Source organism: Mixophyes fleayi, chromosome 1 (assembly GCF_038048845.1).
Source record: "Mixophyes fleayi isolate aMixFle1 chromosome 1, aMixFle1.hap1, whole genome shotgun sequence".
NCBI lineage: Eukaryota > Metazoa > Chordata > Amphibia > Anura > Limnodynastidae > Mixophyes > Mixophyes fleayi.
The window spans coordinates 189,142,156-189,286,334 of NC_134402.1; the positions used below are offsets into that span (position 1 = coordinate 189,142,156).

The 144,179-nt window shown below is 42.8% G+C and overlaps 2 protein-coding genes across 2 annotated transcripts in view; both read right to left on the minus strand.

The window, feature by feature from the left end:
* The window catches only part of MLLT1 (MLLT1 super elongation complex subunit), a 37,652-nt gene extending 34,134 nt beyond the window's left edge, over window positions 1-3,518 (minus strand). The window contains exon 1 of the mRNA XM_075204667.1: window positions 3,255-3,518. Within this exon, the coding sequence (XP_075060768.1) occupies window positions 3,255-3,266 (12 nt within the window). The 5' untranslated portion in view covers window positions 3,267-3,518. The remainder of the gene's footprint in view (window positions 1-3,254) is intronic.
* A 31,524-nt stretch (window positions 3,519-35,042) lies between these two features.
* Window positions 35,043-106,293, minus strand: ACER1 (alkaline ceramidase 1). The gene is made up of 7 exons (XM_075204668.1): window positions 106,180-106,293; window positions 92,536-92,632; window positions 57,819-57,933; window positions 57,409-57,547; window positions 50,840-50,977; window positions 48,367-48,504; window positions 35,043-39,357 (listed from the first exon to the last, which is right to left on the minus strand). The coding sequence occupies exons 2-7, from the start codon at window positions 92,629-92,631 to the stop codon at window positions 39,180-39,182; spliced, it is 804 nt and encodes a 267-aa protein (XP_075060769.1). The 5' UTR covers window position 92,632; window positions 106,180-106,293; the 3' UTR covers window positions 35,043-39,179.
* Between the last annotated feature and the right edge of the window lie 37,886 nt (window positions 106,294-144,179).

The following is a 144,179-nucleotide window of genomic DNA, read 5'->3' on the forward strand; positions in this document are numbered from 1 at the left end:
CCTCTCTCCCGCCTGACCCTCCTCCCTCTCTCCCACCTGACCCTCCTCCCCTGCCTGACCCTCCTCCCCCTCTCTCTCCCCCGCCTGACCGTTCTCCCGCCTGACCCTCCTCCCTCTCCGCCTGACCCTCCTCCCTCTCCCGCCTGACCCTCCTCCCTCTCACGCCTGACCCCCTCCCACTCTTCTGCCTGACCATCCTCCCTCTCTCTCTCCTGACCCTCCTCCCTCTCCCCCGCCTGACCCTCCTCCCTCTCTCTCTCCCGCCTGACCCTCCACCCTCTTTCTCTCTCCCGCCTGACCCTCCTCCCTCTTTCTCTCTCCCGCCTGACCCTCCTCCCTCTTTCTCTCTCCCGCCTGACCCTCCTCCCTCTTTCTCTCTCCCGCCTGACCCTCCTCCCTCTTTCTCTCTCTTGACCCTCCTCTCCCTCTCCCGCCTGACCCTCCTCCCTCTCTCTCCCCCGCCTGACCCTCCTCCCTCTCTCTCTCCCCCGAATGACCCTCCTCCCTCCATCTCTCCTAACCCTCCTCCCTCCCTCGTCTGACCTGCCTCCCCCTCTCTCCCGCCTGACCCTCCTCCCTCTCTCCCACCTGACCCTCCTCCCCTGCCTGACCCTCCTCCCCCTCTCTCTCCCCCGCCTGACCGTTCTCCCGCCTGACCCTCCTCCCTCTCCGCCTGACCCTCCTCCCTCTCCCGCCTGACCCTCCTCCCTCTCACGCCTGACCCCCTCCCACTCTTCTGCCTGACCATCCTCCCTCTCTCTCTCCTGACCCTCCTCCCCCTCTCACGCCTGACCCTCCTCCCTCTCCCCCGCCTGACCCTCCACCCTCTTTCTCTCTCCCGCCTGACCCTCCACCCTCTTTCTCTCTCCCGCCTGACCCTCCACCCTCTTTCTCTCTCCCGCCTGACCCTCCTCTCCCTCTCCCGCCTGACCCTCCTCCCTCTCTCTCCCCCGCCTGACCCTCCTCCCTCTCTCTCTCCCCCGAATGACCCTCCTCCCTCTCCCCCGCCTGACCCTCCACCCTCTTTCTCTCTCCCGCCTGACCCTCCACCCTCTTTCTCTCTCCCGCCTGACCCTCCACCCTCTTTCTCTCTCCCGCCTGACCCTCCTCTCCCTCTCCCGCCTGACCCTCCTCCCTCTCTCTCCCCCGCCTGACCCTCCTCCCTCTCTCTCTCCCCCGCCTGACCCTCCTCCCTCTCCCGCCTGACCCTCCTCCCTCTCCCGCCTGACCCTCCTCCCTCTCTCTCCCCCGCCTGACCCTCCTCCCTCTCTCTCTCCCCCGAATGACCCTCCTCCCTCCATCTCTCCTAACCCTCCTCCCTCCCTCGTCTGACCTGCCTCCCCCTCTCTCCCGCCTGACCCTTCTCCCTCTCTCCCACCTGACCCTCCTCCCCCGCCTGACCCTCCTCCCCCTCTCTCTCCCCCGCCTGACCGTTCTCCCGCCTGACCCTCCTCCCTCTCCGCCTGACCCTCCACCCTCTCCCGCCTGACCCTCCTCCCTCTCTCTCCCGCCTGACCCTCCTCCCTCTCTCTCCCGCCTGACCCTCCTCCCTCTCCCGCCTGACCCCCTCCCACTTTTCTGCCTGACCATCCTCCCTCTCTCTCCTGACCCTCCTCCCTCTCTCTCCTGACCCTCCTCCCTCTCTCTCCTGACCCTCCTCCCCCTCTCACGCCTGACCCTCCTCTCCCTCTCTCCCCCGCCTGACCCTCCTCCCTCTCTCTCACCCCCGCCTGACCCTCCTCCCTCTCTCACCCCCGCCTGACCCTCCACCCTCTCTCTCTCCCCCGCCTGACCCTCCACCCTCTCTCTCTCCTCCTGACCCTCCTCCCTCTCTCCCCCGCCTGACCCTCCTCCCTCTCTCCCCCGCCTGACCCTCCTCTCTCTCTCCCCCGCCTGACCCTCCTCCCTCTCTCCCCCGCCTGACCCTCCTCTCTCTCTCTCCCCTCTCTTTCCCCCGCCTGACCCTCCTCCCTCTCCCCCCCTATCTCTTCTGCCTGACTCTCCTCCCTCCTTCTCTCTCTCCTGCCTGACCCACTCTCTCTTCTTCCTGACTCTCCCTCTCTCTTCTGCCTGACTCTCCCTCTCTCCTGCCTGACCAGCTCTCGCACGCCAGACCCTCCTCCCCACCTGACCCCCTCCCTCCCTCCTTCCCACCTGACCCCCTCCCTCTCTCTCTCCTGCCTCACCCACTCTCTCCTGCCTGACCCTTCTCCCTCTCTCTCCCGCCTAACCCCCTCCCTGTCTCCCGACTGACCCTCCTCCCTCTCTTCTGACTGACCCCCTTCCCTTCTTCTCTCTGTCCTGCCTGACACACACTCTCTCTCTCCCGCCTGACACACACACACTCTCTCTCTCTCCCGCCTGACACACACACTCTCTCTCTCTCCCGCCTGACACACACACACACACTCTCTCTCTCTCGCCTGACACACACACACACACTCTCTCTCTCTCCCGCCTGACACACACACACACACACACACACACTCTCTCTCTCTCTCCCGCCTGACACACACACACACTCTCTCTCTCCCGCCTGACACACACACACTCTCTCCGGCCTGACACACACACACACTCTCTCTCTCTCCGGCCTGACACACACACACACTCTCTCCGGCCTGACACACACACACACACACACACTCTCTCTCTCTCCGGCCTGACACACACACACACACTCTCTCCCGCCTGACACACACACTCTCTCTCTCTCTGCTGCCTGACTCTCTCTCTCTCTCTGCTGACTGACTCTCTCACTCTCTCTCTCCTGACACTCTCTCTCTCTCTGCTGCCTGACTCTCTCTGCTGCCTGACTCTCTCTCTCACTCTCTGCTGCCTGACTCTCTCTCTCACTCTCTGCTGCCTGACTCTCTGCTGCCTGACTCTCTCCTGCCTGACTCTCTCTCTCCTGCCTGACTCTCTCTCTCCTGCCTGACTCTCTCTCTCTCTCTCCGGCCTGACTCTCTCTCTCCTGCCTGACTCTCTCTCTCTCTCTCCTGCCTGACTCTCTCTCGCTTTGTTTGCATTGCCATTTCTGTGCATCTGTCTCACAGGGCATATTTATTAAGCTTTATTAGCAGTATCTTTATCGGTTTCTCAGTGCCCATATTAAATGATCTTAATTCGTTTCCTATTAACGTATCACCTATCTAAAACTCAATCTCTATACGCCTATAAATGTTATCTACATTCAATCACTTGTGTTCAGTACCTAGTATCACCCCTCGGTACCTGCCTTTCTCTTTCAGTACCTGACTGTCCATGTCTCTGTGTTCAGATCGTCTTTCTCTCCTCCTTAGGTCTTCACGGCGCCTACGGCCACATCCTCCGCTACTACGGCCTCTTGTTCTAGCACCTTGACCAGCACAACGAGACAAGGAAAGCACAGATCCAGCAAGGCCCTACAGCCCCAGATTAGGCCCAAACCCCCTTCTATCCTTAATGGATCACTCCGATTGCAGATCCCAGAGCCGGGATACCGGAATGTACCACCTCGAATCTGACCAATCCGAGGGTTACAGTGGGCGGGGCTTCCTGTCAGGAAGGGACGAGAGAGAAAGAGGGGGAGGACAAACCTACTCGATAGGCGGGGATGGTGTGACTGACATAATCGCTGACTAATCGTTAGCTGTACTGTCGTTTCCATAGTAATAGCAGGTTCCGGCTCAACATTCCCAGTTTTATCGCTCCGCCTGCTATTACTGAAATAAGTAATTTATTGATATGTGATGGTATTGTTTGTGTTGCTGGAAAGCTGTCAATGCATTCGTGTTATATAGTCGTTCGTTAATAATGCTTAACCCATTTTAGAGTCATTAAGTTCCTTCCTACTATTAACAAGCCCTTCTATGCAGAAAGGATGATTTACTAACTGCAGACGAGCACTGGCCTAATGTAGAGTTGGACGTATTTTTCTTAAGAATGCAGCCGTAAAAAGTGCACGAAAAAAAAAAACCAATTACGTGTGCATGCGGAGTCAGATGTATCAAGATGTATATAGGTCTGCTGCGTCGCATATCCGCAAGGTTGACATCAGACATATATGAAATGTTCTTGTGCCTAACTCTAAATATGAGACCTGCACAAGATATGGTTATGTGAAGATTCGGAACAGGTTGTTTTTCTCAATGAAGATGGATCGTAAAAGATAACTGACTGTTGATGCTGTATTGTCACTTGTGTATTTAAGGTTTTTTTTGTATGTCAGCAGGGTGTATGATTTGGGTACTTTAAGGATTATGTACTTGTGTAAAGCAATTACAATTAATTAATAGCCTAACGTGGATAAACTAATGTCCCAGCAGTAAATGACTTAAAGATAATGTAACATATGTAAAAGAATACATTTAAATAAAATTCATTAACATAGAGAAGTAAAATCAAAATGCACAATGCATTTTACTTATGGTGTGTGCTTACATAATAAGTAATAAAACATGGCTATTTCAATTCTGAAAAGCCCAGAAAAATATTCCCCTTCTAGTTATTTCTGGAGTATAGCTTTAATAAAATGTATTTTCCTTACCCGCTGCTGGCCTTACTGGTATCCTTTGATTTTCCCTCTTCTAATGTACCCCTGCTACACTAGTGAAAGATTCGCATTGGGAGATATTGTCGGTGCACTTGCTACACCAGGCAGGGAGTGCGTCCTCTTATCCGCTACATTTTACCACAGGCAGGTTAGCTCACCAGTTGGTTACCCACAATGCTAAATTCTGACTAATGTGTCCTCTGCCATTTGAGTTGTACTGCTGCAGCTTATAAAGGAGGATATGCCTACCTGGTGCCATCCCGCAGGAAGAAACAAACCCTTTTTCTGAAATAAAAACGCACAGGCTGGTGTTGGCGTAAATAACGGTCACAGTTTTATTTAAAAATTAATAACAAATGCAGGGAAAGCAGTGCGCAATGTTCTTTTTCCTTTTTTCAATTCCTCAACCTTTTGGGGTGCGTGTTCTGCCCACCATGTGGGCACCGCAAGCACGCCCCCCGGAATTGCTGTGGGGTGTTCAGCCCACCATGTGGGCACCGCAAGTAGGCCCCTGGAGCCTGCATCATGTGCCCACACACCCTCTTTTCCCTTGGCACACCCCCGTAGAGGTCCAACCGTTAAAGCTGGAGCCGGGCAGATGGCCGCCTTTCCAGGGTGATTATGCACCGATGCTGGCTCCCCCATAGCTATACTTTGTGCGCCGCTTGCCCCCGCCACACAAGGCTTTTGTGAACCCTTCATGAGGCCGAAGCCCCCACCACCATGCTGTGACCCACCACCATGCTGTGACACCAACCGCCCAACACCTCCAACGCTTTTTGTATCGCGCTATTGAACAAGTCCAGCACGACGTCTGACAGGTGTACCCCATCTCTTCTATAAAGCCAATGCATTTCATGCTAATGTCTTCATGCCGAAGGAGGGGGGAGGTAATCCGCACAGAGTCAGGATAAACCTCATCTAAATATCTTTATCATAATCATGATGAGGGGGTGCTCTTTCCATTTACATAACATTGAGTAACAAAAGGAAGAGAAATGGATTACTAGAGCACTCCTTATCCAATTGAAGTAATACACTATAAATGTCACATTACAGGATAACACCTGGGATTGAACGGAATGAAGTATGTTTCACATTATAGGTTCATACCTATGCCAATAACTGCATAATGGAATACAGACAAAGGAACCAATCATAAGATTCTTGTTCATATAGGTCTAATGCCTTTATTAGTAGAATATCTTAAAAACATATCTCCATTGAGGTTGGAATATCCTCATAATAAAAAAAAAAGTGAAATATAAGAGAAAAAGGTGAAAAAAGGAAAAAATAAATGATTGAATGGTGCAAAAAGTGTTTAAAATTATACCACGGATAGTGGAGCCAGAAAAATAATCTGGGTATTTGTGTATTTGTTCATAGATTTATTGAGGTCCAGGATATAAATAGCATAGGATCAGAAATGCCTCAAAGGACCTGGAAAAAGGCTGGCCATAGAGCAAATGTCTTAAATAGCCCAAATGATATTAAACATACGGATTATCATTAATGTATACAGACAGAACCTCAGTATAAAGTTGCCTAACAATAAGACAGCAGCCGCTGCTATATGTAAAATAATAATGATAGGCAGAAAACGCCACTGATGCTAATATGTAAATATTTATACAGCAAAAATTTATTTGGATTCAGACAGCGTTAATCAGTGTGGCTAGTATTGACAAACCATGCCACTGGTTAATTCTATACTTATGAGGTGCCTGTTGGTTCACTAGCAGCGCTATATATCCAGACATAAACAGCGCTTCCAACATTAATGTATGGAAAATGTCCTGCCAGATCTAAATGGGATTATTCCAATAAATGCAGCTTATTGCTAGCAGATAGTGCCACTAGTTGTTTGGTGCTCTTGGCGAGTCTATTAAATTACTAGCAAACTTGTTATTCCCAGATATAAACAGCGCTCATATCACCAATATGTAAAGACATTACTGACCCTTGTTAATTAGTCAGAGAGCGCTATATATCCAGACATAAGCAGCGCTTCTTGATGTTATTGTATGGAACATGTCCTGGCCAATCTAAATAGGATTATTTCAATGGATACAGCTTGATGCTAGCAGATGGTGCCACTTATTGTTTGGTGCTCTTAGCGAGTCTATTAAATTACCAGCAAATTAGTTATTCCCAGATATAAATAGCGCTCATATCACAAATATGTAAAGACGTTACTGACCATTGATAATTAGTCAGAGAGCGCTAGCGGTGTTGCCGCTCTCTGGCTACCACTTCCAGGTATGACGTCAGTAGTGACGTCAATTACCCATAACCCCCCAACATACGTTTCACTGTCTATAGCTTTATCAAGAGGGTTCCTATGAAGTGAGGTAAAGAACTGGGCCCAGATGACTTTACACATGGCTATTACCTTCCAGTCTAAACTAACCCTGAACCTTTTTAATAATGTTTTTCGTAATACACATCTCTCTGAGGAGATGCTTGAAGCACAAATAATTACAATTTCCAAGCCAGGCAAAGACCCAACACACTGTCACAACTACTGCTCTATTGTGCTTCTGATTTAAAAATATTTGCTAGTCTTATCGCGAATTACTTCAACTGATTAATCAGGACCAGGCGTAATTTGTACCTGGCAGGCAGGCTCCGGATAATACGAGAAGGATACTCGATATTATAGCTACGCATTCTGCCAGGTCCCAGCCTTTGCAGCTGCTTTTGTTAGATGCCAAAAAGGCATTTGACAGGATCCATTGGAAATACCTATTTACCATTCTGACTAGATTTGGGTTTTGTGGTTTATTTCTCCGGGCAATACGCATCCTGCACAATAGGCACTCAGCTAGAGTCTTCAGCAATGGGTTCCTCTCCTCTACATTCCAGATCACTAATGGCACTAGACCTGGGGTGCCACCTCTCCCCACTAATATTTGCCATGGAAATGGAGCCATTGGCTGAAAGGATTAGAACATCTGACTCTATTCAGGGATCCCGAATTGGTAATATGCACCATAAAATTTGCCTTTTCGTGGATGATGTACTTCTGTTCACAACTGAGTCTGAGACCTCCTGCTTTGTGTCAAATTCTGATAGACTACTCTGCAGCCTCGTACTATAAGCTAAACCCCTCCGAAGCACTGGGAGTTTAAATTACGCAGGAATACCTCCAATTCCTTAAAACTGCATTAAAAATTCAGAGTTGTTCTACCTCCTTGAAGTACTTAAGAATACTCATTCCCCAGAATCTTCTGACTGTTCTTGAGTGTAATTACTTAATACCTTTGCAACAATTTGACTCCATTGCTGCTCCAACTTAAGGATAGGCTGCCTAACCCCAACCACCACCAACACATAAACTCTGGGTTGCCATTGAATGTCATAACTATTCCCTATTCCCCCTAAAGAATCTACTGTGGCTGGACAAAGTTAGCAGCTCAGTATCTACTTCCACTCTGCAGAGTATCACTGACTCCCTTGTTGTTTGGGATAAGATGTGGACTTCGACCTAAGGCACTCCTCTTCCCTCTTCCTGTCTCCACCACTGAATCTCACAACCTACCGATCTAGGCTCAATGGGGAGGAGGATTTGTAGGTTTCTCTCATAGATGGGGACTGGGGAAAAATATTCCTGAATGACTACATGTATTAATCATTCAGAGATGTTGGTTAAGGCGATACATAGATGGTACATTTGTCAGAATTCCTAGCATGAACTTCAGAGAGATGATAATATGAAAGTAAAGTGTCTTTATTAGAGCAGAGATTCACAGGCAGAGACTGGTGCAGTAAATGATAAACAGCAACGCAGTTGAAGGCAGCAGATACAAACAAGAGGACTGGCAATATAGCTTCAATCGGTGGTAGTCACATTACCAATACTCAGATTGCCGACAGAGTAAATCCCTACAAAATAAAGCCGATTGTAATAAACCAGATAATAAGGAAATGCAGACTAAACTTAAAAGAGACACAGTAGATCCCTGACATGGCTGGTAAACTACTGCTCTATTTTCCAATTGAAGGAAACAGCGGCACTTGCTATTTACGTCACTAATCAGGACGACAGTCAAATTTCCGGATTTAAAGCGGCAATAGCAGGACCCGTGTATAATGTAAAAAGGTACATTGCTGAGTGATGGCATTGCCGCTTTACATTTTTTAAGTTTAGTTTGCATTTCCTTATTATCTGGTTTATTACAATCTGCTTTATTTTGTAAGGATTTACTCTGTCTGCAATCTGAGTATCGGTTATAAGTACCAAACCCAGCTTGAATAACTCAGGGAGTCACAAACAGTAAAACAGTTTGTAGAAGCAATGCAGAGTAGCCAGATACCAGACCTAGCTCAGTGGCTGGAGAAGCAGAGAAGGCTATAGACCCTAGATGTACCACGGTGTCAAGGAGGCACGAGGCACTGGATGATTCACAGATTGCCGCTTACCTGGTTTACTCAGAAGGCACGAGGCACTGGATGAACCACAGTAGACAGGACTTGAGGTTTTGCCAGGAGGAGGCATGAAATACTGGATCACAACTCACGGTGGCTTAGTGGCTAGCACTGCTGCCTCACAGCACTGAAGTCATGAGTTTGATTCCTGACCATGGCCTTAGCAGTGTGGAGTTTGTATGTTCTCCCCGTGTCTGCGTGGGTTTCCTCTGGGTGCTTCGGTTTCCTCCAACACGCTAAAAACATACTAGTAGGTTAATTGGCTACAATCAAAATTGATCCTAGTCTCTCTCTCTCTCTGTCTGTATGTGTGTATGTTAGGGGATTTATACTATAAGCTCCAATGGGGCAGGGACTGAGGTGAGTGTGTTCTCTGTACAGCATGGAATTAGTGGCGCTATATAAATAGATGATGATGATGATATGTGGGTGTCAGGATAGAGGAGGATCAAAAAAGCCAAAGTGTCAAAGCCAGAAGAACCACGAAGGTACCAGGGAATGAACTGGAGTGTAGTCAAGAACGGATCCTGGGTCTGGGTCAGAAGATAAACAACAAACCAGAGGAACAAGCAAGGGTCAATACCAGGAGGTAAGATTGGAACAGGACACAGGATACTCTGGAGAATCAGCAGCAGAGGCAAGACAACAATAAACTGTCACAGATTACTGGGACAGGCAGTCTTATAAAGACAAGTGTGGGTGATGATCAGGAAATGAGGTAACTCCTGCTAGATGTCAGGCGACGTCCTGGCTGTTCCTCCGTGGAGCAGGGATGGTGGCCTGGTAGTTTCTGACTGGGGGTGTCCTATTGCTAAGCAACATGGTATGCAGTTTTCGGGTGCATGCGCAGTACCGTGCCCAGTTGCTAGGCAATGGGGCGCTTTCGTGTTTGCCGGTCAGTGTGTCTGACCACCCACTTCTTCCTCCTGTCACACTCCTGCCTCTATGTTAACTCTGCTCTGGCACCATTAGGGTGTCAGAGTATCAAGTCTCCTGTCTCCATCATTATTATTGTATGTCCTTTGGTTTGACTCGGCTTTGACTACTCTTCTGGATTTGTGCCCATTATTACTTACTGTTGTTGACCTTGGCTTTCTGACCATTCTTCAGGATAGTGCTATTCCCGTCTGATCGTTATGACCTCGGCCTGTCTAACCTTTCTGTGGATCTCCCTTCGGTACCGTCTCCTCCTGATTGGCTTGACTACTCACTACTATCACTACTCTGGTAACTCTTCTCTCTATCACTACTCTGGTAACTGTCTTGGAGGATCGCAACCTGTGTACCCCTTTCATGTAAGCCCAAACCTCCTTGTCCCTGATGAGCACCAGGGGTACGTTAGACTTTGCACCTCCTTGCTTAGTAGTGTAAATGCTAGTTAGTGGTTCCTGTGTATACAAGACTCTATAGTAAATACCTCTGTCTGACAGTATACTCTGGTCATGACAGACGGAACTGGGGAACCCTCTGCTCGTGATCTTCCCACTCCAGAGCAATATGATGTCAATCCCAAGGGTTGCCAGGGCTTTTTAAATCAATGCTCTATCCAATTCGAGCTCGCCTCAGAGAATTTTTTCTCAGAAAGAGCCAAAGTGACCGATATAATTTCTCTCCTTACAAGTCAAGCTCTGGCATGAGCCTCCCCGCTATGTGAACGTGATGATGTTACTCTATGCAATTCTTCGGTCTTCACCGAGAATTTTCGCAGGCTTTTGAAGAGCCTGGTCGAGTTTCTTCTGCTGCCTCCAGTCTTCTTGCTCTCCGTCATGGTTTGCTTTCGGCTGGGTAGTATGCTGTCCAATTCCGGACATTAGCATCCGAGTTAATGTGGAACAATGAGGCATTAGTGGCCTTCTTTTTTTGCAAGGATTATCTCACCAGATTAGGGATGATTTAGCCTATCGTGACCTTTCTCCCAATTTGGATGACCTCATTTCCCTTAGCATAAGGGTGAACATTCACATTCAAAAACGCTCCCAGGAGAAAGACCAAGCATGACGTTTTTTACCCCACTTCGCTCCCCACTTTCAGTCTCCAGCTTCTTCAGACAAGGAACTTATGAAGTTTGCACACTCCTGTCTTTTCCAGGATGGACATGAGCGCCAGATAAAGAATCACCTGTGTTTATACTATGGAGAGGCCGGTCACCTGTTGTCCGCTTGCACCAAGAGGCCGGGAAATGCTACCTCCTAGACGATGAAAGGGGGGGTCGTCCTAGGATCCAGTTCCCACACCTACTGTTCCCTTAAGAATGCCAACTTTTTGATGCCAGTCACCCTCACACTTCGGATGGTCCCCTTGTATGTTCCTCCTTTGTGGATTCTGGATCCGCGGGTTAACTTCCTATCCGCCACTCTTGTTTCAAAATATTTCCTTACATTCATTGCCGCAACTTCTGGTACTGACTGCATTGGATGACAACGGTCCCATTACCTGTATTACTAGTCCTGTTCTTTTGCAGGTAGGAATCCTTCATCATGAGTTGATCAAGTTCCTGATTATTCCGCAATCCGTGTATTCCATCATCTTGGGGTTACCCTGGCTAAGGACACATTCTCAATTTGATTGGCATTGGGCCCAGGTTATTTTGTGGGGTCTTTCCTGTTTCCAACACTGCCTCTCCAAGGTTCCTTGTCCCGTGGTTCAGTTACCTTGTATCCCTCTCTCTCTTCTCTTGTGACACTTCCTGGACCATACCTGGGTTTCCTTGATATGTTCAGCATCTGAGAAACTTTCTCCACATCGACCCTGGGATTGTCCTATAGAACCCGTTCCAGGTAAACCCTAAGGGCAGGGTTTATCCCTTATCTTTACCAGAGACGCTAGCCAAGTCCCAGTATATTTCCGAAAACCTTCAGCGGGGCTTTATTTGAAAATCATTCTCTCCTGCGGGTGCTGGATTCTTCTTTGTTAAAAAGAAGGATGGCTTCTTAAGACCATGTATTGACTACTGCCGCCTGAATTCTCTTATGGTCAAAAAACGTTGTCTGATACCTCTCATTCCAGAGCTGTTTGATCGTGTCCGGGGAGCTCGAATTTTTACCAAATTGGACCTCAGAGGACCCTACAACTTAGTATGAATTCATAGAGGTGATGAGTGGAAGACGGCCTTCAACACTCGTGATGGGCTCTACCAGTATCTAGTAATGCCCTTTGGGCTTTGCAACACTCCTGCTGTGTTTTAAGAATTGGTCAAAGAAAGCTTCATAGACCTTATATATCAATCAGTGATTGTCTGCCTCGTTGATATTCTCATTTTTTCTCCTTACTCATCGCATATATGTTAGAGTGGTTCTTTCTCGTCTTTGGGGTCATTCCCTGTATTGCAAGCTCCACAAATGTCTTTTTGAACTTCCTCAAGTTCCTTTTCTTGGCTACTTCGTTTCGGGAACCGGTCTCCAAATGGACCCTATGAAGGTGGATACATACAGACAGGGAGGTAAGAGGGCCCTGCTCGCAAGCTTACAATCTATGGGACAATGGGAGTTTGATACACAAGGGTAAGTGCTCCTTCATATTGTATATTGGTCCAGCTAGAATGCATATGTAAAAATTATTTAGTGGGCTGTATGATCAGTCACACAACAATGTTGGTCAGAGGTTTTTTGACTTGTGTTAACACTCTGTGTAGAGGGTCATAATATGGTAACCTAGGGAGATTAAGAGGGTAGCTGAGGAATATTATAAGCTTGTCTGAAGAGGTGGGTTTTCAGAAAACGCTTGAAGGTTTGAAAGCTAGAGGAAAGTCTTATTGAACGAGGGAGGGAATTCCACAAAGTGGGTGCAGCACAAATGAAGTCCTGTAACTGGGAATGGGAGGATGTTATGAGAGTGGAAGAGAGACGCAGAATGGAGGCGTTGAGTTGTGAGATATTTTGAGACAAGTGAGGAGATGTATGTTGGTGCAATTTTGTTGATGGCCTTGTATGTTAGTAGAATAATTTTAAATTGGATTTGTTGAAATACAGGCAACCAATGTAGAGACTGACAGAGTGGTTCAGCAGAGGAAGGACGATTTGCAAGGAAAATCAATCTAGCCGCTGCGTCTAAAATAGATTGTAGGGGTTTGAGTCTGATTTTGGGAAGACCAGTAAGGAGGGAATTGCAATAGTCGATGCGGGAGATGATGAATGCATGAATTAAAGTTTTTGCAGTTTCCTGTGTGAGATATGTATGTTTTTTGGAAATGTTTTTTAGATCTATGCTGTGTGATGTAAATATAGAGTTGATGTGGGGAAGAAAGGATAGTTGCGAGTCAAGGATTACACCTAGGCAGGGAGCTTGCAGGATGGGATTTATGGTCATGTTATCAACCAGATGTGAGAGTGTCATAGGAGGCCAGCGCCTGTCCCTGTGCAGAAGCAACAAAAGGACAGGGATGGCACTTGACAGTACCCTCTCCCCTTCTCTGTTCAGAAGGAAGTGTAGAAATGTTTTTATAAAACTGCTTCAAAAGGACTGTGGCATGAAGATCCTCTTTGTTGACCCAGGATCTCTCCTCTGGTATAAATCCCTTGAACTAAAAACGTCAGAGAATCCAAAATAAGACTAATCTCATATTCGTCGCCCACAGAGGTCATGAAATGTATCATGAATCTTGAGGGAGGAAGGCAGACAAAGTTTGTAGGTCACTGAATTGATGACATGAATAAGGGAAAAAGGTCCAATGTAGCGTGGAGCCAGCTTTTAAGAAGGAGCTCAGAGCTTAAGATTGCGTGTAGACAACCAGACTTTGTCACGAACGTGGAACACAGGCAAGAGTCTCCGATGATGGTCAGCAAACTATTTGTAGCACTGGGAAGATTCCAACAGTCTAGCCTAAGTCACTGCCCAGATATGCGAAAAATCAAGCACCAAAGCATCAGCGGCAGGAACAGAGGAAGAGACACTGGACGAGAAATCCAGGAGGGTGGGTTGAACCCCAAAAACTGAGAAAAATGGAGAGAAGCCAGTGGATTCAAGGACATGAAAGTTATGAAAAAACTCTGCCCAAAGAAGAAGGTTAACCTAGTCCGCTTGTATATTGGAAGAAAAACAACGTAAAAATACCTCAAGTTCCTGATTCACCCGTTCGGTTTGTCCGTTCATTTGCGGATGATAACCAGAAGAGTACTTTAGGTCCAAATCCAGATATTTACAAAAAGCCCACCAAAAGTGGGAGACAAATTGGACACTCCGATCTGAGATGATTTCACAAGGGCAACCATGAAGTCTGAAGATCTTCTCAATAAAAACGAGAGGCAGCTGAGACGTAGTGGAAAGAGCGACCATTGGAACGAAATGGGCCTTCTTAGAAAATCTATCGACCACAATCCAAATTGTACTATAGCCATTGCTGAGGGGGAAATGCGTGATAAAATCCATGGATATGCTCTGCCATGGAGCATCAGGGGTAGGAAGCGGATCTAAGAGTCCAGAAGGTGATAACCTGGGATTCTTATTCTGAGCACAGGTCGTACATGATGACACAAATTTATGAATATCGTGCAGAGTGAGCCACCAGTAACGCTGACGTAAAAATGCATACGTTTTCTTGACTCCAGCATGCCCGAGCAACTTAGATGAGCGTGCCCAATGTAATGCTTTGGGTCGCAAATGTGGTTCCAAATGCGAGCAACCTCTGGGAGGAGTCTTTGCAGAAGTCTTGGTAATGGCCACAATATTGGTGGGGTCCCAAATAGATTGTGGTTCAGAAGGAGCGCAGAGGTCAGATTTATTGAAGGAAAGGGAAAGAGCGTCAGCTCGAAAATTCTTGGAACCAGGATGGTAAGTAAAGATGAGGTTAAAGCGAGATAGAAATGATGCCCGCCAAGCCTGACGAGGGTTGAGACACTGGGCTTCACAAATGTAAATGAGATTTTTGTGGTCAGTATAGACTGTTACAGGATGAAGAGACCCTTCGAAGAGATGATGCCATTCCTCCAGTGCCAATTTAATGGCAAGCAGCTCCTTGTCACCGATCCCATAATTCTTTTCATTAGCAGAAAATCTGTTAGAGAAGAAAACACAAGGGTGGTGGGTACCGGACAAAGACTTCTTAAAGAGGACTGTTCTGATCCCAATGGAGGAGGTGTCAACTTCTAGAAGGAAGGGTCTTTACTGATCCGGTTGAGAGAGGACAGGTGCCGAAGAAAAGGCATGCTTTAACCGGTTCGGGAGGCCAACTCTTGGGGTTGGCAGATTTCCAGGTAAGGACAGTAATAGGGGCAATGATAGTAGAAAAGCCCTTAATGAACTGCCGATAATAATTGACAAACCCCACAAATCTCTGGATAGCCTTGTGGCTGAGGCCAATCGTTGATAGCCGCCACTTTCTCGGGATCCATTTATAAGCCGTAACCAGACACAATGATACCCAGGAATGGGACTTGAGTGACCTTGAAGATGCATTTTTCTAGTTTGCAGTAAAGCTGATGACTGCAGAGAAGAGAGAGTACCTCCATGACATGAATCCGATGGGAAGATAGGTCTTGCGAGATGATCAGAATGTCATCAAGGTAAACCGCAACAGACTTATACAGAAGGTCCTGGAAAATCTCGTTGACAAATGACTGAAAGACCGAAGGGGCATTACAAAGACCAAAAGGCATTACTTGTAATGCCCATCTCGGGTATTAAAGGCGGTCTTCCACTCATCCCCTTTGCAGATAGGAATAAGGTTAAAGGCCCAAGGAGATCCAACTTAGAGAAAATCTGTGCACCACTAATTCTATCAAATAGATCAGAGATGAGAGATAGTGGATAGAGATTTTTGATGGTAATCGTGTTCATTTGGCGATAATCTATGCAAGGACGGAGAGAACCGTCCTTCTTAACAACGAAGAAACCCGGTGCAGATGGTGAGGAGGCCTTCCTGATGAACCTGTGAGACAGATTTTCATAAATATACTGAGACATTGCTTGGGTCTCCGGGAGGGAAAGGGGATAGAACCTCCCTCTGGGAATTATTTTGCCTGGAACCAAATCAATAGAACAGTCCCAAGGGTGGTGCGGAGGAAGTAATTCAGACTTGACCTTGCAGAAGACATCTCTGTAGGCACTATAGGCTGGGGGAAGAGAAGTCTCAGATGAATGAATATGACAAGAGGTTCGGAACACCAAAGAACAAGGCAAGGTGAAACACTGTTTCACCTTGCCTTGTCTGTCACACACCCCGGTTCAAGTGCTTTAAGAAGCCAGGAAGTGACTTCAGCCCAGACCCAGTCAAACTGAGGTGTATGGACACGTAGCCAAGGCAAATCCAAAATGAGCGGGTTTACAGACTGAGGCAGTACCAGAAACTGGATCCACTCTTGATGCAAAGATCCTACCGACAGCTGCACAGGAAAGGTTATACTGGAGATGGAACCGTTGCTGACATGATTGCCATCCACAGCCGTGAGGGAAAGCAGCTGGGACAAGGTCTGGATAGGCAATTGGAGCTGCGAGGCAAAAGAGGCCGATATAAAATTTCCAGCAGCGCCAGATTCCACAAAGGCTGAAGTCGGGTGAGATCCATTAGGAGAATCTAGCCGAACTGACATCAGGAATTCTGGAGTATGGGAAGAACAGGGAGTGGAAACAGCAACTCAAGATGGCCTTCCTCCTACCGTCTAGGAGGGAGAGTTTCCCGGTCTCTTTGGGCAAAAACTCAGAATATGCTGAACACATTATAAACACAACCTCTGTTTAAACCGTTTTTCTCGCTCCTCACGAGATAAATGGGAGCAACAGAGATGCATCGGTTCTTCAGGAGGAGACACTGGGTTCTGGAATTGAGGTGCCAAGCAGGGAGTGCTTCTAACAGAAGATTTCTCCTGGGTTCTTTCTCTGAAGCGGAGGTCAATCCGTATGCCTTGGGAAATGAGAGTGTCAAGGTCGGAGGGAAGCTCTCTGGACACTAGTTCATCTTTAATGCGGTCAGTGAGGCCCTGCCAAAAAAGGTAGCGATCAAAGCCTCGTTATTTCAATGCAGTTCTGACGTAAGAGCGAGAAACTGCACGGCATATTGACCAGCTGAAGAAGAACCTTGACAGAGATTCAAATGACTTGTGGTTCGGGGGAGGAGACTCTTCCTGGCTCATCGAATAATTTTCGGAACATCTTCATAAAGAAGGCAAAATTTTCAACGAGAGGGTCATAACGCTCCCATAATGGGGAGGCCCAAGCGAGGCCCTGACCACTGAGCAGGGAAATAATAAAGGCAACTTTTGTTCGCTTTCATGGAAAGGCTGCAGAATTACATTCAAAGTGAATAGTGCACTGGTTTAGAAATCCTCTTGGGATCACCGTTGTATTTCTGGGGAGAAGAAATCCATAACACAGCGGAAGTCGCTGAGGTGGTAACTGTAGCAGTAGTAACAGCAGCTTGGGGTGTTGCCAGAGAACCTTGCAGTGAATCAAGACGGGATATTACACCTTGGACACATTGCAACAACCAGGCCTGATCCGCCTCTTGTTGCTTGACCCGACGAGCGAGATGAAGGAGGTCACGGGCAGAAGGTTCACCTGTTCCATCTATAGACATGGCCAGAGTATACTGTCACGTAATTTATGAAACTGGAGGATTGCTTGCTGATTTTGGCTCAACTCTACAGAGAGGTGCGGAGTCTAGCATCCCTCTGGTCTTTCCCAGGGTTCTCAAAAAGAGTAAACAGAGAAGCAATTACAAGGATGGGTGAGTCAGGCAATCCGGGTCAAACCATGCAGGCAGGAGAGGTACCAAAAGGAAATCAAAAAACGTAATCATGCAGCCGAAGTCATTCACAAGCCAGGAGGAAGGACCAGGAGCAGGTCAGGATACAGCCGAGCTCATACACAGGAGCAATGAGGCACAGGAAGCGCTGGAGTAAAGGGACCCAATACTCTGGCACCCTAATGGTGCCAAAGTCGAGTATAAATAGAGGAAGAGAGGAAACGTAAACTACCGCCGCCGGAGCCAGGAATACTGTCCTGTTGCCTAGCAACGGGACGCGTATGTGCAGAACTATCCAGCGAGCAGCCAGAGGATGCGCGTCTGGTTGCAGAGCACCTCATAGGAGGCAGACGCCTGTTCCTAGAAGCAAAAACAGATACAATATACTTAGAGTCAAGTTTCATTTTTTTATTATTTTTTTTTTTTAAGTTTTCAGCACCCTGTAGTTTGTTCAATGTTAAAAATCTGAAAATGACCACTTTTCAGGTATGTTTCTCTTAAAGCACTTTATAAGTCCCGTACGCTGGCTCAAATTATTTCTAAAATACATTACAGCTTTGAAATGGAGACGATAGACGTGTCGTGAACATAGGGAACTTACAGTTATTTATAAGGGATTCATCATAACTACAGTGTAAATATGTTATATCAAATGAATCCATTGATAAGTTCAGCTAGAAAAGTGTAAAATGTGAAGACAGAAAGTCTGATGTAAATGTATTTGATGGCTTTGCACATCTTAGTGTGAGACGATTCAAAGGGCTCTTGCTGTGAGATATATCCTGACACAAGTTAGGTTTTGGACTCCTAAATAAACTTAGTGGGGCCGGTCACAGCTTGACATCCTTGCAGCCCAAGGCAGCATTTTGAATGCCTATATGTCACGAGCCGCAGCTGTATGCCACATCCTGGCGAGAACTAGCAGCCGGGCGTGTGCTTTAGGTTCTATGCTCTGTTATTTTCCTTGTGGCATAGATTTAGGAGGGTGTAGGGACAGCCTCTAACACCAGGGGGAGCTCTCTTATGATTTAAACTGGTTCACTTATATTTTTATACATGCTTCCTGGTTTTGTTATTACTTATGCTAGTTCTAGCTAGTAATTAATTAGCTGCCTCCTGAGGCTGATTGTCAGCCCTATTCTCCTCTGTCCTGATTGGTTCTTAGTGCTATTTAAGGCACTGAGATCAGAGCCTCACTGCCGGTTATAGCGTCCTGTTCACAGTTCTGCTGCCTGCTTGTTCTCTCTCTGTTTGGTGTTAAAACCTGTGACTGACTTCCCGTGTATGACTCTCGCTTGTTCCTGGACTTTGAACCTACTCTTCTGACCCTGACCATTTGCCTGGAAACCGGATTCTGATCCTCCGCCAGTGCCCCTGACCTTTCGCTTGTCCCTGGATTCCGTAACTGTGCTTGTGACCTCTGACCTTGGTTTACTCTGTCTGAACCCCACGCTGCTGTCCGCCAATCACTCCACTCCTGGGTTCTCCTTAGCCGGTATATGATTCTCGACCCTCTGTCAGCCTGCGGCCAAGTCTGTCCCCACCACTATGGGCTCTAGCGAACACCAGGCTTTCAGAGTAGACTCCGAGTTTTATTGTGCTGGCTAGGGAGTTCTTAACACTATACAGGTATATAGAAATATGAGCTCCAAAGGAAAATGTCTTCATAGTTCATATTTTGGGAAATCCGAGGGCACTCCATACTGATCAGCAGAAATCACACCAGGGTTGTGAATGACAGGTGCGGGTGGTATCTGGGAACAGCTAAAATCTCATGGAAAAGGTATGTCATGTGGTCAAAATTTCATCATGTTTGGTATCAAAAGATGCACAGAGTCATAGTATTAATGATAAAATTGGATCTGTGTGACGGTCCCGAGACAAGTCAGATCACATAGTAGAATTGGTTAGTAAATCAGGCAACATTCAAATGGTGATTGAAAAAATTGTCACAGGGCACAACTCCCTGGGGGTAGAAAGAGGTGTAGAAGTGTCTTTAAAAGGCTGAGACCAGGTATAGCAAATTGTCAGACTTTTTTGGGAAATTAATTCATATTGATAAGCTGTCCATCTTCCTAGCCAATTTCCCATGGCACAGATTATGCAACTCAAGTAAGTGCTTTTCTGAATGTAACCCCTTTTATTTTAAACTGTTTTGCTTGTGTATGTTATATCAATCTGTTAATTGTTTATTACTTATTTTTTATATCTAAATGTCCTGTACTTTTGTATCTTAAATCTATAATTGCATCCTTGATACTCTAGCGAATCCATTAGCCTGTTAAGAAGAAATACCTCGACCAAGTTAACCCTTTGAACGCCAGCTTGTGATTTGTTGATACATTTGATTAACACGCTATGTGTGCTTGCATTTACATTTGTGTAACTGTCTAGAGGTGTGAAAAGTTAACCCCTTGCTTGCTGTTGTGGGTCTTGCTAGTGTGTGGATAGTAAGAAGCCTTGTGTGCCAGTGTGGGACAGTATTTTGGGGTCCTATTGCCCGTATTCAATAGGTGGTGGCAAAACTGAAGTGTGTTAGCTCTGTTTGGGGGCGATTCAGTAAGTCTATAACCAGTGTGATAGGTAGAGAGACACTGTGGGCTGGAATCGTGTGACCTCATACAGGAAACACCCCCAAAGTCACGGCAGCTGGGAGCGTGTTCGTGACAACATGCCATACTCCACTTCTACTTTGGCCCCTATCATGAAGTGGTTCAAGTGGTTCAAGAGGGAGCGGGTGCAAATAGAGGGTCATCTTCCTCCTCCATACCCACTCACTCCTGGCTTTACATAATTTTCCCCCAGAAGGATTGCTGGTTCCCCCCATGGCATCTTTTGGACGTTCTGTGCTTCTATGATGTGCATTGCAATGTTTTTTTGTTTTGTTGCCTCTTTTTTATTTTCAGAATGTGAGGATTTTTATTTGTTGTAATACTCACAGAGCAACCCCCCCCCTCTGCGAAGGGGGTTCTCCCCTGTAGCCCCCTTGTTAATTCCCCTTCTTTTTTTTCTGTACCCCAAATATTTTGCAAGAACTTCAATAAAAATTATTGATGAAATAAAAAAGCACTTTATAAATAAAAATAATCAACCATTATATTTGTTTCTTCAATGGTCAATAAAATAACATATCTTTTACCTCTCAATTGATTTTAGTCCTGATTTTAGGGGACTATCTTGATTAGCCAAATGCTTAACTCGGCATGAGGAACAGCTGGGATGTATTTCTACTCTTCACTTTACATACATGCTGTGTGAACCAGTTAGTGTTTGTACAAGGGAGGATGGGAGGGAGTGGTTAGCACTTCTGCCTTACAGCACTGGGGTCATGAGTTCCATTCCCGACCATGGCCTTATCTGTGAGGAGTTTGTATGTTCTCCCCGTGTTTGCGTGGGTTTCCTCTGGGTGTTCCGGTTTCCTCCCACACTCCAAAAAAACATACTGGTAGGTTAATTGGCTGCTATCAAATTGACCCTAGTCTGTCTGCGTCTGTGTGTGTGTGTTAGGGAATTTAGACTGTAAGCCCCAATGGGGCAGGGATTGATGTGAGTGAGTTCTCTGTACAGCGCTGCGGAATCAGTGGCGCTATATAAATAAATGGTGATGATGATGATGATGAGGGAGATGTACATGGCTGGAGGGAAGTGCAAGCTATGCCCTCCATGGTTCTGGCCACACCCACACATCACTGCCCACACCTCCTGTGAATGGAACTTCTCACAACAGGCCCTTTAGAATTTTCAGCCCCAGGCCCATGTGGCCCTTAATCTGGCCCTGACAAAACCCAGTTCCTTGTGTATATGAAGGGCTATGGCCCCAAGGAGAGATCCTGGGTAGATAAAGATGGTCTTCTTGCTGAATTTCTGGGTAAATCCAACCCTTCTCTGGTGGAGAGAAGGGAGGTTACTGTCAGTCACCATCCCCGCTGTTCCTCCGTGGATCAGGGAGAGTCATCTGGTAGTTGTCGCGCTGTTGGGCGCATGCGCAATAGCCCGCACTGTTGCTAGGCAATGGTACACTTTCGTGTTTGATGGTCAGCGTGTCTGAACGCTCACTCCTTCCTCCTATCACACTCTTTCTGCCTCTATTTAAACTCTGCTCTGGCACCATTAGGGTGACAGAGTATCAGGTCTCCTTCTTCTGGATAGCGCTATTCCTGACTGGTCATTGTGACCTTGGTGTGGATCTCCCTTTGGTACCATCCCCTCCTGATTAGCTTGACCCAGACCGTCCTGACTTCTCTCTATCACTACTGTGCTAACTGTCTTGGAGGGCAGTGACCTGCGTACCCCTTGTAGCTAGGCTCAAGCCTCCCTGTGGGGTCCCTGGTGAACACCAGGGGTTCGTTAGACTCTGCACCTCCTTGCTCAGTAGCGTAAATACCAGTTAGTGGTTCCTGTATATCCAAGGGTCTACAGTAATTATCTCAGAGTCTGACAGGTGAAAAGTACACTGGTCTGACAGCAGCACCTCTGGTGGTAGAGGGTACTGCAGGCTAGGTTCACATAATGGCAAATTCCAACATGGTTCTTAGCAGACAGGAGCTGCAGGAGGCAAGCAGCATCCCTGAGGAAGATGCTGCAGTGCAGCCAAGGGCAGATCCTGACAGTACCCTACCCTTAAAGAGTGGATTCCAGATGCCCAAAGCACAAGGAATTTTAGGAATAGTCAAAAAAGTCTCTATCATAGTCCAGAATTGGGCACATAACAGACAAGTCCACGTTCAAGGGCGGAAAGGGTATAGAGACTGTGTCAGAGGAAAGCTGGGACCCAGAAGCCCCAGTCCTCTCCTTCCCTTTCTTTTTGTGAGACTTTTGAGGAATAGAAGACTGAGCAATTTGGACTGAAAACAACGGTAATTCCTGGATACGGGTGCCTGGAGAAATTGCAGATTGCACAGATGAACCACAGGTTGGAACTGCAAGAGATGGTCTAAACCTCCTGATTTCTGCGTTAGTAAAATTTGTAAACTTAAAAGGATGGGATGATTGGCCTCAATAAAGAGTTTTGTCCATTCAAAAGCTTCCCTTCTAAAATTGGACAACAAGAAGAGTACTTGCTTAAGTTGGTTGTTGACAAGGCGTGGTACGGAGGGAAAATAGGATGCACAAAACCTCAGTAGGACACTTAATTGAGAGATATTCCCATCAAAGATAGATGACCTGTATTCTGGACACTGTGGCTGAGAATCGGACTCTGGACACTCTGGCTGAGAATCGGACTCTGGACACTCTGGCTGAGAATCGGACTCTGGACATTCTGGCTGAGAATCGGACTCTGGACACTCTGGCTGAGAAGTGGATGCTGAGGAGTCCCCGGCTGGGACGGCATAGCAGGTGTCGCGGCCGGGAGGGCAGAGCAGAAGTCCCCAGGTGGGATGGCCATGGGGCTCAAATGTTTGCCTTTAGATGAAGTGGAAAGGTCAAATTCAGATTGAGAACCAGTCTCTGGGGGCTCGGACTGAGCACAATCTCTGGGGGCTTGGACTGAGCATGAGTCTCTCAGGTTTTGGGCTGGGCACCCTTGGCAGGAGCCGGCTCGGACTGGGTACCCTTGGCAGAAGACAGCCCAGACTGGGCAGACGACTTGGAAGGCCTGAGTTGGGCACACTTGTAGGAAAGACCGGACTGGGCACACAATTTGGAAGGCCTGGGTTGGGCACACTTGATGGAAGGCCTGGATTGGGGACACTTGATGGAAAGCCCAGATTGGGCACACGACTTGACGGAAGGCCCATGTTGGGCACATGACTTTCTCAAGCAACAGCATCGTCAAGCAACTCTGACTGAACAGCATTTTGAGATACCTCTGACCGGATGGGACCATGAATCATCTCAGGCTGGACAGTACTATGAGGCATCTCAGGCTGAACAGTGTTATGTGGCAACTCTGGCTGAACAGTACAGTGAGGCATCTCTGGCTGAAATGTCAACACAGTCACTAGAGTAGGTTGGAGGGACAGGACCCCCTCTGGAGTAGGTTGGAGGGACAAGTCCACCTCTAGAGCACACTGGAGTGACAGGAGTCCCTCTTGAGCAGGCTGGAGGGACAGGACCCCCTCTGGATCAGTCTGGAAGGATGTCTTAGAAAAAGGTTTAGTAATCAATCCCAACTTGAATTTGTTGTCCTGAGCCTGCAACGGCAGGCTCAGTTTTTGGGGTAGTTCATACCGTCAGGATTCCTAACATGTACTCCAGAGAGATGATAATGTAAAAGTAAAGTGCCTTTATTAGGCAGAGATTCACAGACAAAGATTGGTGCAGTAAATGATAAACGGCAACTCACTTCAAAGAAACAGATGCAAACAGCAGGACTGGCAAACACTGGAATACTCCTCTGCTTATTTGTTCATTGGACACTATTGCTGCTCAGCTCACATACTATTCAGCAGCCGTTTGATGTGCTGGAGCTGAGCCCCATCTAGTGGCAACTGAGAACATTGCAATACAGCCTTTGCTTTTGATCAGAAAATATATAACCATTCGCAAGTAACAAGTTTTGATTGCTCAACTTTTCTACAAAACACATGGGAAAGTAATTCACCTATCTCCACAAATCTAAGTCTTGAGATGTAATGTTCAAATGTAATTTGAAGAGATTAATACCCACTCTGTCTAATATTGAATGGGACTAATTTAATTTTGTCTGCCTGGAGTATTGGTTACTGACCTTCATAGTTTGCAATGAATAAATTTGTTAACTCATCCACGCACTGAAGCTGAACGTAAAAGAGGAGCGAGGAATGCTGGTCAGGGCAACAAAACGTGAAATAAGGATGCAAATGACAATTCAACTACTGTGGCTGCCAATCCTCCATCTCCACCTCAATCTAGTCATATGGTGACGGACACACCAGCTCTCTCCTATGAATCTGTTGTACGGGCCATCAAGGAGACTATGGAGCCATTAATGCAGCAACAGATGAATAACCTTACAGCGGCTATACAAGAGCTTAAAGATCAGGTGTCACAGACCACTAAACAAGTTCAAGTGAATGAGTTACGCATTGGAGAAAATATGCACGAGATTGAATGTCAGAAGACTCTTACAGCTTCTTTACTTAAAACCCAAAAACAAATGCTAAACAAGTTGGATGATTTGGAGAATAGGATCCAGGAGAAATAATTTACGTATTGTAGGTCTACCCGAAACATTTAAAGGCTCGACTCTTTTATTATTCATCTCTAAAGAGCTACCCCGGATTCTGGGGATAAATTAAGAATTTGCCAGTGTAGAAATTGAACGTGCGCATAGATTGGGACTGCCAAGAGAAAATATGAAGGAGCGACCCCGCACAGTCATTTTTAAATGCCTCAACTATACACACAAAAATGCTCTGTGTATCTCATCCCTGCAACTGTGTGTTTAAAAAAGTATGTCCATGCTCTGCTCTTCTGAACTACATTAATCTGTGTTTCTCATCCCTGCAACTGTGTGTTTAAAAAGTATGTTATAGGAATTTGTTATCTGTTCAAACTTAGGTTGGTCCAGTGTTTTATTGATGCCTAAAGCTAGGTACACACTACACAGTTTTCGTCCAATAACACATGTCTGCAACCAAAAAGCTGTTTTCATAATTTTATCTGATTCTTATGTTTTTTGGTGCGCTGAATTCGAAAATGACCACTTTTTTTTCCTGGGACATCAGGTTTTTTCACAATCGAAATGTGCCTTGGTCAAACAGGTAGCTGGAAATCACTAAATTTCAAATTCATCATACTTGGGGAAAAAAAACTGAACATGGAAAAACAAATTTATTTTCACTGCCAGTGCTCCCAAAAACATGAAAATACATGTTTATTGGTCCTGATGGTGATCACTGCATTGTTGAGTGTGCTTGCTAGGGCCTGCCCGGACATGTTCTTTCATGCATTAACTTGTTCTCTGATTCCTCCACAATCTTGTATTTCATTTCAGTCGTCATCCTGCTATTGTCTGTGTGGTTCAAAATTAGTGCAATGCTTCCAAGAAAGTGTGTAAATTCGCCTGACAGTTTCAGTTTCATATGTGGAGAGTTCATGGTGATTTAGAGGGGTTGATGGCTCAGCTCCACATTCAGTATTATTCTTCTGAATGGAGGCTTTTCATTGACTCTTCCAAAATAAGCTTAAAAGCAGTTTTACTGGTGCCCGTTATGCGTCCATTCCTGTCGCTTATTCGGTGTACTTGAAGGAGACTTATGAGAACTTGGAGTTGGTACTCAAGAAAGTGGGTTATCAAAACCAAAACTGGTTGGTATGTGGGGATTTAAAAGTATTGTGTATGCTGCTGGGACAACAGGCTGGGTACACCAAATACCCTTGTTTTCTATGTTTATGGGACAGTAGAGACCGACAAAATCACTGGAAGCAAAAAAATTGGCCACCAAGAAGTCTAGTTGTTGGTGAAAAGAATGTTCTCAGAGATACATTGGTACCCCCTGAAAAGGTTTTATTACCACCACTCCATACAAAATTAGGATTAATGAAGCAATTTGTTAAGGCACTTCCCAAAGATAACGAATGCTTCAAGTACTTGGGATTAAAGTTTCCAGGTTTAACGGAGGCAGAACTGAAAGAGGGGGTTTTTGTTGGCATCATATCCGACAAAGACTTCATCAGTTCAATGACTCCAACTCAAAAAGAAGCGTGGGTTGCCTTTACTGTGGTCATATAAACCTTTTTGGGAAACCAAAAGGACCCAAATTATAAGGAAATGGTGGAAACAATGTTGAAAGCATTCCACAAGCTTGGTTGCTCCATGAGCTTAAAAGTCCATTTTCTCAACTCACACCTTGACTATTTCCCTGAAAATTTGGGAGCAGTGAGTTAAGAGCAGGGAGAATGTTTCCATCAAGATATAAAATAAATGGAAATAAGGTATCAAGGGAAATGGAGTGTTACGATGATGGCTGACGACTACTGCTGGATGTTGTACAGGGATCTTCCGGAAGCAACCTACAAGAGGAAAAGCTCAAAAAGAAGTTTAGAGTTTAAAAAAAGACGATTTTACAAGCAATCTACTTGAGTGTGGTGTTAATTTTGTCGTCACCTGTGCAAATGAGTTAATATTTTTTATGTAAATAAAATATTTGCGTAAAGAGATTTTTTTAAACAATGCCCACTCGTTTGTTCGAAAACCTCACATCCCAGGACAAAACGGCTGTCATTTTTGGATTCAGAGCACCAAAAAACGTAAGAATCAGTCAACTAAACCAAAACGACTGTCCAAAATTTTTTTTTGCAGATCTGTGTAATCTGCTCAATCAGCCGACATACGACCACTCGTTCAAAAGTGGGGTCAGTGTGTGTAGTGACACGATGGTCGAAAGTCTGCCCAAATGGACGATTGTCGCCTCATTTGGTTGGTCGTACCGTTTAAAATTTTCGTTCCAATCTCGTTTCCGTTGTGTAGTGTGTGTAAACTTCCGTCCGATCCACGACAATCCCCCGATACTTCCTCGACCTGGGGGGCGTGTGTATGTAAATTTTTGATGTCTGTCCCAGTAAATGTTTTGTATAGATGTATATTGCACCTGTCTGGCTGCAGACCATTACACTTGTATAAAGCACGTGTGTTATTACCCTTTGCGTCTATGTTGGCAATGTATTCATATTTACCCTTTATAAACTATTAACGTTATATTAACCTTTATTAACTTATATTTGTGAAATACCCAGAATAAACCACACAGTGTCCATGCAACATTTTTATTGCAGGAAAAAAAAGTACAACATTTTTACACACACAGGTGTCTGAAAGATCCGCATGAGACGTGAGCGCGCCCATACCAATCAGAGCGCAGAGTAATGCAGAGCACTGCAGAGTATTATTTTTAGTATTTAGTATTTTTAAAGGTGCTACTGGTTTGTGGCAGAACAGGTCTTGATGTCACTTGGGTTTCTATTCCCTTTGATTTCTTTATCTACGAAAGAAGTAAATAAAAAATGTTTACCATTTAACTTCTATATCTGTAATTTATATTTTCTCACCTTGCACACTGCTCGAGATCAGTTTATGTTTTGGTCCCTGTGGCGCAATCGCAATAATAGCGGGCTTAACCTCCATACATTCTGGAAAACAGGCACCATTTTGGTTATTATAACGGTACAGGTATGTGCCCAAAGCATTTACCTGTCTACACATGTTCACTGAAATACCTTCGTATCGAACTTCTTTTATATATTTTTCTTTTTCAATTTTTTCTTGTTTGATAACAGGAGTAACATTAGTGGTATCAGTGGTATCTAAACTGGCCTTCTCACCGTTAATTGTTCGTTCTGACATAAAAAAATTAGATTACAAATTAGGTGTATACATTGCTTAATGTGACACTAGAATGAAACAAAGTCCTTCAAGCAGGTACACTACATGTGCTACTGACCTTTTTTAATGTCGTTGTCGTCCTGGTCCAGTACTTTGACCATCATCTCCACCTCTCTTGGGCTCATTGGATTTGCTCTTTGCTCTTCTTGAGCATCTCCATCCCCCACCTTAACTTTTTCAACATTCTTTGGCCCTTCCAGCACCATCTCTGACTCTGTCTCCATAGCTGCAACCCCCACTGACACCTTCTCACCCGCAACCTCCACTGACACTTTCTCCTCACTCGCCATCTTCTCACGCTCCTCTGCGCCAAACAGGTTCCTCTGTCATTTTATATACTCAGACATGTTTCTGCTGTGGACCAATAAGCGATGATGCACGCCGAGAATGGAGCATTCCATTACATACAAAGGGATTTTATTATTAGGGAATGTTCATTGCATTGCACTTTAGCAGTTAAATGTTTTTCTAAATTTTATGTATGTTACTAAACTTCTATTTTATATGAATGAATGAAGAGACAGTGTTGCCTTCTCTTTTTATGCAGCTTTGGGTGTTAACTAGAGTGAAAGCTCTGCCTCTTTAGGCTAATGTCTTTGGTATATCGTTACATCCCCCGCAAATGATGCTTCAGTGTGCTCACGACAAGATAGCTGTAAAAAGTCGCTAAAAAGTGACGTCTGCTCTTCCCTTTATCGTCTTAAACAAGGCTAGTGTGTATGCAGTCCATGGATCGAGCGATCGGACCATCGATCACATGTAAGATCGCTCGGCATCAAAAGTTGGTGGAAATTTCTGTAGTGTGTACCTAGCTTAATTTTTGATAAGTATCTGGCCTACTCTAGCCTATTTAACAATTGTTTTTCTTTTCCTTTGATTATCTGACCAATTAGCACAGCTGTAGCGTATTCCTAAATTAGCCTGACTACATTCGCATTTTTAATCCATTCTCTCTATGTCTTGCGGTGATCTATCGTCTCCCTGGAGCAAATCAACAATTTATTGGGGATTTCTCTGCATGGCTCCCTCACTTCTTATCTTCAGACATCCCTACCCTCATCCTGGGTGATTTCAACATCCCCATTGATAACCCACCTTCCAAAGCTGCTTCCAAACTACTCTCTCTCTCTCTCTAACCTCCTCACTTGACCTCTCTCAGTGGATTGAATCATCTACTCATCAGGATGGCCATTGCCTTGATCTTGTTTTCTCTAGAAAATGGATTTAGCTCAGTTTCTAATTTCCTTAACACACCCTTCCCCCTCAGATCATCACGTTATCAGCTACACACTCAACCCCACTGCTCTAGCCTCTCTACTGTCTAATTCTACCAAGCCTCCTCATACTCACAGAAATCTTAATTCTATTAATCTTTAACAATTTTCCACCTCTCTCCAACACCTTCTCTCCCCTATATCTACATTCTCTTCCCCTGAGATGGCAGTACCTCATTTTCACCAAACCTTAGCAACGGCCCTTGATCAAGTGGCTCCAGCGACACTACATACTACACGTTGACTTCGACGTCAACCGTGGTACACTACAGCAACGCAAAATCTTCAAAAACCTTCCAGTAAAGCAGAACGTCACTGGCATTAATCTCGCACCTCTAATGACTTCTTCACATATACTTCTATCTACCGCTCCTATCGAAATGCTATGGACACCGCAAAACAAACATACTTCCAATCTCTTATCTATGCTCAGGCTTCTAACCCCAAACGCCTCTTTAACACATTTAAATCTCAATTCTCCCACCCCGAACCCTTCGTCTGCAATCAGTGCCCAGGATCTTGCTTCCTACTTCAAGGACAAGATTGATAAGATCAGACTAGAAATGGTATCCTCTTCCTCGACAAGCAATCAGCTCAATTCCTTCCCACTACCCTCTGACACCCTCTCTTCATTTGACCCCACAAATGAAGAGGAAATTTCTGCTCTCTTCTTATCTTCCTACTCTACCTCCTGTCCTCTTGATCCTATTCCCTCACAAATTGGTAGAGCCCTGTCTCCAGTGCTCATTTCACCTCTAGCTAAAATCTGTAATCTCTCATTCTCTCTACTGGCATCTTTCCATCACTATACAAGCACACAGTGATAACTCCTATTCTGAAAAAACAAGATTCCGACCCTAACTCTCTCTCAAATTACTGTCCCATCTCTCAGCTCCCGTGTACCTCCAAGCTTCTAGAGAGACTTGCCTACACTCGCCTCACATGCTTCCTTTCAGCAAACAACCTGTTGGATCCTCTTCAGTCTGGCTTTCATTCTCAATACTCCACAGAGACTGTATTGACTAAGGTTGTCAATGATCTGATCACTGCTAAAACTAAACGCCATTACTCTCTCCTAATTCTCCTGGATCTCTCGGCTGCATTTGACACCGTTGACCACTCTCTTTTCATGCAAACGCTGCAATCCCTAGGTCTTCAAGACATTGTTCTATCCTGGATCTCATCCTACCTTTCTAATCGCTCTTTCACTGTTAATTTCTCTGGCGCCACCTCTGCTCCGCTTCCTTTATCAGTTGGAGTACCGCAAGTCTCAGTGCTAGATCCTCTGCAGTTCTCTATCTATACTGCTTCGCTTGGAAATTTAATAAGTTATTTTGGATTTCAGTATCATCTCTATGCAGATGATACCCAAATTTATCTATCCTCTCCTGATCTCTCGACATCTGCGTTGTCCCGTGTAACTGTCTTTCTGCCTTTTCATCTTGGATGTCCTCTCGCCAACTCAAACTTAATCTTTCTAAAACAGAGTTAATAATATTTCCACCCACCAACAAAAGCATACCTGACATTTCTATTTCTGTTGATAACATGACCATAAATCCCACCCCACAAGCTCGCTGCCTAGGTGTAATCCTCGACTCACACCAATCCTTTGTTCCCCACATTGACTCTATATCTAAATCATGTTATATACATCTAAAAAACATTTCCAGAATTCGCACATATCTCACACAAGACACTGCAAAAATCTTAATTCATGCACTTATCATCTCCCGCATTGACTATTGCAATTCCCTCCTTACTGGTCTTCCCCAAAACAGAATCAAACCCCTACAATCTATTTTGCACGCAGAGGCAAAATTGATTTTCCTTGCAAATCGTTATTCCTCTGCTGAATCACTCTGTATGTCTTTACACTTGTTGCCTGTTTTCTACAGAATCCAATATGAAATACTTTTACTAACCTACAAGGCCATCAATAAAGCTGCACCAACATACATCTCCTCTCTTGTCCCAAAATATCTCCCAACTCTGCAACGCCGTTCTGCACAAGATCTGCGTATCTCATCCACCCTCATTACATCCTCCCATTCCCGGTTACAGGACTTTTTTCGGGCTGCACCCACTCTATGGAATTCTCTCCCTCGCACAATAAGACTCTCCTCTGGTCTACAAACTTTCAAGCGTTCTCTGAAAACCCAGATTTTCAGACAAGTTTAAAATATTCCTCAACCACCCTCTTAACCTCACTACATTACCCTATTACCATTCGTTACACAATTTCACACAAGACAACTACCCCCTGACATTGTTGTGTGACAGGATCATTTAGCTTATGAGTCACTTTTACCTTTGCAGTCTGGCTGGGCCGAAGTGCAAAATGTAGACTTAACCTCATGTATCAAATTCCCATTATCTCATAGATTGTAAGCTTGCGAGCAGGGCCTTCTCCCCTCTTTGTCTGTTTTACCCAGTTTGTTTATTAGTTTACTGTGTTTGTTCCCAATTGTAAAGCACTACGGAATATGTTGATGCTATATTAATAAATGATGATGATGATGCTCTTTGGTTGGCCTCAAAGTAATTAGCCTCAATAAACTGGGAAGGTACCCGCCTACTGCTTTTCCAAGACTACTCGGCAGAAGTTACTAGAGCGCGGAAAGAATTCTCCACAGTCTGTATTGCATTAGTAAACAAAGGGAAAAAATTTGCTCTTTTGTATCCTGCACACCTGAGGATCTTTGATGGTCGGGATTATAAAGACTTTTTGACTGCGGATGATGCACAAGCCTACTTATGGGAAATGGAGGCGGAAGCTGAGTCAACAAGTCAAAGAGACTGATTAAGCTCTGGACTCATCATTGCTGTGTACCGACTTGCCACCATTTTTGAGATAATGCGATAGTTGGTCTCATATTCACGTAAATATGCCTTTCTGACTTCATTTTGTTTTATTATATAAATGCTTTTCTATTGCCAGGTAATTATACTTTGTAGGTTAAGATGGTGTGTGGGCATATTCTGGTTTGTTTATACAGGTTCGACTCTGAAGATGTTCTGGGTTATTAAGGTACTAGTGGCTGAAACCCTGCCAGAGAATGTTCTGATCAATAATGCCGGGGTATTGGTATTGTTATTGATATTGAGGTATTATCGCTCATCTGGAAATTGTATTGTTCTGGTGTTGTTGATATTTTTTTATACCTTTTCCAATATCTCTAGTTATAAGATGCTTATATTCATTAGTATAAAATTAGACCCATTGTAATATACTATTATAGTTGTAACACTTTATCTTCCCACAAATAGAGTGGTCTCCCTCCCTCACTAAGTTCACTCTCTCGTTTCTATGTTTATTTTATTTCTTTCCTTCCTTTTGCTGATATTGCATCAAACTGACATGTTAATTCTTTATATCCGAATATGCACAGTGGTTATGTTGAACCACATCTGTTCTATTTATAATCAATGTTTTTGTCCTCATCCCTACCTTCCCTTAATGATAGCTGTCCTTCCTTGTAGTCTAAAAACTTGTTGGATCAAACTTCAAACTGGAGTCTGAGGGGTGGAGGTGTTTACATATGTGTTATTTTGTAATATGTACTACGTTGTTTTTGAGGGTGCTTTTCTCTAACAGTGATTACTATTAAATGGCTGCGTTAAAATTTTGCTCATGGAAGGTTGGAGGCATTAACTCGCCTATTAAACAGAAAAAGCTGCTGTCGAATTTAAATAAGTCTAAAGCAGATATAACTTTTCTTCAAGAGACGCATTTGACTGAATTTTGGTATATGCTTCGTACAATAGGAAATCAAGAGGGGCAGCGATTCTAATTAGGAAAAACATCCAGGTGAATATTCATCATATGATAACTGACAAAGAAGGGAGATTTGTTGTATTGGTCGCCGATATCGAAGGCACTAAGTATGTAATATGTAATGTTTATGCCCCAAACACACAGACTAAACCATTTTTCTTACAACTGATTAATAAGCTTTATACATATTTAGATTCACTCCTCATAGTAGGTTGAGATTTTAACATGGTGGCTTCCAGACACCTGGATAGATCAGCTCCATTAGGACAAAATAAATCCGGTAGCCAAGTTGGCATAAAGTACATATCAGATCAATTGGGTTTGTTGGATGTATGGAGAGCTAGACATCCAATTGATCTAGAATATATATGTTTATCCAGGGCTATCTTAACAACATTATGGGCCCCCGGGCAAAGCAGTGCACCAGGGCCCCTACATATATAGATATTTATATAGATATAGATGTATAGAGATACAGATATAGATATAGATATATAGAGATAGAGATAGATAGAGATAGATAGATGTACTTGCTCAGTGACCCTTGAAGGTTTTTTTTGCAGGTTTTTTCTTTTGCAGGATTATTTATTCTAATTAAGAGCCCTGCTTATGGGGGCCCCCTTGCCCGTGGGGCCCCCGGGAACCTGCCCATTGTGCCCAATGGAAAAGATGGCCCTGTGTTTATCTGCAGCTCATAATACATTTTTCTGTATAGACTATTTTTTGATCTCACATCTCTTAGCCAATAAAACCTTATCAGCTGGCATCAAACCAATAGGCCTCTCTGACTATGCCACGATTTGGATTCAAATATAAAGACAGGCCCCATTGGGAAAACACAAGCAATGGAGATTTCCAGCTAAGCTTTCTAATTTAAAAAAGTTCCAGGATATGGTAAAACTAGCACGGGATGATTATGAACATAATAACCAATAGCATGCTAATGATCCCATGCTATTTTGGCAGATTGACAAAGCAGTTTTGAGGGGGGAGATTATTTTATATATGACAAGATATAATAAAGATCAGCAGAAGACATACTTGGAGGCTCAACGTGAACTGACCGAGTCCTTTGAGACATATAAAGGTCAGAACACCCCAGAAAATAAAAATAAATATAAACAAAAGCAAATACATTTTGACCAGGTCATGCAGCAGTATTGTACATGCCAAGAAATGGCAAGCAAATTTAATTTTTATCATTTATAAATTTGGTAATAAATCAAGTAAAATTCTCTCCAACTTATTAAACGGGACTAGACTAAATAGTAATATCTCATCATTACAATCACATGATGGAACTGTCAAATATCGAGGGTCAGAAATTTTAGAGATCCTGAGATTTTTCTACTCTAAAATTTATTCTCAGAACCCTATTGATACAAGTGCACGAGATTTGTTTTGGGAAAAAATGTCTCTACCACAATTGACAGAAATGCAAGCAGATACCCTAATTCAGCCCATTTCCTCTGAAGAGGTTCTAAAGTCGATTAAACAAGTGAAACCTTTTAAATCCCCAGGCCCGAACGAGTTTAGTGGGGAATTTTACAAAATTCTTCGAGACAGAATTGTAATTTTGTTCACAGATTTCTTTAACTTAATACTCTTGGACAATAAAATTCCAATATATTTTAATAGTGATATTGTTAAGGTACTCCCTAAACCGAGACGAAACCTAAGGTTGCCAGGATCGTATAGACCCATTTTCCTACTAGATGTAGATTACAAATTATTCACGAAAATAATGGCAGAGCGACTCAAAATCCTGTTGCCAAATGTAATCCACAATGATCAAACAGGCTTTATATGGGGGCGACACTCAGTAACCAATGTTAAAAAGATCCTAACGATCTTCCATGCTTTGAAAGGGGTTGGCGAGGGAGGATCCTGCCTTGCTACTTTCTCTAGATGCTGAAATGGCGTTTGACCTTGTAACATGGGATCATTTGTTCAAAACTCTTCACAAGTTTGGATTCCCTGCTCAATACCTTAACAGGAAACTAAAAGATAGCAGACAATGCCAATGATAATTGGTAGTTGAATCCACGTAATAAAAATAAATTCACATTTATTAAACAGCATATGAATAAACAAAACAAAATAAGACAATATATGTATCAGTGCTCTGATATTGACACATCCACTTGTAATCATAGATCTCTTTCTTTGGAGTTCAATACATTAACACCTTAATAACTTTAAATCATTCCCCTATTACACAAGTGCTGTCTAATGGCTATCTCTCAGCCTCATTTATAGTGGAAAGAGGTACCAGGTAGAGATGCCCGTTATCCACGCTACTATTCGCGCTGGCACTCGAACCTCTTGCAGTGGCACTAAGGGAAAATACTGATTATACAGGTATAAAAGTGTGGAATCAAGAAGCTAAGTTAGCTCTTCTCGCAGATGAAATGATGTTGATGGTGTCTAATCCAGAGAAATCAATCCCTGCTATTCTAATACAGGAATTTAGTTCTTTCGCAGGATATAAAATAAACTTTGATGAATCAGAAATGCTTCCACTCTCGGGCATACAGGCTATAATGAGTAATTCATGAACCATGCTAAAATTAAATACTTAGGAATTTATATTCCAGCTAAGCTACAAAATTTGTACGTGGCCAACTACCCATCTGTTATTAAAAAAAATTACAACACTCTTAACCAAATGGCACGATCTTCCACTCTCTCTTCTAGGACGCAATGCGGTTATGAAAAGTGTCAGTTTTCCAAAGTTGTTTTATCCGATACAAATGCTTCCTATAGGTTTAAATAAGCTAGACACACATACTTGCACAAAGTTATTTTCCAAATTTATCTGGCATTCTAAAAAACCTTGCATAGCAAGAAGCAAACTGATTCTTGGAACAACACAGGGAGGAATTGGCTTACCAGATATAAATGAATTTACACGTGCGGCTTTATTTCGGTATATCACTGACTGGCTTTTTCAACGTAGCTGTTACACTAACAAAAATTTGGAAAATGCTATGTTCTACCCATACTCCCCAGCTGCACTATTGCATTTACCTAAATCCTTGATACCACCACAGCTTGATAAAAGCATTCTTTCAGTGATACATATAAGGCATGGATTCACATCAATAAAAAAAATAGTAGTGATTTCAGGGCTTTTCCGATCTGGGGTAATCCAGCGTTTCAGCCCAGTTTGGAAAATATTAATTTTCTTGCATGGCGTGATAGAGGGATAATGGCGATAAAGGACATATTTGATCCGGTTGGCAGGCTCTATACTTTTAATCAATTAAAGGAAAAATCAGGTATACCAAACTCTCAGTTTTCTATGTATCTCCAGCTCAGGCATTACAGAAACTCAAGCTTAGATCCGAGAAAATCTACAGGGAACCCAGATGGTTTGGAAAGTCTGCTTACCTTTTTGAAAACTTCTAAGTTTAAAATTATATATATATATATATATATATATATATATATATATGCAGATTTGATATACACACAATTAACAACCCCCTGGAAACAAACGGTGAAGGCATGGCAAAAATATATTATCAGTATAAGTAATCCAATTACTCTAACTTGCCATTTTGAATCCATTTGGAAATCACTACTGCTCGCCTCCAAGAAGTACATTTAAAGGTGATCCATAGAGCATATATTCCACAGACAAGATGTTGTTTTATGGTTGAAGGGGAGACAGGTCTCTGTCCAAAATGCAAATCTCAAAGAGCGGACTGGTTACACAATTTTTGGGGCTGCAGGAAGGTCAAGAAATATTGGTATAAGATTGTTAACTTTATTAATTACACTTTCAAAACATGGGTTACATTAACCACAGAACCACTTCTGTTGGCTGATTTTAGTACCTGGAAAGATTTCTTACCGTCCTCTGATATTTTACCTGCTCTGACCGTAATTGTTACGGTAGCAATAAAGCAAATTTTGCGACATTGGACATCACCAGTGTCCCCGACTCTAGGAATGCTCAAAATTGAGATTTTAGATATTATGTATTTGGACAGGAGAGCCACTCTTCCAGATATAGAAAAAGGTGGGTTGAGGTTCCAGAAAAAATGGGGCACATGTATTGAATCGCTGGAGCCCTCGGTCCAACAGAACATCTTTAAACTATTAGAATTTACTATCTGGTATTTACTTAGATAACTAAGTTAAAATTAGTTTGATAAATGAGACAGTTCCAAACTGGTTGAAATCCAAAACCTAAAATTCTGGAATCTAAAATGTAAATTTATTTAACTTTTGAAATGCCGTGAGGATAATCCCTTAATTCGATAATTTGAGCCTTCTGAATCACCTAAGGACACAGATCATTATTAGATAGATAAAGGTTTGATCTATAGCCTTTATTTTATTTTTATTAACTAAAAGACAACTACTTCCCCCCTTCCCCTTCATCTCTTCCCCTGATTCTGTGTTTCCTTAAAAATTTGTTTTTCAGTTTTGTTCTTCGGTTGATAATGTCCTTATCAAACAGTTACATTCATAGGTGAATATGTATAAGGTTATATACAATGCTTTCGTATAATTTAAACAGTACAATTATTCGATCAATGTTTATATTTGATGTTGAAGTCTGATGTCAAATTGTTCTGAAAATCCTAACTATTTGAAATCATCAGAGTATGTAACTGATATATCATATAATGTACTTGTCATCTTTTTTGTTCTTCTTTGTTCAAAAATTTAAGAAAAACAAATAAAAAGATTTATAAAAAACAAAAAAAAAACTCAACCTTACTAGGCAACGAGATGCTATTTTCCAAGCTTCCTGTTGGCAATCTGTGATGTTAGTGGAGTTTGCATCTTTTCCCCGTGTCTACGTGGGTTTCTTCCAGGTACTCCGGTTTCCCACACTCCAAAAACATACCAGAAGCTATGTTATACCAGAAGGTTAATTAAATTTATTAATTAAATTGAAGGTTATTAAATTGACCTTAGTCTCTCTCGGTCTGTGTGTGTGTTTGTGTGTTTCTGTGTGTGTATGTTAGAGAATTTAGACTGTAAGCTCCAATGGGACCGGGACTGATATGAGTGAGTTCTCTGTACAGCACTGCGGAATTAGTGGTGCTATATAAATAGCTGATTATGATGATGTTACTGACCGCCATCCTATCAGCCCCCAAGCACCTCTATTTAAACCTGACTCAGGCACCATTAGGGTGCCAGAGTATCAGGTCTACCTGTCTTAAGCTTTCTATGTGTTACTACCTCAATTGATCTCCTCTGCTGACCCAGCTTGCACTCTGACTATTCTGCTGGATTCTGATTTGGAACTTCTGTCCTTCTGGTTTGACTTCGGCTATCCTGACCTCGCTTTTGGATCACCCTTGGTACCGCATTTCCTGGCTTTACCTGGATTGTCCTGATTATTTTCACCACCACTACTACACTGGTAACTGTACTGGAGAACAAGAACCTGCACATCTCTTGCAGCAAAAACCAAACCTCCTTGCGGGGGTCCCTGGTGAATACCGGGTGGTTTTAGCCTCCTTGTTGAGCCAATACCGGTTAATAGCGACATTCAATAGATTATTCTGACAGAAATGGGCCATATCCACCTCTCTGTTTTATTATTTAGTTTTATCACCTAAAATTATCGGTACTGTATAATTGAGAATAGATAGCATGAAGAAACTAAGCAATGTGAATACTGAAGAAAACCTTTACCTTAAGAGTTAAAGTATAAAATGTATATAATGTTCTAAAAAATACCAAATGTTCTTTCATACTTGCATTTAACCAGTACTTTTGTAGACATAATTGAACTGTTTTTTGCTGTCTGCTCACACACATTTTTGAGAGAATGATCACAATATAAATCATTAAATAAACCTTGTTGCTAGTGATATGCAGATTAGGTTCCAGGATGAGCAAGTGATTGATATGCAACTGTCCATGTTGGCTTGCAAACTCAAATCTTCATTCCTAATTCAAATCCAGGTTCCAAGTATTGCAGTGTTGTGTCTGACCAGGAGTAAGATGCAAGTATTCACAAAGAACCAATAAAAATAAAGCATCTCTGTCCATAGAGTGCAGGACAAGATCTGTCACCATGCCAGTGAGAGGATATCTATAGCAGCAGGTGGAGCATTCTGATCCAGATTTCTTTAGCATTGTCATTAACATGTACTTGTCCTCAAAGTAGTAGTTGTAAAAATAATCTGGAGGCCTATAATAACAGCTTTGTACTAGCAGTGTTTTTTAGGCACAGTGGTATTGGTGATCGCTAAGTATGGAAGACCAAATCGGGAGGACTTGAATGGCCAATACTGAACCTGTAGCGTGCACTCAGGAATCTCATACTGTGCTTCAATATAGGCAAAGACGGTGTTAATGTGTGCAACAGTAAGACAAATGAAGATGTGCCTATGAGAAATAAAAAGAGAAAAGAGCACAATCAGTTAGAGATATAAACAATAGCAAACAAAAGTTTTTACAAAATGCAAGGTTGGGTCAGCTAGACTTAGCGCTTTCATATGGTCACACTATACAAAATGTCTGCCAATGCGATATCCTTAACGATTTTACTAACGATTTAAAAAAAAACTCCTGATCAGCATGTCGATTCATGTGTACACATTAAACAAATTTTACACAATGTACCTTCAGATCTGTGCTCCTCATCTGTCATTAATATCGGCTGGAAAAAAATCATGACTCTGCACACTTCATAAAGATTTATGGCCACTACTGGTTGTGAGTGCTTACACGCTGCAGAATTTGAACGACAATGTTCCATCATTGAATTGCATTTTTAGTTTGGTTTACAAATCAAATGAAACAATACAATGGCTTTGCAATGATAATCATGCCAAATAATCATTTATCATTTGATATTGTGTAGTGTGTACCCAGCCTAAAATAGCTCAGTTATCGTTGACAAAGCAGTTTGGAAAATCTCACCCTTAGCAGGAGAGAGGATCTCCTGTTTGGAAAATTAAAGGCATTTTGGTTTCCTCCGAATACTCTGGTTTCCTCCCACAGTTAATTGGCGGCAGGCCCGGCGCTCCCATTAGGCAACGTTAGGCAGTTGCCTAGGGCGCCGGGCTCTGAAGGGCGCCACAGGATTAAAAAGCAGATATACTTAATATTGTAAAACTGTGCGGCGACCGCGGGCATACCTTCACAGCTATGGATCACCATCGCCGCAACGGCCCCCTCCAACAGCTGATGGGGCGGGAGCTCCTCCGTTTCCTTCACTCCCCCTTACTCCCCCTCACTCCCCCCCCCTCACTGACTGTCGGGCGTGACATCATCAGGGCCCGACAGTGTCAGTCAGTGAGGGACGGGACCCTGCAAAGAGGAGCAGCGTTATGGAGTTTAAGGTAAGGAAAGTCCTGGGGGCGGATATTTTTTGGGGGGGGGGGGCGGTGGTGAATTTATTTTTGGGGTGGCGGATATTTTGGGGGTGGGTGGCGGATTTATTTGGGGTTGGGGCGGATTTCAAAATTGCGCCTAGGGCGCCGGGGATCCTAGCACCGGGCCTGATAGGCGGCTAGGCTGCTATCAAAATTGACCCTAGTCTGCGTGTGTGGTATTTGGTGTGTGTGTGTTAGGGAATTTAGACTGTAAGCTTTAATGGGGCAGGGACAGTTGTGATTCTAAGATCTCACGAGGCAAAATAAAATATCTAGTCGACTGGAAGGGATATCGTCCGAGGAGCGTTCTTGGATCGACGCCTCCGATGTTCATGCTCCGGCTCTGATGAAAAGATTTCATAAGAAAAATCCCAGGAAAACCCAAACCTTAGGTGTTCAGTGCCCACCTGTTTTAGGGGGGGGATACTATCACGCATATCACCAGGTTTGCCCTGTGTGGTTCACTGTGTGCTTTGGATTCCCTTGGTTACCACTATCTGCTGTTCAGCCTGGCGTTCCTCTGTCATTGGATACCATCTTGCCTAGTGATTTGCGCATTTGTTTCCCTGGGAACCTTCAAAACCTCTGCTCTGCAGTGATTGGAACATCTGCAGCCAGTTCCCTTTATAAGGGCCCTACTCCCTTTAATGGGTGTCAGATCATCAGGTCTCTCTACCTAATAGAAAGCATCTCCTCTGTCTCCTGTTGTTCCTGACATCGTCGATGGTGCAGCCTGTTGCTACTCAGAATACCTGTGCTGCTTACCGCTTCCCAGCAATTACCTGTGCAGCTCATCTCTACTCAGCAATACCTGTGCTGTTCACTGATTCTTTGCATTACCTGTGCAGCTCATCACTACTCAGCAACACCTGTGCAGCTCACCACTTCTCAGCATTACCTGTGCTGCTTACTGCTTCCCAGCAATTACCTGAGCAGCTGATCTCTACTCAGCATAACCTGTGCTGTTCACTGACTGTTCAGCATTACCTGTGCAGCTCAGAATTCCTGTGCTACTCACTGCTTCTCAGCAACTACCGTGCAGCTCATCACTACTCAGCAACTCCTGTGCAGCTCACCACTTCTCAGCAGTTACCTGTGCAGCTCATTGCTTCCCAACATTATCACCGCAGAGCATCGCTCATCATTGGTCCTGTTCCAGCGTTATAACACCTGTGTGGATCTCAGAGCTATTGCTCTCTGCAGCTCATCACTTCACCGCCATATTGGTTCAGCTTCCCTCACAGTCAAGACTTGTAGAATCACTGCAGAGCATCGCTTCTCATGGGTTCTGTTCTAGAGTTATACGCCTGTGTGGACCTCAGTGCCCCCTAGAGGACCGGGACCTGTGATGGAGAGCAGCCAAGACCATGTTCCTTTGCGGGAATTCCTGGTGAACACCTCTCCACCATTAGACTTTGCAGCTCTCTGGGGGTAAGCTGCCACTCTAGCAGCGATCAGGACCATTACCCTCTATCTGGCTTTCATGACACAAATGAATAAAACTGAAATAAAGGAATATTATCTTGCTATTTTAATTATATAAAATTATCAATACCCTACATGTAAAAAAATAATACTGTTTTTCATGTTAGTGTCTATTTAACATTAGTACAATATAGTGAATAAACAAAACTTCCCATTACCCATAAATGCCACCCTTGCTAGTTTATTACTGGATGTTCTGTAAAATACAAATCTTATTTTCACATTATAAAATATAAAGGGAACAATCTGACATTGAGACTTGTGGTCCCCTCTATTTTTAACTATGTATAAATCAGAACAGGGCTCCATCTGGCATTGATACTTGTATTCTTTACCATGTTTAGCTATGTATAAATAAAAGTAATGAATATATAGTAAAGAAGTGTTTTTATGCTAGCACTTTTATCTTGATCTAGTAAAAACCTATACCACAGTGTTACCATACATACATCTCAACAGTCTTGAATTTGGCAAGACTGTCCCCATTCTAGGACCCCAAATGAGGCTTGACCCATCAGTAGACAGGGCCAGGATTTGAGTGGATTTGGGGCATGGGTTTAGTTGCTTGTTGGCCTTTATTGCCCCTGTGTGGCTTTTTCCCGGCTTGATAGACTGGTGTCTTTTTTCAACCTCATCAACTATATTACTATGTTACTATGACTCCCAACTAGGAAACGCAGCAAATTAATTTTGTTAACTGTCTTTAAATTGCTGTGGAGAAAAGGGGTGTGGGCATGGGGACCAAGCACAAGCCGCAATGTCTTGATTGCAGCTTATGATTGGTCTTTTCACTTCCCCCTACTTTCCTCAGATTTCAGTAGGGACAAATAGGAGAAATAGAGGAGCTCTGGGAAAAACTGATGTATGCAGTACCCAGGGAGGAGCCACCTTAGACTAGATGTTTTCCGGTGGCAAGGCTGCTTTAAATTATTGGGAGATATAACCATAACTTCTACAAATTGAATATGCTATACTTATTGCATTCAACCATCCATCTACCGAATGCATTTACAACTGTAAAACCCCAGTGCAAAGTCTGTTTTTGTGCACCAACATTTGCTCAATTGTAAACAATTTTACAGGGAAATACCTGGATTTGCAGGCCAAAATGGCAGCATTTGTGGGAGTGCAAAAGTTTGCACAAGCCGATTGGAGGAACTGCGAACTGTGAGAAGATGGAACTCTTATGCCACCATGCCATTTTGCTGGGCCTGCCTTGCCACCATCCCATTTCATTATCCCAAATGCTCCCCATCTAAATGCTATAGGGGACGCTTTACTGCCACCACCAGGCTCCTTCACCGGCACCTGGAATCGTTCCTTCTTGGTAACTTTTTCTGCTAGTGCACCCCCTTGCTGGGTACCTGAACTGGTACCCCTGACTTCTTCCTTCAGATCAGGGTTGCTGTGGATGGTTCCCCCTAGCCGCTTACTATGGCCAGAACTACAGAACATTGTTAGTAGACACTGGGTCCCAAACCTCAAAACAGCCGGATAACAGATTAGAGTTGTGTAATCTGTAGGTCACAGGAATTACAGCAGCTAATTAGACGTCAAAGCAGGATCTTGAAGCAGTGATGTTTTGTTTGCTCAGAAAGGGTCCTTATAAGGACTGTTATATACTACTTGAGGTACTAGTGATCAACCAGTAGTTCAGATGGTGTACAACTTTACATGGACAACAGGGCTCTTTCTATACACATTAAAGGACATTACCCGGCAGGAAGTAATTCAGCCCCCTGTCCCTTTAACCAATCCAGGTGGATTTAATACCTTTAACATTGCTGTTAGTGGCAGGTGGGAGTGTACTTCCAACCCTGTCCATGAAGGAGGAGGTCAGCCTCTTCTCCACCACTGGTGCTAGAATGTAGAGGGCGAGAGATTTATCCTTAAATCTTCCGCTTAAAAATACTTTCAGGACCCTGCCTCGTGGTCTGCCTCGTGGTCTGCCCCCCCCCGGTCACATTTGGCTCCAACGAGAAGGCAGCCACATCCCAATAAAGAAGCCCCAACCTGCCTCTGCCTACAGCTCTCTGAGCTCCAGTATGACAGTATGATTTTCATGCACTTAGTCTCCTGGATTCATTTGAAGTCCCCTCCGGCAGCCAGGGAGCTGCAGCTGTCAGTGGGAATCACTCTCAGAGAGCCCCTGGCTCCCTCTTCATCCAGGATGGACCACCAAACTGTTCTTGGTTGTCTGGGAGAAGTTGCTCTTGGAGAATGTTTTGGTACCATTCTTTATTCATGGCTGTGTTCTTAGGCAAAATTGTGAGTGTGCACACTCCCTTGGCTGAGATGCAACCCACACATGAATGGTCTCAGGATGCTTTACTGTTGGCATGACACAGGACTGATGGTAACGCTCACCTTTCCTTCTCCGGACAAGCATTTATCCACATGCCCCAAACAATCTGAAAGGGGAATCATCAGAGTAAATGACTTTACCCCAGTCCTCAGCAGTTCAATCCCTGTACCTGCAGAATATCAGTGTGTCCATTATGGTTTTTCCTGGAAAGAAGTGGCTTCGTTGCTGGCCTTCTTGACACCAGGCCATCCTCCAAAAGTCTTCGCCTCACTGTGCGTGCAGATGCACTCACACCTGCCTGCTGCCATTCCTGAGCAAGCTCTGCACTAGTGGTGCCTGATCCCGCAGATGAGTCAACTTTAAGAGACAGTCTTGGCGCTTGATTGATGTTCTTGGGCACCCTGAAGCCTTCTTCATAACTAATGATGCTCTCTCCTTGAAGTTCTTGATGATCCGATAAATAGTTGATTTAGGTGCAATCTTCATAGGCAATATCCTTGCCTATGAAGCCCTTTTTGTGCAAAGCAATGATGATTGCACGTGTTTCCTTGCAGGTAACTATGGTTAACAGAGGAAGAACAATGATTTCAGGCACCACCTTCCTTTTAAAGCTTCCAGTCTGTTATTTTAACTCAATCAGTATGACAGAGTGATCTCCAGCCTTGTCCTCATCAACACTCTCAGCTGTATTAACGAGAGAATCACTGACCTGATGTCAGCTGGTTCTTTTTTGCCAGGGCTGAAATGCAGTGGAAATGTTGTTTTTGGGATAAAGTTCATTGTCATGGCAAAGAGGGACTTTGAAATTAATTGCAATTCATCTCATCACTCTTCAAGACATTCTGGAGTATTTGCAAATTGCCATCATAAAAACTGAGGCAGCAGACTTTGTAAAAAACAATATTTGTGTCATTCTCAAAACTTTTGGCCATGGCTTACAGTCCTACTGAGCGTCGGGAGTTAACCCATTCAATACTGTGGCACCAGGTATTACGTTACTGGTGCTAAAGCTTAGCATATATTTGGGTTTATAAATTACACTTTTACTCACCATTTTACACATGCGGCGCCTAGCGCAGGTAATTTAACTCTTCTGGCGCCGGGTATTAACCCTCCTGGCACTGTAGCATATTTAAAGATGTCCACACCTGGACACAGACGCTGATCCCAACCTGCCCCTCACCTTAAAAACACCCCTAAATTTCCATGTGCACTAGAGGCATGCTGGTGAGCAGGGACACACCTTCCAACTTTCCAATTGACAGAACTATCCATCCTGCGCATCAGCACATTTGTCCTGACTCTTAGTACAGTCCCGTCAAATCGGGCCTGTGTAGCTTAAATCATACTTGCCAACTCTCCCGGAAAATCCGGGAGACTCACGAAATTCGGGTCAGTCTCCCGGGCTTCCGCGAGAGCTGGCATTTCTCCCGGATCCTGGATTTCACCGAGCATGGCGTAATTTGACGCCATCCTCGGTGAATCACGCCATTTTGGAGGGCGGGAGGGGACGGGGCGAAGCCAATCGTGTCATTTTGGCCCCGCGATGTAAGTTACGTTTCCGTGGGGGGGGGGGGCAAAATTACACGATTGGCCTTGCCCTGCCCCCTCCCGCCCTCCAGTCGTGCCCCCTCTCCCGGAAACAAGTTGGGGAGTCCGGGAGTTGGCAAGTATGGCCTAAATCCATTTTGGAGGTTTGCAGTTAGACTTCTGAGGGAATGTAGGCATATTTCAATCAATGTAATTAAACACTTCAAACACTTGACAGTGACGCATGTAACGAAACCATTCCCAAATTGAGTTGTATAAAACCCCAGAAATCCTGTTTGCCATGATTGGGACAAGTTTGTGGCTTGCAGGTGGAAAGACAGATACAGGGAGCCATGGGATGCAGAGATAGAAATAGTACTGTAGTCAGTTTGCACCCACATCTTTGATCCCCCTGTATCTGTCTTACACCAGATTTATCTGTGGGGTGGAGACTCTCCAAATCCCTGTCCCCACAGCTGAGACCAGGCTGTCAGTGAATCATGATAAATGAGCTTCATGCTAACTGGCTGCCTGACTGTCCCTGTACTGCTGGAGAACTTAGTCTCGTGAGAGAGATTAAGGGAATGATTAAACTGCAGAACTGCTTAATTGCCAGCGAAAATTAGTTTTTGATCTCGGTAGCACTTTTCTTCATTTCATTCTATACATGAAATGGTTCCTGCTGGCTGTAACACAGAGGAAGTTATTTCCGGCTAAAGCCGGTTAATCATACCAAAGGAGTTGCTGCCACCAATAACAGAGTTTTTGCAGGCGGTAAGCCGTTTTTTTTTTTTTTTTTAAATGGGGCAAAGTGAGATAAAGCCCTATCGCTGGCAAAAACAATAATTTTCACTGGCAATAGGGCTTTTCACCTATTGATTGCATTTTCCAGAGCATCTGACAACCTACAAAAACTAGGCACAGATTGATTTTACAAGGGCGTTTCTAAAGAACAGAATGCAGGCATAAGCAAGCACACTTGTACAATTAAATAGTATGCAGTTTGTAAATTACCTTTACTGATTGGAGAAAAACAATCTAACTCCCGACGCTCAGTAGGACTGTACAATCTACGCAGTCACAAAACAAATGCCCATGGGAAGTGCTGGAAAAAAGGCCAATTCCCATTTTACTATTTAGCTTTTGGACAAACATGGAAGCTGACAAGTGAGTATTTTTTATTGCTATCATTATGAAAGAGGTCATTTAGCTGAAGGAGTTTAAAATCATGTGTTGTGAAGCTGATAATGTTACTTACCCCTGGGGGTTAAGTCTGTGATGGAATCAGCCAATAGGGAGGAGGTGGGAGTGTTGTGGAAAGAATATATCAAGCAGTGGGAGAAGGAGAGAAGGAGAGAGCTTCCTGTTTCCTGGATCCGGATACCCACCCACCCGCCCTGGTTTTCAAAGTTATATTTGCTATATTTCCTCATAACGAGGAGGTTTTTAATGGCAGGAGAGCATGGCAGTCATATGGTTGTTAAACATACGGTACTTAAGTGTTGGCGATATAGCCTTGGTTCCCTCGATGCTATTAGACTCGTTGATACTCTAGTAAGGAGTATCAGGTTTTGCCTAGAAAGGGCTTAACCAGTTTGAGTTCAGAGGGTATTGAGTTAATCTATAGTGTATAGTACCGGCCAATAGATTAGGTTTTAACCTGGGTTGGTGGAAAGGAGGCGATCTTCCACCGTATTGGTTTTAGCTGGCTGCCCTGCTCTTCGCCACCTTTATAAAGAAAAAGGTCCAAATTGTTGATAGCATTTTGATAGTTTTGATAGATAAAATAAATAAAATTAAATAAAATAAAATAAAAATAAATAATTTTTAGAAAAAATAATAATAAAAATAAAAGGACCTTTTTATTCCAAACTTAAGTCGGTGTCCGTGTCTTTATTTTATGGTTTGTAAGTGTGGGGAGTTTTTAACGAAAAGGGGAGTGCATGAGAGGGGTAATCAACACTATGCATTTTATAAAAAAATGCAATGACTGAGGGGGTATAAATATGCTAATATAACCCTGTGTAAAAAAAGGTGACTTTATTAAGTGGGACAGCATTTTTAAATACGATTGAAAAGGAAGAGATTGTGGGTGACATTCCGGTTTAGTTAGTTAGTGCTATCGAGCACTTTACCCTCAACTTAATTTATATACGCCTTCAGAATTGCTATAGCTCAGGCTTTTACACAATCAAAGGAAACTAAATACACATATACCAATGCAATAAACATTACAATGTACAAATGCAACACAGAGATGACTTTCATGGCTTTTTTTTTAACACATAAAAGCATATTTGCCTAAGGCAGTGAAGTTTGGGAGGTCCCGGACAGGGGGTGTGCCTAGAGGGCGGGAGTGGGCGTGGGCTATCGGAACATTTTGGGGGACTGGACCAAAATGATGCGATTCACCACGAATCGCTTTATTTTGTCCAGGTAATTGCGGGATGCGGGAGACTCCCGTACATTCCGGGAAAGTTGGCAAGTATGCATAAAAGTCTGCACTGAGAAATATGCAGGCTTCCTGGTTTGTGACTCGGCTCCCTCTTGGTTAGCAGTTTGTTCTCTTCAAGCATCACCGGCTCTTAATAGTGTGATATATGTCAGCTGTACATGATTTTGCACGCACTGTACTTATTATTATAATTATTAATAATAAATATTCTCAAACAAAGGAAAGCCATTAAATGTTCTTACCAGAAGCTGTGCAAGTAGCAAAAGTCTAGCTTTTTCCAAAAGTTACAGAAGAGACGATCACTGAGCCAGCAGGAAATAGCCACAAGCCACAAACAAAATGAAACACGGGTCAAATTGATAATGTTCTGATCAGTACACCTGAAGAGGAAATGCAAGAGAAAAAGGAGTACATATGAGAATGTCATTGTGAATATGCCTGTTATGAATAACACATACTTACGAACTTTACGATCTTCAATTCTGGGAGCCTGCGGAAGAGGTGGGCGTAATGGGGCGGGGCTCCAAAATGCTCGTCATTTTGTACCCGCCCCCATGATGGGCCAAATACAGCGATTCACCGGGAATCGCGGCGTTTGGGACCTAATTCTACCCACTTCACTAGGAAGTGGGCAGAATTATCCAGGTGTGGGAGATTGTCACACTATCCCGGGAGTCCGTGAGACTCCCGGACATTCCGGGAGAGTTGGCAAGTATGGAATAACAACCTGAATAATACTAATATCTTGATCATCTTAGTTTATCCAAGAATGCTACTGTCAAAATGCAGCAGCTACAAGTGTCATAGAGTTTGGAGTATGATCAGTGCGAATTTCCAGCATTTTGTTTTATGACTATACCTCAGAAGTCCAATCAGTAAATTGGCAATTGGGTGTATAGAAAAGTACAGATGTACAGTGACATATGAAAGGCATGTCTCTCACACACCTCTCCAGCCTGAATATTATTATTAGGTAGAAATGAGACATACATGTTCTTCCTTCTTTGTTAAGAGACAGGGCTGTATCATCATCATCATCATCATCATCTATTTATATAGCGCCACTGATTCCGCAGCGCTGTACAGAGAACTCATTCACATCAGTCCCTGCCCCATTGGAGCTTACAGTCTAAATTCCCTAACATACACATACACACACACAGACAGACAGAGAGAGAGACTAGGGTCAATTTTGACAGCAGCCAATTAACCTACCAGTATGTTTCTGTATCTAATGTATACTCAGTGAAAATCCTTCCCAGTGAGTTAAACTATATATTTTTAACATTTTACCAAATTTCTGCAACTTGATCTTAATGTGCCATTTCTTTGCACTGCACATGCCAAAAAAGACTACACGTCTGTGAACGCAAGTACATACAATTCATCTGTGAATGCAGATGACACCTCTGATAGCCTACGCTTGGAAGGGGCGTATACACGTAGTCAAGGTACAGTAAGGGTGTGCCAAGCAACGTCCGATTCAAGCTTTGGGCATCTTGAAGGTACGTGTTTTTCAGTCGTATTACTTGCACCAGCTAAAGGTCAGGTGTAAGTGCTGAGCGATAGTGATAACTGTGGCATATGCATGCTAGAACATGTTTGCAAACAAGAGCAACTGTAATGTACACTTTATGTACATTACACATTAATAACATCATGATAAATGTATTTTATGGGAAAAAATAAAATTTTTAAAAAGTTGTTGTTTTTTTTTACGTTAATGACTATTTTATGAACATGAGACAATTATTGAATACTCTTTTCTTTTTTCTGTGCGTTCTGCTGGAACTTTATATTCCACATATGTATTGTACGTATCCAGCAGTGTGTTATGTTTGTCTGCATTTGGAGGCGTTTCTTCAGATCTGCTTGTAGCTGTATACAGGCCCGAATTACATGCATTTTTTAAAAAAATGCACAATACGTTCAATTTGCTTGCCTTAATGAATCAGGTCCATAATGTCAGACATATAACTATACATGAGAAGTTTGCATTCTGATGTGTTTGCAATAGTAGCAGGTGACAGGAATGTGTTCTGGTATGTTTAGAGGTGCAATGTATATGTTCTCATGTGTTTGTATTAGGAAGAGATAAGAGGTTTGTGTTCTGACATGTGTATTAGGAGGCAGAGGTAAGTGGTATGCATGGCCCTAAGTACAGCTTGACTTCAAGGTTGGGGGAATCAATGGAGGATACTCAATGGAGACTTCATAGGTAAAACCATGCTAGTAAAAACACTGCTAGTAAAGGCCTGTATTGCATACTTGCCTACTCTCACAGAATATTCGTGAGGCTTCCAAATTTTGGGGAATTCTCCCGGACTCCTGCAAGAGTAGGCATCCTCCTGGAACGTTACGGGGTGGAGCTTAATGATGCAATCGTGCCATTAAGACCTGTACCCCCACCATGTAATGGCGTGAATTTTGGCATTTCATAGCAGGGGCGGGGCCAAAATGATGTGATTCGTCGAGCCCCAACCCTAACTTCCACCTCTCCCCCCAGGAGCTCCCGGAGGCCAACTTCAAAAGATTGGCAAGTATGCTGTATTGTGACGTTAGTGAGTATAAACTTTTAAGGAGGATTTGAGAGTCATGTGTTATGATGTATATGTGAGCTATTTGGTGCATATCCTGTTGTAATGGTATGAAAATTTTTCAAAAATGATGTGTCTTATTGATGGTGAATTGTGATGAATTCAAATGAAAACTTACTTTTTTAATTCTTTCACCAGTAGGTACAGTATATGGAAAGTTATGCTGTTCAAGACAAAGGCATTAATCATAGGCTTCACAAATGACATCAGTGTGCTCATTACGGCCACGATAAAGATGAGAACTCCAAACTGGCTCCTGTGTATGTCACAAGAAATTTTATTAGGCTAAGAAATATAACTGAGAAGCGGTGAACATCAAAGAGAGCTGTATCATAGTGAGAAAATCCCACATAAAGGGAAACTGGTTCATATTGATAACTTACTTACCAAACTTATTTGATAGGATTTATCACCTCATAGTTCCAAAATAATTGGGTAGACCTGAGTGTCATCATCAGTTAACCCATTTATTCCAATGTCTAGTTCTGCAGTTCCCAAAGTGTACACCGCAGCTCCCAGGGGTGCCGTGGCACTGTCACAGGGATGCCGTGGCCAGGCAAAAAAAATATTTACCAATCCGCCGGACATCATCACGCCCGACATATTAAGTGAGAAGCCGCAGGAGAGAGGAAGCTGGGTCCCAGGCACCGCCGGATTGGTAAGAAGACAGAACAAAAGACAGAAGAAAAAGAAGAAAGAAGGCCAAGTATGTTAAGTAAAGAAACGGAGAGGAAATGGTGATAGGAAACAGCAATGGAGGGGCAAAAGAATGAAGGAGGGGGCAGAGTGAGGATGAAGGAGGGCACAGAGTGTGTGGATGAAGGAGGGGGCAGAGTGAGGATGAAGGAGGGCACAGAGTGTGTGGATGAAGGAGGGGGCAGAGTGAGGATGAAGGAGGGCACAGAGTGTGTGGATGAAGGAGGACAGAGAGTGTGTGGATGAAGTAAGGCACAGAGTGTGTGGATGAAGGAAGGCACAGAGTGTGTGGATGAAGGAGGGCACAGAGTGTGTGGATGAAGGAGGGCACAGAGTGTGTGAATGAAGGAGGGCACAGAGTGTTTGGATGAAGGTAGGCACAGAGTGTGTAGATGAAGGAGGGCACAGAGTGTGTGGAGAGGTGTGTGGCAGCACAGTGGCGTAGTGGTTAGCACGTCTGCCTCACAGCACTGGGGTCATGAGTTCAATTCCCGACCATGGCCTTATCTGTGTGGAGTTTGTATGTTCTCCCTGTGTTTGCGTGGGTTTCCTCCGGGTGCTCCGGTTTCCTCCCACACTCCAAAAACATACTGGTAGGTTAATTGGCTGCAATAAAAAAAAAAAAAAAAATTGACCCTTGTCTCTCCCTCTCTGTCTGTGTGTGTGAGTGTGTGTCTATAGTAGGGAATTAAGACTGTAAGCTCCAATGGGGCAGGGACTGATGTGAATGAGTTCTCTGTACAGCGCTGCGGAATTAGTGGCGCTATATAAATAAATGATGATGATGATGATGGAGATGAAGCAGGGCACAGAGTGTGTGGATGAAGGAGGACAGAAAGTGTGTGGATGAAGGAGGACAGAGAATGTGTGGATGAAGAAGGACAGAGAGTGTGTGGATGAAGGAGGACAGAGAGTGTGTGGATTAAGGATGGCGCAGAGTGTGTGGATGAAGGAGGGCACAGAGTGTGTGTGGATGAAGGAAGACACAGAGTGTGTGGATGAAGGAGGACAGAGAGTGTGTGGATGAAGGAGGGCACAGAGTGTGTGGATGAAGGAGGGCACAGAGTGTGTGGATGAAGGAGGGCACAGAGTGTGTGGATGAAGGAGGGCACAGAGGGTGTGGATGAAGGAGGGCAAAGATTGTGTGGATGAAGGAGGGCACAGAGTGTGTGGATGAAGGAGGGCACAGAGTGTGTGGATGAAGGAGGGCACAGAGTGTGTGGATGAAGGAGGGCACAGAGTGTGTGGATGAAGGAGGGCACAGAGTGTGTGGATGAAGGAGGGCACAGAGTGTGTGGATGAAGGAGGGCACAACGAAGATTCTCCAGAATGATTCCAAGACTATCATACTTTCAGGCTTTTTTTTTGACTGTCATATTGATTTAGTATTGATTTTTGCATCAACAAATATATAGCATCCAACAGAATCCCACCATATTTTTAGAAGCGCAATCTGAGATGCTGGTATCCTAGAATAATCGTCCAAGAGTGAATACCTCTGGTTAAGATATGAGAGAGTTGGCCATCTGGAGGCCGAGATTTTGGATCTAAATTAATAATCTCTGAAGACTGAGGTCCACTGACAACTTGGAGGGGACCTTGCTGAACAATGAACAGGAACTAGTGTGTGACAATATAGCAGAAGGTGGAGGCGTGATAGAGAAGGATCCCAAGTAAGGTAACTGTGTCACAGATACAAGAAGGGGTAAAAGGAATGAATGTCAGGGAGGCAAGTCTTGATCTGACACACCCCAATAAATATGCAAAGTTGTCTGATATTGTCGATTTCAGTTCAGGAGTAGCTTTGCTTCCGGAAAATACTTTGACTAGCAACTAGGGGAATTACAGTGGATATAAAGGCATGGAGACGTTTTATATCCACTGTACTTCTACAGCGACCATGGGAACAGGAGTGTAGTAAAGGACATACAGGTGGTAGGGGATGCAAATAGTAAGAGGACAGATAGGGTAATATGTCGTCAGGACTGTGAATGGTGAAATGTTTTCTGTCTCCTGGTGCTTGGGTTCAACATAGTGTGGATTGAGTCGATATATTATTGACCCAAACAAACCAATCATTTCAGCCACAGTAGTTTGGTAGGCCCTGTCGCTGAAATGATTGGTTTGTTAAAGTGTGCATGTCCTATTTCAACAACATAAGGGTGGGTGGGAGGGCCCAAGGACAATTCCAGCTTGCACCTCTTTTTTTTTCTTGCCAACTCGTTTTGTGGGGGTCCAAACAAACCAATCATTTGAGTCACAGTTTTGTAGGCCCTGTCGCTGAAATGATTGGTTTGTTAAAGTACGTATGTCCTATTTCAACAACATCAGGGTGGGTGGGAGGGCCCAAGGACAATTCCAGCTTGCAACTCTTTTTTTGGCATTATGTGCTCTTTGGGGCCTAGTTTTTCAAACTGCCATCCTGTCTGCCACTGCAGTGCTACTCCTAGATGGGACACCTAAATCCCTTGGTCCTGTTGTATCCACACCAGCAACACCCTCCTCGTCAATTTCCTCGACGATCTCGATCAGAGATAGTCCTGCAGTCCAGAAATATTAGTACCAGAGATTAAACTACGTTCACTGTTCCTGCAGTCCAGAAATATTAGTACCAGAAATTAAACTACGTTCACTGTTCCTGCAGTCCAGAAATATTAGTACCAGAGATTAAACTACGTTCACTGTTCCTGCAGTCCAGAAATATTAGTACCAGAGATTAAACTACGTTCACTGTTCCTGCAGTCCAGAAATATTAGTACCAGAGATTAAACTACGTTCACTGTTCCTGCAGTCCAGAAATATTAGTACCAGAGATTAAACTACGTTAACTGTTCCTGCAGTCCAGAAATATTAGTACCAGAGATTAAACTACGTTCACTGTTCCTGCAGTCCAGAAATATTAGTACCAGAGATTAAACTACGTTCACTGTTCCTGCAGTCCAGAAATATTAGTACCAGAAATTAAACTACGTTCACTGTTCCTGCAGTCCAGAAATATTAGTACCAGAGATTAAACTACGTTCACTGTTCCTGCAGTCCAGAAATATTAGTACCAGAGATTAAACTACGTTCACTGTTCCTGCAGTCCAGAAATATTAGTACCAGAGATTAAACTACGTTCACTGTTCCTGCAGTCCAGAAATATTAGTACCAGAGATTAAACTACGTTAACTGTTCCTGCAGTCCAGAAATATTAGTACCAGAGATTAAACTACGTTCACTGTTCCTGCAGTCCAGAAATATTAGTACCAGAGATTAAACTACGTTCACTGTTCCTGATTGGTTTGTTAAAGTGTGAATGTCCTATTTCAACAACATCAGGGTCTATTTCAACAACATCAGGGTGGGTGGGAGGGCCCAAGGACAATTCCATCTTGCACCTCTAGCAAACTCTTGCAAACTGCCATCCTGTCTGCCAGTGCAGTGCCACTCCTAGATGGGCCACGTGTTTGTGCCGCCCACTTGTGTCGCTTAGCTTAGACATCCAGCTACCTCGGTGCAACCTTTTGGACTAAAAACAATATTGTGAGGTGTGAGGTGTTCAGAATAGACTGGAAATTAGTGGAAATGAATGTTATTGAGGATAATAATAGTGTAGGAGTGAAAAAAAAATAAAATATGGATTTTAGCACTTTTTATGCTTTTTTTAAAAAAAATCAGAACCCAAAACTCAAAATCAGAACCAAAACCTTTCGTGGGGTGTTTTGGCAAAACAAATCAAAACCCAAAACCTCAAGCTAATCAGAACCCAAAACCCAAAACCCCAAAAGTGGCCGGTGCACACCCCTACTTCACATGGACATCAAGGATCTGTAGAACTAATATAATATGCCTTAACACTCCAGAGTAGTGGTTCTTAAAAGTTTTTCACACATTTATTATCATTTAAAACAAGGCATATAATGTAAAATAATTAAATGTGCTTATTGCATATTACATATATTCATTAGTTTTCAAAAAAGTTGATTAATAATTTGATGCATTGGATACTTGAATTTAGTTAAAAGGAAACACGAATTCTACGTCTACACACACAAATGCATAATACATATATTTGTTACTTATATCTTTTCTATACTATGCATATTGTGCGGTCATCATTTAAAATGAAGGCTATCCTGACTAGTGAGAGCCACCTGACGTTTGAGAACCACTGCCCTTAGTGTGACATACTGAAATTCATTTCTTCTATATTCATGCTTTATCATCAAAAACTACATTCATTTCAAAACAGCAGTTTATCTTTCTTAAAAAAAATGTGATTCTATTACACATCAGATAAAACCAGCATAAAACAGTTAATTCACTAGACAACCTATGGGCATAGTTGTCAACTTTTCAGATCTCCCTCTGGGAGATGGCAACTCTGTGAAGTTGGGATTGGGAGAGATGTAATGACTTCTATTATAATGCCCTGTTCACTGCAGAGCAGGGATGCAAATGACGTCCTCACGCCATGGTGGGGGTTTATTATATGGATCATTTAACCATGTCACTGTTGGCGGAGCGGCTTAAGGAAGATCGCCAGACTGTTTTGGGAGCCCGGGAGATCATCCACTAATTTGAAAGTCATATTCTCTGAGAGTCAGCAAGTATACCTATAGGTATGGTATTCTGATTGATATAATGTTTTTATATCAGCTATGAATAGGTACTATAGTAAATTCTAGGCAAAAGTACTTAGTTAACAAACATGATTACTGTATATACTCGAGTATAAGTCGACCCGAATATAAGCCGAGGCACCTAATTTTACTACATAAAACTGGGAAAACTTATTGACTCGAGTATAAGCCTAGGGTGGAAAAGAGCGCTAATTTAAAAACCTAAATAAAAATGATAGGTTCAATCTATGAAATCATTTTTAGCTAGATGACAAGGAACATTCATAAATGATTATAAAATCAGAGAGAGAGAGAGAGAGAGTCAGAAAATATATAAGGATATTATGCCTCCTCTCAACAAGCATGCAAGTTCTTCTAAGCAAATGACTGAGGACTTCAAAACAACGGTAACTCAGAGGTACAAGGCAGAGAAAAGCTATACAAATATAGCAAAATGCTTCCAGTTAGGAACTTACCCTGTCAGAACCATCATTAAGAAGTAGAAGAGGTACTGGTGCTGTTTAAATCAAGGCAAAACCTGGAGACCCAGAAGATGTGATCGAACGGCTTGTAAATCCACCCCGCAGTGGAACGCATATGCGTTCCAACAACAGGAAGTTCGGCATTTGGAACGCAAGTTTGCGTTCCAAATGCCGAACTTCCTGTGATGGAACGCATATGCAGAAGTTGAAGCCGAGGGACCGGACACCAGGTAAGTTCACCCGTGTATAAGCCGAGTGCCCTTTTTCAGCATACAAAAGTATGCTGAAAAACTCGGCTTATACACGAGTATATACGGTAATTAAATAAGGTAAAACAATTACTACATGCTTTAAACATTATGGGCTTGATTCATCAAGGAACGCACTCTGCTGTGGGGCCCCTTACTGCTGTACTCCCTGTACCCCCCTGATAGCGGCTCTGCGTTCTGCTAGGACATTCCACAAATGTATTGCACATATCCAGCAGTGTATTGTCTGTTAGTGCAGAGCATACCTAGATCTGTATTCAACAAGAGACAGTTCTTCAGATCCACTTTATTTGAATAGAGGTGTGTAAGCCCGAATTGCGCGCGTTTTTAAAAAAAATGCACGATACATTCATTCTGTGTGCCTTAATGGATCAGGCTCTAGATGTCTCCAAAGACCGATGTGCTGGAATCTGATTATGGATCTGTTTATCAAGAAATCATAATGCATGCAGAGAATTAGAAAGCAAATAGTTACAAATCAAAAGGAAACCATAACCAAAGCCAATCATTATCTAACATCAATAGTGACCCATATAAACCAGTGATTATGTACACCTAGAAACAATTACTCGTTATTGATCACTCACAGACTATCAGGCAGACATAAATGACAGCTAAATAAGGGATCAATCCTACCTGCCCCTGATGAATCTTGGGAAGTAGGGCTGGGGGAGCCAAATAGAATAGCCAAGACAAATAACCCACAAAATGGAGATCTCATCCAGTAACTGTCCAAAGAAACTCAGGGTCATGTGGTAATACATGGAGAAGAACCCTAAAGGGGAAGTAATGTTATTATTTTTCCCATCTCACTGGTCAATATTTTAGATACATACAAAATGTTAAACAACAACAACAATAACAACAACAACAGCAACCAAGGGTAATTTTAGAGATATTTGAACATTGAATGGGAAAGGTACATTAGATAATACAGTTGTCACCAATGTCATTCCTTCACTGTCTTACACATTCACATCTAACTAATAACACAAGAGTCATCTGTTGAGGAAAGCAGGAAAATGGTTGATATATTTCGCTCATACCAATCAATGTGAACATGATCCAGACCAAGTGAACCATCAGGCTTCTTCTGCAGGCATATGGGTGTAAGAGGTACATCATGAGAGGCCCAACCAGAAGGAAGGCAATATTTGTGACCTGTGATAAATTTGGAGATGGTGTTATAAGCAGGGCATCTGCAAATGACAGATGGCTTTATAAAGTATGAGTTGGCATTACTCATTTGTTTGCAGAATTAACCATAAACTTGCATAAATATATCTAGGTCTAAAGCTGGGTACACACTACAGAAAAGTAAACGATTAACGATATACCAACGAAAACCCCGATCAGCATACCGATTGACGTGTACACACTATACACGATTATCATCAGATCTCTGCTCTTCATCTGTCAAAATTATCGGCTGCAAGGTAGTGACAGCTCAGGTTTTAATTCATTGAGAGACATTCAGCCTGGCAATTGTATTGGGCAGCCTGTCGATGGCGGCGCAAATTTATTTTGCTTACTCAACTATAAGGGGAGCCCCATGAATTTGTTGTACCGGGGCCCTGAATTCCTCTTGGCAGCCCTGGTTAAGACTACATGTGCAGGGGGAGAGAGGGGGGAGCAGCCCGTACCATCGATGTCAGTCTCTTCTCTAAAGCGAAACAGCTGCAGACAGTTGACAGAAACCGTGGACAAGGTGAATGAGACCTGTCACTCTGAGATACATTATTGGCCGATAGTCGAGTGAATTCATACACACTGCAGGATTGGAAGGTGATTGGTCAGCAAAAATCAAACAGTACGACCAACCAAACGACACGAAGATCGGCACTTTGGGGCGACTTTAGATCATTGTGTAAGTATACACACTACACGATATCTGATCAAACAGTCGGATGTCGGCTGATTTGTCCAATTATTGGACGAAAAACTTGTAGTGTGTACCTAGCTTAAGTGTTGCAAACTAATTTTATAACAAGAAAATTGCTCCAAATGCATAAAATTAAGATTATCTGGAACAAACCAAATTGTGTGAGTTGCAAACTGGCTTTGTACCCAGAAAAACAATGTTGTGTTATGAAATATTTTTATACTGCAAAGTACAATCTGTGCTTCAGAAGTTTGATCGTGTGTCGTTGCTAAAATAATTTTATACCGCACAATAAATTGTGTTACAAAGTAATACATTGTGCTGCAAAATTGAATTCTTTCAGTGATTACAAGTTTGAAACAGAAAATACCACTGCTATTACCCAAGTGTATTTTCCAATCTATATCACAAATCGATAGTGATTGATCTGTAAAATCCCCAACTGTGCATCGTCACTAGATATTATATATGATTACAGTGCGAAAAGCATCCTACAGCTTATGTATTTAGGGGTAAATTTATCAAACTTTCTATAAAGAAAAAGTAGAGGTGTCACGAGCGTTCCAATCAGATTCTAGCTGTCATTATCTATAATGTACTAGATCAGTGATGAACAACCTGACACACTTCAGGGGTCATATGGTGCGGCCACTAATCAGCAAAAGGGCCGCAAATTACCCTTAATCTCAGCAATAAGTTAAAACCATATATATATATATATATATATATATATATATATATATATATATAAACAAAGAAAGAGAAACTACTTTGTAATCACATACCAACAGACATTTTATACAAGTGTTACAGGCTATAACAAACAAATATGAGAATAAAGCAGGAAGGAGATGAGGGCCACAGATGAAGGCTCAGAGGGCCTTCTTTTGCCCATCACTGTATTGGATAAATGATAGATAGAATATGATTTGTTGGTATTGGCAATATCTCCAGTTTTCCTTTTTATAAAGTTTGATAAAACTACCACCTAATATGTAATGTTTGTAAAGTGCAAACCCTGCTTCTGGTTGGATTGAAGGGGGGTTGACAAGTTGCACGACAACTTCCAGGAACCATTTTTACTTCCAACCGGGGATACAGGTGGCCCTATCCAGCCTACTATAAGCATGGGAGTGAGAGCTATAGATAGTGGGAAGACCGGGAAAGGAGCTAGGGACTGGCAGGCAAATTTTAGTATGTGGGAAGTGAGACTTGGCACAGCAGCATATTAGGGACATTTTCAATCGAAAAAAAAATGCAGGTGGCCCACAGACTTGGAAAATGGCAGCCCAATATATGACAGGATTGGGGGACAGATGCCCTCCTGCCCACCAGCCAGCTCATGAAAGGAGGGCACTCTCCTCAAACAAGGAGCAGAGGTCCAGATCAGAGCCCTGAATGACAAGCACAGTTTCATCAATGCAGACCACAGGTTCTACTCTGGTAGAGAAAGGCAGGGAGAGGAACTGAAGAGGCAGCAGAGAACATGGGCAGCAGCTACTATCCTATCTGAAAGGGATGTGGACTGTGAGGGTCCAAGTTAGTGATCAAGGAACCTGGTCAGTTGGACATCCGGAACGTAGTCCATCAAGTCCCAGGGGGTCCAGAGGCTGCATCCCACCACTTACAGACTGAGTACCTGTCTATTACTACTGTCAGTGGCAGCTGGTACTAGAACTGTGTTTTTCTGCATCAAAATGAAGCAGCTGGCCTCTAACTCAATTAGTGTACATCAAATATAGTTTATAAAGCCACTGTTAGTGTAATTACTACTCTACCTCCACTGTTAGTGTAATTACAACAAAGCACTACTCTAATTCTACTGTTAGTGTAACTATTATAAATTTCTGCTTTATTAACAGTTTATTTATTATTAACAGTTATTTATATAGTGTCTACATTTTATAGAGAATATTTAAACAATCACATCAGGCCCTACGCTAGTGGAATGTATAATCTATATTCCCTACCACACACACTAGGGTTAATTTTGTCAGATGCAAAGTAACCAAGCAAGTATGTTAATTTACTTATCAGTATCTAGAGTGGGAACAAATCAGAGCACCCACAGGACAGAATAAACTCCACACAGATCAGTGGCGGATCCAGGGGGGGGGGCTTGCTGCCGACAGCTACACACTGTGCAGGTCCGTTCAGCAGTGAGAGTGTGCTGCCCGGCTGCTCTGATTGTGTTTTAAACACAATCAAAGCAGCGGGACAGCACACTGTCACTGCTGAATGGACCTGCACATACTGTGCAGCCGCCGGCAGCCTTAGAAGTTGGAAAGGGGGCGGGGCCTATATCACCCCACCCTACATCGCCCGGGGTATAGTCATTTCCTAGATCCGCCCCTGACACAGATAGGGCCCTGGTTGGAATCAAACCCATACCCACAGGGCTGTGAGGCAGCAATCCTAAGCACTGCACCACAGACTGCACACCATGAAGCATTCCTTATCGCTCGTGCTGATATTATATGATTTTCTGGGCACATTTTACAATACATGTGTTGGTTTTTTATTTATACAAGAGAAGATTTTGCCACCTGTATTATAGAGGTTTATTTATTTTAGTTTTTTACTTGAATCAAGCCTAGTAGCAAAAGTTTCTTTTTTAAAACTTTGTATTTATTGAAGAAACATGTACATATATAATAACAATAAATATTACAACAATAAACAGTAGCATTTTTCTGTTTTCTTTTTGGTATAAAACTGGGATGGGGTGGGAATCGTGGGTACAGGTACAATACGAGGCGATCATTCAAAATCTAGTCCAACAATAATTTATGTTAATTCAAAATGGCAGGACCCAGGATAGTAACAAATATTTTTCCCTCCCCCCAAACATCCCTGGTAATAAATTAATAGCATTTACACTTAATAAATATACCAATTTCCCACACCCATCCCCGATATGAAATAATTCATATTCACCTTTAATAAATTCTCTTCTTCTCCCTCATTCCATTAATAGCCCCCAAACCACACCAGCATTAAATTAAAGGTCTGATTACTTAATCTTAAATTAATAGGCTCCACTATTAAATTTAATACCCCACCATCACTCCACAAATAAATTAATAGCACTCACCATTAAATATTTAGCCAACACACACAAACAAAAATGAAAATAATAGTCTACCCCTCATCCTCATTACATTAAGGAAAATCCATTGCTTTCCTCATTACACCTAGACAAATCCCTTCTCCTCCCATTCCCTTATTTCATTAATGAAACTCCCACCTTCCCTAACTGCATTAAGACAACCCTCCCTTCCCTCATTACATTAAACGACCCCCCCCCCTTCCCTCACACTTACCTTCATTCAGCTGCGGAGTGTAGGAGAGGCAGATTCTTCTGTCTGCCTCTCTTGCAGACTGCACGCATGGGACGCCACCTGACTTGTGGTGCGCGTCCCATGGGACTTACCAGTCACAGACACACATAGGGAGGGCATGGAGGAGATGAACACAGACACATATAGGGAGGGCAGGGAGGAGATGGACACAGACATACACACATACATAGGGTAAGAGAGGGAGGGGAGAATGGATCATATCCGTTGCCGCTTGCAGATGGCAGCAAGTCTTATGCAAGGATAGCAGAGTATGTGTGCAGCTTAAATTGAAGTAGAAGTAGAAGTGCTGGGATGTTATACTGGCACATACCACATCACATTGAGCACTGTTGGTATCTCTACACAGTAGCAAGTATTTAAATTGAGGGGTAATGTAGAGTTTTACATATGCTTCTTATTTTTGCATAAAATACACAGTGCTTCTGTGTCACGAGCCGGTATGCCGCATCCTGGCATGATCTAATAGCCGGGTGCGTGTATTAGTTTCAATGCACTGTTATTTTTCCTTGGGCTTATCTTTGTGGCATAGAGTAAGAGGGTGTAGGGACATCCTCCAACACCAGGGGGAGCTCTCCTATGATTTAAATTGGTTCATTTATATATTTATACATGTTCCTGGTTTATATTATTATCTATGCCAGCTAGTAATTAATTAGCAGCCTCCTGAGGCTGATTGTCAGCCCTGTCCTCCTCTTTTCTGATTGGCACATCAAAGTATTTAAGGCAGGGAGGGCTTAGCCTCACTGCTGGTTATAGCGTCCAGTTTCGTGTTAGTTAACCTGTTTCTGTGCTGTGTTTGGTGAAAGCCTTTTGGATTGATTTCTGTGTATGACCTCTGCCTGTTTCCTGGATTTTAAATACTTGCTTGTTGCCCTGATCTTCTGCCTGTACCCAGACTCTGAACCATTGCCTGTGACCCTGACCTCCCGCCTGTACCCAGACACTGAACCAGTGCTTGTGACTCTGACCCTGCTGGTATCTGACTTCTCCACCAGTGCTCTGCCCAATCCGCAGACCCCCTGGCCTGTCCTACTCTGTGCATTACCTCCTGTACCTGTGCACTGCCATGCAGGTATAAACTTATACTACTCTGAGCATAAGTCCTGGGGGCATCCGAGTACCTGTGAGCATAACCAGTCTCTACGGGAAAGGCCACTGCTAAAGGTGAAGACCTCTAGCCCTTGTTCTACAAGTTTATGCTGCACTGGTGACCATAACATTTTGTCCATATGCAGATTCGATCGCATCTTCCTCTCACAACTCCTTATTCATAAAGAGGTAGAATGTGGAAAGGGAAGGTAAGTGCAAGCTCAGGCTAAGTTCAACAAGTATGTGTTTCTGTAAATACAACTCAGTCAGACCTGGACCCCAATGCATATACAGTGGATATAAAAAGTCTACACACTCTTATTTAAATTGCAGGTGTATGTGATGTAAAGTCATGTCAGACCCTTTTCCACTCTTAATGTGACCTTGCAACCAACAAAATTCAAGTGAAAAACAAATTGTCAATTTTAGGAAAAAGAAATGAAAGTAAAAAAGCTGCAATATCCTGGTTGCAGGGTTGTATATCCTTCATGACAGGTCTTAGTTCTAGAGTTAACCAAGCACATTCAAAATCATGTTCAAAGGTACATGACCTATCACCCATCTCCTCTTGGATGTCACTTTCTTAAAATTAATATTTCTAAGCCAAAAATTATTGTTTCACCCCCCCCCCCCTCATGCCCTCTCATTTCCCCTCCTCACTCTCTCCATTGAAAATACCACCGCCTCTCCGGTCCATTAAGTCCACTAACTGGATGTCATCCTTGAAACTTCATTCTCCTTCACCTATATTTGGTCTCTCTCCATATCCTGTTGCTGCCTCCCTTGTAATACTTCCAGGATCAGGCCATTTCTCTCACATTGATTAATGTAACCTTCACCTCTGTGGCCATCTGTTTTCTCTCCCCGCTTCAATTTGTCCTCAACGATGCTGCCCGACTCATTTTCCTCTCTCACCACTCTACTTCTACCACCCATCTCTGCCACTGGCACCCTGTCCTCTTCAGAGTCTAATTCAAACTCCTTACCCTCACCTATAAAATCCTCAACCAATGCTCTCCCCTCCTACATATCCAAACTTATTTAAATATATATTCCCTCCTGCCCATACGGCTCTGACAATGATCGCCACCTCACCTCTTCACTGATTAACTCTTCCCACTCACGCCATCAGGATTTCTCTTGTGTTACTCCCAACTTCTAGAACAAACTCCCATGCCCAGTTAGACTATCCACCAATCTCCAAGCCATCAATCATGACCTTAAAACTCCTCTTTTCATTACAGTCTACCAACCCTCCTCCTAACACTTCCACCTCCACATCATCACCTCTGCTCAAAGACTTGGGACTAGATTTACTAAGCTGCAGGTTTGAAAAAGTAGGGATGTTGCCTATAGCAACCAATCAGATTCTAGCTTTCATTTATTTAGTACCTTCTACAAAATGATAGCTAGAGTCTGATTGGTTGCTATAGGCAACATCCCCACTTTTTCAAACCCGCCGCTTAGTAAATCTAGCCCTTAATCTCATCCTTTATGTGTATTCCCTTCCATCTAGAATGTAAGGTCTCATGAACACGGCCCTCTCTCCAAGTGTTTTCGTTATGTAATTAAGTAATTTTGCAGGTTGCATTTGTGTAATAATGTAAATGTGCTGTTTGTATTAAAAAAAACTGTCACTTTTGTACTTATGTTATTTTGTCCTTTTGTTGTATATTCTAAATCCATATATACGGCACTGCAGAACACTTGTGGCGCTTGCAAAATAAATAAAACAAATAATTAGCACCACTGAGCTCCATCGCAGGTAAAAAGTTTAATTTTCAATGACAATAGGTCTCTCTGCCCTTTAGTAAATACCCCTATGTCTCAGTAATAGCCTTTGTCATGTTATGAATAACCAGTATATACAGCATGGTTCAAAGGGCTGCCATTTAAATACATTTTTGATAGTATACTCTCCTTTATAGGAGTGGCTTATTTGCATATTGTCCCTGTAAGGTAGTTTGAAACTCTCCCTAACCCTATTAATTGTTCTAGTTGAAGCTTTATAAGCATTGGTGTCTCACAGCGCTGCGACCATGGGTTTTATTCCAACCAGGGCTTTATCTGTGTGAAGTGCGTATATTCTCCTCTATATTTGTGTGGTTTTTTCATCTGGTGCTCCAGGACTGATGTGAATGAGTAAACATTCTCTGTACACAAAATTCCAGAAGGAAGAAGCGGATATATTTAATTGTTAATGGGGATGTCCATTGGTACGGGCATTCTGGCTTAGGGTCAGAAACCTTGCTAAAACGAAACTAGTAAATTATCACCCCTTCACTCCAGAATAGGCAATCATAGGCATATCAAGAGGTGATAGTAGGTTCTTTTGTGTCAAACTGCAGCAGCCAAAAAAACTATCTTGCAGGTGTGGTCCAAGCAAGGAGGTCCTCCATTGAAGCTATCTAAAGGAAAGGGACATTTAAAGCGCTACAGAATTTGCTGGCGCTATATAAATAAATGATGATGATGATGATTCACTAGGGCATACATTCTAGAAATTCACACTCATATTTCGAATTTGCGCGCACCCGAATTCACCAAGCCACGGATCTCAAGATCCGCGGCTTGTTGAATTCAGGCGCAGGGCTGCTATAGTACACAGGCGTGGCAGGTAAGTATGAACCTGTCAGTTCCCCTCCTCCGATAGTTATTAACCCCTTTCATTCCTTATGGTTTTTATGTTGCAAACCCTGTTCCTGTGGAATTATTATGGGGTTATTGTGACCAAAGATAAGAAGATTGTTTACATGGACTTTTGGAATATTTTTTGGGAGGGGGGGTTACTTTTAATTGGACTACTCCAGGTCCTGGAATGTTATTTTTTTTGGACAGCAAGAGGACATTAGGAATATTATGGTTTGGTTTTTGACTGTTTATTATTATTATTATTATTATTATTATTATTATTATTATCATTTATTTGTTAGGCGCCACAAGATTTCCGCAGCGCCGTACACAGTACAAACAGTAGACTATACAGGGTGAAACAGTACAGAACAATAAACAAAAATACCAATACTTCAGAAACTCCAGGCAGGCAGCTGCAATAAGCACGGAGCAGAAGAACAGGTGAGGATACAGGAGGGAAGAGGGCCCTGCTCATGTGAGCTTACATCCTAAAGGAGGGTAGACAGAATCAGGCACAAAGGGAGCCAGAAGAGAGAAGGGAGAGCGAGTGGTGGAGATGAGGGGGTTAAGTAGATGGTTGGTAGGCTATGCGGAAGAGGTGAGTTTTCAGTGCACGTTTGAAGCAGCACAAAGTAGGAGAGAGACGGATGGAACGAGGGAGGTCGTTCCAGTGAAGGGGGGCTGCACGGGAAAAGTCTTGGATTCTGGAGTGGGAAGAAGTGATAAGAGAGGAGGAGAGGTGGCGATCATTGGTTGAGCGCAGGGAGCGGGCCGGAGTGTGTATGGAGAGGAGGTTAGAGATGTAGGGGGCAGTAGAGTGGGAGAGAGCCTTGTAAGTGGTGGTGAGGAGCTTGAAGAGAATTCTATAGGGGAAGGGAAGCCAGTGTAGGGCGAGGCAAAGAGAGGAGGCAGAGGAGGAGCGGCGTGAGAGGAAGATGAGTCTTGCAGCCGCGTTGAGTATAGAGTGGAGGGGAGAGAGATGGGAGTGGGGGAGGCCAGTGAGGAGAAGGTTGCAATAATCCAGGCGGGAGATGATGAGTGCGTGGATGATAGTTTTGGTGGCATCCTGAGAGAGGAAGGGACGGATGCGGGCGATGTTGCGTAGTTGGAAGCGACAGGACTGGGCAAGGGAATGAATGTGGGGGGCAAAAGAGAGAGAGGAGTCAAGGGTGACACCTAGGCAGCAGAGTTGGGTGACAGAGGAGATGGTGGTGTTTACAAGCCTTATTGGGTGTAAAAGATGACAAGATTGGATCCCTTACAGATGAAGACATTAGATGGTAAACATATGGGGTTTTATCATTTTTAATAAATATATGTGGTTTAAATGAGTGTTGTGTGTTTTATTTTAGTGGTTTTATTATTTTCATTACAGTAATGTGGTTAAAAAGAGGGTTTTGTGGTTTAATTAACATTTTACTTTGTAGGACTACATGTCACAGTGGGCCCTGGGTGTCAGGGTTTGGTGGCGCTTGTAATTCTCCAAGTGTCAGCATGCCCTGGCTGCCATGGATATTCTGGTGCTTGGTGTTCGAGAAGCACCAGGATGCCCAGACTGTTAATGGCAGCCCTGGCTGGCTGGGACTTGCAGTTCCACAAAGTAAAATCGTGTTTTACACTTTCTCTTTCCTTTTACTTTACTAACTTACATCTACCGCCCCAGGGGTGTAGGCAGAGTCCTAGTGCTTTCAGCATGAGGCTGGGTCTTCCTAGAGGCAGGGCCTGCACATTTTTTGCCAACCCCACTTTCTAATGAATCCAGCCCTGTGCTGAACAGCCTGGAGTTGGTTTGCAATATGGCAGGAAGACACCTGCTGCGTGTGCCCCTGCTATAGTGTCACCCACCTCTGCTGGTTGGTCTAGTGATGGTTTCAGTAAAACCGGGGGCACCCCATGCACCCCCCCTCCCCGTCCCACCGATTTTGCCAAAACCAGCACTAGCCTGCCAGCACTAGGGTTAATAGCATTAGGAGGGGGGACCCCACTATTATTTTATTTATAAATCTATTTTTTAACACTTTATAGACCATCTTATACTAGTACCATAACTGGAGCAAGAGATCTGGCGGAAAATCAAGGTTACTTCCACGGCTGTAGAGTTTGCTACAGCCGTGGCTACATGTACTTGAGTTTGGCACACTCACACGGTACATTGCCTATGGCCACACACCTCTTCCCCGCCCCGATCACTCCCCTTTATCGTAGGCTGTAATAAGTGCCCTTTCCGTGCGTTAGGGCACAGGAAAGGGCTCTGTTACTGCCCGTATCTGCTGGTTCTGAGCATGCGCAGAGCGATTTTGAGTACGATATGCTCAATATCAGCAGATACGTGCCCTAAGGAATCCAGCACAAGATGTTTTATATATTTAAAATGGATTGGCTGGAAGCCACACTTGCAAAGGAAATCAGAGTCAAAATGTTCTTTGAGCTGTGGGAGAGCTTCATAGACACGCTATACACAGACATCAAATCCCAAATAAGTAAATGCTTTTCTTCCTCATGCTGGTACAAATTGAGAATCATTGATAATGATCCTCCAGTTTACATACATTAAATACATGTGTCAATCTAACAAATTACTCTGTATTTATGGCATGTGTGACACATAAAATATATTATTATATCTCTTTTCACCTACAAGTAGAGATGCTCGGGCTCGGTTTTCTGAAAACCGAGCCCACCCGAACTTAGGGGATCAGAGTAGGCTCGCGAGCCGGCTTGGTACTTTCGCACATCCTCGGATCTGAATCGAGGCAAAATGTCATTGTTGCATTGTCGCATTTTGCGGGTTTTGGATTCCATAAGTACCTCCCTCCCCAGGAGATCCAGCGCCATTGCTCACACAGAAACAGAGGTAGCAGTGTTCTTGTCATTCTCCAGTCTCCAGTGCCATTGCTCAGTGCCATTGCTCATACAGAAACAGGGGTAGCAGTGTTCTTGTCACTCTCCAGTCTCCAGTGCCATTGCTCATACAGAAACAGGGGTAGCAGTGTTCTTGTCACCCTTCAGTCTCCAGTGCCATTGCTCAGTGCCATTGCTCATACAGAAACAGGAGGGGTAGCAGTGTTCTTGTCACTCGCCAGTCTCCAGGGACATTGCTCAGTCCATTGCTCACACAGAAACAGGGGTAGCAGTGTTCTTGTCACTCTCCAGTCTCCAGTGCCATTGCTCAGTGCCATTGCTCATACAGAAACAGGAGGGGTAGCAGTGTTCTGGTCACTTGACAAAAATTGGCTGAAAATGACTGGAAATTAATGTTATTGAGGTTAATAATAATGTAGGAACAAAAAAAGAGCCAAATTATGTGATTTTAGGGAAAAAATAGGTATCCAAAACCAAAACACACGAGGGCGGTTTTGCCAAAACCAAAACCAAAACACCAAGTTAATCCAGATCCAAAACCAAAACCAAAACCAAAGCATGGGGGTCAGTGAACATCTCTATCTACAAGATTTGTACATACCTGTTCTTTATCCAAGGTCACCGAATTACCCCCCTTTACCCCCTCCCCCAATACCTTCTTTACCTTTCCTCTTCCTCATGTTTTTAATCCTACTCCACCTTTGTCTTGTCTGTTTGAGTGTCTATATTTGTAAATGAATTCAGCAAGAATTTTACTATTGTTACATCATGATTTCGATGATCATCACTTTATCATCAAATATTTTCCCTTTATAAATTGTAATCTAATGTTTGTAATGGTAACTTGTTTTTCATGCTCAAAACTGTAAATAAAAAATACATAATTTTTTTTTATATATATTATTAACTTAGGTAGTGGGCTTTTGTAACTGGATCTCTTGTTGGTCTCTGCATAACCCAGTTCCACACTAATAAGACAAGGCTTATATGAGACTTGATGACACACAGGTACATAATGCATAATGCAGTGGAGAGATGCAATAAGGACACAGAAAAGGTAGTAGTAATGACAGGTAAACATCAACATCATCATTATAAACATTTATTATATAGCACATTTGGGAAAAAATGTGCATGGGATGAGAATACCTGAAAACAGACACAATCGCATGATCACTCTCTTACTCCATGTTTTTCACTAACTTTCTACTTTAATATCACTTATTCAATATTTTTTATATTACTGTAAGCTGTAAACATTGGTGGGACAATGTACTTTAGCACTCAAAATAAAGGTGCCAAAATGCTATTGTCAACACTACTGTTTAAACGTAGTCATATGTTATTGTGTTCTAGCTATAAATATAGAAGCACATGTATCTAGTCAGAAATTAGTATAAAACACAGCTGACTGTGCACACACCTATATAATGCCAAACTACAACACAGTTAAACACTTTTAGAAGCTGTCAGGGTGTAGCCACATGATTCTTACATAATCCAAAAGGTGGAAAAGTCAGCACAAGCAATTTGGGGCTAGGGAACACATCATATATATAAATCCAAGCGTGATACTATTCAGGAGCTGGAATTTATTTAGATGCCATCTGTAATTTGTTTCCTTCTGTTCTTATGAGTGAAAGGTGTAGACTGCATCTCAAGTGTAAAAAAGAGAATTAATGTTCCAGTTTTTTTAGGACAGTCATGATTTCTAATGAGCAGAGGGTTGTGTACTGCCAATTTGGTGTTCTGCAGATCCGGATTAAGACCCCATGAAGCCCTAGACAACATACTGGTTTGGATGTAAGATTCAATTAGCGATGATCTCCCTATGGTGCTGTAGTAAAGGAAAATGGGTGTGGCAGGGGACGTGGTCTAGCAGCCATACCAGACAGTCACGCTTTGCCTGAGCTCCTTAGGCACCTCTCCATTCTTGCAACTCGGGCTGAACCGTACAGTGTGGCAACTCGGGCTGAAGTGCATTAAGTGAAAACTCGCACTGAAGCACAATAAATGTCAATGTCTCTGGAGCAGACTGGATGGGGAGCTCCCCTTCTGGAACGGACTGTAATGGCAGCGCCGCCTCTGGAGCAAGCTGTAAGGGCAGCGCCCCCTCTGGAGCAAGCAAAGTCTCTGGAGTGGTGGCTGGAACCTCAGAACTAGACACAGAGGCTGGCACCTCGGAACCGGAGGCAGGAGCTGGCACCTCGGAACTGGAGGCAGGAGCTGGCACCTCAGAACTGGAGGCAGGAGCTGGCACCTTGAAACTGGGGGCAATGGCAGGAGACTCAGGGCTGGAGGCAGAGACTGGCACGTCAGAGCTGGAGGCAACTGGAACATGCACCACAGGACAGGCAGCAACTGGAACTTGCACCACAGGACAGGCGTCAACTGGAGCTTGCACCACAGGACAGGCGTCAACTGGAGCTGGCACAGGAGGCAACTGGAGATGGCACCACAGGACAGGCGGCAACTGGAGCCGGCACCACAGGACAGGCGGTAACTGGGACTGGCACTATAGGACAGGCGGCAACTGGGACTGGCACCACAGGACAGGTGGCTGAAACTGGCCCCTCAGCACTGGCATCCGGAACTGGCGGATTAGGCTCCATCACAGGGAACACATCAGGTTGTAATATAGAAACAGGAGATGAAGTGCAGACAAATCCAGGGTCTGGAAAGGAGCACACTGAAGGCTGCTCCATAGGATGTCGTGGTCTGCGGAGTGGACAGTCTTGTAAGTAATGTTCGCCAGTGGGGCAGTAGAGGTATAGTTTGCAAATCCATCTGCGCCATCGTTCTTCCTCGGTCAGCATTGCATATCTCCTACTGAGCCTGTGCTGCCCTCCAGTGGTTACTGTTTATTACTGAGGTTTGTATGTACACAACCTGCTATTTGCCATCTTAAACTATACTGATTACAAATTGGAACTCCAAGGGCCTCACACCATATTCAGCCCCTGAGCTCTTCCAGACAGAGACCAAAATACCCTTTGCCCCTCTATCATCTGGGACTCTTCCTCCAGCGTTCAGAACTCTCCTCCACCCTCCTGGCCTTAGTGAAGAACAAGAAACCTGCCAGCAGCTCCACTACCAACTTCTTTGGGGCAAAGAGTAAAGCCTCATTTACACAATCTGATCACTCAGACACCTCACACTCTTCCCCATCCCCAACTGTTGAACTTGATCCTCAAATCCAGGTCGTCATAATGAACCTCCTCGAAGGAGTGAAAGTGGCCTTTAACCAAGAACTTTCAAAAGCGGCCAACAACTTCAAGTCTGAATCTGCTTCTCTGGGTGCCCGCATTGATGCTCTTGAAACAAAAATGGACGAACTCTGCTGATCACAAGTGACCCTAGATAAGGAACTATCCCATTTACATGATGAAGTTTGAGCTTCAGCCCTTCCTTAAAAGTCTATTCACGCAAGTGATCCCAGATGTCTCTGATTTAGACTGTCCCATGGATCGTCACACCGGGCCCTCAGGGCCAGGCCTGCCAGCTGATCAATCTCCACGCAATATAATTGTTCGCTTTCACAATTTTCACAACGGTGAACGATACTAACATCTACAAGGAATGCTACTTCGATATCCTATAAGGATATGGATATACAATTATTTCAGTATCTCGCTCCCTGTACCATACAAAAATGTCGAACCCTGCACCTAGTCACTAGGGTTCTTTATCTGCAAAACATTCGTTAACGCTGAGGATTTCCTTTACAACTCCAAATCTTTGCAGCTAACACCACTCACTACGTCAAATCCCTGGATCAAGGTCAAGAAGTCCTAGCCAAACTGGACATTCTACCTGCCTCTGATTATCCATAACTCGACTCACAGCGGCTCAGGCACACTCCCACACTCCTGTCCCTGAATGGTCAAGAGTTTCACAACACCGGATCCGAGAAGCACATTCCCCCCTGAAACATCCATTGGGTCTTACACACCCTCTCCTTTCATTTCACCTGGACCATTTGTTTCTCTATTCAACCTATGCTGCTACCAAGGTGGATTCCCTAGTTCTTGGACAGAAGTCCCAGTTGTTGTTTGTTTCACTGTTTTACACTACTCATAATGTTTGTTACTGTATTTGCAGCAACTGGAGCTGCATATGCATTATCTTCATATGCTGCTGACCGCCCCGCTGCCCACAGTTGTGGTCTGCCCCTTTCTCTCCCCCAACCCCCCCCTTTTTTCCCCCTCCTTCCTCCCTCATTCACCCTTCCATAGCCCCTCCACCCCCCTTCCTCCTTCTGCATGTCCCCTTTCCAACCTGCAGGAGGGAAAAAGTCGACATACTCTTCATTTAGGAGACCCATCTCACAGGTACCCACTCACAACACCAGGGTAAGCAATTCTCTCAGACCTTCTCTATACCTTTGCCTCAGCAGATTGTAAAAAATGTGGGGTAGCGTTTCTTATTCATAATAATGTGCCCTTTCAACTTTCCACCATCTAATCCGACCCAGAGGGTCACTTTCTACTGGTGATACGCACTGTCCACTCCACCCTTTTCACCTCGATATCGATCTATGCCCCCAATCTGGGCCAAGGTCTGTTCTCTAAATTGTTTTGACACATTAAGCGTTTGGCCCAGGGACACATTATTTTGGAATAATATTATTAATATTATCTTAGATCCACTGACAAAACCATCCTCTTTCCCCAAAATATGAACGTTTTACCATCTAAGGACTCCTCCGCCATGTCTGCTTTGTTAAAACAGCACTTCCTGCATGACACCTGGTGCATTAAAAACTCCACTGCCATGGAGTAGTGGGTATGCCCCTTTGCAGTGGAGTTTTAAAGGCACCAGGTGTCGTGCAGTAAGTGTTGTTTTACGCACATGGGTATTACCTCGTTCTCTTGGATTGGTCCTGTGGGAGTATATATCATTCTTGACTTGCAACAATATCCACGCACATTCAGGTGGTACTTAGATGACTCCCTACTACTGAATACTACTGCCTTTTCCGACATCAAAACAGCAATCTCTTGAATTATTTTCAAGAGAACTCCTCCCAGGAGATTTCGCCCAGGGTCGTGTGCGAAGCACACAAAGCCACCATCTGTGGTCACCTTATTAGCGCAGCTGCACAAGCTAAAGGGAAGTTTGCTTTAGAAGTCTCCTACCTTGAGTTTCACATTTCCACCCTTCTAGCGCAACATAAGCAGCAACTGATACTGCTTCTGCTGTCGTAGATTGATACCCTGAAGAGCCAACTTAACACTCTACTATCGCACAGAGCAGTCTCCCTCCTGTAGAAACTTTAACAGACTTTTATGACAAGGCAGACTCTTTGCTGGCCTTCATCAGAAACGTGCCCAGGGACTTATCAATAAATTGCATAAAAAAACTACTAACACCATCACGTTTAACCCCCTAATCATTGTTAACAAGTTCAGGGAATTCTATGCTTCTCTATATAACCTTATAACCTTCCTGAACTTCAGCCCTGGAAGGACCTTCTGCCGGACTCCTTGGAGTTGTATTTAGCTGACATCCATCTCCCCAAACTTACCCTGCTCCAACTCTCTCATTTAAATGCGGACATTACCTTGAAAGAAGTCACGACGGCTATAAAAATCCCTCAAACCCCCTTCGGCCCCTGGACCAAATGGCTTCACGTCCCAATATTATAAAAAGTTTGCCGCGCTCCTCACTCCGACCTTCTTCAACCACATCATGGAGGGGGCATCCTTTGACACAGCAAGTATTCTCGCCAACATAGCCGTTATCCTGAAATCCGGGAAAGACCATATGCATTCTCGAGCTACAGACCCATCTTCCTATTTAACGTGGGCTTGAAAGTTTATGCTAAGATTCTAGCCACTAAGTTTAAACCCCAGAAAGGCAGGCCCACAACAACTCCCGGAGGGCCATCTATTCCATCCACTCCATTCATGGTGGCAAAAGACCCTCTATCATAATGGCATAGGATGCTGAAAAAGTGCTTGACCCCATCTTCTGGCCATTTATGCGTAGGGTGCTTGGATTGATGGGCTTTACTGGCAGGTTTATGACAGGTATCATGGCCTCATGGCCCTTTACTCTGCCACTGTTTTGACTAATGGCCTTACCTCCCGACCCTTTAATATTGCTAACGGCACATGTCAAGGATGCCCCCTGTCCCCACTTATCTTTGCCCATATAATCGCACTGCTAGCAGCTAGGATACGTGCCAATAAAGACATCCTGGCCATTAGGGTTGGTTCCAGAGACAAGAAAGTAGCCTTATACACGGACGATTTCCTGATAAGCATATCCCATATGGTCACCTCTCTTCCTCCTCTCTTTTCTGAACTTGACATATATGGCCATTTCCCACACCAAAAAATCGCACTTAGAACTTATGTTCTCCTTGACCTGGCATCAACCCTAACTCAAGTACTTGGGGTATATCTGACTTAAAATCATAACCAACTTTTTCTGGCCAACTTCCCCCATAGTTTATCCTAAATAAAGGCAGACCCAAATCTTACTTCTTGGTCCCATCAGTTTATCTCCTGGATAGGCCGTATTAATGCAGTTAAAATGAACATCCTCTCTTGACTTTTATATCTTTTCCAGAGCCTTCCTATCCGTATAACTTCCTTTGTCTTTAAATTTCTCCACTATGAAACATCCAAATATATCTGGGTGGGCAAGCGTCCACGCATTCGGCTCCCGAGTTCGAAGTTTTCTTATTCCAAATTTCAAATGATACTATCTCTCAGCCCAAATCGCTCAATGTATCTTATGGAATTGTCCTACGTCCTCTATGCTTTAGGTATCTCTTGAGGCAGAAGGTCTGGGCCTGCTCTCCCCGCTTCCTTCCTCTGGCTCCCCAGGACTTGTCGCCCTAATAGGGTTCTAGCTCACCCCACAATCTCACACTCCCTGGCTATCTGGGACTCTACCTCCGGTTTGGTTTCTTTCCATACCCATCCCTAGTTGTCCTTCTCTTTATTTCACCAGAGTTCCCACCAGGTTTGATATCCGCTATTTTTTTCCCTTTGGCACACTCGAGGTGTCAGTTATTTAAATTATATTTCTCGTAGTGTCACATTTCCCCAATTCTCTGACATCCAAACAGCAATCGGAGTACTCATTCTATCAATACCTCCCTATGGGCTAGAAGAAGGTACTAAATAAATGAAAGCTAGAATCTGATTGGTTGCTATAGGCAACATCCCCACTTTTTCAAACCCGCAGCTTAGTAAATCTAGCCTTATGTCTTTAAATTTCTCCGATATGAAACATCCAAATTTATCTGGGTGGGCAACTGCAGATACACAATTCACATACTGAACCTGAGTCATTAAGGAAAGTCAAGCAAAAAAAAGGAGTTAAATTAGCACCTTGGCAAAACCAAGTTGCATTGGAGGGGGATGGGGTACATTTAAAATGTGGGAACAGAGTTATAGTTGGGATAGGGCGTGTGCTAAATTAACTTTAAATTTCAGAGTAAAAATAAAGCTATTAAGTACTTAAGTATTTGTGTGCTGCATGAAAAAGCAGCCAGTATTTTCCTGCAAAACAATAAACTAAATTGCACTCCTTGCATTGTAACATGGTTTTGTCCAGGATCAAATTTACTCCTTTTTTTTTTGCTTTGCTCTCCTTAATGACTCAGGCCCACTATGCTTAAATCCCATCTCATCTCACACCACACTCACCACAATTGAGGCATTGTACCTATGCCGGTCATCCACGCCCGGTCTTACCTCTACTATTTACTCTGAACTGACTGCCCTGACTGCTTCCTCCTGCGATACCCACAAAGTAGCTTGGGAACATGACCTGGGCCACCATCTCGATGACGAGGACTGGACTGAAATTGAAGACAATGCCTCCTCCAGCTCGATTTGTATCAGGATAAAAGAAAATGTATATAAACTCCTATTTTTCTTTATTATTATTTCTCTATTCATCTCCATAAAATGCTACACAACTCCTCTAAGAGATGCTGGCGTTCCTGTTCTGTCATGGGCATGTTTCTTCATATATGGTGGGACTGCCTGAAACTAACCCAGTTTTGGCAAGACATTAAATCCTTGATTCAGACTAACTTTCTGCTGGAACCGAGATTCTTCCTCCTGCCTCTGGTATTCCCCTCAGCCTACCAGATACCAGAATAAATTAGCCCATCACATCATCTCAACTGCCACTGGCCAAATTGCAACTGACTCGAAGCATGCTGCCCCACCCCCTCTCACCACAGTCATTACTGGAATATAACATTTCCACCGCATAGAATTCATGATCAGCATCATTAATAACTCTTCCAAAACTGTTAATAAAGCGTGGTACCCGTGGTTGTCCTACTTTCAAAATCGCTCCCTGTTTTCTTAGCACAAACTTTTGTCCTCCACCACAGGGCCATCTTTTCCATTGGGCACGATGGGCAGCTGCCCGGGGCCCCACGGGCAAGGGGGCCCTATAGGCACGGCTCTTAGGCACGGCTCTTAATGAGAATAAATGATCCTGCAAAAAAACCTACAAGGGTCACTGAGCAAGTACATCAATCTATCTCTATCTCTATATATCTATATCTATATCTGTATCTGTATACATCTATATATATCTAAATCTATATCTAGGGGCCCCGGTGCACTGCTTTGCCCGGGGGCCCATAATGTTGATAAGATGTACCTGCTCCACCAGCCCTACCCCCTTTCCCCTCCTCCCTCAAGATGGTTCTTGCCACACTGTCCTTAGTCCCCACCCCGCCTCTCTTCTTTCTTCTCTTCACTTTCCTCTCTTGCTCTTTTCCACCCTCTCCTTCAGTCCTGCTTCCATTCCCTCCCCAACTTCTTCCCTTCCCAAGTTTTTGATGTTCTTATACATATGTATGACGTTTATATGTAACAACGTATTTGGATTCTGTCAGTTTTTATTTATTGACCATTAATAAATACACGTTTAAAAAATATTGTGATATTAGGCAGTGCCTTAAGACGACTTCTTCTCCTTTGTAAGTCACAGTGATTATGCAAAGTGTCTGTGTACTTGGCCTTCGTGATTGCCAATACTTTGTATATGCGTGTTGCATTAAAATTGACAAAAAAATCCAATGGAAAATGTGTAATAAATTACCTTGTAATTAAAATAAGTCATTTTGCATTATAATGTTCATTTAAGTGTTATGCTACACTTACTAAACTAATAAATAAATACCACTTTTAATTAAAAAATAAAACGGGTATGGCCTATGCGGATCACGCACTGACTGTGTCACGGGAGGGCCCTATTTTGTCCTGATTTTCTTTATTGTAATGTTGGTAGGGTTACCAGATCAGCCATGTAAATCCACACACATGAATTACACATGCTCCTTGGTGCTCTGCAAGTTCACTTGAATAATCTGCAGGTATATAGCATGGATGTGAACTAATTGCAGTGCAGTCAAGCAGGTGTCTCATGGTCCACCTGGGCCTGCATGACATGTGAATTTGAAAGGGTTAATCAAAACAAAATCACCTGGTCTGTCTAAAAATAACCAAAACTCCCCCAAAAATTCTCACACTATTAAAAACAAAGCACTGCCATCACTAACCTCTATTTCAAGAGCTGTAATCTGTGATGAAGGAGGGACACAGTGTGATGAAGGAGGGACACAGTGTGACGAAGGAGGAGTTACAGTGTAATGAAGGAGTGGGCATAGTGTGATGAATGAGGGCACAGTGTGATGAAGGAGGCACAATGTGATGATGGTGGCAGGGGCAAACGCAGGATTTGTAGAGGGGGGTTTCCACACCATGCTGCCAGTGGGCGTGACCAGCAAGCATGGGGGCATGGCTATAATTTTAGACCGTGCTTGGCTGCTCTCCAACTCTTCCTATCCCCATAATATACATGGGCAATGCTGCGTGCACTACTGTTAGGTGCACGCAGCTCTCCCTTTTCAAGCAGAGCCGTGTGAAGCGGGGCAGGGTGCAGCCACCTCATTTATACAGTGCCCCAGGCTTGGAGGGGGTTTCCAGGCACTAGGAAACCCCCTCTCGGTTTGCCTATGGGTGGGGACACAGTATAATTATGGAGGGGGCACAGTGTGTGATGAAGGAGGCACATTGTGATGTAGGAGGGGACACAGTGTGAAGAATGAGGGCACAGTGTGATGAAGGAGACACAGTGTGATGATGGTGGGGGCACAGTGTGATTATGGAGGGGGTACAGTGTGATGAAGGAGGGTGCAGTGTGATGAAGGAGGCACAGTGTGATAAAGGAGGCACAGTGTGATGATGGTGGGGGCACAGTGTGATTATGGAGGGGACACAGTGTGATGAAGGAAGCTGCAGTGTGATGAAGGAAGGGGAACAGTGTGATGAATGAAGGGGCATAGTGTGATGAAGGAGGGTGCATTGTGATGATGGATCGCAAAAGTGTGAATTCACTAGTGAGATGGAATAATAGGAGCAGGAGCAGGGATAGATAGAAAGGATCAAGGAGTAAGGGAAGAGAAAGAGAAGCAGGATGTGAGCCATAGAGAGGGGGGGGGGGGCAGGTAGGGAGAGAGAAAGGGAAATACCTCATACTCTCCTACCTCCCCCCCTCTCTATTTCTGTTAATAACACTACCCTTGTTTCTGTCCCCCAAGTCAGATGCCTTGGGGTCATTCTTGATTCCTCCCTCTCATTTAAGCCTCACATTCTGTCCCTCTCAAAATCCTGCTACTTCCACCTTCGTAATATATCTAAGATACGTCCCTTTCTCACCACGGAAGCCACGAAAACCCTTGTTCACTCGCCTGTTATCTCTTGCCTTGACTACTGTAACCTTCTTCTCTCTGGCCTACCTGATTCTCGCCTTGATCCTCTTAAGACTATCCTCAATGCTGCTTCCCGCCTCATTTTTCTCTCCCGCCGCTCTGTATCTGCAGTCTCCCTCCAACAGTCACTACATTGGCTCCCCATACCCTACAGAATTAAATTTAAACTCCTCACCCTCACTTTTAAAGCTCTTAGTCAATCCTCCCCTCCCTACATCTCAAATCTCATCTCTACCTACACTCCTACCTGCCCACTCCGCTCTGCCTGTGACCGCTGCCTCACTACTTCACTGATCTCCTGCTCTCACTCTCGTCTTCAGGACTTTGCCCGGGCTGCTCTCCTGCTGTGGAACGATCTTCCACGTTCCATCAGGTTAGCATCTACTCTCAAAGGCTTCAAGCGTGCCCTTAAGACTCATTTCTTTATTCAAGTCTATCAGTCCTCCTCCTAACTTCCTTGTCCTGGCTCTCTCCCCCAGTTAGTACCACCCTGTCACGACTAAGGATATTATTGGATCCCCAACCTCTACATAGGTGGTAAAGCAGAGGGTGGTGGAGACAGAACACGCTGGAATTAAGTGCAGATGAGAGTCACAATGAAGAAATACACAGACGATGGAGTAGTGCTGCAACTTTAGTATATTGTTCAATGGTGCAACAGCAGTAATAAGTATTGTACAACTCAGCTATGCTGAGTACACAGAAACTCATAAATAAAATATTCACAGCAGTACTTCAGGTGGTAACCATAGGCAACAGCATGCAAACAAATAATACAGTTCAACGCTGAGATGATGATGATCCAGAACACTTGACACCTTGTAACACCAATATCAATAGAGAAGAATCACTGACACAGCTTGAAAGTCCAATGAAGATAGTATAGAGACTTGGCTGATCCAGATGGAATGTAATTCACTTAAGCAGGTAGTTGCAGGTAATATAATGGTTCTTTATCAGCGGAACAACAGATGTATGTAGTCCAAGTACTAGAGACATGCAAGGAATGTTGCTAGAAGTACAGCGTGACAATAGGAATCCAATACACGAAGAAACATAGGTTCATCACTTGATGGAATAACAGCTGATATCGCACAGAACTTGATTAACAGAGCGGCTCCTAGCTCGGCAATAACACTTGATAATAGTCCAGCAATACTAACAGCAGAATGACAATAATAGCCGTGCCGGACCAGAACCACAGATGAGCAGAACTTGATTGTAATTCATTAAGAATTACAGACTGCCGAGCAGAGAGGTATTAGAGCCAATCAGCATGCACAGATAGTAATAGGCAACTCACGGGACAGTTCAATGTGCAGATAAGTTCAAGTAATGATTGCAGCTAGCGATGAACCATGAACAGGTATTCAGCGGAGCCAGATAGAGATCAGCGATGACAGGCGATCTCGGCAACCGATAACATCCAGAAGGATAAGGTATACAGCCAGAACCCACGGCAGGGTAAGTAACATGAAGATCAGGCAATGAGTCCCTGATCACAAGAGGTTGAAATAGTCTTCAGTAACCAATAAACTTCAGAAGGAGGTTCCAATTAGGAAAAAAGAAAACAGCCATGAATAGGTAGAGACTCTGAAACTGGAGATAAGCACCAGCATAGTTCCTTAAAGGGCAAGTCATACAGCAGCACCTAGTTATGGGAGCAGTGTGTGACACACCATTTTTGTGTCTCCCCTTCCCTTTAGGATGTAAGCTCTCATGAGCAGGGCCCTCTTTCCTTGTGTGCTCCTTCTACTGCTTATTCACCCTCTGTACCTCTTGGCCTGCTTCGCTAGCCCTGTTTTTTTAAGCTTTGGCTTCTTCTCGCTGATTTCCACCATTCCTTTCACTATCTGTCAGATATAATCTGATTTATTTTACCCGGTCACCTGTGTTTGTATATATTTTTGTATAATGTTGTGTCTTGGTTCTATTTTCTGTATATGTAATGTACGGCTCTGCGGACCCTTTGTGGCGCCTTATAAGTCATGATAATAATAATAATAATAATAATATTTTGGAAAGTTTTATTATAATATTATGGAGATATGAGGGAAAAAGTAAAAACACAACAGAGACATGAGAGAGAGGTGGCGGGACACAGAGAAAAGGTAATTGGACAAAGGATACGTGGGGGACACAAGGTAAATAGCCTTGCATTTTTTATTATGTGTTATACTATATAGTGTTAAAATGCATCTAAAATTAATTTCACTTTATCAAAATCAAAATCCCTAAACCTTCAGGAGACCTACGCGTTCCATGTCAACATTTCTAAATTTCCACTTCGTCCCCTGGTTTCACCACAAATAAATAGATCCTAGGCACTTCTAATGCCAAAGAATAAAATAATATTCTTAAATGTTACAAGTCTGTTCCTTGCAAGAGGGAACTGCTATACCCCTCAATACAAAAAAACATACAAACCAAACCAGAAAGAGCGCCATCTAACATAGGTAAAATAAAGATTTTATATAAATACAATATTGACATGCTTGAGAATATGAGAGAAAAAAAGAGAAAGAGTAATGGATTCACAAAGCACTCCTATCCTATTAAGGAGATTATATTAAAATATATAAAATACACTGGTTTATACCTTTATTAATTACATTACATTAAAAATAATGTTTAGCCCCAAGCATATATGTAAACCCACGTGAACAGAAAAAGAATAGTATTTAAAACAATCAACCACGGAAGTAGGAACCAGAGAGCAAGATTCTTCAATCACCCAATAATCAAAATAATTATATTGTTCAGTTTATATTTTGCTTGCACATTCTTTTCTTATTGCTCCCCAATACATCATTACATGTACTGGATCTAAGGGATCTAGATTGTATCGGTCCCTGAATGGGCTATTAATAATGTCTAGTACTATATTCCACAAAGAACATACTCACATTGCTACTACCTAAATTCATTTATTATCATGGTAGTTGCTGCACAAGGAAAATTTTTTGGTGTGGAAGTCAGTTTTTCTGAAACTTCAACTGACAGTTTACTCTTCACCAAAGTCACTACTGAAGTTCATTATTGGAAACAAATTCTTGAGCACATTCTGCATGTCGTGCCTTATATTTCAGAGTGGGGATTAGCATTCTTTGGTTCCAGTTCTTGCAATGATGACTGTAATAATGGAAACTTTCTAGATATAGTCAAGCTTATAGGCATTTATGAACCGATTTTAGGCATGTTAAACTTGTACATGAATTGCAAGAGAGCCAAAAACGCCTGCAAGTTCATTACCTATCAACGCGCATACAAAACAAATTTATTGAGCCGTGTGGGTCATTCATACAAGAAACAATTCTTGATAAAGATAGAAATGCAAATTACTTTGCTATCATAGTTCATGGCAAGGAACAGACAACTCTGGTGATTCCTTATGAAAAGAATACGCAAAATTTTCAATTGAAGAGTGGTTTGTCATGTTTGATAATTTCACATAAAAATGGAAAAGAAATTGCTGATCGAGTATTGGAAAATGTGGTAGGATTAAAGGTGGATTTTCAAGCATGTATTGGCCAAGCCTACGACATTGGATCTTACATGGCAGGGAAGTACAATGGAGTAAAAGCAATTCTGCTTGTGCAAAACTCATTATCACGCACATAAGGCTGGAACCACCACTGACTGGTATTTACGCAACTAAACAGGGAGGCACGGAGTCTAAAGCACCCCTGGTATTCACCAGGGACCCCTGCAAGGAGGTATGGACTTGGCTGTGTAAAATGCACAGGTCCCGGTTCTCCAAGTTAGTCACCCGTGCAATGAAGTGGTGATCAGGAATAATCGAGCATTCCGGGTCAGAATCCAAATGATATGCAGTACACAGGGAGAATCCATGAGAAGGATCAGAGGAAAGACGAAGATCAGGATCAGAGCGAGCAGTGCAGTACTAAACCATGAGCAAAACGGGAATCCAGGAACAAGTCAAGGGTCAGAATAGAACAGCAAACAACAGGAGCAGGCAAGTAGCAAACAGGAACGCTAGAGCTGGTGAACCAATACTCTGGCACCAGAAGATAGTGAGGTGAAGTAAATAGATGGAAGCGGCCCCTGATAGGCGGGTGGTGATTTCGGCGGTCAGAACAGTTGAACGTCAACAGAATGGGACACTGCTGCTGCACATGCACGTGCAGCATCAGCTGAGACCCGGAAGAGTATCCCATTGCTAGGCAGCAGGAAGCAGGCGGCAATGGAGAACAGGTGTCCATCTCTGGCACCTAAGGGAAGTGTGGGGACGGTGCCTGACTCTCCTACTGTATTTTCTCCAGATGTGGAAACCATACACTAAACCTTGTAAGTATTGACTGCGCTGAATCCTGTAAAGAAGAAATTACTTACTTTGGAATTGTGCAACAAATGTACAATACTTTCAGTTCCTCACCTGCAAAGGTGGTAAATTCTGAAAGAGCTTCTCCCTGCTTCACTTCATAATATATCCACAACTAGATGGTCTGCACACATTAATTGTTTTAAACCAGTTGCACATTAATTTGCATCATTTGGGAATGGCTTTATCAAATATTGAATTTCTCAATCTCACTGTACAAACTTACAGAAAATTTAGTCCATTAAGAAAGACTTGTCAAAATTTGAATTTGCTCTAATTTCATCTTTGTGGATAAAGCTATTTACAATGATCGACAAAACTACCCTCTTTATTAAAGCATGCAATGCTACATTAGACGTTGAGCTGGACATTATCAAATGTCTTATCAAAGATGATGGGATAATCATAGAGTGCAAATTTGTAGCAAAAAAAATTGACATTCCTCTTCTGAGTTAAAAAAAATAAAAAATTGACATTCCAACTGAGTTCTCCACCAGTTGCCACTTACCTACTCAATCCGATGCCGAAAAGCACTATAGGGTCAACGTTTCCTATGTAGTCATAGATTCCATTCTGGTCATCGATTTACTTCATTGAAAGTAATTTGTAACTTTTTTAAGTTTCTTTGGGAGTTCCACAATATGAGTAATAAAGACCTGTACTCTGCAGCTGAAAACCTTCAGCAACAATACAAGAAGGATATTGCACAACATTTGAGTTACAAACTACTTTTCCTCAAGCGAATTTATAGAATGCAAGCCAAAGGAACTTTCTTTCAGAAATCATAGAACTAGGACTTTCCCAACATGACAATTGCTTTGCGCATTTTCCTTATTTCGGCAGCATCTGTTGCTTTTGGCTCATTCAGTGTGTTGAAGAACGCAAAAAAACTATCATCACTTATCTATGGAGCAAGAGCTAATGAATGGGCTGGCCATGCTCAATATTGACTGTGAAACTTGATTTTTTCAAATAGATTGCTGCATTTGCAGAAAAAAAAACTATAAAGGCATTTCTAATTTGAAATCTCCAATAGTTCACTACATCAGTATATGTATAAGGTATTTTATTTGTAAATTGTAATAAAGTTAAGCATTAAAATCAATTTACAATACATTTTAAATGCAGTTTTAATATTTTTTTTTTTTTTTTTTAAGAAAGAGGGAATGGGGGGGGGGGTCTCTTAAATTGGGATTTCCCTGGGCCTCTATAAACCTCTGAAAGAGCCTGAAAATGGGGACAGGGTCCTATGGAGGGAGGGAAAGAGGAAGATGGGATGAGAGGGGGAGGTAACCGACAAGGTGGGTAGTTATGCGGATGATAGTTTTTTTAGGAATAGATGGGTTTTTAATGGCCGTTTGAAGCAGCACAAATTGGGGGATGTTCTAATAGAATGAGGAGATCTTTCCAATGGAGGAGGGCAGTGCGGGAGAAGTCTTGGATACATGAGTGAGATGAAGTCATCAGAGGGGAGGAGAGGCGATGATTGATGGGTGAGTGTAGCGGGTGGGGTGGAGTGTGAATAGAGATGAGGTTGGATATATAGGGAGTAATGGGGTTGGCAAGGGCCTTGTATGTGAGGGTGAGGGGCTTGAAAAGGATACTGTAGGGGAAGGGGGAAGCCAAGAAAGGAAGATTAAGTGTAGATCGAGAAGAAGCAAGATAGGATTGGGGAAAGCCAGTAAGAAGAAGGTTACAGTGGTCCAAACGAGAGATGACCGGAAAGTGGATAAGAGATTTGGTGGCATCCTGGGAGAGAAAGCGTTGGATGCAAGCAATGTTGCATAGCTAGAAGCAGCAGGATTTGGCAAGAGATTGAATGTGGGGAGAAAAGGAGTTGAGGATTACACCCAGACCGTGGAGGTGGGGAACAGATGAGATAGTGAAAAAATGTTTAAAATAAAGAGGGAGAGAAAGAACATGGAAAGTTGAGCGACAAGCACAGAGAGAGATAAATAACTAAAAGCAAAATAAAAACCACAGATAAGGAAAGAGCTGTTGTGAGAAACAGAAGATAGGTTTGTGTTACAGAGTCAGAAAGAGAGACCCTCGAGTTCAACTCACCCCCTGCACGCTGGCTACACTTCTTACTCACGAAGGCCAAGCCCTCTGCACACTGGCCGTACCCCCTCAATGAAAAGAATTCAGGGATGGTGCCGGAGCTCCTTGCTACACCCGTGTTTGTTAAGGTTTAATTTCAACAGGTACCCCACAACACAGCTTAAGAGGGTCTCCAGAGAGGGAAATCAATCAAACTGGAATTGAAAATTGGTATGCACATGCATTTGTTAGTACTAGTAAATGTTTCTTAGTGAAATGAATGGGTCTTGAGGAAGATTCTGGTACCTTGGAAATTACAAGTGAGCTTTCAGAGAGTAAATAAACCAGAGGCTGACAAAGATATACAGTAAGACTGGCTTTGTATGACAAATCTTTGCACACTGGGTAGCAAAAGACCCACATGTAATAATCTAAATAATATGTCAGAGAGCTATTCCATGGACTGTTTTATATTTATAGTCCATAGAGGAACAAAAGTGCTGTCGTTCATTATGATTTATTTGGTTGTCAGTCCTATTCCTGTGGATTTATTATAAGGTTCTTAGGATTGAAGAAAAGAAAATGGAATTTTATGGGGTCTTTTTGACTGAAGAAAGAAAATGTTTACATGGATATTTGGATTATTATGGGGTCTTTGTGACCTAAGAAAATATGTTTTTCATGGACATTTAGAATATAATTTTTTTTTGGGGGGGGGGGCTCTAATTTTTTTGAACTACTGGACCTGGCATGTTATTTTTTTGGGACAGAAACAGGACCTTGGAAATATTTGGTTTGTTTTGGTTCATGGTTTCAAGCCTTATTGGATTGAAAACTTAGAAGGTTGGTTGTGTTTTATTATGTTTAATAAATAAATGTGGTTATAACAAGGGTTTTATGTTTTTCTTAAGGTTTTTTATTTTATTTTTTTAAAGTAATGTGGTTTGAAAGAGGGTGTTATGTTTTATTTACATTTTACTTTGTGGTACTGCAGGCCACAGCAGGCCCGGAGTGTCAGAGCATGGTGGCATTGTGGTTCTGCTAGAGCCAGCATTCCCTGGCTGCCATAGGTATGCAGGTGCTTGTAGGTCTACAAGCACCAGCATGCCCAGACTATTAATGGCAGCCGGGGCTGAATGGAACTTGTAGTTCCACCAATAAAAATGATGTTTTTCACTTATTCTTACATACACACTTTATTACATACACCCACAGCCCCAGGGGTTTAGAAAGAGCTCCAGTGCTTTCAGCACAGGACTGGTTCTTTGCAGACCCGACTTCCTAGGGAATCCAGCCCTGTGCTGAACAGCCTGGGGTTGGTTTGTCATTATGGCAGGTGGACCCCTGACACGTGTCTTCCTGCTTTAGTGCCACCCACCTCAGCTGGTTGACCTATTGCTGGTTTTGCTGAATTCGGGAGGACCACATGCCCCCCCCACGATTTTTCCGCAAGCAGCAGTAGCCTGGCAGCACTAGGGTTAATAGCATTAGGAGGGGGAGACCCCGTGTATTTTCATCTTCTTTTTTTTAATCTATTGTTTAGAACACAGTAAAGAGCTGGAGCAAGAAATACAGCCGAAATGGATGTTTATTCCCACGGCCGTAGAGCTTGCTATGGCCATGGCTGTGTGTTCTTGAGTTTGGCATGCCCACACCGTACGCTGCCTATGGCCACACGCTCCTTCCCCATCCAGGACATCCTCCCTTTCACGTAGGGGGTAATAACAGTCAGTTCCATGTTTTAGAGCACGGAAAAGGGATGTTTTACCGGACGTATCTGCCAGTTCTGTGCATGCGCAGAGTGATTTTGCAGATAATACGCTCAAAACCAGTAGATACTTGCCCTAATGAATCAGGATCTATATTGTCAATAGAGTGTTTTAAGTGGTTATATTAACCCTGCTTGCTACAACTTTCCTAGAGAATAGGTACCTTGAAATAGGGCCAATAACCTTATAAAAACTATTTAAATCTTATTAATAAGCTAAGTGAATTCATTTTAAGCTAATAAAATATGGTAAAATATTCAAGACTTGCTATATGGTTTTGGGTCTCTTGTTCCTAGTGGGATCTCACCTCTCACCCAGTTTTAGTGTCAGAAGCACTGTAACTGTTCAGCTGTTGACAGAAGTCGAAGGGTCAGCAATTCATAAGAAGGAAAGGCAGGGAGATAGTGGGAATGTCTTACAATTGTCAGCTGCTGAGGTACACAGATCTCTACTAAGATACTTCTAGGCAGCTCCCAAAGATGTGAAAAAATGCTTGGATATACTTATAAATGATAGAAATGAATATCAGCTCACAATGAGAAAATGTACAAAAAAACTAGTGCAAAGGAAAAATAATGGTGTTGCCTATAGCAACCATCGAAATGTTTGTTTTAATTTTTCTAACTGCACATTAAAAATCTAATTGGTTACTATGGCCAACACTGCCTTTTTTCTTTGCAGTCCTTGTCATAGATATCCACAATGTTAGCCTTTGAATATTTTTTAAAGCTGTTGAAGTGCCTGGAGCATGCCTCTTAACATTCCTAATTTAAAAATTGAGCCACATTATCCCATGCCACCATATGCACTGCTACCCCACAATTTATCTTAACCATTTCCCCACATTACAAAGCCTTTCTCCATACATACAGTAAAACACTTCCACAAAAATCCTGTGGGATTATACCAAACACCTGCACTTAGAGGTCTAATATAAAGATCCCTTTCCTTGATATGTAACATTTCTAATATCTTTTATGGGGAAATTTATTAAGAAAATGTCACTTAGGCAGCTGAGCGATGCTCAGTTCCCCGGTGATATTGGCTGGCAAGAGAAGTTAGCTCAACATGTGAACTGGACCTGGAAGTCTGGATTTGGGTTTCCAGTTCCAGATTCTACAAACATGGCATTAGCAATCAGAGGACAGTGGCAGCACTTGTCCTGCTGCTGATCCTGGTAAATAGACTTCCACATGCTTTTCATGGGGAAGCATCACAGGAGGCCTCCGTTGATGGCTACCCAACGTGAGATAGTAGACAATTGCCGTAACCGCCTGGGTGGTTTGGTAAATTGGGAGAAGCCCTAAATCCTGCAACAAATCCCCTTTTCGCAGAAATTAGAGCTTATAGAAATTAGAGCTTTAATAATTAGAGCTTTAATAAATAGACTCCTTACTATCAGATACTTGAATTAACATAAGGGGCCTGATTCATTAAGGATCTTAACAAATACTTGATAGTTTATTTGTAGACTGAAATTTAAAGTTGATATTTGTGTGCTACATGAAAAAACAGTCAGTATTTAACTTATGTGCAAAACAGAATACTAATTTGCACCCCTTGCATTGTAACATGGTTTTGTCCAGGAGACTTAAATAAGAAGTTTCTTAAATTAAAATCCTTAATGAATCAGGCCCATCTTTAAAACATGTCTTATTTATTTAACACTTTAACTTGTTTTAAAACTTTAACTTTCAAAACTGCCAAGGTGATTAATAACCTTAGGTATTTCAGATGCTACTACAGAGAGATAAGTGACACTGATTTATAATGGTGGGCAGCTGCGGCCATAAGAGGCCTTAACGGTGTGTAACTGGACTGACTGAAGGAGCATGTTATCAGGATTTGTGGACGTGGAAGCAAACTTTAGTGCACTGTTGCTGCCACATGTCAAAGCAAAGGAAACTAAAAGGATGCCGTTTATAGCCCTTGCATAGTAGCATGACAGTAGCAGCACAATGAGTGGTTACATTCTGTAAACTGGAATTTAAACTTTTAGTTTTATTCAATTTTGGAAAATTGAATTTGACCATCTTTTTATTTGTTTTTTTTTTGCAAAGAGAATATGTGCAATTTGCTATTAGTACTATATGTGTATTTGGATGATATTTTCCAGTATGCTGAAGTCTCTCTGTTTAACATTTCACCCTGAAAAAAATGATTTAAGTCTATATTCACAGTATAACTCCCAGATCCTTTCAGACGTCATACCTTATAACAGAACCAAAAGTGCATGTGGAGTACAATATTACTAACTTAGGCCATATTCAATCACAATGAGTGTAAATAGGGTTTCCAAGAGCAAATTTTCTTCAATATATTGTGAATATACATATATATATATATATATATATATATATATATATATATATATATATATATATATAAAAGTGATTTTTATTTTTTTTATAATAACATATTGAAAAATAGCAATTTTACCAGGGAATTGTCCCTGGAAATCAGGGACTTCTGGCAGCTATAAGAGTCAGGGGTATGACAGATTGGCACTGTTTCCTCTTCAGATCCACTCCTGAGATTGTGCTCAAACCGATACGTTAATTTTATGGTGTTTGGACATTGTTTCTGTTTTTAAAGCACCCTTTCAACAACCTTTGTTTCCTTTCAACTGTTTGCATATGTCCTTATTAAGCATTACAGGCAACTATCCAAAATTAATTCTTCACTGTTCCTGACCAACCAGTTTTGTTGGCATTGTCACCCATACATGTATGTTTATTAACCCAGCTGCATCAAAATTGTCTCTCCTAACAGATAAAGCTGAGGACTCATCTGTTCCTGTGTATGTTACTAATGACTAGCACATCTTCAAAATAGATTTATATATAAAATAAAACAAATTAAACCGTGTACTATTACAACATTTTAGAGATATATTTTTCAGATATATATATATATATATATATATATATATATATATATAAATAAATAAAGGGACACATCCATAGTGTAGTTAGCTTATTTAGGATACATTTAAGAATGTACCTTCCCTGGTACTGGGTTTATTTTTTCCCAATTTTATCTGGAAAAATGTTAGATGTTAAAAAAGTTAAAATCATGCATCTCGTACTGCCTCCTTATGCAAAAATTAGATTTCATGTTGTGGCATGACATATTTTAAATGTATTTTATACATCATAGATTTCAATCCTCATTGCATTGATAAGGAATAAAATTGCGCATATTCATTAAAAATCATCAATAGGAACAGCAAAAAAATGAAAAAACGGAAGTCAACACTTAATTTTTCACTGTTTCTTCACTTCCGATGAAGATTGCGATGCACAGTGTCCTCCTTTAAACTCATGCGCACAAACATTTCTGAGGAGGCGATTCTGCATGTGAGAGGGGGGGACCGTTGTATCCCTCAACACATGCACCGTGAAGCTCTCCACTTCGGAGCAGAGCTGAACAGAGCTGAAAACTATCAAATACGGTAACATACACAAGCCTGAGCTAGCATACATTAACGTGAATAAATTCCGAAAATTGGAAATTTTTGGAACTCGTTTCAATGTGTTATACAGCAGTCTTCATACACATATATGGGTACCGCTCTGCATTTGAAGGAAAGAGCAAAGCAGCAGATATCTACGATATCTGCTGCGATGCACTATTCATAAATTTACAGGAAACAAATTTTGGCGTCTAATCCATTTTTGGGGACTATACAGTAAAATCAGGTTTCGTAAACAGGCCCCAAGGTGTATAGAGTCTGCATTTTTAGGGGTGTTCCCGGGTAAAGGGGTGGCTCTTTCCTCCTGCAAGATTATCGACTTTTTTGAGGGTTCTGTGGATTAATTAATTAGGAGTTATCCTATACCTTACATGTACATTTGATGAGGATGTGTAAATTTTAATGTGCGCTAATATAGATGTAATAAAAAGTAGAAAAATTGACATATAATAAGGACAGACCAGAAGTCCCTTTACTCTCATGATCTATTTAAGACATAAATGAGGCATGATTTTAGAAGAAAGCAGGAGAAGCAGTATTTTAGATGAAAAGTTGGAATTAATTAAAGGAATGTCTCTAAAGTGACATTAGGCAGGGCTTTGAATGTATGTGTTTTTTCTTCTTCTATAAAGGAGGAGTGGAAAATTGCCCCTGAAAGTTGCACAGAGTATTTTTATAGGAGCAGTCCCCCAGAGCAGAATTTGGGCATACCTCCCAACTGTCCAAATCTGAGAGATTGTCTTGCTATCCTGACAGTTTGTCCCGAATCATGTGGTAGGTATGTTCACGCACCTGGCACTGGTGCGTGTGGCAATTGAGAAGTATTTGAAGTGAAGGGAAGGGAGATTAAGGACTGCCTAGTGCTTTAGAATAACTAGACACTCCCTCAGGGGGAGGGGGGTTGGCATGCCGCCAATTCTGTGTGACCATACCCCCTTTTTGTCCTACTTTCCAGGTGGGCAATGTTAGGAGCTATGTTTTAGGTGTGCACCTATATTGGTGGATACATAGGCGCATTTGCACAAAATTAAATACACTGCACAACGCATATTTTACTGTTAGTAAATGTACGTTACATTAGCTCAACATGTACCCTTAAGGATGCACTAGATTTTGTGTAGATCTCAGACATGTGCTGATCTCTGCTCCATGCTTCAGTTATACACAATTGGTCATGTTTCTAGCCTGGTATATTTCAAGTATACCTACCTACTGATGCATAGTAATAGCTTTTACTTATTTGGTATGAGACAAGAGCATTTAATATATAAAAGAATTCATACCCCTCCACTTCCCTTTTTTGTGCAACAGTCACTGATTACCATGGCAAATTAACAATTTTAACTGTTTAGTGTCGTTGTATTCCAATTTAAGGTGTGGCTGTTAGGAAAGTGCTCTGGGTGTTTGAATGAGTAATATTACTACTCACTAGTTAATTAATATGTTGCATTATTATAAATTTTGTTATAAGTTTTGTGCCAAAAAATTGCTTCCTCAATGGGAGTAGCAGAATGTTGTCCTACATGGTCCTATCTATCACAAGTTAACTTACTGTATTGTAGTATTCTGCCACATATTCAGAATGCAGGTAGTTTGCTTCACACCAGTCAATCTCTGAGCTATGCCTTGCAAATATGCTGGGAGGCATTCTGGATGAAAGAAACAACATGAAAATCAGGATTAGTTATTATTTATTAATATTGTTCTTTATATATAATGCACCAACATATTGCACAGAGTCGTACAATCAAGATGGGTAATTTCTGACAGTGTAAATGTGCAAATGCTCTTTTTTTTACGGACATGTCTTTTTTTGTGCAGATGCACTTTTTTTTAATGATAAATGCATTGACTTGCAGGCCTAACCTGCAGCATCTCTGCGGTGCAAAAGTTTTTGCAAGATGGGATTATTTAAGTGAGAAGGAGTTGGTGAAGAGGGTACATTTATGGAGGTGTTCTACCCTTCTCTGCAAAAAGACTTTAATTATCCAGCTGATAAAAGGTGCTGGAAATCTAAACCCTCCCCCTATTATGATGGTTTTTACAAAGACCGGGGAAGTGGGTGTAAAATATGAACAGCCAATGACAAACCAGAGGATTTGTGAAAGAGAAGGTGATAGAGCTCTGTTCGCATAAGCTTACAATCTGAAGGAGATGAGGGAATGAAACAAAATAAAGACATGAGTGCTCACTTAGGTCAGCTAGATATATTCACACAAAAATCCATCACCGAACTAGTTTTTACTTATTGTTGCCAGAAGAGGGTGTATGTATTTAGTGAACTAAAAGGAATGTACTTGTGGAATTTCATGGGCTTCCCTGAAGATGTGTGTTTTCAGGTGACAGTTATATGTTTGAAGGGTAGGGCTTCAAATAGTGTAAGGTAGTACATTGCAAAGTATGGGCGCAGCATGAGAGAAGTCCTAGATATGGGTATACAAAGTGTTAATAAGGAGGCTAATAATTGTGTAGTGGTCGATTGGATATGATTGTAAAAGACTATTAAAGAGGTATAGGATGCACTTTTGTAACAGGCTTTGTAGATGAGTGCCAGGACAATGTAGTCCTTGTGTATGGTTGCAGCATTAATAAAATAGTGAGAAAAATTTGGTGTCTTTTGGTTAATGAAAGGTATTTCAGCACAGTACTATAGTAATTGAGGCAAGAGATGATGAGTGTTCACAAAAATAACAGCGCTAGAGATTGAGATACCAGTATCTGTGCACAATTGGGTTCATGGAAATATGTATAAACAAATAAAAAATAATGAAAACATATAAACATAAAAATTATTTTCAAGATCTCACAATTTTACAGTATATGCAAATAAAAAAATCTGGCAAACCCTCATCAGTGCACCAATCTCAAAGGTTTGGTTAGTTTAGCTGGAGGCTTGAACACACACACACATATATATATATATATATATATATATATATATATGTATGTAACATATACATGTATATATATATATATATACACAAACACACATTCATAATATTAAAATTAAAATGTTATTAATATTAAAATATTGAAAAATGCTTAACGACCTCCTATAGTTGTGTGGATAATTTGTTTCTGATTGACAATTCTATCACCCATTAATGCAATGTGGAATTTCAGACATGGTTCCGATTAAGGTTTCCACTTACACTCTGCAATAAACGGCACAAATTTACATCTGTTATAGCAATCTGTTCATTGATTTGAATTTATATATTTGCAATCAAAAAGCAATACTGAAAATTAATCCTTTTGTTCCAAACATACATATCTAAACTCTGAAATGCATGGATATCCGTCCATGCTTGAACCCAGTGAAACTGCAGTTAATTAATCACTGGGTGTGCTGTAATGAAATGTCTTGAAAAGAACAGTCCTTATCCCCAACAGCTGGAGGCAGCATAAAGTATGTGAAGCCTGCAAAGCAAATCCTGAAGAAATGGTTAAAGAGTTAGGATGAAAGTTATGATAGATAAGTGTCTGTTAGATCAAAGGAGCTGAGAGTTTGGATTTAAAGAGGTTCATACACTATATACTAAAGCCAGCAGAGAAGTCCACATGATAAGTCCACATGAACTAAAATAGAGTAATGAACCTTAGATCCGATGGCCAAAATGTGATTACACACTTTTGTGAGTGGAGTGTGAAACAGTGCATGGAATTGGGACGGGATTGTAGAAGCTCTTTGGACTAGATCTAAAGGCATGGTCAGAGACTGGATGGTATCTGGTAGGAGAGAAAGAAAGCATAGATCCATTAGGAGAGGTGTAATCAATTCATGCTTGAAAGTAGGACAGAAAAATGTCAGACAAGAAAGCTGAACAAAGATTGAACAAAGTGTGAGGAAATGGAATGGTAATAGGAAGAGAAGTGCAGGGGCTTTAGCGTCAGTAATGAGTTCAAATTGGGAAAGGGTGCATAGCAGAGTAGGAAGCCCTTGAAAGATGTGGCAGGGGTTGGTCTAAGGTAGATGTAGTATATAGTTTGGAAATTAAGTTATATCTATGAATGTTGTGTCACAGTATAACTGCATGGTATTTAATGAAAGGCTCGAGTCAGAAGGAATTGAAAGGTTGCATGATAAAACGTGATGATCAAACAATGGCACAGGGACATTGCGAATTGGAAACAAAACATCTTTATAATTGAGGGAACTATTTAATGGCATCATGTTGTCAAACTGGGTAGCAAAAAACAAAATGCCAATACAAATTGTTGAAAGACATGTCAAAAATGAAGACAAACAAAATAAATGTATTCTCTGAAGAGTTACTTTACAGGGAACATTTAGACAAAGGGCCTGATTCAGAGTGAGATGAATATCCGTTTGTGTAGCGTATCGTTTTGCACATGCTTGGAATGTTAATGTACGCAACTGCGGCTATTCAGACCTGCAACTTTTTGCCATTTACGACTCCTTATGCCTGAGAAAACATGACTGGGGAGGAGAGGGGTGTTCCAACATAGGCAATGTAAAGTAAGGGTGGATTCATGCAATAGCATACTGAAAAAGTGGTTTTATTTGAGGGTGGTCAGAGGCAGGTGTAAGCAGCGGATGAGCAACACCCAAACTAGTGAACTGCTTGTAATTATTGCATGTGAATAATTTGCAGATGCTTATTTAGACTTTAGTAGTAACTTAGCCACAGATTAAGATTTGTTCCTGTTGTAGTTGCTAGGTTATTCAGGTTTAAGTGATGCTTCATAGCAATTTTTTTGCATATAAAGCAAAAGGTTTTTGTAAATGTTCACACGTTGGACAGAAGTGTCTGAGGGGTGAGTCTGATGTGAAACGGACCATCTGCTACTTATTGAGAACTGTACGCATCTTCAGCTCCCAAGACGGTGTACATACCCATACACTTGTGACTGCCTGTACAGTGCTTTTTAACCTTTTGGGTGTCAGCAGTTTTGAATTTATGGGGATAGTTATCGTACCACTTTCACCTGAATCTTGCACTTGTTTCCACCTGAGCTCTTAGCATTAGGCTCACTTGTCGAGAGAGACTTAGGTGTTCGTGTAGAGTTGGACGCAAACTGGGTTTTCAGAGTATAATACGCTTTTTTACCTCTGTGCATGCCCACAAAGTACAAGTCACATTTACAGCCTTATGTAGATGCATCTTGTGCTTTCACTTGCTTGCGTCCCCCTACTATTGAAGTGGAATTGGGGATGGAAATTCAACTTATGTAGACAGAAATTCAGACGCTTATGCGTCTACCATGAGTCGGTAAACTTGTGGGTACTCCATTACTGCTCTAAGTTACAAACTAATAAAGATGATGGACAGCTTAGATGCGTCCAGCTCAACATACCCAAGTATGATGTGTCTTTAATTGGGATGCAATTTTCGTTTGCATATTAGACAGAAATTGCTTCCAACTAGACTCTCAATGTCCTTCTGCACACATGGTCACTTCCAAGACACATTGGGAAAGATGTTACCATGCATTACTGATGACAATCCTGAGTATTCCTTTAGAAGAAAGATGATCTTGGTCTAGTATGACCTAGTGGTATATTTACTATGTAGTGGTTCTGTACAACTGCTGAATCCCAGTGCTTTTAAGCCATTTTTTTTTTTTTTAAACAGCACTTTTATCAAAGACAAAGCCCATTTGCCATTTGAAGAAAATTACTTCAAAGCGCCCGGAATTGGTGGTTCTTCGGAACCGCCGCATAGTAAATATACCCCCTAGATAATCTCTCCCACGCTGCTCTTAGTGTTAGAGCATGTGTTTAGATGCTCTAACATAAGCTTAGATTTTTAACATCTAATCCTATAGTACTGTATATTATGAACATTTTACTAGTTAAATGTCTTTAAAAATGAAGTGTAAAAATAGAATAAATAAAACATTAATTGAAAAAACAAAAAACAAAAACACAGTGCCAGTGTTAGGAACCCCAACAGTCAGCAACACAAAACCCGGAGTCTACTCAGAAGTCTGGTTTTCGCTGGAGCCCCTAGTGGTGGGGACAGACTTGGCCGCAGACAGCTGAGAGTCGTGAATTGTGCGCCGACTGGGGGAACTCAGCAACAGATGAAATAGCGGAGTGATGTCCAGGCAAGGGTCGAGGCCGGCAGCAGACAGAATAACCAGTACGCAAACCGGGGTCAGAGGTCACAGGCAAATCAGCAGCGTAGGAGTCCAGGCAAAAAGGTCAATGGGCACAGGCAATCAAACGAAGTCAGGAAACAGGCAAAAGGTCGGCAACAAGTAATCAATCCAATGGTACAGAAACCAGGAACACAGCAGGCTAGTCAGCAGGAAAGCAAGAATTATAACCGGCAGGGAGGGCTTGCCCCTTCCTGCTTTATATATTAGTGTGGTCCAATAGAAAACCGCCCTGGGAGGACAAGGAAAAAGAGCACAGCTGGGCAATAATTAATTAATATCCTTTGCGCATGCGCCCGGCTGACCTAGGTGCCGGGACGCGGCGCTACAGCCAAAGAGCGTCCAGACCGTTGCCTTGGCAACGGCCGGGACATAGCGGAAGTGACGTCCCGGTCGTCAAGACGATGGCCGGGACTCAAGGGCACCAGAGGAAGTGAGTCACGGTGGTTCCTGAAGCCGCCGCGGCTCGTTACAGTACCCCCCCTTGAGGAGGGGGTCAGGGAACGTCGATAACCTGGTTTTCCCGGGAATTTTTTAAATAATTCAATAAGCAGCTTGTCAGAATGTAGATTCCTTTGTGCTACCTAGGACCGCTCTTCAGGGCCATACCCCTTCCAATGAACAAGAAAATGAGTTTGTCCTTGAACTTTCTTTGAGTCCAAGATTTTCTCGACCTCAAATTCTTGATGACCATCAATAGATACGGGCTGAGGTTTAGAAGGTCGTTGTTGTCTGAACTTCCTGGAAGAGAGAACGGGTTTCAACAAGGAGCAGTGGAACGTGTTGGGTATTTTTAATGATTCTGGAAGCTTCAACCTGAAAGACACCGGGTTAATTTGTTTCAGGATGGAAAACGGACCGATAAACTTGGGCCCAAACTTTCTGCACGGTTGGCGGAGTTTGATGTTCCGAGTCAACAACCACACAAAATCCCCTACCTTAAAGGAACAGGCGGAACGGTGAAGATCGGCAAAAACCTTGGACTTAAAAGAGGCTCGGAGTAAGGATTGATGTACCATCTTCCAGATTCTTCTGAGCCGGGTGGCCGTGGACCTAAGTTCAAGAGATTTATCAGTAGACAAGGAAGACAATGAGTTGGTTCTGGGGTGATACCCGAGATTGCAGAAGAATGAAGAATGTTGGGACGATGAATGGCATGCGTTGTTGTAGGCGAATTCAGCCCATTGAAGAAGGTCCAACCAGTTGTCGTGGCTTTTGGAAATATATAAACGCAGGTATTGCTCTAGAGATTGGTTCACTCTTTCAGTCTGTCCATTTGACTGTGGATGGTAGGCAGATGACAGACTAAGATTAATACCCAACAGGGAGCAAAATGACCTCCAGAAGGCTGCTACGAACTGAGAACCTCGATCCGATACAATATTTTCAGGAAGGCCATGGATACGGAATATGTGTTTAATGAATAATGAAGCTAGAGTGCGTGCTGAAGGTAGTTTAGTCAACGGAATGAAGTGAGCCATTTTACTGAACCTATCCACAGTAACCCATATAGTGTTGAGCCCGGAGGAAGGAGGTAAGTCAATGATAAAATCCATGTAAGATAGGCAACTGCCACTGTGGCTCTTCACTCAAATAGCAGCCAAAATATGTATATGTGAAGATCCACTAATGCTTCAGATTTAAACCTATATATCACACAATTATATACATACATATGGCGCTGTCTCTACGCACATGAGATTTGAGGATGGACGTTGCTGACAAAATCTTCTAAACAGTGGATGAGGGGTAACCTTCATATATACTGCTGAATATAGAAGTAGATGCAGACACAATTTGTCCCTCCGTAATCTGAAATATATGGTATTGATATACCAAACAAAAACAGGAATGATAGTGCAATCTGTTTAACATATTACATAAAACCACAATTAAAATGATGAATCCAAGTAAATCCCGTGTGTGGATTATTACAGCAGCACCCTGTTCGTGACACCTCCCTTATGGGTGTATGCTTACTCAGATACGATGATAATAACGCCTTCAAATCACAAGTAAGTGTTCCTTCTCCACTCCTGATGTCATACTCGGATATTTCACCCAAAGAAAAAGAGAAAGGAACAAATCTGGCGTAATACCCTTTATTAAAACAATGAGGGTAAAAAACACATGAGCAAATGGACCCGTACCTTGGGCAGATGAAATGCTCGCGTCAGAAATGATAAGAGATGATCACAAAGTCCTATCACCACCGTCTCATCCGCCTCCAAATCTTTTCCAGTGCGTTTCGACTTGCAATAAAAAGTCTTTGTCAAGGTATGTTTTTGTTGGGTATATCAATACCATATATTTCAGATTACAGAGGGAGAAATTGTGTCTGCATCTACTTCTATATTCAGCAGTATATATGAAGGTTACCCCTTATCCACTGTTTAGAAGATTTTGTCAGCAACGTCCATCCTCAAATCTCATGTGCGTAGAGACAGCGCCATATGTATGTATATAATTGTGTGATATATAGATAAAATCCATGGACAAGTGGGTCCAAGGTCTGACTGGAACTGGCAAAGGTAACAATAGCCCGGTAGGTGATATCCAAGGAACCTTGTTTATAGCGCACAGATTACAAGATAATATGTATTCCTTGATATCCGCAGACATAGACGGCCACCATACAACCTGGGAAATGATTTCAGTGGTTTTGGCAATACCAGGATGTCCAGAAGACTGGTTGTCATGACATTCTAATAGAACTGCTTTCCTGAGGTGGATAGGCACAAACAGTTTGTCTGTAGGGGTTTTAGGAGATGCTTGTAGTTGAGCTTGTAGAAGAATTTTTCCCAAATCCTGAGTGAAGGCAATAAATACGGATGAGGCCGGAACAATAGGACACGGCTCTGAGACAGGAGTCTGGTAGGAGACAAAGCTACGAGATAGGGCATCCGCCCTAAGGTTCTTCGAGCCAGGTCGGAAGGTGATAATGAAACGAAAACGGGAGAAGAGGGACCACCGTGCTTGTCTAGAATTCAACCTTTTAGCTGACTCGATGTAAGACAAATTCTTATGGTCAGTGTATATTGTGACAACATGCCTTGCTCCTTCAAGCCAGTGGCGCCACTCTTCCAATGCCCACTTGATGGCCAGTAACTCTCGATTGCCCACATCATAATGTTCCTCAGTGGCAGAAAATCTTCGGGACAAATAAGCACAGGGATGAAGGCGCTGGTCCTCCGGGATTTTTGAGAGAGCACAGCTCCTACTCCTACATCAGAAGCGTCAACTTCAACGGTAAATGGAAGATCAGGATTAGGATGTTTCAGAAGAGGAGCAGACACGAAAGCACGTTTTAAGGCTTCAAAGGCAGATACTGCGGAAGGCGGCCAAACATTCGGATCCGCTCCCTTGCGAGTTAGAGCCGTAATGGGAGCAACAAGGATGGAAAAAGAATCAATAAATTTCCTGTAATAGTTAGCGAATCCTAGGAACCTTTGGATGGCCTTAAGATTCGAGGGTTGCACCCAGTCGAGGATAGCCTGTATTTTCACTGGATCCATAGCAAAGCCTTCAGGAGAAATAACATATCCCAGGAAAGAGACTTTAGCAACTTCAAATTCACATTTTTCTAATTTGGCATACAGGTGATGATGACGGAGTTTCAGAAGTACTTGCCGCACATGCTCTCGATGTTGCTTTAAGGAGCGGGAGTAGATCAGTATATCATCCAAATAAACAACTACAAAGGAGCCAAGAACTCTTAAAGAGCATCATTAATCAAGTCTTGGAAGACTGCTGGAGCGTTGCTGAGACCGAAGGGCATGACGAGATATTCATAGTGACCTGATTGTGTATTAAAGGCCGTTTTCAATTCGTCACCACTTCGGATTTGTATCAGATTATATGCACCACGCAGATCAATCTTAGTGTAAATTTTTGCTCCTTTAAGTTGGTCGAAGATGACTGAGATAAGTGGCAAAGGATAAGTATTTTTGATGGTTATTTTGTTTAACCCCCTGTAATCAATACAAGGCCTCAGCCCGCCATCCTTTTTGGCCACAAAGAAGAAGCCTGCCCTGGCAGGTGACTTGGAAGGTCTGATGAACCCTTTTTGTAGGTTTTCCTTAATATATAATTCCATGGCTTGGGTCTCTGGAATAGATAATGCGTATAGTCTTTCCTTGGGCAATCTTGAACCAGGGATGATGTCAATCGCACAATCGTACTCCCGGTGGGGAGGAAGAAGGTCTGCTTCCTTTTTCGAAAAAACATCCTGAAATTCGTGGTATGGAAAAGGTAACTGCTCGGAACTGGCATGAGTGATCCTGATAGGCAAAGACAAACAGGAAGAAGAGCATTTAGGACCCCATCTCACCTCTAGTCCAGTCAATAGAGGGATTATGAAGGGCTAGCCAGGGATGACCCAGGATCAGCGGTACTGAGGGACAATTGATCTAGTACATGAAAATAGTCTCGGAATGAAGGGCGCCTATCTTCAGCTGCAAAAGAGGAGAACGATGGTGAATCTCACCCTGACTCAGGCAAGTTCCATCCAGTCCGCATACAGCAATTACGGAGTCCAGAGGAATGGCTGAGAAACCCAAGGACTGGGCCAGAGTTAAATCTAAAAAGTTTCCTGCAGCTCAACTGTCCACGAATGCAGAAACAGAAACGACTTGACCCCCTAATGTGAGTTGGGCAGGTATTTGTAGAGAATTTGTTGGAGAGATGGCTTGTAGGCCTAAGTGTACTCCCTCCACGTTCACTTGGCCTGATCTTTTCCCGATCTGACATGACAGATACGAAGCAGATCGCCCTTTTCTCCACAATATAAGCAGAGACCCGAGGTTCGCCTCCGGGTACGTTCTTCAGATGACAGTCGATATGCTCCCAGCTGCATAGGTTCGACTTGATCAACAGGAGCAGTTTGCGGAAGCATAGGGGAAAAGGATGAAGAACTTTCCTTCTCAGCCTTCCTTTCTCTATATCTCCTGTCGATCCGGATAGCTAACTGCATAAGTTTCTCGAGGGATCCCGCAGTAGGGTACTGGACCAGGGAGTCTTTAATCTGTTCAGAGAGGCCCAGATGGAACTGACTACGAAGGGCTGGGTCATTCCATGCACAGTCTGAAGACTAACGCCTGAAGTTGGAACAATATTCTTCAGCGGAACGTTGTCCTTGCGATAAGGATCGAAGCTGTGCTTCGGCAGAAGCCACTCGGTCCGGGTCATCATAAATCAATCCGAGTGCTTCAAAAAAGCACCGAGGACTGTTGGTATCTAGGCTGAATGCCCAAGATTGCGGATCCCGTTGTAGGAGAGAGATAATTATCCCCACTCTCTGTTGTTGAGATCCAGACGAGAGTGGTCTCTATTTGAAGTAAAGCTTGCAGCTTTCACGGAAGTTACGGAAGAATCTGCGATCTCCCGAGAAGCGGTCTGGTAAATGCATCTTAGGTTCCACCACGGCGGACTGAGCAGCTTGTGAGGCTCTTGACGTCTGTTCTTGGGCAGCCTGCTGCTGGGACAGCTCCTGGACCATTTGGGACAGGGTCTGGATTTGTCCTGTCAGCACTTGAGCAAGACTTGGTTCCATAGGACCGGGTGTCAGATATCTCTCACTCCTAGTATTATTTTGGGCCGGTTATAATGTTAGGAACCCCAACAGCCAGCAACACAAAACCCGGAGTCTAATCAGAGGTCTGGTTTTCGCTGGAGCCCCTAGTAGTGGGGACAGACTTGGCCACAGACAGCTGAGTTTCGTGAATTGTGCGCCGACTGGGGGAACCCAGCGACAGATGAAATAGCAGAGTGAGGTCCAGGCAAAGGTCGAGGCCGGCAGCAGACAGAATAACCAGTACATAAACCGGGGTAAGATGTCACAGGCAAATCAGCAGCGTAAGAGTCCAGGCAAAAAGGTCAATGGGCACAGGCAATCAAACGAAGTCAGGAAACAGGCAAAAGTTCGGCAACAAGTAATCAATCCAATGGTACAGAAACCAGGAACACAGCAGGCTAGTCAACAGGAAAGCAAGAACTATAACCGGGAGGGCTTGCCCCTTCCTGCCTTATATACTAGTGTGGACCAATAGAAAACCGCCCTGGGAGGACAAGGGAAAAGAGCCCAGCTGGGCAATAATTAATTAATATCCTTTGCGCACGCGCCCGGCTGACCTAGGTGCCGGGACGCGGCGCTACAGCCAAAGAGCGTCTCGGCCGTTGCCTAGACAACGGCCGGGACATAGCGGAAGTGACGTCGAGGACGTGAGGGCACCAGAGGAAGCGAGTCGTGGCGGTGCCTGAAGCCGCCGCGGCTCGTTACAGCCAGGACTCCAAAACCTGGATTTGATAAGAGTATTGCAGCATACCTGTGAGAATCGCTCTTGTTCAGCAATTGTAAAGCTAGGGCTTTGTAGACAGAGTGCACATCTGTCTATGACCTGAACCCCAGGTAAAAGGTATCTGAACACTATTCACGTTTATTGTACTATCTACCTATATAAGCCATTTAGGTCTGACATGTTTTCAGATTATTGATACTTGTTATGTTTAACTGTACTGTAGACCTGAACCTGTTTCTGTCTCATTACCTGCTCATGTATTTAGCTGGATGTCATCTGACTAGCTCCTACTGTGCATATCATGGCTATCATCTGACTAATAATTATGTGAACCTAAAATGGTTACGCAACTACATACTCCTGTCCTAAGATACACTGCATATATTACAGTGATTTATGGTGTTACAATAAACAGAGGTTTAGTAAAGAACCTTCAATTTATATGTTCCCTTTGTCTGCATATGGCGCAGTGCAGCAGAGAACCTAGAGTGCAGGTTAACATACAGACACAAATGCAGTAGCCCAAACAAATAGGAAAGGCTCTAATAAAGCACACATATTTTTTTATGTTTATAGGGTGAATGCAATTTAATTGTAAATGTTTTGTTTGCTGTTTACCCCCATAAAGTGATTCTTGGCAAGCCATAACATGCTTAAAATGCAAAAAAATGCATGAAGTGAAAATTTGGTTAGGACCCCTGACAATAAAGGGTTGATAAAAGTGATGTCCACACTAATTTAAAAAATAAAAATAAAACTATACTTGAAATTGCAAATTATTCTATATGATCTATATTTATAGTAAGCCGCATTAAAGATACAGCAATCATAGTCACCACTAAAGCATGAGGACAACGAGCATTGGGTTCCCATGTAAAAAGGTGACCCACACCAGGATATGCGAGGCTAGTCTGGTCACATTTTTCCTATTACACAGGAACACCATGTCAGTATGAAACTTATATCCCCAGGGAAACTGAGCCCCTCAAAGAACAGGACAAACAGCGCCTTGTGGAATAGCACTAGGGCCCTTCCTGGTACCCCTTATGCAAAGGGTGCTATTGTCATAGACTGATTTGAAAAATATATTAAGTATTATTGTGGAACTAGAAGCCTAGTAAGGCCTGATGGCCATTGGATGCTTGGGCATGCTGGTGATTGTAGAACTAGAAGTGTCAGCATGTCAATGGCTGCCAGTGGCTGCCAGAGCATGATGGGATTTGTGGATCTGTAAGTATCAACATACTCTGGCAACCAGGGCCCACTGGTACATGTAGTTCCACAATAGTACGTAAGAAAGAAAAATCTGCATAACATAGAAAAAGTATTTTCCATCTTTTTTCCTGAAGCAGTCTCCTCACCAACTGCAGAACCATGACGAGTATGAATGTAGGGGTCAATACATGATCAGTCAATCTAATAGGCTCACATCCAATTGGCTGGAGAGTAGGAAAACCACTCTGCATATTGACCCCTTGAGATTAAGTTCATTCATTCATGTTGCTGCTCCACTAGGACCTATAACAAGAATGAATTAACTTGCAATGCTGTATTTGAGTTTTTGTTATTAGTTCCTATTGACAACTTGCAAAACAAAGACAAAAGATTCCCTTTGTATTTGGGAGTTAATTAAAACAGTAAATTATGGATTTGGGGGAAGTTTTTATTTTAATTTAAATATATATACATATTTTCTTTAATTATATTTTTATAGATAGCAATAAATGGAGACAGTCTTTAGATTGTGTTGTGCCACTTATTTGTTGTATGTGGCTAGACTGCATTGGGGGCTGAATTTCTCTAATATATGGCTGGCAATAGGGTTTAATATTTATGGCTGGCCATGGAGTATCTCTTTGTAACAGATGGCAGGCAATGGGGGTTATTTCTGTGTAATATATAACTACCAAATGAGATAACTTGGTAATGTAAATGGCTTACAATTGGAGGAGCTGTCTGTACAAAATTTGGCAAGCAATAGAGGTTTACCCTCTACACATGTAAATTATAGGATAAGTCCTCATATTGACAGCATAAGAAAATAATTGTTGTCTACTTGTGTAGTGGGAAAAACATGCTGGGTATTATGATGGTAGCTATTTGCTATGTTCAGTATGTTAATGAGACTGTTGGCTTGGTATGCTGAGGAATAGAAGAATAGTGGCCATTTTCTGTGCACATTTGGCTATTGTTAAGTATTTTGTGCTATGTTCTCCTGTAAAGTACATGTATGTGGCCTTTCAAATAAAACAGGCACAAGTACAGACACAACTCAATTAAAGTTGCACCCACAATATTGCATAACAATAAATACTTAAACACTGCAGGCTGTTGTTCCACCAAGAATAGTCACTGCTGAATTTTTTGCCCATTGGAAAAAATTCTTGACATTACAAAATAGGAAACATTCAACATGGAATCTTTCACTGCAAGTACACATGGGGCAAAACTGGTGTAACAGCAAGGCTGGCATTATAAGATGTGACATGTAACAGTATTAAGAGATATGGACACACTTATGTGCAGAGAATAAATATATACTGAACTGTATGATTTATAACAGTACATTAATAATATAAGAAAATGAGAATATACAGTAGCATGTAGTAGGGTGATAAGTGATTGATAATGGGAACCACTATCAGTGTGCATTCATGCATTATATTATATAAAAATATATATTTCCTGACAACTATTTAATGACAAATGAAACTATAACTATCACATTTGCTGAGCTTTGACAAGCCTAACAAAACAGCTATACAATTCCTACATACCTTAGAGATACTATAGTAATTCAAAGCTGGAACTGACACAGCAACAAGACTGATTGGGAGCACGAGCAGGTAGATTGTATATGACAACCTCAGATGGAATGAAACAGGTTGTGTAGGAGTCTTAATGGGTGTGACTGAAATAATAAAGAATTGCTGGATGTGATCCCGTGTGTGTCTGTGTCACAGGTTATGCTGGTCATGCATGTTTCACTGATAAGCTTAGTGTCTGTACAAAGTCAAAATCGTATGTGTGAGAAGATACTGCAGGGTGTGATCGCTAGAAGAAGATATGGAATTGTGCTACAAATGTCTTTTTTTTAAATTATTAACGGCAGGTGCTTTAAGTAAGATAGACAGATATGAGAGCATGAATGGTCGTTGTGCTTTACTAAAGACCAAGATTTGTAATACTACATGAACTCAAAGTCAGGAAGTGGTGGCAAGGCAACCATTATCTCGTCTTATCTTTACCTTTACCCCAGCCATCATGTGGCTTACACTCCCTTGCTGTAGAATTATTCACTGACGATAGCTGTCTATGTTAGCCATATAATAAGCTCGTAGCATATTATATTTGCACTCTGTCCATCTTGTTATAAATATTTGATTTTTACGGTTGTAGCATCTACAACTGGTTGTGGACAAATTAGACTTGAATACCTTATTTGGAACTTTTGACACTCTGGTCACATAAAGCCTGGAAATTACAATGAGTATTGCATAACTGCAAATATTTAACAGCAAATTCCAAAGAGTACAGTTGTAGGTTTGTGGTAATTTTTCAAACCTTTACCTAGCAGTTACACTCGGGCAACAATTTCAGGCTAAAAGGCCTATTTATCAAACATCAGTTAAATCCCCGAAAACGTCATTAACTGCAAAATTGTTATTTATGATCAATTCATCGCTGCACATATCATAGATATCTGCTGCTTTGCATCTGTCTTCATACTATTTTACGGTGACTGCTCAGAAAAACGAAATAGAATGCAAAGCAGCAGTTATCCACGATATCTGCTGCAATGCAACAATCATAAATTTGAAGTATCCTCCAAATTGTGGCTGAATCACAGTAAGTGTCCTTTGGGGAGGCTACACTGGTTGATAAATAGGCCCCTTTGTTTTACTGAGCAGTCTCCATAATAGTGTATGGGGAGTGCTCAGTAACGCTATTTATCAATAATAAAAAAAAAACAAAAACGCTTTTTTTCCCATGTGAAGCTGGCATACATTAACATAATTGAAAACTTTCACTGAAGACAGCTCTGCGCCGAACAGCTGAGCTGCACAGCGCATGTGTGAAGGGATCCTGTGATCCCTCCGTCACATGATACACTGGCAGTGGGACATAACTCTCTGTGCGCATGCCCGATACTATCGGTTGGCGCATGCGCACTAGGATTTTCATAGAAATGCAGGAGAGACCCTTCTCTTCGCACTGAAGAGGCTGAGAAAAGGTAAGTGAAAAACTTCACAGGGACAGCAGTTTAAAGCAACTGCTGTCCTTGCTGAAGTTTATTGATAAATATGAAAGATAGTTTAATCCTCACCAATGTAATGAGGATTGAAAACTCTCTTTTATATTAAGTGGTGCTTCTTAAATATGCCCCTAAATGGATTGTTTTTCCTCTAATAGAAGGTGTGCTTTTAAAATATATACATTCTAATTGATTATAGCTTAATATTCAAGCCATTTTGTTCAAATTGAATTGATACACGCCATATGAAATCTCCACTAAACAAATTAGAGCTACTAGGAGAAATGTACGGAGAAAAGATTATTTTTCATAACAAAGCAGCAGAAAAGCTAATAATATGAATTGCAAAGCATATGATTATTCATTAGAGGATTTGAATTTAAAAACATGCATGTATTTAGATTTAAGAACAGTGCCTTATTAAGGGTCCAAGCCACCCTAGGTCAATATGCTCGTAGAGCCCCCTTGCCTTCCACACCAGGCTAATACGCAGTAGTTGATACAAACCCAACTTTAATTTAAAATCCATCTTCCTTCATCCACCCACCAATGTCTATGCTCCTGTGTATTTGAAACTCAACTCCACTTGGCTTTTTAAAAAGTTCACAGCAATCTTTGTCACTCCTTTCATTTTCATTAAAATCAGAACTTTATAGCAGAATGGAGGCATGAACGAACGGAAAGAAGTCCCGGTCTGCATGCCGATTTATGGGTACACACTATACCCATTGTACACGATTTACCTTCAGATGTGTGCTTTTCATCTGTCATAACCATTGACTGAATAGGAGGAAATACTTCAGAGGACAGAGTCTGGCATGTGTGCATTCTGACAGTTACTCTCATACATGAAAAGAAAATATATACATCAGCCGCCTACACCTTTGAATGAAGCTTGCACTGAAAATGTGGATAATACTCCTAGGACATCAACAGACAGGGAGAGTAACAGGAAGCCAGATATTACATGGAAAAGCCACCGATCTCCCTTCCAGCACATATCTATGTGTCTGTCACACCCCGGTACGCCTACCCATCTTCAGATTCTCCGCTCTTTCCTCCGGCTGTCATGTCAGCAGCGGTTCTGCACATACGCAAGTGACCGTCTCACCTTTCTTACCTACCCCGCTCTTCCATTCGCTGCCTCTCGTTGGCACTCCTTTATAAGGCTCCTCCTCTCACCTCTTAGTGCTGGTTCTTCTCGTCAGTCTCCTGGCCTGAAAGCAGCGCCTGTGTCTCTGGTTGGATCTCTCCAAGTGTGCTGCCGCAGATCATCGCTTACCTGCTCCACTCGTTAGTGGTAACTGCCACAGATCATCGCTCTCTATCTCTCTAAGTGTACTGCCGCAGATCATCGCTTATCTGTTCCACTCGTTAGTGGTAACTGCCGCAGATCATCGCTCTCTATCTCTCTAAGTGTACTGCCGCAGATCATCGCTCATCTGTTCCACTTGTCAGTGGTAACTGGCGCAGATCATCGCTCTCTATCTCTCTAAGTGTACTGCCGCAGATCATCGCTTACCTGCTCCACTCATTAGTGGTAACTCCCCCAGATCATCGCTCTCCATCTCTCCAAGTGTACTACCGCAGATCATCGCTTACCTGTTCTCCTCATTAGTGGTAAGTGCCACAGATCATCGCTCTCTATCTCTCCAAGTGTACTACCGCAGATCATCGCTTACCTGTTCTCCTTATTAGTGGTAAGTGCCACAGATCATCGCTCTCTATCTCCCCAAGTGTACTACCGCAGATCATCGCTTACCTGTTCTCATTAGTGGTAAGTGCCACAGATCATCGCTCTCCATCTCTCCAAGTGTACTACCGCAGATCATCGCTTACCTGTTCTCCTCATTAGTGGTAAGTGCCACAGATCATCGCTTTCTATCTCTCCAAGTGTACTACCGCAGATCATCGCTTACCTGTTCTCCTCATTAGTGGTAAGTGCCACAGATCATCGCTCTCTATCTCTCCAAGTGTGCTGCCGCAGATCATCGCTCTCTATCTCTCCAAGTGTGCTGCCGCAGATCATCGTTTACCTGCTTGACTCATTAGTGGTAACTGCCGCAGATCATTGCTCTCTATCTCTCCAAGTGTACTGCCGCAGATCATCGCTCACCTGATCCAATCGTTAGTGGTAACTGCCACAGATCATTGTTTACCTGATCCACTCATTAATGATAACTATTGCAGAGCATTGCTGACTATATCCACTCCCTAGTGGTAACTGTTGGAAATCTCTGCTTGATATCTCTTCTAGTGTACTGCCTCTGGTCATCGCTCACCATATCCAATCCTTAGTGGCGATCAGGTGGCTATAGTTACCTCTAGTGCCCAGTTCTCTATCACCTCTCTCTGGGAACTCCCCTAGAGGGCCACGATCTGCAAGGTGGAAGCTGCAAATCTCTGGTGAAAACCTTCCACCTTGTTAGACTCCACGCCTCTGAGAGGAGTACTGCCAATCCCAGCTGATACCAGAAGGATCCCACTCATCCTAGCAGATCCCTGACAGTAAGAACCAGCCATGACGGATCCCGATAGAGAACCCTCAGGTAAGGACTTACTCTAACACCTTGGTAGGTTAGAACGCCAAGATGCTGTACAAATACAATTACTACAATGTATGCAGTCTTTGGCTACCTGTTTGGAGGCCTTGCAGGTAGCTCCTCCACCTCCTGCCGCGGATCAGGCCCGGTCGAACCTCTGGTGCATGAAGCAGCTTCTGCTTCCTCTGCTTTACATCTACCTACTACCTCTAAATTAGATTTTTAATTCAATTTGAGCTCCTTCCGCAGAACTTTCCTACCTCTAGATCAAAGGTCTCTTACATCGTCTCCCTTTTATCGGGGCTAGCGCTAGCCTGGGCTTCTCCCCTCTGGGAGCGGAATGATAACCTCCTGAATGATTCCTCTGCCTTTATCATGACGATCTATGATGAACCGGGTCAGGTCATCTCTGTAGCCTCCAGTATCCTCCGGCTACACCAGGGTTCACGTTCAGTGGCACAATATGTTATTGAATTACGGACCCTATCTTCAGAACTACAGTGGAACGATGAGGCTCTAGTAGCTACATTCTGGCAGGGGCACTCTGACAAGGTAAAGGATGCTTTCTCCTCCCAGGAATTGCCCGCTACTCTGGACTCCTTAATATCTCTATGTAACAGAGAGGACCTCCGGTTCTGAGAAAGGTCTTCGGTTCCTAGAATGGGTTCGTCGGAGGAACTTCCCAGTTCCTCCGACGAACCCATGCAGTTGGTCCGTTCTTGCCTAACCCCGGAGGAAAGGGAAAGGAGAATGAATAATAAATTATGTATCTATTGCTGGGATTCTGGACACCTTCCAAAATTATGCCCTAAGCGGTCGGGAAACGACAGACCTTAGCCTGCTCAGGACAGGTTGGCTAGGTACATTCATTTCCTCTCCGGATTTTTCTTTTGGCCAAACATGTTCATTTCCCCTCACCTTACATTGGTCCTCTGGATCTGCCCAATCCTGTGCCTTGTTAGACTCTGGTGCTGCTGGGAACTTCATCTCATTATCCTTAGTGAAACAAATGGCTCTTCCCTCTGTTCGTCTGAGGAATCCGATTGTCATTACCGGCACTGACAGAGTCCGCCTGGCTATCGGCCTTATTCATAGATGTACCGAACTACTCTCCCTATAAGTAGGCTTTACATTGGGAAAAAAAATCTCCTTCCTCATCCTCCCACTAACTACTAGTCCTGTCATCTTAGGTCTACCTTGGCTTCACTTTCATTCACCTCATTTGGACTGGCCTTCCTCTCAAATTCTGGCTTGGGGCAAAGCCTGCTCGGGAAGATGTCAACCCTCTGAGGACTCTCCATACCTTATTGGACTCTACCGCTTTCATGCTTCCTTCCCAGTATTCCTGTTTTGCAGGCGTCTTTAATAAGGCCTATGCTGAACGATTACCTCCTCACCGAGCCTGGGATTTTCCCATCGATTTACTACCAGGTAAAATTCCTCCTAGAGGCCGAGTCTATCCTCTTTCCTTACCAGAGACCGAGGCCACCGTGTTATATATCAAGGAAAATCTGCAACGTGGCTTTATTAGGCCTTCTACTTCTCTAGCCGGAGCCAGATTTATTTTTTTGGGAAAAAAAAAGATGAAACCCTGCACCCTTGCATTGACTGCAGAGGTCTGAATGCCATCACTATTAGAAACCGCTACCCCATTCCACTGATCACCGAATTGTTCGATTGTATTAAGGGTGCCAAAATTTTCACCAAACTGGACCTTCGTGGTGCCTACAACCTCATTAGAATACAGTCCGGGGATGAGTGGAAGACAGCATTCAACACTCTGTATGGCCACTATGAATGCCGGGTCATGCCCTTTGGGCTCTGAAATACTGCTGCCGTGTTTCAGAGTTACGTTAATGAAATCTTTTGTGACCTGCTATATTCCTTCGTGGTAGTGTACCTCGATTATGTTTTAATATTTTCTGGGGATCTCCTGTCTCATCAACTTCATGTAGCTGAAGTTCTCTCTCTAATTTGTAAGAACCATCTGTATTGCAAACTTGATAAATGCACCTTTGAAGCTTCCAAGATACCCTTTCTCGGTTATATTGTCTCTGGAACAGGTCTTCAGAGGGACCCTGAAAGACTCCGGGCAATTCTGGAATGGCTTTGCCCTAACACCCTCAAGACCATCCAGCGATTTCTTGGATTCGCTAATTGCTACAGACGTTTTATCTTGGGGTATTCTACTATCGTGGCTCCTTTGGTAGCCCTCACACGAAAAAGGAGCCGAAACCCATCGTTGGTCACCAGAGGCTGTTGAAGCCTTTTCTTTTCTCAAGAAAGCCTTTTCCTCTGCTCCTATTCTGAAACAGCCTGATTTGTCCCTCCCTTTTTTCCTTAAAGTTGATGCCTCTACTATTGGAGAAGGAGCCATCCTATCTCAGAGGTCCAGTCAAGGCAAATCTCATCCTTGTGCTTTTCATTCCCGAAAATTTCAAGGCTAAATTAGCCATGAGTGAATGGTGCTATCTCCTGGAAGGGGCTCGACATTCTGTCACAGTTTACATGGATCATAAAAATCTTCTCTACCTCCAGTCCGTCCAGTGCCTAAATTCCTGTCAAGCCCGTTGGTCACTTTTCTTCTCACGCTTCGATCTTCACGCTACCTTCAAACCTGGGCTTAGGAATAAAAAAGCGGATGCCTTATCCCGATCTTTTGAGACCTCTAAACTCGAGGACTTCCTCGAACGTCCCATCTTGGATCCTAAATGTCTCAATGCTGCCACACTGTCTCCTTCTACCACTCCCCCTCTGGGAAAAACGTTTGTTCCTCCCTACCGACGAAAAAAACTCTTTATTTGGTTCCATGCCTCACGTTTTGCTGTACACCTGGGCACTCGAGCTAATTTCTCTCCAGTTTTGGTGGCCAAATCAGTCTGAAGTAAAGGGTTTCGTAGCCGCATGTGGAGTTTGTGCTCAACACAAATCCCCCGTCAACCTCTGTTGGGCCTTCTTCATCCTCTCCCATTACCCATTAAACCATGGACCCTTATCTCTATGGATTTCATCATGGACGTACCTGCTAGCAAAAAAATTAACACCATCTGGGTAATTGTGGATATCTTTTCCAAAATGGCACATATTGTTTCATTGATAGGTTTACCTTCCTCAGCAGTATTGGCTCAGCACTCCATGAAGAAGATCTTTCGCTGGCATGGCTGCCCCACGGAAATCGTCTCAGACTGCGGAGTGCAATTTGTGGAGATCTCTTTGTCACCTTCTCGGCATCCGCCTGAAATTTCTTCCTCTTATCATCCTCAGACCAAAGGCCAGATGGAGAGGGTCAATAAAGACCTGGAAACTTTCCTCAGGATCTTCTCCTCCGCTAACCAGGACAATTGGATTGATATGTTACCATGGGCTGAATTCGTGCACAATAATGCCTTTCAATGGTCTACCTCAGCCACTCCATTCTCAATTGTATATGGAATATATCCTCTCATTCCAGAATTCTCGGCCCTACCACCAACCCAGGTTCCTGCTGTTAATTCTCTACGGAAGGATTTTCTATCTACATGGTCTCAAGTTCGGAAGGCATTAAAGAAATCTTCTACTCGTTATAAATTGTTTGCTGATAAAAAGTGCAGAGCTGTTCCCCCCCTGAAAGTTGGTGACAGAGTATAGCTATCTACCAAGAATATCCGTCTTAAGGTACCGTGTATGAAATTTGCCCTCCTGGTACATAGGTCCTTACAAGATTTCTCGGGTGATCACTCCCGTTTGCTTCAAACTTCAGCTACCCTCAGCTCTTCGCATTTCTAATGCTTTCCATATTTCTTTGTTAAAACCCCTCATTATTAACCGCTTTTCATCTTCCGTGACACCTTCTCACCATCCTGAGCTTCAGCAATCAGATGAATTTGAGATCAGACACATCCTGGACTTCAAGAATTTAAAGCGGCGTTGCATTGTAAAGGGAAACTTCCCTTTACAATGCAGCGCCGCTTTAAATTTAATCGCCGAAGACGCTGAACACGCCGGAGTTGAAGAATCTGGACATTAATACATTTACCCCCTGGTTATTTACTTTTAATATAACTAATAAAAGTTGGTTTTATATCTTGGACTGGAGTGCCTTGCAAACCAACTCTTTGCAGGTGGTGTTTCATCACCATCTGTATTTTCCATATTTATATTGATTTCGTTGGGAGAGCACCCCCTCATGTCATATATTTCATGAGATGTATATATTGAGGACAGTCCCTTAGAGCGGAATAGAATCCTCCCCTTTCTTAGTGATATTATTAGTGTTAGGACTCTACCTGTATGTTCTATGTGGCTGCAGTACCTCAATTCCACCAGAGGTGCTGCTGTTTGCCCCTGAACTTTGCACCTCTCCTGTAGGAGTTAATCTCCTCACCTGATTAGTACCAGCACCTGTCTCACGGCTTCATATACCTTCTTCAATCTGTGCTCTGTGCAGTTCATCGTTTATCCCTGGCTGCTGCTTGTCTTCTGTTTATCCCTGTTCCAGTTTTGCTTTACTGCTGATAATGCTTGTTTGCTTGTGACCCTGACCTCTACCTGGTCACTGGACTCGAGGCAGTCCTGCTTCCCTGGACTGCCTCGTGCTTCTGGTTAACTGGAATTCTTCGCCCGGCATCCCTAATCTGGTGCCTCATACCTCCTGGCAATTGGGTAACTCAATCTACTTGTTCCTGCATTTAAACTGTATTTGTCATTGCTTGGAAACTGTTGCTTCTGTGGATTATTCCTGCCATTCATCACACCTGTTCATATTAGTGTATTAAAGTACTACCTGAAATCCGCATATTCCACTAACTGAATCTGTGTTCACATATTTTGCCTAAAGAAAGACAATTGGGGCTAGATTTACTAAGCTGCGGGTTTGAAAAAGTGGGGATGTTGCCTATAGCAACCAATCAGATTCTAGCTTTCATTTATTTAGTACATTCTACAAAATGACAGCTAGAATCTGATTGGTTGCTTAAGGCAACATCCCCACTTTTTTAAACCCGCAGCTTAGTAAATCTAGCCCTTGGTTTTTATACTTCTGTTGCCGCTTCCTGAATTCACTAGGATTCATAATAATTAGAAAGTGGAAGCATTTAGGAACAACAGCAATTCAACTATGAAGCGGAAGACCACATAAAATCACAAAGTGGGATCAACGGCTGCTTAGGGGTATGGTGTGTAAAAGTCGCCAAAGCTCGCTGATTCCATACTTAAAGAGTTCTGAACTTCCACTGGCATTAATGTAAGCACAAAAACTGTGAGGCAGGAGCTTAATGCAGTGGATTCCAAACTTTTTCAGTTCAAGGCACCCCTAAGCCAGAATAATTACCAAGTAGTCCACATCCTTGCTTACCACTGGCCCTGGCCGAGGCACCAATGTGAGATCTCTAAGGCCCCCCATGGAGCCTAGGCGCACAGTTTGGGAACCACTGGCTTAATGGAATAGGTTTCCATAGCCGATCAGCTGCAAGCAAGCCTCACATCACCAGGACAAATGCAAAGCATCGGATGTAGTGGTGTAAAGCACACAGACACTCAACTGTGGAGCAGTGGAAACGTGTTCTGTTGAGTGAGGAATCATGCTTCTCTGTTTGGCAGTCAGATTAGCAAGTCTGGGTTTGGCGGATGGTGGGAAAACGTTACCTGCCTGACTGCATTATGCCAATTGTGAAGTTTGGTGGTGGAGGGATAATGGTATGGGACTGTTATTCAGGATTTGAGTTAGGCCTCTTATCTCCAGTGAAGGGCAATCTTATTGCTTCAGAGTACCTAGTCATTTGGACAATGATATGCTTTCAACTTTGTGGCAACAGTTTGGGGAAGAACCTTTTTTATTTCAACATGACTGTGCCCCACTACACAAAGCAAGGACGACAAAGACATGGTTTGATGAGTTTGGTGTGGAAGAACTTGACTGTCCTGCACAGAGCCATTACCTCAACCCCATCGAACACCTTTGGGATGAACTGGAAGGGAGATTGTGAGCCAAGTCTTCTCATCCAACAATGATGCCTGACCTCATAAATGCTCTACAGAATGAATGGGCACAAATTCCTACAGAAACACTCCAACATTTTGTGGAAAGCCTAACTAAGTATAAAGCTTCATACACAAAGATAAACAAAATGTTAATGCGTAAATTATGGTTCTTCACATTTTGAGAAGGAAGGTATATTTTTGTGTGCATTTGTGCTCATTTGCATGGTTATAAAGCTTTGCTTTTCTAATGGGAGTATCTGATCATAAATGAATCACCTTTACTTCATGTGGCTCAGCTGTAGTAATGCACTTTGCATTGTTTCCATTTGCAAAAATGATATTTTGTGTTGCATCATAAAATATCAAGGTGGTACCTGTCACGAGCCGCTGCGGTACGCCGCATCCTGGCGTGATGTAGCAGCCGAGCACGTGCATTTGTTACAATGCACTGTTATCTTTGTGGCATAGAATAGGAGGGTGTAGGGACATCCTCCAACCCCAGGTGGAGCTCTCGCATGATTCTAATTTGTTCAGTTATATATTTATACATGTTCTTGATTTGTGATATGACCTATGCTAGTTCTAAGCTAGTAATTAATTAGCAGTCTCCTGAGGCTGATTGTCAGCCCTGTCCTCCTCCTTTCTGATTTGTCCATCAAAGTATTTAAGGCAGTGAGGACTGGGCCTCACTGCCGGTTATAGTCCCTGCTCCCAAGTATACTTTTCCAGCTTTTGTGTACCTGCTGTTTTCTGTATCTATGTTGCTGACCCTTGGCCTGGATTTTCACTTTGCTGATTTGCCCCCTTGCTTGGATACCAAACTTGCTGATTTGCCTGTGGCTCTGAAATCTTTGCCTGGATTCTTGATTTGGATTATTTCTTCAGCTAACCAGATCCTTGAATCCTGGATTCAGACCCAGATCACGTGTGTGTCCAGTCCATCAAGCCTGGGCCTTGTAGTGCTGCGACACTGTATACTACCTTCCGCCAGAAGTTGATCCTCTTTGTAATCAGCTGTGCTACGATCTCCGGTTATCAGCTCCTACTACTAGAGAACAAGACCTGGGGGCATCTGAGTACCTGTGAGCAAATTCATCACTACGGGAAAGGCGGCTGCTACAGGCGAAGACCTCTGAAGCGGTTCTAGGAGTTGATACCTGGGGCGTGAGCCATAACAGTACCTAGGTTAGTTCTCTTGATTTAGAAAGTGGTTAAAGGGCCTCTTTACACTTGTAAAGGTGTAACTTAATTTTACAGATCTTCATTGGTGCACCTACCTAACCACCACCCTCATTAAGGATCATTAGTTCCCTTACTCGCTTTGTCCTGAACAGCTTTATATTTTATATTTTATGATTATTATTTTTCAATACTTATTTTTTCAATATTTTCACTTGTTTTCTAAATTAGGGAAGACCTTGAAAAGTCTCACAGAAGACTATAATAGGTCTCCCCTATTGCCAGTCGTGACAGGATGAAGATCTGCCACATATGTGGAAAGGGTTAACTTCTTAAATAAGTATGTGAAAGCTCCACCTTTTCTTCATACTGGGTGGGCTGTTATGCCCTTTATACACCTAGCAGGTGTTGAAGCTTAATAATTGGATGAAGGTGGTAATCAATAATTTATATACACTACTGTACAATCAGTTGCAATGCGATAAATAGAAATCCTAATCAATACTGTAGCAACATGTATATAAGATTAATGTATTTCTATCATTTAACATAAAATATAATGTAGTGAAAAAGCTATGTAATGTTTCCAACAGATTAATTGCACCGAGAATTGTATCATTCTGTTCGCATGAGAATGTTTCCGGTATTGTTTATGTAGCGTTAGCACATAGCGATTGCTAGTTATAACTAATATTACTTTTCATACACGAAATAGCAATTCCAGAGATGTTTATACTAGAGAAACTCAGGCTCGGTTCCCTGAGAACCGAACACACCCGAACTTAGCAGATCCGAGTACCGAGCCGAGCCGACTAGGTACTTTCGCGCCTTTTCGGAATTGAAAACGAGGCAAAACGTCATCATTACGTCGTCGGATCTCAAGAGTTTTGGATTCTATAAGTACCGCCCTCCACGGTGATCCAGCGCCATTTCAGAGAGGGACACAGAAGGGGTAGCACAGTCTATAGAGCAGTTGGGCAGCAACATAGGTAGAATAGAAAGAGAAAGGGGTTGCAGTGTTCTTCAAAGTCTACAGTGACATTCAGGAGAGCTCCATTGCTAATTGTCATTGCTGAAATTGAATTAATAGGGCAGGCTTGGTCTTCTAAATCTGCAGTCCCATAATGTACAGTGTTATATAGGTAACACACAACGCTGAGAGCTCCATTGCTAATTGTCAATGCTGAAGCACAGATACTAGTGATGGCAGGCTTGCTGTAAATCTGCAGTCAAACTGTACGGTGTTATATACATTACACACAAAGAGGAGAGCTCCAAAATGTACGGTGTTATCAATGGATTCACAGCAGTACACAGAAGAGCAGGAGCACCAAGCAGCTGCTGCCACCAGTCATGATAGTAATCCCTGTACGTCATCTGGTAAAGCTTATGTAAAAGGGCATAGTGTTTTTAAGTCAGGGAAACAAAAATGTAAATAAACACCTTTTACCTTGGTCAAGAAAAAAAGACCTGTAATCCAGGCAAAGTTATCTGCAGAAAAAAATAAAATTGCCAACATGCCATTCTACACACACAGTGGCAAAGAAAGAATGAGGCCTTCGCCTTTCTCTATGAGTGCGAGTTCTGCAACTGTCACTGAGGCATCTTCTTGTTAGGTCAGTCGTGACCAAGCAAGACCTTGTCATTCGGACTCCAAAAGTGGTGTCCAAATACTTTTACGTGTAAAAGCCGAGCTGGAAGAAAACAGTAAGGCATTAGAGGAAAATGTATGCTCAGATTCAGAAATGACCCAAATCCCTGAGGAGAGTCTATCCACGAGTGCTATGTGTAATCCTGACCATTCTGATAGCGTACCCATAAAGAAGGCCCCTTTTAGCATTTCTGCAGATGTGTGCCTGAACAGCCCAAGTGTAGCCGGTGATGCACCAATTGAGGATGCCACTTTGGAATTGCAACAGGATGAGAGGGATATTTGTGTAGCTGATAAGGGCGCTAATGAGGATGTTGATGTGGATGATGTTGTGTGTGTAAGTCCTACACTGGTGGAAGCCGTTCTGGCCAGTAATAAGAAGAAGGCCATTGTCATGCCTGGACATAAGACTAAAAAATCCACTTCTTATGTGTGGAATTATTTTTATCCTAATCCTGACAACAGTTGTCTAGCCATTTGTAGCATATGTAAAGCCACAGTCAGTAGAGGTAGGGACCTTAACCATCTAGAAACTTCATCCATGTTACGCAATTTGAAGCGAGTTCATGGCAAGCTGTTGGGGAAATCAGAAACTTATGCTAAAAAAATAACAACAAGCAGTCCATCATCAGCTAGGACCCTTCTCTCACCATCAACCCGACGCCTGCAATATACACCCACAACACTGTCCTCATCAATATCCTCAGTAGCAATCAGAGTTAGTCCTGCATCCAAGTTGCTAAGGCTAGATGAATCCTGCACTATTCTGGATTCCTCAGAAGAATTCTTGAGTGTTGGCCCCACTGCTGCTTCTGGGGTGAATCTTCATCCCAGAAGAAGAAGACTACTAGTAGTTTACAACAATTGACTGTTAAACAATACTTTGCAAGAGGAAGCAAGTATGAAAGCTGTCACCCAGTCGCAAAGCGGATCACAGACACCATGGCGACTACGCAAAGCGGATCACAGACACCATGGCGACTATGCTAGTATTAGATCTGTGTCCAATATCCACTATTAATGCAGCTGGTTTTAGACAGTTATTTGAGGTCTTGTGTCCCCATTACCAAATTCCATCACAACACGATTTCAGTAGAAAGGCTATTCCTCACCTCTACCAGAAGGTTCGTAAAAATTTAATTATTGGGCTACAAAATGCCTTTCTACCCACTGTACACTTAACCAAAGATATGTGGACAAGCGGAACTGGGCAAACTAAAGATTATAGGACTGTGACAGCCCACTGGGTTGGTGATTTGCATTCACCAGCAGAAACAGTAGTAGCATGTACCCAAGTACATCACATTTGTCAGAGGTAGGCTACTCTGTGTATCGCCGGCTTCACTAAGAGGCATACAGCTGACAGGATTCCCAATGTCTTCCACATTTCCCTTCTCAAACCACTTGTTATTAACAAATTCTTCTCTTCAAGAAAACCTCCTGCTGCTATTTCTGCGCTAGATCAGGAATTTGAGGTGAAGGAGATTCTAGATTCTCGGATTTTCAGAGGTTCTTTGCAGTTCCTGGTTGACTGGAAAGGTTACGGTCCTGAAGAGCGTTCTTGGATTCCTGCACGAGACCTTCATGCTCCGAGTTTGTTGAAGAAATTCCATACCAAGTTCCCTCAAAAGCCTTATAGGTTGTCCGGAGGCCACCCCTGAAGGGGGGGGTACTGTTAAGAGCTTACCTGATCCCCGTTCCGCTGCGCTGTCAGTGTGGTCTGACAGCGGTATCTGATCCGTGCAGCGCTTCTCCTGATGGCGCCGCTGCACTTCCGGGTTCTTCCTGCTGCCGATCATGTGACTCCTGGGTGGGGAATTCAAACTCCTATATCTTCTCTGCTCTGACACGCTGCCTGTGTCAGAGCAATGTGTTTCCTGTTCCTGGCTACAGTTCCTGTGTTCCTGACTCCTGTGAACCTGCTCCCCGTGTATCCCTCTATTCCTCCTACTCCTGTGTACCAACCTGGCTGTGACCTGACTACTCTTTGACTTATCCCTGGCACCACGAACTGGACTATCTCCCTTGTACCGACCCGGCTGTGTTACCAACTATTCTCTGGATCTCCCTCTGGCACCGTATACCTGATACCTCCTGTGTACCGACTTGGCTGTGTTACCAACTATTCTCTGGATCTCCCTCTGGCACTGTATACCTGATATCTCCTGTGTACCGACTCGGCTGTGTTACCAACTATTCTCTGGATCTCCCTCTGGCACCGTATATCTGATATCACCTGTGTACCGACCCGGTCGTGTCTCTGGACCCATATCCTGCCACGCACCCATTGACTCCGTGCATCTACCGGTTACTGTTCCAGACCTACAACGCCTGGAATTAACGGTTAGTGCCTGTACTTGCACCGCTTTGTCTTATTGCTTGTCTGCCTGCCATCACTTAGAACTTTCTCCCTTACGTCAGTAGGCTAATCTGGTGGCCGCGACCTGCGGTTCTTCGGCAGCAAAGTCCACACTACCTTGCGGTGGTTCTTGGTGAAGACCGGAAGGCCGTTAGACTCCGCGCCCTAGGTAAGCCTGTGCTAATACTGACTAAGGCATCAAAATCGTAACAATATATCACAATATATATATTAATCCACCATGGTTTGTAGGTCATCAAAGACCCTATAGGCTCACAGAAGTAAAAAATAACTAGGAAACAACAAGGTTCAAGAGATTTTGATGCTAAGTGTCATTGAGGAGTCCTCAAGACCCATTGTTTCCATCCCAAATCAAGACAGGAGTATCCACTTTTATGTATTCTTTTATAAGATTAACAGTGATTTCACATTTGACACATACACAATACTATGGGTGGACAAGCACCTCAACTTTCTTGGGTCTGCCTGATACATTTTTACCTTGGTTATTAGTAGATCAGGATGTTCCTCCAAGCCACAGTCCTTACTGCCAACCTGAAGAGCTGTGCTCTGGGAAATTTCAAAACTAAATATCTAGGCTATGTTGTAGTAAATAACTCTCTGAAGCTATTGGGTAATAAGGTTCTGAAAGATGCCTCTGTACCCAAAATGAGAGAGGAGGTACGCTTATTCCATCGGTGGGTAGATATTATAGGTGGCTTATACCTCATTTTTCCACACTTGGACTCCACTTTAAGTGTGGAAAAATATGGGATACCTAAAAGGTGTCCCACCTTTGCAAAGATCAGGCAGATACTTTGTAATGACCCGTTCCTGATTGTGGCCAACAGTTTTATCTCCAAACTGAGGTCTCATCTGTAGGGCACAGGTAGGGTAGTCCTGTGTCAGGACTTAAATCATCTGGTCTTGTATGCAAGACTCAGTTCTTTGTAGTAGAGAAATATTCTTCTACTCTAAAATGGGCAGTTGAGGCTCTCCATTACTACTGATTGTGTGTGTCATTTTGGAGTCATCACAGATCATGCTCCTTTGATGTTGATTATAACTATGCATTATACCAATCCTTGCTTAACCAGGTGGTATCTGTGCCCCTCCCCCCCAGATCCTAAGAGCCTCCTCTGTCCCCTGCTCCCCGGCAGGTGCTACCATCTTCCATCACACAGAAGCTGACAGCTGCAGCTCCCTCATTGCTCAGCGCCCAGAGCAGCACCATAGTCAGGTACGTATACATTTACTTATATGCAATGTATTTTTGATGGAACCTCAGGGCACTACAGTGTGGCATAATTTGAACATGTTGGCACTATTTTGGCATAATTTTAACCTGGGGGCACTATTGTGGTATAATTTGAACCTGGTGCACTATTTTGGCATCATTTGAACCTGTTTGCAGTACTGTGGCATAATTTGAACCTGTGGGCACTATTGTGCAATTATTTGAACATGGTGGCACTATTGTGGCATAATTTGAACATGGGGACACTTCTGTGTGTCATAATTTGAACCTGGGTGCACTATTGTGTGGCATAATTTGAACCAGGGGGCATGAACCTGGGGGCAATTGTCAGGGATAAGCCCCTCTAGCTACTCCTTGACTATATATCTTATCATATATACCAACCGTCATATAATATATCACCTCTATTCTGTCAGGAAACCGCTCCTGAACCTCTTTATCAGTCACAAACCGCACACTGCGCACTTGTGACTTGGAAGCTTACTGTAAGGGAACACAGGATTCCAGACCCAAATCTAACACTCACCTCTTTCTCTAAGGCTACAGATTTCGCTGATCCCATCCCAAACACAAACGCAGGCTTCACACGTCTCAGCAACTGCCACCAGCTACGAATAAGGCCCGCAGCAAGCCTATGACTTAATCACCCAATTGCGCACACTCTGTGCACCGGTAGCTAAATAGTTCAGGGCCATCTTTTCCATTGGGCACGATGGGCAGGTGCCCGGGGGCCCCACGGGCAAGGGGGCCCCATAGGCAGGGCTCTTAAAAAACCTTCAAGGGTCACTGAGCAAGTACATCTATCTATCTATCTCTATCTCTATGTATCTATATCTATATACATATATACTGGAATGACCTCCCTCGCTCCATCCGCCTCTCTCCTACTCTGTGCTCCTTCAAACGTGCACTCAAAACTCACCTCTTTTTCAAAGCCTACCAACCATCCACTTAACCCCCATCTCCTCCACTCATTCTCCCCTCTCTCCAATTCCCTCAACTGCCTGGTCTGTTTAACCCTCCCTTAGGATGTAAGCTCGCTTGAGCAGGGCCCTCTTCCCTCCTGTCTCCTTACCCGTTCTTCTGCTCCGTGTCTATTGCATCTGCCTGCCTGGAGTTTCTGAAGTATTGGTACTTTTGTTTATTGTTCTGTACTGTTAAACCCTGTATAGTCTACTGTTTGTACTATATGCAGCGCTGCGGAAATCTTGTGGCGCCTAACAAATAAATGATAATAATAATAATAATATATATATAGGGGGCCCGGTGCACTGCTTTAACTAGTACGTTAATTGGCTGCTATCAAAAATTGACCCTCGTCTCTCTCTCTCTGTCTGTGTGTGTGTATGTTAGGGAATTTAGACTGTAAGCTCCAATGGGACAGGGACTGATGAGAATGAGTTCTCTCCTGTACAGCGCTGCAGAATCAGTGACGCTATATAAATAAATGATGATGATGATTACTGTGCGACATATCAATTGTGGCCACTATGGTGTGACATAATATGAACTGGGGACACTACTGTGTGGCATAATATGAACTGTCAAAGGGCAGTGGCCTATTGCTTTTTCATGCACAAGGCTTTGTCATTGTTGACTAATGAGGGGGCCCCAAGAAGTTACTGTATCGAGGCCCAAAATTCCACTTGGAGACCCTGCCTGGGAATCAAGGGGGCAGACGTCTCCAGGTAAATAATCTCCATCCTCCTTAATTTATATACTGTGTTATTTAAAATTAACAGAAAAGACGCATATCAAATTAATGTAGTAAAAAGATTATTTTCCCCTGACATTTTTCTGGAGATGAAAATATTTTTAATGTGGCAATGTAGGTTCAGGTGATCATTCAACAATTATGTTTTTTTTCTGATATATTTGTTAGCGTTTTATTTCATGTGTCAAATGATTCATGAAAATTCTGCCATTCCAGCTTAATGGAGAGAAAGGGGTACTTGTTAATTATATACATATTATGTTTGCAACTACTCTGTTGCTATTTTGTGGGAGATTTGAATTTGAATATAGAAGACTAAAACTACATTGTACATGGGTGCATACTTACATTAACCCCTTAACAACAGTAATAATACCGTCGCCATGGTGAATGACGTCATCAAGTGGAGCCGGCTTTTCATGATTGGGTGAAGTCGCTTTGAAGAGTAGTCGTCATCGCTGATTGTCTGGAAGGAGCCCTTCGGAGTCCTTATGTCGGGGTAAGTCTTGTTGGGGTAGTCAGCATCGATATGCTGACTACCACCGAAGTGGGGGGGGATATTAAATGCTGCAATGTGGGGGTGATGCTGGTTGATGTAATGTGGTGTTGATGCTGGTTGCTGTAATGTGGAGGTAATGCTAGTTGCTGTAATGTGGGGGGTACTGATGTAGTATAAGAGTGTGTTTTATGCATGTTTCTGGTGCTTTGCAGAACAAGGGAAATGATCAGGTGGGCAGAAGACCATACATTTGTGCCGGTGCTTCATGTTGCACTGCACCAGTGATGTCACATCAGCGTGCAAAAATGTCGTGCATGGAGCCCACAGGAGGTGGACCTGTGTGCTGTAAATGCCAGGGCTGATTTTTAGTCCCAGGTGGCCCTGCCTATAGCCATTTTCTTTTCTCCACTACAATTAGGATTTTTCATCCTGCACATAGCCGAGTGCCATGTTTCCATCTCAGCTGCTTCTAAACCACCCTCCACTAATTTACTGACTAAATGAGAGAAAATATTTCACTTACTGACAGTTTATCCGAATTAACTATCTAATTTTTCTATCTCTCCCTTTCCCATGAACTTTTTTTTTTGTCCTGTAATTTTCCTTTTTCTGTCTAACTATTATATTGCTCCACTCTACACTGTACTCTACCCATTTTCTTTGTTCAGTTTAATTTTGTGTTATAATTATCTTTTCTCATTTTCTCCCCCTCTTTAGTGCTATTATACCTTTTTATAATAGTCCTCTATACTATCCTTTAGTTTGCAGTTTCTTTTCTATTCATTTCATTTTCCCTACACTTGGCCTTACCCGACCATGGCCTTATCTGCGAGGAGTTTGTATGTTCTCCCCGTGTTTGCGTGGGTTTCCTCCTGGTGCTCTAGTTTCCTCCCACACCCCAAAAACATACTGGTAGGTTAACTGACTGTTAACAAAGTGTGTGCAAGTGTGTGTGTGTAATTAGTGGTGCTATATAAATAAATGGTAATAATAATAATAATAATAATACACTTCCCTTTCTCTATATTGACTCTCTCCAGCCCTGCCAGCCACTTCTTCTGCCGGCTTTAATGCTTCACATCAGTACTATTAGCTGCTCTTGGTTCAGTCCATCCTCTCAATGCTCTTCATCTCTTTTCTCATCCTGCCAGCTGCTCAGTACTTTTTCTCTAGCAATGGCTCGAGCCCTCAGTGGCTTCAGACAGTCTCTGCTTAGTGAGAATGGTGGGAGGCTCACGCCGGCCAGCTGATCCAAATGTTGGTGAGACTCCGTGCACCTGCTAAATCACAGTTTCCTTAAGTTAATTAACCCTTACTTGCAAACCATCCTTCTATAGGGAATATATTTGTGCACATAATAGTTCCAGTTAGCACACAAATTATCTGTAAATCGCTGCGCCAGAATTAGGCACTATATAAATAACTGTTAATATTTACATTACTACCTTCTTATTAAATACATACTTGTAAAAAAAATGAAGTAGGAGAAGAAGGAATCTGAACCCCTGCTTTCTGTGACATGTCAAGCTGTCACATGAATATATGACAAACAGGTGAAGATACAACAATCTTCTAAGTCAGCAGGCACACTCTCATATGGTAACTACAGTTGGCCACACCTTAGAACTTAAGCTACCCCAAGCACCACAATACAGTTTTAATTGCTAGACACAGATCATCTCTCTTACAGAGCTCCTAGTGTTTATATGCTCTGACATAGGCAGATCATTTTTATGCAATTAAACATATGGGGGTAAATGTATTAATGTCCGGATTCTTCAACTCCGGCGTGTTCAGCGTCTTCGGCAATTAAATTTAAAGCGGCGCTGCATTGTAAAGGGAAACTTCCCAAACCCCCTATCCTCAGGAGACAAGTGTGTTGTTCTGACAATAAACAGATCACAGCAGCAGGTTTAAATAGAGTGTTCCAAATAGCTTTTGGTTGCGTAGTGCATGTGGTCACAGCTGCTGAATCTGGTTGGTTTGGAATGTTCACCTGACTGCATCCAAGATATCTGCACCCATGCAGCAGAACAAACAGTATGTGCTTGTTTACAAACGAAGATGTGATGGACAGGAATGCTGCAGGCGGCCAGAAGGGATTCGGGTAGCCGTGATATGACAGCAGCAGATATGGTAAGTGCGGCTAAGAATCTGATGTGTGACAGGCTATATGAAAAGAGGGGAAGCACCTTCACAGACTCCTAAATTCCAGATAACCTTTTTGATATTAATTTTAATGTTTATTAAAGCTACTTATTTACAATATCACACTATATATGTACTGGTTGTACTGGTCACTGTGATTCCAAGGTATAAATATCTCATACTTGCCAACTCCGGGAGACTCCCGCATTTCGGGTGAGTCTCACGGACTCCCGGGAGAGCAAGGCAATCTCCCGCTTCTGCCCACTTCCTAGTGAAGTGGGCAGAAGTTGGGCCAAAATGCCGTGATTGTCCGGAAATTGCGGCATTTGGGTCCAAAATGACGCAATATTTGGAGCCCCGCCCCCCATACACCCACCTAACCCAGGGAGGCTCCCAGACGCCAGCGCCAAAAAGTTGTCAAGTATGAAATATCTGCCAAGAGATTACAGAATTGCAGTTTCCATACATCCTAAGTGCTCCTGGGGTGTTAACTGTTATACTGATAACCTCATTATCTTTTACATTCTGGTATGTAGATATCTATATATTGTTTTAACACCTTAAACCATCATGTATGCATTAATATACTATACTATATTTCTTCCTGTTTTCTAAGAAATATACACTTGCCAAAATGGGCTGTGTACCTTTGGTATCCACACATCCAAAGAGATCAGGTAGTAAAAACTTCTATACAGATAAGTTTGTAGGATTGTTTAGTTTGTCCCATTACTTTTGGTCCCTTAAAAAGTGGGAGGCACATATAGAAACCGTTGTAATTCCTACAACATTCACCTGATTTGGATGTAAATACCCTCAAATTAAGCTTAAAGTCTGCAGTTAAAGCACATCTTGTTAGTTTCATTTAAGGATGAGTGGGCTAATCCGAGCCCACCCGAACAGTGCGGATCCGACGGGATCCGAGCACTGTTCGGGAACTTCCGGGTGCCAAACTAATCCAAACCGAGGCTATGACATCCAAGTCTCGCGTCAGATCTCGCGAGACTCGGATGTCATAAATACTCACCTTGCGGCCGTCATCTTCATTTCGCCTGACATCAGGGAAGAGGGAGGGTGTGTAGGGTAGTGGTGCTCTGCCCTTGTGTCCAGTGCTCTGTCCTTGCTGAGTCCATTGGTGCATCAGTCCAGTGCTCTGTCCTTGCTGAGTCCAGTGGTGCATATCAGTCCAGTGCTCTGTCCTTGCTGAGTCCAGTGGTGCATCAGTCCAGTGCTCTGTCCTTGCTGAGTCCAGTGGTGCATCAGTCCTGTGCTCTGTGCTGCTGAGTACAGTGGTGCTTTTGTCCTGTGCTTTGTTCTGCTAAGTGCATAGTTATTTTAAAAGTATTAAAAAATCTTTAAAAAAAAATAAAAAAAATAAAAAAAAAATAATATTATACAAAAATCATTTAAAAAAAATATAAGTTTTTTTTTTAAAAAGTATAAAAAAAATTCTTGCAGTCCAGAAACATTAATACTGCAATCTATAAAAAATTGTTCACTGTTCTTGCAGTCCAGAACCATTAATACTGCAATCCATTAAAAATTGTTCACTGTTCTTGCAGTCCAGAAACATTAATACTGCAATCTATTAAAAATTGTTCACTGTTCCAGCAGTATTTAAAAAATAGTACTGTCATACAACGTGTGCTGCATATAATGAAGTATCAAAATTTGGAGGATAAAGTAGGGAAAGATCAAGACCCACTTCCTTCTAATGCTGAACCTGCTGCCACTATTCATAACATAGACGATGAAATGCCATCAACGTCGTCTGACAAGGCCAATGCCCAATCTCCTAGTAGAGGGCATGTAAAATCCAAAAACCCAAAGTTCACAAAAATTACCAAGAAAAGGAAATTAAAAACATCTGAGGAGAAACGAAAACTTGTCAATATGCCATTTACGACACGGAGTGGCAAGGAACGGCTTAGGCCCTGGCAGGACTAGTGGTTCAGCTTCACCCAAGGAACTAAGCCCTCCTCCCCCCCCCCTACAAAAAATTTAAGAGAGTTATGCTGTCAGCAACAACACAGCAAACAACTCTGCCTTCTAAACACATGACATCACAAATCCCCAAGGCGAGTCCAAGGGTGTTGGTGGTTGCGAAGCCTGACCTTCCCATCACTGTGTGGGAAGAGGTGGCTCCTTCCACCATTTGCAGCACGCCCTCTGCATATGCTGGAAGGATCACCCACAGTCCAGTTACAGATTTGGCTAATGAAGGTGTGAATGTTGTACACCGGGAGGGGGATATTGATGTAGCTGGCACTGAGGAGGAACTTGACGAGGAGGATGCTGATGTGGTTATCTTAAATGAGGCACCAGGGGGGGGAATCAGTTGTTGTCCATGGAATGAAAAAGCCCATCGTCATGCCTGGTCAGAAGACCAAAAAATCCATCTCTTCGGTCTGGAGTTATTTTTATCCCAATCTGGACAACAAATGTATGGCCATATGTAGCTTATGTAAAGCTCAAATAAGCAGGGGTAAGGATCTTGGCCACCTAGGGACATCCTCCCTTATACGTCACCTGAATAACCTTCATAGTTCAGTGATTAGTTCAGGAACTGGGGCTAGGACCGTCATCAGTCCAGGGACACCTAAATCCCTTGGTCCTGTTGGATACACACCACCAACACCCTCCTCGTCAACTTCCTCCACGATCTCCATCAGATTTAGTCCTGCAGGCCATGTCACCAGCCAGACTGAGTCCTCTTCAATCCGGGATTCATCCGAGGAATCCTGCAGCGGTACGCCTACTACTGCTACTGCTGCTGTTGCTGCTGGTAGTCGGTCATCTTCCCAGAGGGGAAGTCGTAAGACAGCTACGTCTTTCACCAAACAATTGACCGTCCAACAATCGTTTTCCATGAGCACCAAGTACGACACTAGTCATCCTATGGCAAAGCGGATAACTGCGTCAATAACAGCAATGTTGGTGTTAGACGTGCGTCCGATGTCCGCCATCAGTGGACTGGGATTTAGACGGTTGATGGAGGTATTGTGTCCCCGGTACCAAATCCCGTCGAGATTACACTTCACTAGGCAGTCGATACCCGGGATGTACAGAGAAGTACGAACAAGTGTCCTCAGTGCTCTAAAAAATGTGGTTGTACCCACTGTACACTTAACCACGGACATGTGGACAAGTGGTTCAGGGCAAACGAAGGACTATATGACTGTGACAGCCCACTGGGTAGATGCATCGCCTTCCGCAGCAACAGCAGCAGCTGCATCAGTAGCAGCATCTCCACAACGGCTGCTCGTGCCAAGGCAGGCAACATTGTGTATCACAGGTTTTAATAAGAGGCACAACGCTAGCAACCTCTTAGAGAAAATGAGGGAAATAATCTCGCAGTGGCTTACCCCACTTAGACTCTCCTGGGGACTTGGGGTGTCAGATAACGCCAGTAACATTGTGCGGGCATTACATATGGGCAATTTCCAGCACGTCCCATGTTTTGCCCACACCGTTAATTTGGTGGTGCAGCATTACCTCAAGAGTGACAGGGGTGTGCAGGAGATGCTTGCGGTGGCCCGCAAAATTGCTGGACACTTTCGGCATTCTGCCAGTGCCTACCGCAGACTCGAGCAACATCAAAAAAGTCTGAACCTGCCCTGCCATCACCTCAAACAAGAGGTTGTGACGCGCTGGAACTCCACCCTCTATATGCTGCAGAGGATGGAGGAGCAGCAAAAGGCCATTCAAGCCTACACAGCCACCTACGACATAGGCAAAGGAGTGGGGATGCGCCTGAGTCAAGCGCAGTGGAGACTGATTTCCGTGTTGTGCAAGGTTCTCCAGCCGTTTGAACTTGCCACACGAGAAGTCAGTTCCGACACTGCCAGCTTGAGTCAGGTGATTCCCCTGATCAGGCTGTTGCAAAAGCAGCTGGAGAAAGTGAGGGAGGAGCTGTTAAAGCATTGCGATTCAACAAAGCATGTAGCTCTTGTGGATGAAGCCCTTCGTACGCTTTGCCAGGATCCGAGGGTAGTCACTCTTTTAAAGTCATAGGAATACATTCTGGCCACCGTGCTGGATCCTCGGTTTAAAGTGTATGTTGTGTCTCTGTTTCCGGCGGACACAAGTCTACAGCGGTGCAAAGACCTGCTGGTCAAGAGATTGTCCTCTGAAGAGGACCGTGAACATACCAACAGCTCCACCTTCATTTTCTTCCACACCTGTGGCTGCGAGGAAAAAGCTCAGTTTTCCTAAAAGACCCGCTGGTGGGGATGCTGAGAACATCTGGTCCGGACTGAAGGACCTGCCAACCATTGCAGACATGTCTACTGTCGCTTCATTGGATGCTGTCACAATTGAAAAAATGGTGGAGGATTATTTTGCTGACACCATCCAAATAGACATGTCAGACAGTCCATATTGTTATTGGCAGGAAAAAAAAGGCAGTTTGGAAGCCCCTGTACAAACTGGCTCTATTTTACCTGAGTTGTCCCCCCTCCAGTGTGTACTCGGAAAGAGTTTTTAGGGCAGCCGGGAACCCGGTCAGTGAGCGGCGAAGGAGGTTGCTTCCGCAGAACGTTGAAAAAAGGATGTTCATAAAAATTAATAATCAATTCCTCAATCAAGTACAGCACTGGCCTCCAGATACTACAGAGGGACCTGTGGTTGTGGAGTCCAGCGGGGACAAATTGATAATGTGTGAGGATGAGGAAGTACACACTGAAGGGGGAGAGGAATCAGAGGATGAGGATGAGGATGACATCTTGCCTCAGTAGAGCCTGTTTAGTTTGTACAGGGAGAGATGAATAGCTTTTTTGGTGTGGGGGCCCAAACAAACCAATCATTTCAGCCACATTTGTTTGGTAGGCCCCGTCGCTGAAATTATTGGTTTGTTAAAGTGTGCATGTCCTATTTCAAGAACATAAGGGTGGGTGGGAGGGCCCAAGGACAATTCCATCTTGCTCCTTTTTTTTTTCTTTGCCAGCTCGTTTTGTGGGGGTCCAACAAACCAATCATTTCAGCCACAGTTTGGTAGGCCCTTTTGCTGAAATGATTGGTTTGTTAAAGTGCGCATGTCCTATTTTAACAACATCAGGGTGTTTGGGAGGGCCCAAGGACATTTCCATCTTGCAACTCTTTTTTTGGCATTATGTGACCGTCCAACAGTCATTTGCCATGAGCACGAAGTACGACAGTAGTCATCCTATGGATAACTGCGGCCTTAACAGCTATGTTGGTGTTAGACGTGCATCCGGTGTCCGCCATCTGTGCAGTGGAATTCAGACAATTTGAAGGAGGTATTGTGGCCCCAGTACCTAAATGGGTACCGGGGGCACTCCACTACGCAGTCCAGAAAGCTTCGTATCAGATATTAAACTATGTTCACTGTTCCTGCCAAATAAAAAAAGAATGAAAATGCCCTGTCATCAACGAAAACAAGAGGTAGTGACGCGCTAGAACTCCACCCTCTATATGCTGCAGAGGATGTAGGAGCAGCCACCTGTGCAGTGGAATTCAGACAAGTTGGAGGAGGTACCAAATTGGGTACCGGGGCCACTCATTACGCAGTCCAGAAAGATTAGTATCAGATATTAAAGTAATTAAATCGATGTCCAAATATTAATGGACTTGACTGTATGTAAAGAAGAACCATACATCCCATAAATTGAAAATATATTTATTTGACCATGGTACAAAAAAGGACAATCTTTAATGATAAAAACAATTTCTCTTTATTGAACTAAAAAAATAAAAATGTTATTCTAAGTAGCGCTACATGAAAATGTGAAAAATGATGGGGCCTCATAAGGTGCAATTTTGACATGGACCTCAGGCAGTGAAGATATTAAAGTCATATTTTTATTTTGCAAAGCAATTTGGAGGCTGTAGTAGGACATAACTAATATTTACCATATATGTGTTTATGTTATATTTATGGTGTTTATATATCAAAAATGTGGGTAGCATTTGACAAAAAGGGGCATGCTTGGCTGAAGAGGGCATCACCTGAGTGGTAGCCAGGTATGCCTCGCTTATGGCAGATCAAGTAATTAGCTTGCCTATCCAGGGCCATCTTAACAACATCCTGAGCCCCCGGGCAAAGCAGTCCACTGGGGCCTCTACCAAAACAAACACTCACAGGAATAAAAATGTAAATTATCGATAAAATTATGTTTATTTTTATTGTTGCCTGCTTAAAAAGTCAGTGTTTAAACATTAAAAAACATGCTGTACTTCTTCATCCTGGTTCTGGTCTCCCCCTGAATCAGACCCTGTACCCTCCATCATGCTCCTGTTTGTCCCCCTTCATCATTCTCCTGGTCTCCCCCTGCCCGTGTCAAATACAGTGCCCTCCATTATTATCCTATTTGTCCCCCTTCATCATTCTTCTGGTCTCCCCCCTGCCCCTGTATCAGATACTGTGTCCTCCATTATTCTCTTATGTGTCCCCTGTCACTTACTTTTCTATTGCCTACTTCTCTCCTTTTTTTTTCTTTTCTGTTTTCTTTCTTCCTCGCTTGCTTGTCCGTTGAGTCGTGTCTCCTCACTGAAAATGCCGGCGCGATGACGTCACGCCCAACATTCAGTACGAGTGCAGCAGGGAGGAAAGGAAGAGGGAGGAAGACGGATCTTTGCCACGTGACTGCAAAACATGTTCTTTTTTTTCTTCATTATTACTTCAGAGCCCTGGCCCCTATGCACGTGGGCCCCCCAGGCAATTGTCCAGTGTGCCCAATGGGAAAGACAGCCTTGTGCCTATCCATCCTCTTTAGTGCTCTGTTTTATTTGCAGAACACAGATATACCATTCCAGCTGGTACAAAATGTTTTGCCCCCTGACATTATTTTTCTGTTTCAGTTGGCTGGGCTGAGTTGATCAACTTCTAATTACAAAATCAATGAAATTGTCAATTCAATAGAGAAAACACCAGTTTGCAGGAATCTATGACTTGCAAACTGAATCTGTTCTAGGGAACAGGATTGCCACCTAGCAACAGCAGGTGGGTTAGGCAGCAAGCCTCCCAAATATGCTGAAGCAGAGGGAAGTTAAAGAATTTTCACTTCCACTGCCCCCCAAAAAAATCGAGCCTGTGAATCATGCACAAGTTAGGTCACGTGCACGCTCACGGTCACATGGGCGTTCCAGAGCGCTGATTATCAGATTTTTCGGAAGCTTGCTGTTGGCAAACCAGTCCTAGAAAGGAAAAGTGTAAAATAAAGAAAAAAGGTAACAATTGAGCCTGACAGTTCTAGCACCTGGAGAAAGACCAAAGACACATATGTACTTAACCAAGAATCAACAGTTTATTTGAACTTTAACTGACAAGTTATGGCAACGGTTTATATGCTGCTGTTAGAACTAGGAGAGAGAAAAAAGCTGGGAAAAAAACAACAACTTTAGTTCCATAATTTAGGAAAGAATTGTAATAGATTACTTCTGTTCAGTCCTAGCAAAAAGGAGAAAGGGTGGGAGCTGTTGCTACATGGCAATCATTTTCCCTAGAGCAAATCCAGTTAGTAGGTCATAGATTCCTGCAAACTGGTGTTTTGTTCATCGGGAGGCTTGCCATCTAGCAACAGCAGGTGGGCACACTACCATATACCTGTTGGTTGGTCTGTTAAAATCTATCTTTTGTAGATCGGTTGGTCTCCAATAATTTTTAGCAAAGGTACGAGCTAGGTTTTCTACAAGAAAGAGAAAGCTGGGAAATATTGTCTCTCATGCGAGCTGCCAGAGCTAAGTAGGAGGATAAACACAAAGACACACAAAGGTTAGGCTCTGAAGAGTCATATATAACATCAAATTTAACTATGGGATTATTGAAAGAGGAAGTCTTGGTGTGACCCTTTAGAATGATTGGATACCCCATAGGAGTTTGTGGTAACCATGGGTCTGATGTGTGTATGAGGGTCAGTTCAGCTCTAGCTGTTATGGCTAGAGCCAACAAAGATGCCAAATTATGGGATAAATAGCCAATGTTGGAGTCCATCTCCAATGAAGCTAGGAAAGAGAGGAAAGACTCGATATCCCAAGTATGAAAGTATTTTGGCAAGATTGGTCTTGAAATGTATATACCTTGTAACAAAGATATTGTTTGCTATCCGTTAAGTTTGGACTCAAGATAGCTAAAGCAGAACCGTATAATCTGACGGTAGCTGATGATGCTAGGCCTGACTTGTATTTAGAGATTAAGAAGTCTAATGCTAAATGAATTAGTGATGCCTGGTGAGAGGGATTCTCTTGAGATCGTCAGAGGTCAAACTTTTTAATGATTGCGCAGTATCTAGCTCTTTTTCGGGGCCTTAAGGAGGCATTGTTTAAATCTTTTGTGGGGGATGCAAGGGCTATGTTTGTTAACAACCTAGTAATACTGCAATCCACATACATTAGGAAAGTGTCTCTAGTATGTCTAGGGTTCACTGGAAGCAGTGTTTGGAACCTAGGGGAATCTTCAGCCTTATGCATAACTGGGTGATCAGAGGGAACCAGACTCTGGTTGGCCATACACCACCACTATTTGAGGTACCCAGTCCACCCTAAGTTTTTGTAGGACCTTCAGGAGAAGTGCAGTTAGCCTAGTGTAATTGTAAAGCGCCATGGAATCTGCTGGCGCTATATAAATAAATGATGATGATGATGATGATAGCAGAGCATCTTGTAGTGTGTTTGTGAGCAGGGCTTGATTAATGGTTCAGGCCACACTAGGCTAATACACTGGTAGCGCCCCATCTCCTTTCACGCCAGGCTAATAAGTGGTAGGCAAAAACAAATTTGTTTAAAATATGGCTTCCTTCCCCTTTCCCTTGCGAGACTCAGCTCCACTTGTCTTCTTAAATGTGTCGATCTGTATCACTCCTTTAATTTAATTAAAAACAAAATGGAATGGGGGTCTGAATGAGTGTTACTGAGGGTGGAGGTGGAGGGGGGGGGGGGTTGTCACACCTGTACCTGTCACCATCTCCTACTCGTTTTAACCTCAGGTGGGTACTTGAGGATGACTCATTGTCTTCAACCATGGGAATACGTCAAAATTAAAGCCTTACAATTTTCTTTCATGTCTTTCTTTTACTTTGGAGAACAGCTATTCTCTTTTATTTTAAAATGAATCTCAGCTTATGCCTCTCCCTGTGACAGTTTTGCTCTCCCCAAAAATCATGCACCCTGTTAGATAATCAGACCTGGGACGGCCAAGAGGAATTTTGGGCCCCGGTACAGCAACTTCATGCCCCCCCCCCCCACCCACACTTATAGTTGACCAGTATGTAAACTTACGTGGCGCCACACCATCAACATGGGTGTGGCCATACAATTGGTTGCGTGGCTGTGCACCATTGGGGCATGCCTAGCAGGTGAAAATCTCTAGGCCACCCCCATGCAGAAGAAAATGTGTATTAGATGCATCAAGTGTCATGTGTGTTATTATGATGTTTAATTCCCTTTGCAATTAGAAATGGGGAAAACAATCTCTAATCTACCATAGAGAATATGAAAATAGGTTCGTGGGAAAAGGCAGCAGTTATAGCATACCTGTCACAAACCATGCCACTACATTACAGTGCACTAAATGAGATATGAAATAACAGCTCACATAGGAATATGGTTGCAATTATTAATTTTGCATTTAGTTATTTTTGCATACATAAATAAAATTGCATATGACGTGTTAAATGTGTACTCTTGCAGGCTTTAGTGTAACAAAATTACCTATTTAATGAACACGTCAAATCTTAGAATCTTGCAAAAATGATTTTGCAATCCTTCAACATGACTTATTCTGCCTGTAGCAAAATTAATTCTCCGACTGATCTTGTGATGTTCGTTCTATTCGCAAAAAAAATATCTAACTCAAATTTTTAAATATATTTTTTTTTTTTTAAAAAAAGGGCAAGGGCTATTTACAATTGTTGCTACATAAAAATCAATGGAGCAGATAGTTAATGGGCAAAGATACATTTTTATTGTTAAAAGGGAGATTATAGAAATGTAGTATGACATGCATCTTGTGCCTCTTCTACATAAGACAAGTTCCTTAAAGCAGCAAACCCAGTTTTTTTTCTTCTCTAAATTGCAAGTTAAGTACCTTTAAACCATGTAGCTGATATTTTTTCTTAGTTGTCTCCCGAAAAATCATTGTCTCCTTTACAAAATCTCTCCTGAGGTGAGTTCAGCATAGCTGTCAGTCAAACACACTCACACGCTTATAGCATGTCATGTTAAGGTAGGATTTTACAGTGCACAGCGCAAACAGACCTCAGATGCACGTTCCAATGCTTCTCTGCTCACTATATTATGGGGACCATGCTCAGCTTTGTTAATTGGGTTAATGGCATACTCAGACAATTACATTTCCCCAGTACTCTGGTGGGCCAGTCCGACCCCTGATGGCGGAACAGTCCCAAATCACTACACTCAAAAGGGGTGAGGCTTATTCTATAATGCACAGAGTTTCATCGTAAAGTGGGTATTTTGGGGCAGGCCAGAGAGGGTTTGGGCAGATCCGTGGGGCAATTTCCACCTAAAACAGGAAGTGCGGATCAGCCAGGATTAAGATTATAGGAAACATACAAGAAATAGAAAATAACCCCAATTTGGTGCTAAAGCCCAAAAATCTAAGGGCTAGATTTACTAAGCTGCGGGTTTGAAAAAGTGGAGATGTCTAGCTGTCATTTTGTAGAAGGTACTAAATAAATGAAAGCTAGAATCTGATTGGTTGCTATAGGCAACATCCCCACTTTTTCAAACCCGCAGCTTAGTAAATCTAGTCCTAAATCTGTTCAGCAGCTGTATTAAGAGACTGCAAACTCTGCAAAGAGTTATGCATCCAATAAATATATATTTAATATAACAGCACTGAAAATTATCTAAACCATTTGGCTCAATGAATCTTGTCAGAATAAAATAAAAAATAAAACTATAGATAAAAAATAGTGCAAATCTGTGAATTGATTAACATTTAATCCCTTTTAAAATCATATGTATAATATTGATTAAAATCAATTTACACAATCTATTTGCAACGGCTTACCCCATTATACCATAGAAAATAAGGATATACCAACTGCAATAAATAGCAATCAAAAGACCAATTTGTTGAACCCTGAAGTGTGTGATCGAAGTTTCAAATAGAGACATGTAATTGTAGATCGTATATGGAGATTTCAAGAAAGAAGAAAATAACTTTTAGCAACCTACATGCAGTATTGCAAAGCTGGGGACACACCAAATAAAAAAAAAAATATTTTTTTTTTAAAGAAGTAAAAAAAAGAAAATACAATAAAATGGGTGGTGGTCTGCAGTGCAGGCCCGGGCCCCCTGGCATTCCTGGCCCCCCTAGCATACCCAGGCCCTGGAAATCAGTACCCCCTTCTTAGCACCCCTGATCAGACCCTGTTTGTGAGTTTGTGTATGGGGTGGGGTGAAAATTTAAAGCAGCAATGGCTTTAAAGGCACTGTTTTGCCTTTAAAGCCATTGCCGCTTTAAATTTTCACTGCAAACTTCCCCCAAGGTGTTGTACCATGCTAAAACATTGACAGAGCATTCCTCTTTTCATTATACCACTATTCCTTTTTTATATATAGAACTGTAAGAAATATCCAAACTAAGGCTTAAGAAATGCTGTTACATTTCTAATGCAAAAATGTAAAAACAGGGACTGTCCATTCAAGGTCAGTTGGTAGCAATGGGATTGCAAATAGTCGGGCTTTGTATATCACAAGCACATTGTTTATATTAGTTGATTTATAATAGAGAGGATGTTGAACTATGCAGTTGTTTCTTAAGGGCTTGGTATTGTTTTGGTTGTGGGTTTGGGACTGTTTTGGTTAGACATTTTAGAATGAATAGACTATTTTCAGATATTTGGGTCAAGCTTGTTATCACCTTTAGCATATGAAAATGTATAAAGAAAGAGTAAAGAAATGCTATTGTTGTGCTAATAGATGTAACACCAACAGGAGAATCTTTACTTCCATTTTAGCTCATAGTGTTCCTTGCTTTGTGTCTTTAACAAAACTAACATCTTTGGACATCTTTTAAAGATAATTTTTGGCAATAAAATAAGTTTTGCATAAGGTTCAATTTTAATATCCTAGATCTCAATGTACTACCAATAGGTGCACAGTAAATGCTTAATTAACCATTTCACACTTGATGAGCAGACAATATTTTACAATTTCCCATCGGTTAACCCAAGAGTAAATTATTACGTATACCATATTCATTTTGGGACATATATTGCTTTCATTGTCTCCCTGCTAGTGAAGATAATCCTGTGTAATACTTATATGTATGTAATAATTACACAGGATTTCCTTTCATCACTACCAAGTACCGTTTAGGCATAGCATACTTACACCCAGATGCAAATGGAAACGTATATTGAGATGCATGTGAATATGGGCCCACATACGCTCTTTTAAAAATGCTTCTTGCGTGCAGGCTGTGTGCGAAGATGAATCAGGCCAAGAATCTCAAAAAAGTATTTAATGGCTGCATTTTCCTTCAATGTTTAATCAGATGGCCATAGGCAACAATTTATAATTCTGTCAGAATGATGAAAACAAAACCGCCTCCACCAGTGCACCCTTCCCTTGATGCCACTAAGCATGAACTCCCCAGCCTGATTCAAGTCGAACACAACTTGGCCATAATTTACGTGTTTAAAAAAAGTTTTCCACCCATATTCAAATCAAAGCGTATCTTAAGATACGCAACGTTTTGAATATGGGTGGAAATACGATCTGTATAAACAGTTATTTCCGTACTTAGGCATACATAACTGAATGAATGAAGTATATGCACGTACGTATGTACAATAATTTCATATCAGAACACACATATATTTTATGTTATCATAAAATAAAACAACTATTAACAATATAATACATTTGGAAAAAAGTTTTTAAAATATTATATTTTATTTTTAGAAATTATTTTACACTTGCTAAATAAATATACACTACACCACTGCACATTGCCTCCATTGCCTTTACTATGCAGCGGTTTGGAGGCTGAAAAGACAACTCGTCCGCAAAGTGCGGCGGTTTCATAAATTGCATGCCACCATTATTGATGGCAAAACCCCCCTCCCCCCTTCAGTCCCTGCTATGTAGCATTGTTTGGTAATCTAGGGGACCTGGCACTAGAGATACTTGTCCAGTGGGTACCAGGTCTGCCCCCCTAAATGAATCAAATAAAAAGTGTGCCCCCTATATTAATAATACAATAAACAATTATCTCCTTAAATATTGTTTGATTATAATATTTATGTATTTGTTATCACTATCAGTTAATTAAATCTTTTGAAACAAAAAATAAACTACAATTGTGCAACCTATCTTAATAAAAAAAAAAACCTGTGCCTCCTTTCTTTCTTTAGTGTAGGGCAATAAATGATTACCTACCATCTTATTTTATTAACCCAACGTAATCCACAGGGAGAAAAAAACTCCAAAAGGAATGAACCAAACTGCTCCCGAGGAGCTCCGGTCTCGGAATACCCTATAGTGACTTTATTGGCATTGAATAGATTTGTGTAAGGCATTTTTACATTATATAAACTGCCCACATCTTTACATTTCTCCGTTTTATATCATTCAGTACTTTAATAAATTCAAATTCATTGTTTCTGTATTTGCCATTACTCATTTAGGTCTTCAAACACCCAAATAATACATTTATTGCTATCTCAACTGCATGTTTTTTCAACTGACTGGCACAAAAATACAGTTCCCTACTAGTCATTAGTACCATTAGTAGTCTAAGGGGTAGATTCAATTAGCCACATTGTTTTTGCATTATTAAAGTTACTACAGTCATTTCACAGCGGATTTTTGCTTGCGGCTCACAGAGTAGGGGGCAACACTCAGTGTAGAAATTACCATAGATCAACATTGTTCATTACAACAATGCAACTAATTGAATCTACCTTTAAGTGTACACAATTTTGCCTAAGAACACAGCAGTGAATAAAGAATGGTATCAAAACATCCTCCAAGAGCAACTTCTCCCAACCATCCAAGAACAGTTTGGTGACAAACAATGCCTTTTCCAGCATGATGGAGCATCTTGCCATAAGGCAAAAGTGATAACTAAGTGGCTCGGGGATCAAAACATCAAAATTTGGGGTCCATGGCCAGGAATCTCCCCAGACCTTAATCCCATTGTGGTCAATTCTCGGGAGTCAGTTGGACAAACAAAAAGCCACAAATTCTGACAAACTCCAAGCATTGACTAGGCAAGAATGGGCGGCCTTCAGTCAGTATGTGGCCCAGAAGTTGATGGACAGCATGCCAGGGCGATTTGCAGTCTTCAAAAAGAATGGTCAACATTGCAAATATTGACTCTGCATAAAGTTAATGTAGTTGCCAATAAAAGCCTTTGCACTTATGAAATGCTTGTAATTTTACTTCAGTATACCATAGCAACATCTGACAAAAAGGTCTAAAAACACTGAAGCAGCAAACTTTGTGAAAAACAATATTTGTGTCATTCTCAAAACTTTTGCCCATGAGTGTACAATACCCAAGCAATAATTTGCCATCTGAGCTAGTGTATTTTTTCAACGCACTTACTAGTGCATAACCGGTAATACCAGTCATAACTGGTCTACTCATTTTTTACAATGCACTTGACCAAAAAAGCCCTATTTCCATATTTGTCAGTATCACTTATCAGTCTAATTATGTTATTGTATCAAGAATCCCAAATATCAACTTATTGTATTGACTGTCAGTTACTTGATAGAGAATGACAAGTTGCATGAAGAAAAGCACCTCTCAAACAACTTCGCTTAAGTCAAAGCGATGATTTTGTAAACATGAGTTAAGCATGTGAAAATGTGAACTGGTTATCCAGGTAAGATGGTGAACGTTCTCTCTATCATCCCCTTCATCAAACCATGACTCAGTTATTTAGATACATCTTTGCAGACTTTGAATACGCCAGGTGATAACAGTATTGAAAATGAAGTACATCTGAAATGAAGTGTCAGTGACTATTTGCATTTGAGGAAGAGATTAATGATTCAGCAGTACAGCATTGTGGTAGTCAACCTCAGTGGGGTAATGACAATTAAAATGTACTCTTGTTCTATGATGAAAGGTGGTCAGATGAGGACTGAATATACCACCAAGTGATAAGCTTCAGTGTGGAATGGGAAAATGCGCTTAGACAACATCATTTTGCTAAGCATATTGTGCTAGAATTAAGACCATACTAGTGCCAATGGCACTTATAAAGCATAAATGGCTGCCCCACTAACCGCATTTGAGAAGCACATCTCCCTGCATACAGTGCCCACAAAAAAACATACTTTTAAGAAAAGTGAATTTATCATAAGCAATACTATAAAGCGCCATAGGTGCTAGTTCTCCATTATGTACAACCTTACAAACAAGCGCCAAGACCGTTCCCAATTCAAGAAAGGTCATACATCATGTAAAAGGCCATAGGTCATGGCAAATCAAGTGACATGGTGATGGCTAAGTGTGAAATCTGTACACAAAGGGGGAATTCAATTCCCCCCAAAGTGCCGCTGCGCTAAAACTATTACCGTTATTATGATAATAGTGCACGTAATTACCGTTATTACGGTAGTTCTAACGCTGACTTTTCACAGAAAGCCGGGTTAATATTACCGTAATGACGGTAATGACACTTTGGGGGGGAATTGAATTCCCCCCAAGGGGTCAGTCAAGGCTGTCAAGGAAAACACCAGCTCTGACCCAGCATATGGTCACTTTTGGGAGAAACACACAAGACCTGTCAAACCAGATTGCACTTCAAAAATAAAAATGAACATGTTAATTGTACATCTAGCATGGTTATCCTTGCTGATGACAATAAGGGTGATGATGATTTACATGTTAATCATTCTTGAACTTATGATGCACCTGTTGATAATAGTCATCTTCAATTAATGTTTGTAATAATTCACTTATTCAAGACCAGCCACATCTATTGTTGCCAATCATCACTGCTGGAAATAATATACAGAGGGATACAATACATCTTAGGGTACTCTCTCTAAGGGTCCCATGTAAAGTTGGACATAATTTACAGCAATATCATCATCATCATCACCATTTATTTATATAGCGCCACTAATTCCGCAGAGCTGTACAGAGAACTCACTCACATCAGTCCCTGCCCCATTGGAGCTTACAGTCTAAATTCCCTAACACACACACAGACAGAGACACAGAGACAGACATGGGTCAATTTGTTAGCAGCCAATTAACCTACCAGTATGTTTTTGGAATGTGGGAGGAAACCGGAGCACCCGGAGGAAACCCACGCAAACACGGGGAGAACATACAAACTCATCACAGATAAGGGCCATGGTTGGGAATTGAACTCATGATGTCAGTGCTGTAAGGCAGAAGTGCTAACCACAACGCCACCGTGCTGCCAATATAACTTACTTAGCATGCAGAGTCACATGTATCTTACGATATGTGCACCTGTGCATGGTATGCAAACTACGTACCTTTCAGTATGATACGCTTAAAGCATGGGACCAAAGAAAAATGAATATGTGGAGTTATCAAAAAAATTGCCAAAATCAGCACTTGACTATTCCAGCCTGGGCTGTTGGCGCAAGAGCAGTAAGCACACAGTAGTGGGAATCCCCCTGCCATAGTTCCAAACCAACCCTAGGCTATGCAGCGCAGGGCTGAATTCCCTAGAGGGATAAGGCCCTCAAGAAAAAATGCAGAGTGTAATGTTTCCTCAGAAATTGGATAGCTGGGAGGTAAGATTGTTATTTATGCATTATGAACGCATGTATGTCCACAGTTTTGAAGTGAAACAATGCTGCATAAGCATTTAGAATGTATCTGAATTTATGTGGCTGATCTGGTTAAAACTGAAGCATCTCTCCAGTTGTCACTGGTGGATCCGGAGGGGGCGATTAGGGCAATCGCCATCCCTAGCAGGGGCTTGCTGTCTGTCGCTGCACACTATGTGCAGATCCATTCAGCAGAGACAGGCAGACAGAGAGTCCTGCCCGGGTGCTCTGATTGTGTTTTAAACACAAAGTGGCCAGGCAGCACACTCTCCCTGCCTGTCTCTGTAGAACGGACCCGCACATACTCTGCCGCCGCAGGCAGCCTTAGCTGTCAAAAGGGGGGCAGAGACTCAATTGCCCCCCCGTAAAATAATATTCTAGATCCGCCCCTGGCAGTTGTATCTGTGCACCTGTATACTACATACATGCCAACTGTCCTGATTATAGGGGACTGTCTTATTA

Bases quoted from the DNA above. Each gene is read 5' to 3' on its own strand.
- ACER1 (XM_075204668.1), bottom strand. From the start codon at position 92,631: ATGCCTCCCAGCATATTTGCAAGGCATAGCTCAGAGATTGACTGGTGT. The intron at 57,934-92,535 runs GTAAGTTAACTT...AATTTATCACAG, and splicing joins TGGCAGAATACTACAATACA to GTCACAAATATTGCCTTCCT. The intron at 57,548-57,818 runs GTATGAGCGAAA...CTTCCCCTTTAG, and splicing joins GATCATGTTCACATTGATTG to GGTTCTTCTCCATGTATTAC.